Source organism: Acromyrmex echinatior, chromosome 2, assembly GCF_024713525.1.
Source record: "Acromyrmex echinatior isolate Ae372 chromosome 2, ASM2471352v2, whole genome shotgun sequence".
Classification (NCBI taxonomy): domain Eukaryota; kingdom Metazoa; phylum Arthropoda; class Insecta; order Hymenoptera; family Formicidae; genus Acromyrmex; species Acromyrmex echinatior.
This window is the reverse complement of record NC_141853.1, coordinates 25,480,749-25,606,739: the sequence shown is the minus strand read 5'-3', so window position 1 is coordinate 25,606,739 and position 125,991 is coordinate 25,480,749. Positions and strand designations below refer to the sequence as shown.

At 33.1% G+C, this 125,991-nt stretch overlaps 2 protein-coding genes and 1 pseudogene across 11 annotated transcripts; 2 read left to right on the top strand and 1 right to left on the bottom strand.

The window, feature by feature from the left end:
* Positions 1–18,259: 18,259 nt before the first annotated feature.
* LOC147910686 (uncharacterized) lies at positions 18,260–21,355 on the top strand (annotated as a pseudogene).
* A 9,357-nt stretch (positions 21,356–30,712) lies between these two features.
* Positions 30,713–93,821, top strand: LOC105150656 (protein Aster-B). Of its 9 annotated transcripts, none has more exons than XM_087402896.1 (14): positions 30,713–31,085; positions 49,243–49,332; positions 49,472–49,772; positions 50,189–50,387; positions 50,562–50,842; positions 53,152–53,304; positions 62,704–62,866; positions 63,193–63,351; positions 84,171–84,292; positions 84,374–84,566; positions 86,117–86,341; positions 86,550–86,727; positions 86,786–86,906; positions 93,289–93,821. In XM_087402896.1, coding segments are annotated over exons 2-14 (2,229 nt in total). In that variant the 5' UTR covers positions 30,713–31,085; positions 49,243–49,330; the 3' UTR covers positions 93,421–93,821. The 9 variants fall into 9 exon arrangements, with proteins under 9 accessions (XP_087259022.1, XP_087259023.1, XP_011062192.1 ...); XM_087402897.1 differs by lacking the exon at positions 30,713–31,085 and adding an exon at positions 46,738–46,756; XM_011063888.2 differs by lacking the exon at positions 30,713–31,085 and adding an exon at positions 48,823–49,030.
* A 1,390-nt stretch (positions 93,822–95,211) lies between these two features.
* On the bottom strand, positions 95,212–124,452 carry RpS27A (ribosomal protein S27A). Of its 2 annotated transcripts, none has more exons than XM_011063892.2 (4): positions 124,324–124,452; positions 118,917–119,030; positions 118,337–118,554; positions 95,212–95,384 (listed from the first exon to the last, which is right to left on the bottom strand). In XM_011063892.2, the coding sequence occupies exons 2-4, from the start codon at positions 119,017–119,019 to the stop codon at positions 95,235–95,237; spliced, it is 471 nt and encodes a 156-aa protein (XP_011062194.1). In that variant the 5' UTR covers positions 119,020–119,030; positions 124,324–124,452; the 3' UTR covers positions 95,212–95,234. The 2 variants fall into 2 exon arrangements, with proteins under 2 accessions (XP_011062194.1, XP_087259031.1); XM_087402905.1 differs by lacking the exon at positions 124,324–124,452 and adding an exon at positions 124,143–124,165.
* Between the last annotated feature and the right edge of the window lie 1,539 nt (positions 124,453–125,991).

Genomic DNA, 125,991 nt, shown 5'->3' with positions numbered 1-125,991 from the left:
AATTTAGCGCTTTGAGTAAATAGCTGTCGCTGGTCTAATAGTGCGCGAAAAAGGACGCACGCATGGTAGCGTGCGAAGCGAGATAGTTGGTATGCGTGCGTTTTTTTTTTTAAACAAGCATTGGGAAAAAAAGACTGTAACCAAACGCATTAAATAAAGTTTCTACAACTAAGTTGAATTCGAGTTGTTTCTTTTAATCGGAATTCTTGAGAGATATAAGCAAGTGCAAGCTGACCCCCTAACATGGTCCTTCGAATTGGATCGAAAGTGAAAACGCATACGCGTTTGTTAACCAAAGTTATGGGCGGCTGTTCTAAAGCAAAGGGCAGTACGTTGAGCTACATAATTATCCTGGAACACTAGATTAACATCGAGTCGACGAATGAAGATCGCGGAACTTTAATAAATGATGAGGAGCATATTTCGAGAGTAAGAGGCTAGATATCCTACAGTCAATTAGTCGAAGAAAGATAATGACGCTATATTAGATCAAGAGTACAGCCGTTGATACATTCTTCTGGAAACGAGATAGTCAGTATTTTTTGGAATTTACATCAAGGGAAGAAACGAGCACGGGAAGATAACCGTGAAAAACGTATTTCAATAAATAACATCAAACATATCTAATGAAGATAATTTAGTTAAGTTTAAACAGAGAAAAAGAATTCTAAAGGCTAGCCTAACGCGATGCGAAATATTTTTCAAAGAAGTTGATTTATGTAACACAGATATTGATGAGGTTAAGGTTAGAAGATAGATAAGGCGGAAGAAGTTTGAAAAGCGTTATCAGTTTTAATGGAAATCAGTATTTTGATAATCAGATAATGATTTTCCTGAAGCGGAATTAGATAGAGAACTAGAGGACTCGGAAAACAAATTTCTGCATTTAAAATAAATAGCAGAAAAGGCAAAAAAAAAATTGCGTTAGGCTGGCTGGAAGTATCGATAACCTGGAACAAGCATTCGCAAACGAACCAATACAAGTAAACAAATCATGTAGAAAGTTATAGGGTTATAGCAATTTTATTAGATTACCAAAAATAGAGCTACCCACTTTCTCTGGATTATGGAGGAGTGGTACACTTTCTATGACGTATTTAATTCTCTGATCCGTTCAAACAGTGCCTTAAATGACGTTCGAAAGTTTCATTATTTAAAATCTGCCCTAAAAGGTGAGGCAGCAGAAAATATAGCTTTATTAGAGATCTCGGGAATAAATTACGCGAATGCTTAGGCTAGATTAAAGGAAAGATATGATAATCAAAGATTAATTATTCAAACTCATATTAAAACTATATTCGATTTATCTGTAGCTAAAAAAGAAAATTCCACTAATTAGGCAAATATTGGACGGTGTACTAAAACATACTCGTGCTTTGCAAGTGCTAAAGAGACCCACGCAACAATGGGGCGATTTGTTGATTTATATAGTAATTGGCAAGCTAGACATAGAAACAATAAAAGAGTGGAAAACAATTTTGGAACCCACGGTAATACCGAGTTTTCAGGAGTAGTAGTGTTTCTAATTAAAAGATATCAAACATTAGAAGCGATCGCAAATCAAAAGCAACAAAGTCAAGTAAGTACGACTTTATATAAAGCTGATTACGATAAAGCTACGACCGCTCATGTGGTCATTTCGGTGGTTAAATATGCTTATTGCAAAGGCGATCATCAAATGTATTTGTGTAAAGCTTTCCAGGGTTTCGTAGTAGACCACGTTAAACAAGTAAAGTCGAAAGAGTTGTGTTTAAATTGTTTAAAATCTAATCATATGGTAAAGAATTGTATTGCCGATAACTGTAAAATATGCAGTAGGAAGCATAGTTCTCTATTGCATTTTGAGAGCGAAAAAGATAAAGACAAAGACAAGCCGCTGAGTTCAGATCCCAAGCAGTTCAGACTTATCGCAGCATAACGAAAAACCAGATAGTGCGGCCTGTTATCACACGAGCCTGGAAAGTACCTTAGTATCCAAGTTGATTTTGCTTTCCACTGTAGTAGTAAAGGTGAAAGAATGGAACCTACATTTTAGGAAGAGCAATATTAGACAATGGTTCTCAGTCAAATTTTATATCTGAAAAATTTTTAAGTAAACTCGAGCTTAAGGATAGTCAATCGCAAATAACTATAAATGGAATAAATCAGCAAGTTTCACATGCATTAAAGATAATTAACTTGGAGATGTCTTCATATGAATTCGATTCCTTTAGTATGGATTTAAAGTGTGTAGTATTGTCGTGTGTCACTCAGAATCAACTAGCGGTGGAAATAGATAAAACCAGGTTAAAAATACCGAGCAACATAAGATTGGCAGATCCGGAGTTTAATGTTCCGTGTGAGATAGATTTGTTAATAGGGACGAAGAAATTTTGAGATCTGATGTGCGTTGATCAGATTAAGTTAAATAGTAAGTTAGGTAACCAACCAACATTACAAAAATCTGTGATGATTGATCTTGATTGATTTGTTGCTGGCGTTGTAGAGGAATATGGTAGCAGAGCATTGAGAACGTCTTGTAATTTAAGTATACAACAGGATCTATGTACCGCGATAAAAAGTTTCTGGCAGATTGATGACGATTTAATACATGAAAGTTTGACAAATGAAGAAAGACGTTAAGGAATTTTTTGTAAGTGCGTATTCTAGTGACGGTAGGTTTGTTGTAAAATTGCCCTTAGATAGCAGTGTGTTAGCGTTATTACATGATTCAGAAAATCGCCAAGAAAAGGCTTTTATCAATAGAAAAAAAGTTTGAGAAATCGGCGGAACTGAGAGCAGGATATGTGGACTTCATGAACGATATATTGTGGGAAAGGACTTTGGTGTCCTTGTTGCATTAAGTGGAACGCTGTTTTCTCTTCGTCAGAGACTTGTGTCTCGTGCCTTGTGGCTTGTCGGCGATCTGTGTCGTTTGCCTTGTGTACCTGTGTACGCGTGGCCACGCCCGATGTAATTCGATAGCGTGTAATAAAATGAGGCAGTTTGCTTTATGCGAAAATATTTTAATCTTAGATTACACTCGCGTCGTACAATATCGAAGAATAAAAAAACAGCTTGCGCACCGGTCACGCACGTGAATACGAGAGGTATCCTCCCCTTCGGTGGGTCCTATCAGCGTATCGTGATAGTCATGTCGGTAAACCGATATGCTGGTATTAGATCGGCTGAGCTAAATCTTATATTAACAAGCGCCAACATACCGCTGCCCTTGAAAGGATCACCTTTCAATAAATACAAATGAATGTGATTGATAAACAAAATAACATCATGTTTCAAATGATAAAAACAATAATACTAAAAAATGAATATAGACACTATGAGATGCATAGAAAACATCAAATTTCAAATGTCATAACCAGACTTTAGCCTTCAATTGGAAGTAGGTAGACAGAAACAAGTAATAGGTCGTTTGTAACAGCCGTTAGCAGTACGCACTATTACAACGCGGACAATGGCATCCTTGCCTAGATGTATCTCCTGAATTCTTCCTAGAATCCATGACAGTGGAGAAGTTGTCTTTCTTGATGGTAACCTTTGACTGATACGTATGGACGGTTCGTTTATCTGTCACTTATTACACTCCTGGCATTGGTGAAGGTACTCGTGTGTCCATCGTTTCCAAAAGTGTTGTCGTAATAGCTGTATGTACTGCCATCGGGAGAGACGATTTACAGGTATTTCGTCCAGGGATAGCTCGAGATAAGCTGTGAGAGGTGTACCTACTAAAAAGTGTTTCGGAATTAGAGAGGTGAAATCGTTGGGGTCCTCTGAAAGAGAAGTGAGCGGACGTGAGTTCAATATTGCTTCAATCTGGATGAGTAATGTTTCCAGCTCCTCGCGTTTCAGATTGGAATTCTTTGTAATGCGAGTCAAATGTCGCTTGGTCATCTTCACGACAGCCTCCCATAAACCTCCATGATGGGGAGACCGAGGTGGAATAAAGTGCCATTGAACTCCTAAATTCAGAGTCTGATCTTGGATATGTTGTTGAGTTGACTCATTACAGTAGATAGTAGTATTACTCAGTAGATCCCTTTTCGCTCAATTCGCATTCGGCGCCGACGAAGTTTAGTCCATTGTCAGAAAAGATGTCTGAAGGGAAACCTCTTCTTGCTACGAACCGCTTGAAGACATTTAGAAATGAGATGCATGAATTAGATTGGGATAATATAAGAATTTTAGATACAGAATAATCGTTAATGAAATGAAGAATTTCGGAAATGATACATATAAAAAGACAAACAAGAGGTATCGATAAGCAAAGTGACACGAAAGATTTGCCTGATGTTTATCTTCCTCTTTTTAAGAAAGATCTCTCTTTCTTTTAATAAATAATTCTAGAATTCTTCCTAAACTGTTGACTCAGATATAAAAATAATGATAAAATACATGATATAACAAATAACAACACATAATGTCACGACAAAATTCTAATTATGCAAAAGAAGTACTTGAGATTCATCGTTTAGTTTTTAGTTTTTTAGCTGTAAAACAGGTGATTCTATTTCTTCATATTTCGACTAGAAGATATTAATGATATACAATTTTATTTAAATTAGAATCTGGAAATTCTTGTTCTACACTTTTTTTGATATGACAACTGGCGTTTTAACATTATTGTATGAAGCATCTTCACATAGAAAAGAACATGTTTATTTAATTACAACACCCGACTGTTGAATTTAATGTCAACTAGATGTAACTCTGCGTTTTAAGAATATTATTGAATTACTGAAGATGGCCAGATTGTGGCCAAAACATTTAATGTTTTAATTAATGTAATAATAATTAAATATCACAAACTATAACTTGTACTGTGGTTTTTTATCCTCTTCTTTTTATATGTTTTACATTTAGAAATGCTTCTGATGACAAGTTAGACGCTAACTCGATATGGATTGCCTTGGTGGCTAAACAAATAAAAATTGCGATATAGCATTTTATCAGCTTAGTTTTTCTAGCACCTTCCTTGTAATAGAAAAGGCCGACACTCCACATTGATCAAATATTTTTGAAGAAGTTTTAATCCGCGGTTCCGACAAGTTTCCCATAATAGTGGAAGTGAGTTTTGGTGAACTCTTGAAACAAACGATACATTTCCTGAGAATTTGTCGAATGACGTTACGCGCTGAAATGAGCCAGTAGCGTTCACGCACCGCGGATAGAATAGCTTGCGGTCCGGCATGAAAGTGCCTTTTATGCTCATGTACCACAATTAAGCGGGAAAATGGATGATTTCTAGGTAACAGCATGGGATGCTTGGAGGCATAAAGCAAGGAGGAAGGTTTCTCTTAAACGACCTCCGACACGTAAGAATCGTCAAGAAATGGATTTAATTTTAAGATAGAACTGTTTGTGGGAACAGCCTTGTGGTTGCTAAGTGACCTCACTTCACTTGAAAAATGCTTCGTTTGTATTATTTTGATTAGACGATAAATTGCCTGTTGCTGCTCATTGAAAGATATAGGTGGAATGTCCTTATTCTGCAAAGATGAGATCTCTTGAAGTTGGTCGGATAGATCCCTTGAACCCTTGGATCTTTTTGTAAAACGAATCATGTACGCAAAGACTTGAATGAGCTTGTTAAAGTTTGAATATCGATAGAATATATCAGGTTCTTGCACACCAGTGCTCACTGTGGTGATAGCCTTAGCTTTAGGTTCAGGGACGTTGATTATGTCTGCAGGAAGAGCCTCTTGAGGCCAACTTTTTCACGTCCCAGCCAGAAAGGCCTCGACCATCAGATTTTTAATTGCGCTATGGAACCGGCATAGACGGCATTGACCGGCATGACGCCCCGGTCAATGGGTCCGCGGGATTGTCCTCGGAACGTGATTCCACTGCTGAATCGATGTTAATTCTTGTATCTCATCAATGCGGTGTGCTATAAAGGTTGACCATGATCGAATGCACGATTGCAACCACGATAGCATATTGTAGAATCTGTTCATAAATGAATGGATGCTATTGGACACATAAGATATTTGGAGATCTTGTTAATAAGCTAGTAGCAATGAACCACACCCACCCGGGTTGCACGCAGGTGATATCCTTCCTTCATTGTTACGCCCTTTTGATTATCGCAAAGCATTTTTTATCGCATCCTCTTCCAGGCGCAAGGCGGATCGAGAGCCAGTACGGCATGACGGGGAAGGCCACTCTACGTCCCAAAAACGGTGAGAGCCCCGGATAGGCGCCTCGAGACCACGAGGCGGCCTGAAAAGGACTACCGCGATCTTTCAAATTTCGCGCGCCAGGACATGCGACGCGGTTTCCGCGATTAGCGGAGCCGCGGGGCTACGCGCCAATCAGGCGCGATAAGGCCCCCCCCCCCCCCGCGGGGATAACGAGCCCTGCGTGCGCCCGGGAGGATTAGCGACCGGCACTTGAGCTGTGGCCCGCTTGGAGAGAGCACGCGAGAGGATGCAGGACGTTAGCGAATTACGAGCCTTCCAAGGTTGATTAGGACGAGCACCTGCAAGGGAGTCACGGTGAGACAAGCGTCACTTCTGTAAAGTCGCCGGTTTCCGCGTCCGGGAGGCAACTTATCGGATTTCTATCGGGCGTGTAATAGTGAGTGCACGTGGCATTACCGAGTTGCACCAGAATTTCGCAGGATTCGCGTACGCGTGTCGCCTCCCGCAACGGCCCTTGTCGTCGGGATAACTCTAAGGCGTCCGCCAAGGCCACAGTCTCGTCACTCGTTGTCAGTTTCTTTTTATCATGGATCATATGTTGCGTCGAAGTTCCGTGCCGTAGTATTGTCGCGTATCGTGTCGTCTCGAGCGTTTGTAACGTAAGATTTGCATGTTTATTCGGTCCTCTGTGTCATAGCCAGTAAAGTCAATTTATAATAGCAATTGATTGAAGAGTACGTATTCTGTCGTATCGAGACTGCGTAGTGTTGAGTTTGCACGTATTCGAGCCTTCTCTGCATCTCAGCTGAGCGGCGCGAGGTTCCGCGAGCGCGCACGAGATCACGCCATGTCCACGCTACAAGTTGCCGAATTCCTTAGCATTTGCGAGGCGATGAAGTATTCGCGAGAGTATTTCCGTGTGGCGTGAGCTCGTGTCGCGAGAATGTAACGAAATTGATACGCCTAGCGTAAAACCTCGGGGCTTATGTAAACCACTTATTGCGTTCAAGTAGAGTTTATCATCTCGATTGTATCGCCAAAAGTGAATGAAAGTTGAAGACTTTAATATATTTGTTAAGAATTTAATATATTTGTTACTTTTGTTATTGTTAATTCATGTGTACTTTATTCTCGCCCCTATTCGCTCTTCCAAACGATCTGCTATTCTCAACCGCGAACCGCCCCCTCTACCATTTCCGAGGCTGAGCTACCGGTTGAGAGCCCGACATTCGCAGCTCATTAAAGATGGCATGAAGAAAATCGCGTAATTTCTGGAAAGAGTGGCACGGTCGATCGTGCCTGGTGCCCAACTATTGTCTTGTGATTATGTGGCGCCCTTGAAAGCGGTCGCGGGAAGACGCATTTCGGTCACGTTTCGTTTAACGCCACCCGTCATCGCCTACGAGAAAATGTGCGACGAAGTCAACCCCACGTCGTGATGGTTGGCGTCTGTGAGACTCGAGTGGAGTCCTCTAATAATGGTCTGACAGAACTGGAAAAAGGGATCGGACAAGGTCCATGAAAACTCGTAAACGCCAATCAATCCGGAAGGAATAATGACCTTAATGCAGGCCTAAAAAGTGACAAGATTGCAAAAGACACTATAAATGCACTGAAGTTACGCAATAGTAAAAATCCAAGGTTTGTCGTCCCAGACTGACCAACAATTTCATCTTAAGAAAATAGGCGCCACGTCGCGTTTAAAAAATTATAAAACGCATGGGATAACTTCCCACAGTAGCGTTATCTAAGATCGGACTTGTGACTGACAATGGTTGTCCTGCACGCAAAACTAGTTATGTACGGTAATATAACCGTCTGTTTACCTAGCCATATTTTCCGCGAGGATAACAGAATTCATCCGTCTGGAGCAATCTTGCCTCTTAAAAAAAAAATGTTAATCATTTCTTTTCTTCTCCCCTAATAATGCACTTTAGATTAACAACGATAGGACGCTTTAAAAATCATAAATCTCGCGCATTGCAACTAACTATTGCATCCTAGACAAAGGGCACTACGCCCTTTTTTGGGGATATAAATAGAAATCCCGCGGAAGTGCGAAGCGTCAGCATAGAAATCAGATTAGCTCAGTTCACGTCGGTTAGTACAGAAATCGGGCTATCTCAGTTCACAATCAGTTACACGTCAATGGAAAGTTCACGCGTTAGTTCACGCCAGTTCGCGGCAGTTTTTTACGCAAATGCAAAGAAAAAAAAGATAAATTGTGGGTAGCAATCATTATTGGGATCACCCAGTCATTCGCCACTGCAACTGCCCTTCTAGGGAAAGATACTCTATCAAAATCAGCAGCACGGAAATGATTCGCTCGTTTTCTCGAAATTTCGATATAAAAGATGAACCTCGTTCCGGTCAACCAATGAAATCATGGAAAAAGCCGAGCGTAGTAAGTATGTAAGCACTGTGGAGATAACCAGGGAACTAGGCATCGACCACAAAACAGTTTTAAATCATTTACACAAATCGAACTCGCAAAAGATCGTGGATAAAGGAAGAGAGAAGGCACAAGCAATCGCAAAACCTGACGATGAAGAAGGTGATGTTGTGTGTGTGGTGGGATTGGAAGGGAATTGTTCATTATGAGCTGTTATCGTCCGATCAAACAATTAATTCCGAACTCTACTGTGAACAACTGGAGAGATTACAACAAGCAATTGAGAGGAAGCGGCCAGAATTGATCAATAAGAGGGGTGTCGTCTTCCATCACGACAACGCTCGACCACACACATCTTTGATAACTCGGTAAAAATTGCGAGAGCTTGGCTGGGAAGTTTTAATGCATCCACCGTATAGTCCTGACATAGCACCCTCAGACTATCATTTGTTTAGGTCTCTGCAGAACTCTCTTAATGATGTAAAGCTGGCTTCAAAAGAGACCTGTGAAAATTACTTGAAACAGTTTTTCGACCAGAAACCACAGAAGTTCTATCGCGATGGGATTATAGCTCTGTCCTAAAAATGGCAAAATATTATTGAAAATATTTGGAGCATATTTGGTTTAAATAAATTGATTTTAATACGCTAAGAAAAACACTTGAATTTTACTAAAAAACCGCTACGAACCCAATATATACACATTTATACGCGCTTCTAACGTGAAACATATATGTATATTTTATTCTTCGATTACAATGCGCGCTAGTATGTCAATTAAAAAACAGGGACGAACCCCTTACGTCAGGAGTAGGCGTAGCATAGTCAAGTCACAACCGTGCCACCACAACTGACCGACGACAGCTACCTTGAGATCTCATATTCACCAGTCTCGGATCAGACATAACTATTAGAGCTCACCTCTCCCCCTGTCATTGATCGCGCCATCCAAGAAATCCTCCTCCCCCTCTCGAGAAATGATTCCCTCCTCCTCCTCCTCTCAAGGAACGATTCCCTCTCCCTCCTCCTCTCGAAAAAGAATTTCCTCTCCCTCCTCTCTTAAACCAGCTCCCAACTCCTCCTTATGTCAGTCGAATCCCGTGCCGATCGACTGGGATCGGCTCTATATTCTTCCCCCTCTAATGAAAGGGACAGAATAGTTACAGTCTACCCTAGAAATCCCACCCCTTATACCATTCTATACAAACACCTCATCCCGATATGCTCCTGCATCACTTTCCTCGGCTCCAATATCCAATAACCTTTATTTCTTCTTCTCATACACGCATTTATACATATTTTTACATAAAATAAGGAAAAAACTTATCATTGTACGTGTAATTACTTGATTTGTTTAATGTGGTTGAGTAAGAATTTAGTTATGGAGGTGAGTGTGAGTGCACGCACGCACGCACGCACGCATGCACACTCACATTCACACACACACTCACACTCACCTCCATAACTAAATTCTTACTCAACCACATTAAACAAATCAAGTAATTACACGTACAATGATAAGTTTTTTCCTCATTTTATGTAAAAATATGTATAAATATCCTATAAACCTAATTTTCTTTTTTTTTTTTAATAAATGTAAGTCATTTATATTTTTCTAGCTGCCATTTATTTGAATCATCTCTCGCATTGTTTTCCCTTTAAACGCCTGAGATCGCACAAGTCCCGGATCAAAAGAATTAAATTCCTTGATCCAAAAAGTAGGACAGACATTGTCTATCGGAACAAATGTCTTAGCGTTCATCCTTTCGGGATGTTAACCCATATTCCGGGATCGAAAAGGTGCGACTCACACAGGTATCCGCCTCTGCGCGTATACCTGTGAGATTGAGCCATCCTTTCATACCCTCTTCATTCTTCCTCATTATCTCTTTGACTAAATTTCTAAGGGTTTGGACGTAACAGACCAATTGAATTTTTGGGGGCTCGTCCAGAATATAATTGCGATCTTAGGAGACGGGAATGAATACGAGAAATTCTGGCGATAAATCTGAAGTAAAAAGCTTTTATAAAACTGCTATAGAAAATCTGAATAAGTTAAAATCAAGTACGCAAAACACATTGCACCTCTACTCCCCTCAAATCTTCCGAATATAAATCTGAAATGGCGGGATTCTCTTTGAATGAATCAGAGATTTCAGATAATTCTAAAACTCTTGTGTTTGAGGGTTCCGATTCAGGAGATATAATCACTCAACCCGCGTGCGAATTTGGTGGTGTCACGTCTGAAAGTAAATGTAAAACAGTTGTGGTTATCCTTAAATCGAGGGGACCTGACAAAACCATGACGCACCAAAATTTATTTGCTACCTTAAAATACGCTGTCGAAGCTGTACCCTTTTTCGATGACCAAAACATTCCTTTGAACTACTTTATCGAAAGATGCGAGGAAGCAAAATCCATACCGGATGAAGCTGGATCGCAAGTCATAAAAATCAAGGACAAGATTTGCAACAGAATCAAGAAAGTACATCGAGTAAAGCGCTGAATACGAATAAATTACGAAAAACCTGTCAGATTTGTTATAAAGAAGGACATTTAGCTTCAAACTGTAGAAAATTAACTAATTTTGGAACAGAGATTTTAATATATCAAATCTGCAAGAAACGCGGACGCAGCGCTGACAAATGTCGACTTCGCGACCCTCAAGCACGACAATCCGTTAACATTTTACAGGGAAATAATATTATTTGTCAAATATGTTCTAGATCAGGACATAACGCTTAAAGTTGTCGAATTAATAATAACTCATAATCAGAATAAATCTTTTGTAATCTGTCAGTGGTGTGATAAGCCAGGTTATTCAGTTAATAATTGTTGGAAAAAAACAGAATGGATAACATAACGCAGTTAATAAAATAAAAATTGTCTGTCAAATCTGTAATAATTTTGGGCATAATGCTAAAGATTGTCGATCTAAGATAGGTTACAAAAGATAGGTTGCATTTTCAGACTCTGTCAGTACTGTAAGGGGCAAGAGCATCTCCTCGAAACTTGTGAATTACGAATCGCAAGCAATAACCGAAGAAAGATAAAATGAACAGGGAACTCCGACGATCCCTCAAAGTCGGGTATGGCACAGGGATCTGAGCAAGTCTCACACCCGTCGACATTGAAAAAGAGCCAGTAGGCAAAAACGCGTTAGAAATACGTTCCATAACTGTGACCCTCGACAAAATAGTCGCGTGCCTACCGTTAAGATAAACTTTTGCGAGTCAACACCATGTAGCATTTAGATACCGGCAAACATAATCAAAGAAAACTTTGTATCTAAGAACAATATTTGACAGTAATTGACAAGTCAATTATAACAATATTCTAAAATTAAATGGGATAAACAAATATCTCATTTAGTACGCTTGGAGAAATAATTTTACTCCTCTTTGGAGAAAGGGTTACCTTTCATATCGTATCAAGTGATTTTCCAATTTCATAATCCGGAATATTAAGTAATGATTTCTTCAAATAGACTTCCTCGAAAATTGATTACGCGGGATATTTAGATATGTATCAGGAGTTAATATATTTTCTTTTCAGAAAATCATCGCACCACTACGATTAAAATTTTTATTTTATGTGAAAATAGGAAACCCGGAGATAAAAATAGGATATGTACCGAAATTAAAAATTGCACATGGAATTTATCTAGGAGATGCAAGTAGAAAATGTTTCTGGAAAAGCATATTTGAACGTCATAAGCACGTTAGATCAAGAAGTTGAGATACAAGTATCATTCTTGCGCCTCAAATCCTTGAATAAATTATTTGACAACGATAGCATTGAAATGCGTGATAATCAAAACGAAATTGCAAATGCACAAAGTTGTCTTACCCACCTAAGGAATATCCAAATTTATTTCGAAGACTTTACTAACGATGCCAATTCAAATAATGACGGAATTACGAACGGAGACATAGTCAATATGACAGGAGACAAGAGCAACAGAAAAATAAATCAAAAATTTGAGGTATTTACGAGAATGAATTAAAGAATCAAGAAAAGTTCTAATAATAATATTCATCGAGGGAAAAATTTCTATATCTCCTTCGAACCCGAAATCGTAGAATTCAAAATCTTCGGAGAGAAAAGTCACCAAACCTCTCCTGAAAATTTAAATAATCCAGAAAATTTGAGAGAGGAAAGTTACCAAACCTCTTCTGAAAATTTAAATAATCCAGAAAATTTTGGAACGGAAAGTTACCAAATCTCTTCTGAAAATTTAAATAATCCAGAAAATTTTGGAGAGGAAAGTTACCAAACCTCTCCTGAAAATTTAAATAATCCAGAAAATTTTGGAGAGGGAAGTTACCAAATCTCTCTTGAAAATTTAAATAATCTAGAAAATTTTGGAGAGGGAAGTTACTAAACCTCTTCTGAAAATTTAAATAATCCAGAAAATTTTGGAACGGAAAGTTACCAAATCCCTTCTGAAAATTTAAATAATCCAGAAAATTTTGGAGAGGAAAGTTACCAAACCTCTCCTGAAAATTTAAATAATCCAGAAAATTTTGGAGAGGGAAGTTACCAAATCTCTCTTGAAAATTTAAATAATCTAGAAAATTTTGGAGAGGGAAGTTACTAAACCTCTCCTGAAAATTTAAATAATCCAGAAAATTTTGGAGAGGAAAATTACCAAACCTCTCCTGAAAATTTAAATAATCCAGAAAATTTTGGAGCGGAAAGTTACCAAACCTCTCCAGAAAATTTAAATAATACAGAAAACTTTGGAGAGGGAAGTTACCAAATTTCTCCTAAAAATTTAAATAATTCAGAAAATTTTGCAGAGAAAAGCCAAACCTTTCTTGAAATTCTAAATAAATTCCTTGGAGAAGGAAATTACCAAACTCTTCCTAAAGAATTAAATAATTCTGGAATTGCAGAGGAAACTTCCCTATTAAATTCTACTCCTGTTGATTGCAAGGAAGTAAATAACCTCGCTATGCAATGCGACTCAATTCTATCAAAGGGAGCCAAAAGAAAAGAGCTCCACTCTAAAAAAAAAATTTACCAAGAGTTGGAATGCCCGCAAAAAATGATAATTATCAAAATGATTCCTCTCATGTTACTATCGATGAATTTCTAGAAAGAATGCAATCATATAATCCTTATATAAAGGTTTGTAATTCGAAGGGAAATAAACCATCTTCAAAAATCCTAGCGTCTACACAAAATCAATCTCAAGAAATGATAGACAAATTCATGCGCAAACACAAGTCAAAACACAAGGAAAGAACTGAACAGGAATATTAAAACGAACCTACGAAAAATATTCCACGCGAATGCTTAGTTGAATCGAAAAAAATCGGAAAGGATAGACTCACAGAAATTACAGAACTGTTGCATTTAGAGCATTTGAGTTTCCAGAAAAAAACAAGTGTGATGAAACTTATAACTGATAGCCAGGACAGATTTCACATCTCTGGAGAGAAGTTGTCAGCAACGATTATATTACAACACCAAATATCTACAAACACGGATGACCTATAAATATACGACAATATAGATTCCCGCAAATTCATAAAGAAGAAATAAATAGACAAGTAGAAGAATTGTTAGAAGGAGACAGCGTAAAACCTTCTCAGTCACCGTATATGTAATACACCTATATGAATAGTTCTTAAAAAAGAAGATACAAAAAGAAACAAATAATGGAGAATGGTATTAGATTTCTGAACGTTAAACAAAAAAACTATCGGAGGCGCATACCCGTTATCTAACATTATTGACATTTTGAATTAATTAGGCGGAGCACAATATTTCTCAGTATACGACTTAGTATCCGGATTTCATCAAAATGGATCCTGCTGACAGTCATAAAATTGCATTTACAACTTCTTTCGGTCATTATGAATTTGACTGAATGCCTTTCGGATTAAAGAACGCACCCGCTACCTTTCAAAGGATTTAGTATTATCAGGATTGCAAGGACTATTTGTGTATATGGATAATATTGTCATCTACGCTGCCTCATTAGAAGAACATGAAAGGAAGTGTAATTTGTTGATAGAACGGTTACGCAAAGCTGATTTAAAATTACAGCGCGACAAATGCATATTCTTGAAAACCGAAGTCATTTATTTGGGGCATGCAATTAGTAAGGATGGAGTTAAACCCGATTCGAAGAAATTAGAGGCTGTAAGGCAATTTCCAAGGTCTAAAACGTCAAAAATATCAAATAATTTCTTAGATTAGCCGGATATTATCGAACATTTATACCAAGCTTTTCAAAATTAACTAAACCCTTCATCAATTTGTTAGAAAATGACACTAAATTTGAATGGAACAATAGATTACGAAGATTCCTAACAATAGATTAAGAAGACTCCTTCCAAGAATTAAAAGAGAAATTGTGCGAAGAATCTGACTTACAATATCCCGACTTTTCCAAACCTTTTATATTAACTACTGATGTTTCCGGAATAACAATTGGAGACATCCTATCACAAGGAGAGATAAATAATGATCGATAGCATATACTTCACGAACTCTAATCGAAAACGAAATAAAATACGATACTTATGAGGAAGAAGCTTTTTTAGCCATAGTGTATTGTGTCAAGCATTTTAGACCTTATCTATATGGACGTAAATTTACTTTAGTTACGGATCATAAACCTCTTCTCTGGTTTAGAAATGCACAGGATGCAAACATGCGAATATTACGATGGAGATTAAAATTAGCTGAATACGATTATGATATAGTATACAAGGTAGATAAGACTAATGTAAATGCCGATGTATTATCACGAAATCCGGTAAACCTTGAAGAGGCGAATTGCAATATAATTAATCATCACAAGCCTTTGAATCTTAATGATCCAAAAGATGCAGAAACGATTTCTAAAATGCTAGAGGAATCAGATGAGGAGGATGAAGAGGATTTTAAATTATATTTGACAGATGACGAACTACTTGAAGACTTATTACCTGATGATCATCCATCTGAAGAGAATACGAATTCAACATCTTTTACACAAACAGAAGAGTCACAAGAGCTATGAGCTATGGAAAAGGCTACAACGCGCAATACTCCCCGAAATAATAGAATGCAGAAGCCAAACAGCAAAAGATAGGGATGCTCAGCAGGATAAGCTACCCAGAGATTTCTCATAACAAGAGAATGAAACGAAAAGAATAGAAGACAAAAATAACTCATTGGACAGAGAAGGCGATGCAGAAAGCGACTATGAAAAAGAAAATCAAGAAAAAAAAAGAATTTGAAAAACATAAAATTCAGAAATTAAAAGAAAAAACAGGGCCTATTATTGTTAAGGATAATCAAAAACAATATTCTCGATTCTCGCGAACAACGAAATTATTTTTGCGAAAGGATAACGTTGCATATTTTATCAACACCAATGGAAGACCGTTGGACTTAAGTTCACAAAAACTATTCGAAAGAAACGAGATCCTTCGCTTAGGAGATCTCGCTCTAGGTAAAGCCAAAGTCGTAAAATACAAAAAACCACTACCATTTAGCCTTGTCTTTTAGCGAAAGGCAACGTGAGGAACCGACGATGACTGACCTTCACCCACATTTCCGCCGTAATAAAAAATTTACGGATTATCACTGAAAACTTAAATTTAGAGACTGTTAGCATTGCTAAAACCGATTATGTTAACAATGTGCCATGGAGCAATATCAAAACCGCATTGCAATTAGTTTTTATGGATTCAACAATCAAATTAATTAACATTACAATCCAAAGCGCCACTACAGTCTAAGTATTAAGATGTTGAACTAATATATATATTATTCAAACGAATGAATTAATTTCAGAAATAATGCGTTACTCTCGATACATATCGGTTATTGCGAAAAATTATTGCTAAGGTCTCGGTAATCTAAAGGCTCAGGACGCTCGCACGGAATGCAAGAGATCCGGATTCGACTCCCGGCCGAGGCAATATTTTTTCGCAATAAGTTTATTACAGTTTTTTAAGATTAATTTGGGGAATTTTGGGGAGATTATTATATTTCAGATTAATTGCGTTAATGTCAACAACCATATCGACACGTAATTATTATTTCTGAAATTAATTCATTCGTTTGAATAATATATATATTAGTTCAACATCTTAATACTTAGACCGTAGTGGCGCTTCGGATTGTAATGTTATTTAATATAAATCAAATTAATTATATGCAATGGACTAGTTAAATACCCCCCTAAAAATCTTCGACCTACGATAATCGGAGAAATGCATTGTTTACCTATAGGAGGACATCGAGGTGTCACAAAGACATATAACAGAATAAAATATAAATACCATTGGGAAAATCTAAAATCCGATATTCAACGATACATATAATAATGTTTACAATATCAGTTAAAAAAACTAATTCGAATAAAACCAAATAACCTATGATAATCATCGATACACCAGGATCATCTTTTGATAAAGCCATGGATATCGTAGGATCTTTATCTAAAACCTAAACTGGAAGAAGTAATGAATATATTTTAACTCTACAAGACCAGTTAACTAAATTTTGCATGGGAATACTTTTATCATATCAGACATCAGAAACAATAGCAGATGCCTTTGTCGACAAATTTATTTGCGTATTAGGCCATTTAAAGCTATATTAACCTATATTTCTCAGGGAGAAATTTTATCAGTGAATTAATGAAGAAAATAGCAAAAATATTCAGAATCCGTAAATTCCGTAAAACTGCATTTCACCCTCAGTCAAATGGATCTCTAGAACGATCACACCACGCATTAGGAGAATACTTGAAACAATACGCAAACGAGCAGAAACAATGGGACAAATCGGCTTAGCCATATTTAATTACAACACTAGCGTCCATGAAGCCACGAAACATACTATTTACATACTAATTATTGTTCGGTAAAATAGCAAGAGTACCGTCAAATGAGCTCTTAAATCCTGAAGACAAATTAGCTAATTACAATAATTATCTAATAAATTTAGTTACACAACTCCATGCAATCCAAACAAATGCTCGTGAAAACATCATAGAAACTAAAATTAAATCGAAAAAACAGTACGATAAGAAAATTAATCCAGAAATTCAAGCCTGGAGATTATGTATTTTTATTAAAGGAACCAAAACCCGAAAAATTTGGAGATCAATATACCGGACCTCATAAAGTCTTGGAAATTTTTAACAAAAATAATGTTAAAATTAAGATAAAGAAAAATAGTCGCATTGTTCACCCCAACCGCTTGCGAATTTCTCACATTAGACCAGTTCATAATAATTAAACAAATCAAATCGACATTTCAGATGATGGATTGCTGCATCAAAGAAATAACCGTCATATTTATGTTAATAATGTGAACTCAAGGAACTTACGGAATAATAGGATACGACTGTGGCTTCGCAGCAGTAAATTTAACTATTATACATTATCACTAATAAACGTCGAAGAGTGTGATATTCCCCTACAGAATGTAAACTCTAGCAAAGTCTATATACAAGTACTTCAATGAACGATTTTAAATCTATGAAAGTAATACAATGTAAAAAATACGAAATAGATTGTACAGTAAAAAGATGCGGGATGTTTTCACATATGATGGACGTATATGATGTACGGACAATTCTCATACATAGCTGATGTATCTCGAGATGCATATCGACGCATGCATACCTTCGGAAGCTTCGAAATAACTGAAACTACACATAACAAGTCTGTTACCTAATCAGACTGCATCACGTCCAATAGTTTTGGTCGGGCATGTACCAGCAGTGCTTATTCCTTATGGAAAATCCTTATGGAAATTGTAAAAATGTCATTGTATTAGGCAATCTCAAAATTACCTTACAAGATTACATCGCCAACGTTTGGATAAACACAAACCGTGTACACCTCAGGTCAGGAGTGACGTACGAACTAAGTTCCACTCATTGCTGACATAGAGGGAAAGGATATCTTTTGGGATCCCGTATCTGTCGATCATTGAAGAGCTTCCAATTATGTACTATACAATGAACACGCTAATAAAATACTTGATGCTATCAATGAGCGATCTCAAACAGTTTACTCAATAATCACGACAAATATGATTCTCTCTTTAACCAACACTGGAACATATACCATCTGTGGACATATACTTACCAGAACCGAACATCCAAAATTAATAATTTTTGAAACGACATTTGGTGCCGAAGTTTTTAAAAGCTCTGACTTTATAGCAGTAAACATCGATATCTTCACATACGTAAATTCAAAATTTGTATACGTAGAAAAACACATTCGCACTCAAATTAATCAACTATATAGAAATATATTATTGCAACAATTTGAATATCGTATGAAGGCAGAATGCGTTAGCCATAATCGCTAGATCGCCGACATTTTCACGTATCGTTTTATGAAGAGACCTGGATATATAGCACTTTTTAGCAGGAGAAGTAATTCACATGGGAAAAATATATACCAGTCGAAATAAAATTAGCTCGAATCACAGAATGTTATGAGCAGCTTTCAGTAATACGAGGAAACGAAACATATTTTCTGACCCCGCAAACGCATGTATTAACACGTCACGGAACTCAGATTACCTGTAATTCTTTTGCACCTACCATGTACCTTTTGAGAGAAAAACTCATGGTATAAAATTATGCCTAAACCGGTGGAGACATTACCACCTACCTTATTATTGAAGCCTTCAACATTATGAAGCCTTCAACTAAACCATCATGGAAATACATCAACCCAAGGAGCACTAGCGACCAGTGGAGTATGTTCACAAAGCGATCTGAAAGAACTCAAGGTTTACATAATGTTCCCCACGGAGCGACCTGCAATCCTCAATACTATGGCAAGAAGCATATTAGAGCGCTCAACTATAATAAATGGAGGATCACTCTCTAATCTCAAAGACGAAGCATCGATAGAAAGAATTGCTATCTCCGCTTGGGAAAAATTCTGGAATAAATTTTTAATTTTGGCAATATCAGCGCTGTATTAATCGGCATATACTAATTGCTAGAATTATCAAACTGCTGTTAGACACATTCGTACATGGATACGCTCTACACACTGTGTATACGGTTGGTCAGTGTACCTACTGGGAGTCGTATGGGATTCACTTACTTAACTTTTATTACATTTAGGAAGGAATAAAACTAGAGATGTAAATCCTAGTGTTTCAGATCTTGAATTACAAGAGCATAACGAAACACTGAGACTAAATTAGAACCTACAATATTTATCCTCTCCTTCCCCCAAAAAAAGAATTCATTTATACTCTTGAATTGAAAGACTGAGCAATTAAAGGGAAAATCCGGCACGATTTACAATTTTTTTTTCCTCTCTCAATAATATTATACATATATATGAGGGCAAGTCAATAAATTTTTAAAAAAACATAGTAAAACACATTTTTTTTTATCGATTTTTATTTCTCAATACAGTCTCCTTTCAGCTCAATACACTTGATCGAACGATTCTCCAACTTTTTCAAGCCGTCTGAATAATATGATTTGTCCAACTCTTCAAAATAAGCCTCTGTTTCGGCGATGAGCTGCTCTCTGGTGGTGAATCTCTTTCCTCCGAACCATTTCTTCAGGTTTGGAAACAGAAAATAGACGCAGAGGGCTAAATCTGGCGAATATGCTGAATGGGGAAGCAATTCGTAGTAAAATTCGTCGAATTTGGCCATTGATGCCAGGCACGTGTGAACCCTTCACGTGCATTGTCTTGGTGGAAGAGTACTTTCTTCTTCGCCAAATGGGGACGTTTTTTCTTTAAAATGTTGTTGAAACGGTCCAATAAGGCTGCATAGTAATCGCCATTGATCTGCTTCGACGGAAGGTAATCGATATGAATTATACCGCGTGCAACCCAAAAAACTGTGACCATCACCTTTCCGACCGACTTCACGGTTTTCGCTTTCTTCGGAGTTGGTTCACTCGGTGAAGTCTATTTCTATTGTCTAATTCTATTGTTTTGACTGTTCCTTCGTCTCGGGTATGAAGTAATCAATCCACAGTAATGAATCGATGCAGAAATTCATCTGGATTACGTTGAAACATCTCCAAACATTGTTTTGAAATCGTCACACTTATGGTCCACAGTGAGCAAACGCGGCACCCATCTTGGTGATAGCTTTTTCATATCCAATTGCAAAATTGGAATCACTGTGCCATGATTTATGCCTGTGGCCTCAACAAGTTCGCGCACTTTCATTCATCGATCAATCAAAACAATATCGTGGATTTTATCGATGATTTCTGGAGTAGCAGCCTCAATTAGACATCCCGAACGAGGTGCATCATATGTAGTACGACCACGTTTAAATTCACCTAATTGTATACAGTCTCAAACGCTGGTGCAGATGTGCTATGAACATTATCCAACTCGGTTTTAATTTCTTTCGGCGTTAAACTTTTCATATGTAGATGTTTCATCACTGCACGAAACTCGTTTTTTCCATTTTGCAAAAAATACAAAGGTTGTTCGTTTTAATCGTCTACAGAAATGAAACCACACGATGAATTCCGCTCAAAATTTGATAGTAAAAAGCTAAAAGATGCTACTTATCAAAAAGTAATGTGACATGACACTGCGAGTGTCCTCTGACAGATTTTTTAAGAACTTATTGACTTTCTCTCGTATGTATTCGAGACTCGAGACTTGTGAAGAAAGTATGCGAAAAAAAATCGAATAGTTGCAAAAAGTACGTTTTTCGCTTATAAAACGAAAGATAATGATAGTATGGAAAAAAATTCGGTATAAAAAATATAGGTATTCGACATATCTACAAAATAAGATATGGAATATTAAAATCGATCTATTAGTTCAGTAAAAAAAAATAACATCGAAAAAGGTCTTTTCTTCACTCGCTCTGTGTTCATTGAGATTTAAACGCAAAGCTTTGAAATTCTCAAAAATGTAACCCTCGTAATGATGAAATTTAACCTTGAATAAGCCTGAATGTTCATTAATTTTTGCAAAAAGCCATTTGTTCATTAAAAATCTGTCTGCGGAAAACTTAATTTCTTCATCTTTGAGCAGTCGCACAGCGGGATTTTGCTTCTTCAAGAGGGGGGGCACTATCAGGATTTTTAAATTTAAAACTTTTTTTTTTTTTGCAATTTTTTTATAAAATTTTTTTAAAAAAAAGGGGTATTTTTTTTCCAATAAAAAAAAAAAATAATTTTTTTGGGTTGCCCCTATAAAACCCCCGGTGAAGAATCAAAAAAAAACTTTTTTTCAAAAAATTTTTAAAAAAAAATTTTTAAAACCCCTTTTTATTAGGAGGGGGAAAACCCCCTTTTTTTTAAAAAAATGGGGGTTGGTTTTTTTTTAAATTTTTAATTTTTCCCTTTTTGGCCCCCAATTTTCCCCCGGAAAAAAGGTTGGGGTTTTTTTTAAAAAAAACCCTCTCGTTTTTGGGGGGGGGCCCCCCAAAAAATTTTTTTTTTTTAAAATTTTAAAAATTTTTGGGAAAGGGGTTTGGAAAAATGGGCGAGGCCCTTTGCGAGGAGGAGGGGGAAAGGGGGGGGTTTTGGTTACAAAAAAAAAAAAAAATTCGTTTTTGTTTGTTAAAAATTTTTGTGTTTTGTTATTTTTTAGAAAAAGGGGTTTTAAGGAAAAAAAACCTTTTTTAAAAACTTATTTTCTTATATTTTTTAAAAACGTTTCCCCTTTCAGTCTTTGAAACTTTTTTTAAAATTTTTTTTCCCCCTTTAATTTTTTCCCTTTTTTTTTAAAAATTTTGAGGTACAAAAAAACCCCCTATGAATTTAAAGGGGGTTTTTCCCCCCAATTTAACTTTTTTTGGGCCCCGTTAGATTTTGGGAAAAATTTTAAAAAAAGGGGGGGACTTTTTCGTGGTTTTATGAATTCGGACCCCTTTTTGAGATTTTTTTAAACAAATTTTTTTTGAAAATTTTTCAATTTAAAATTTAAAATTTATTTTTACTTAGTTTATGGAAAAAGGGGTGCTTAAGGGGGGTTTTTTTTGAAAAAAAATGATAAATTTAAATGGGCCCCGAAGGACAAAAGAAAGTACCCCCCTTTGCCTTTTGTAATATTTTAAAAGTAAAATTAAAAAAAAATTTTGATAAAAATTCCCCCTTTTTTTTTTTTTTACTAAATCCCCCCCCAACTAAAAAAAAAGAAAAAATGTTTTTTTTCAATAAACTTTTTTTTTTTTCCCCGAATTTTTCCCCTTTTAGTACTCCTTTTATCATTTTTAAAAATTGGCCCGGAAAAAATTTTTAAAAAATTTGGTTAAAAAAAATTTTTTAAAAACCCCCTCGGTTTTCTTAAAGAAAATTTTCTAAAACCCCATTTTAAGAAAAAAATTTGAAATTTTTAAAAAAAATTTTCCCCAAAAGGAAATTAATTAGGGTAAAATTTAAGAATTCATTTCCTTTACAAAATAGTTTCCCCCTTTTAAAAAAACTTTTCCCATTTTAAAAAAATTTTTTTAAAAAAAAAAATTTAAAATATTTTTAATTTAATTTGTTAACTTTTTTTAAAAAAAAATTTAAAAAAATTTTCCCCTTTTGGAAGAAAGCCCCCCTTTTAAAAAAATTGGCCGGGGGCCCCGTTCCCCCCTTTTTATTTGTGTTTTTTCAAAAATTAAAATTTTAAAAAGTTTAAAAAAATTCGTAAAAACTGATTTTTTAAAATTTTTTGCCAATATAAAAAAAAATTTTCCCAAATTTTTTTCCCCAAAAAAGAAAGGTTTTAATCAAAAATTTTTTTTTTTTTTAATTTTTTCCCCCTTTTCCCCCCCAAAAAAAATTTTTTTTTCCCTTGTCTTTTAAAAAAAATTTTTTTAACCCCCCCTATTTTTTTAAAAAAATTTGGGGAAAAAATTTTTTTCCCCCCCTCTCCCCCCTTTTCCAAAACCCAAACCCTTTTTTTAACTTAATGGGTCAACTTCCTTAAAAAAATTTCCAAAATTTAAAATTTTATTAAAATTTTGTCCCCCCCTCTTTTTTCCCCCTTCCTTTTAATTTATTTTTTTAATTTTAAAAATTTTTATTTTTCTTTCTTTTACCCCCCCTTCCTTCCTTTTTTTATTCCCCCCCCCCCCTTTTAAAAAAAACCCCCTTTTTCCCCCTTAATTTTTTCCCCAAAAAAAACCCCCTTCCCCCTTTTCCCCCTTCCCCCTTTTTTCCCCCCCAAAAAAAAAATTTTTTTTCCTTTTTTTCCCCTTTTATTCCCCCCCCCCCTTCCCCTAAATTCTTTCTCCCCCCCTTACTCCCCCCCCAAAACCCCCTCCCAACTTTACCCTTTTCAAAAACGGGGGTGGGAAATTTAGAAAAAAAAAAAAATTTTACCAAAAATTTTGGGGGGGTTTGTTTTTGGGGGGAAATAAGGTGGCCTAAAACGGGGTTTTTTTGGGTCTCCCCCAAAAGGGGGCGGGTAAAAAAAGGGTGGGTGAAAAAATCCCCCACTTATCGCCCCCCTTACCCCAAAATTTTTAATTTTAACGTGCCCCCCCCAAATTTTTTTCTTTTGAGGGGAAAAAATTTAAAAATAAAAAAAATGTATTTTTTCCCTTTTTTGTTGAAAAAAATTTTTTTCCCCCAACCCCAAGAAACATAAAAATTTTTTAATTTTGGAATACAAATGAAAAAAACTTTTTTTTAAAATTAACTTTTTTTCCCCCCATTTTTTTTTAAAAAAAATTTTTGGGGGAAATATATATAAAAAAAAACAAACACACATATATAAAATATAGATTTTTTGTGTGGGGGTTATTAATATTTTTTAAAAAACATATAATATTTATATTTTTAATCGATAATACACAGCGTGGGGCGTTATGCGTGCGCGCGCGCGCGCGCGTGTGTGTTATATACAACACAGATATCTAAACTTTTATTTATGAATGTATTTTACACAGGCACTATCAAAGTTCGGAACGCGATGTATATTTCGGTTGAGCTTCCTTTCTGCTCGGATGTCGGAACGACAAGCAGCAATCTTGTAGCATATAAATGAAATTTTCGAATACTCATTGCTCTACTAAAGCTCGTAATTCGTTTCTGCAAGCATAGTATTGTTCTTTGAGGTTTTCTATAAATCGCCAGTTACTTATGCAAAGTCTGAAATTATTGTATACAGCACATTTTTGACTCGACTCGAATGTCGAAACGACAAGCGGCAATCTCATAACAGACGTAGCATATAAATGAAATTTTCGAATACTCATTGCTTTTATATTAAAGCTCACAACTCGTTTATGCAAGCATAATATTGTTTTTTGAGGTTTTCTGTAAATCGCTAGCTACTTATGCAAGATCTGAAATTATTGTATATAGCACATTTTTTACTCGACTCGGATGTCGAAACGACAAGCAGCAATCTCGTAGTAGACGTAGCATATAAATGGAATTTTCGAATACTCATTGCTTTTATATTAAAGCTCACAACTCGTTTCTGCAAACATAGTATTATTCTTTGAGGTTTTTTGTAAATCGTCAGCTACTTATTTTAAACGTGCAAGATCTGAAATTATTGTATATAGCACATTTTTAATTCGACTCGGATGTCGAAATGTCGACTTAGTAAGAAGCGACATTCCTCTTATCGCGCACAAGCGAAATACCGCTATTTAATTACAGAAATGGATTGAATCATTGCATAAACCAGCAATATATTATCGGTTGGAAACGCGCTATAATAGTAATATATTTTTGTATATATAGAAATATATATTAGGATTTGTATTGTTTAGAAAAGGAATCATGCATCCTTGCTGCATCGGCGATAATGTCAGAATCGATAGAAATCACATTCTTGAATTGCAGAACGAATTATTGAAACAGGAGTACGACAGAGTGAGACAGTCAAAAACAAAAAAGAATAGAAACTCCGATTGTAATCGGTGAGACTCCGCACGTCGAGCTGGGCTCGTTGAACGAAACAGCGAGTCTATCCTTCAGAATTTCTCTCTCTCTCTCTCTCTCTCTCTCCCCCTCCCTCCCTCCCTCTCTCTCTCTCTCTCTCTCTATATATATATATATATGGTCGCTTGTTTCTAGCAACCGAAAATGCTTTCTGAGAAATTTCGGCCGCTCAATGTATATAATTAAGAGGAGAAGGAACATTATAGATAACATATAAGTTTTAATAAATTATGCTTATCCCTCCAATTTATGTATAATAGCAAAAATAATTTCGAAACACGATAATTTACGAGATATTTATGTTTCCATAATTTTCCATGAGCATTATCACGTTCATAGAAATGATTTGCAAGATCTCGGCGTGGTCTCACGCGTAAGGTGCGAGATCTGAATGTTAGAGATCTTATGATCAATTCCTTTTTTCTTTTTTCATAATTTTTTTTTTTTTTAAATAAGTGACATTGTTAATAAACATATATTATAGACTAAATATATTTTTATTTAATTATTGAAATTATATGTGTGTTTCTAAAAGTTTTAAACCGACAATTGTAGCAAAAAATAATTGACGTAGTATGCGTCGAATAGATAGAAAATCAGTATTTTTATATGTAAAGATATATGTGAGATCTGTTTACCTTTAGAAAAAATCCAAAAAAATCATGTTTCTGTAATAATGTTACATCGATCAGTACTTTCTGTGAAATGTTTTTTTTATAATTATCATCCGAATGAAAATTCTAATAATCAATCAAATCGCAAAAGTGCGATTAATATAATTATAAGGATGATTAATATAATTATAAGGATGATGTCAATATAATTTTATAATTAACAAATCAAAAAGCCTTTATATGTGCCATTATATGCAATATACAAATAATTTTTTATTTATCTATTGAAGTGATTAAAGTGTATTCTTCCTATAGTTATTGAAGTACATGTTATTAGGTGTATGACTTTGCTTATTCGGTTTTCGTATAGATGGCTTTAGCGGTAAGTGGTGATCGAAATAAATAGATCATAGACGTCACACAATAAATTTGGGAATCTGTCAATATAATCCCATTAGAAACATTAGTCGATTTGTGTCTGCATCATAAAGTTATTCTTGATTGAAAATGTCAGTTTACGAGCCAAATTCTTGTCATTTGCGGGAGGTTTTAATTTTCTGCTTCAATATGAAGAAATCTACGGCTGAGGCTCATCGAATGCTTTCAAATATTTATGGTGAAGCCGCTATTAGTGAAAGAACGTGTCATAAGTGATTTCAACACTTCAAGAACGGTGATTTTCACGTCGAAGACCAGCATAGCGGTGGAAGAGAGAAGGTTTTCGAAGATGCAGAATTGAAAGCATTACTTGATCAAGACTCATGTCAAAATCAAGAAGAATTAGCACGATCATTGAGAGTGATTCAACAAGCCATTTCAAAACGCCTCAAAGTCATGGTGTGGAATGATTCAGAAACAAGGAAATTGGGTGCCGTACGAGTTGAAGCCGAGAGATGTTGAACGGTGTTTGTTTGCTTGTGAACAGCTGCTTGAAAAGCAAAGACGGAAGGGATTTCTGCATCGCATTGTGACTGGGGACGAAAAATGGGTTCATTACGATAACTCCAAACGCAGAAAATCATGGGGAATTCCCGGCCATGCTTCCATGTCGACGGCCAAATCGAATATTCACGGCTCCAAGATCATGCTCTGTATTTGGTGGGACCAGCTCGGCGTAGTATATTATGAGCTGTTAAAACCGACTGAAACAATCACAGGCGATCAGTATCGAACGCAATTGATGCGTTTGAGCCGAGCATTGAAAGACAAACGGCCGCAATACAACGAGAGACACGATAAAGTGATTTTGTAGCATGACAATGCTCGACCCCATGTTGCGAAAGTGGTCAAAACATACTTGGAAACGTTGAAATGGGAAGTCCTACCCCACCCGCCGTATTCTCCAGACGTTGCTCCCTCTGACTATCACTTGTTTCGATCAATGGCACACGATCTGGCTGACCAGCACTTCCGGTTTTATGAAGAAGTAAAAAATTGGATCGATTCATGGATCACCTCAAAAGATGACCAGTTTTTTCGACGCGGGATTCGTATGCTGCCCGAAAGATGGGAAAAAGTAGTGGCCAGCGATGGACAATACTTTGAATCATAAATGTATAACCAGTTTTTTATAATACAATAAAGCTTCGAATTTCGGAAAAAAACCGTATGAGCAAAGTCATACGCCTTATAAATTTTGGGTTGACTTTTGAAGCGTCGCCTTCTTTCCCCCCGCCGCTCAATGCTTGACGGCTGAGCCGCATCGGATCGCGCGCGGATGTGTATCTCAGGAGCGTTACACTAAGAAATATGTTGCGACCGTACCTTCCAGCAAATTATCAATCCTTTACTTTCCTTAGTCTTCTGTGATGTCTTCTTTATTCAACATGCCTTCTTTATTCACATGTTAAATAAAGAAGACATCACGGAGTTATTGGAGTTGAGTCATTCCAGTTTAAAATTACGCATCTCGTTCTGTATCGATTCTTATTAGTCTTAAATTGATTATCAGTATTCTATTATATATTAAAAGATATTACATTTTGTGGCACATAAGCGTGGTCAGTAGCTCTTTGAAAGAAAACCAAATGTATCATAAAAATAATAAAATAATATTTTAAAAGTACATAATATTCAGTAAAGTATTTACTTTATTATTAATATGATGTTCAATCACTATTATTAAGAAAATAACAATTATGTAGGAAGAAAAATATTTTTATGATAATTTTTATGCTAAAATATTGTCATGATAATTTTCATGTTGAAAGGTATGATAGCAGCATGTTTCTTATACTGTGACGCTCCTGAGATGCACGTCCGCGCGCGATCCAGCGGTTCAGCCGTCGACTGTTGAGCGGTTGTAAAGGAAAAATAGGCAGCACTTCAGAAATTGGCTCGAAATGTGTAATTAGTTCTGAGCACACCGAAGTACACATATAATTTCTATAATTTTATAAAAATATATTTGGAGTAATATGTTCATTAATAACGTTATTTGTTTAAAAAAAAATTATGAAAAAAAGGAAAAAGCAGGATTGAACCTAAGTTCCAACATTCTGATCTCGTACCTAACACCCGAGACCATGCTGAGTTTTTGCAGACCGCCTCTATGAACGTGGTACATAAAATACGCGGAAAATCATAAACTATATCTCGTTAACTATCACGTTTTGAAATCATTTTTGCTATTATATATTAATGAGAAAGGTATATGATTAACTTTTCATTTATAATATCGTGTGAGACTCGTGGTAAAGAAATTGGGCCAAACATAAGTATTATTGATAAGAGCCGTAAACAAGTTCCAGGCTGTTGATTATTATGGCACGCGCCATCGTAGGGCAAAGGATTAATATAATTTAATCAAAATTATATATTATCTAGAATGTCTCTTTCCCCCTTATGATACACGCCAAGCGGCCGAGATCGCCGAGAAAATATTTTCGGTCGCTAGAAACAAGCGACCACAGAGAGAAGGACAGAGACAGACTCATTGTTTTGCTAGACGAGTCCAATTCGGCGTGTCCGCGCGGAGACTCACTGATTACAATCGGAGCTTCTATCCGTTTTTGTTTTTTCTCTGTCTCGCTCTATCGAAATAACAGAAATTGAAAGAATTTTAAATCACAAACACGATTGCCAGTTCTCCGTTTTTTTTTTTGACAGACTTCGGTTTCTTGGACTAATACTCAATACTCCAGCAGATGTGAAAATCTCCAATTTTTGTCGTCTGCTAGAGTATTAAATATTAGTCCAAGCAACCGAAGTCTGGCAAAAAAAAACGGAGAACTGGCAATCGTATTTGTGAATTAAAATTATTTCATTTTTTTTTTATTAAATTATATTAATCTTTTTGTTTCTAATTCTTTTTATTTCTAATTATATTATCTTTTACTTCTAATTTTTATTAAATTATATTAAATTATATTAATTATATCTTTTTCATTAACGTATAATAGCAAAAATGATTTCAAAATGTAAACATTGATGAGATATACAATAGTTTACGACTTTCCGTGCACTGTATGTACCACGTTCGTCGAGGTGATCTGCAAGAACTCAGTGTGGTCTCGGGCGTTGGGTGCAAGATCAGAATATTGAAGATCTTATATTCGATCCTGCTTTTTCCTTTTTTCATAATTTTTATTTAATAAATAACGTTATTAATAAACATATCACTCCAAATATACTTTTTATAAAATTTAAGAAATTATATACGTGTACTTCAATGTGCTCGAAATTAGTTGCGCATTTCGGACGACGCCGATTTCTGAAATGCTGCTTACTTTTCCTTCACAACCGCTCGACGCTTGACGGCCGAGCCGCTCACGCGCGGACGTGTATCTCAAGAGCGTCATAGTATAAGAAACATGCTGCGACCATACCTTCCAGCAAATTGTCATGAAAATATTTTCCTTCCTACATAATATTGTATTTTCTTAATAATGGTGATAGAACATTATATTAATAACTTAATGCATTTTACTAAATGTAATGTACTTTTACAACATTACTTTATTATTTTTATGATACATTCAGTTTTAAAGAGCTACTGATCATTTTTGTGCCACAGAATGTAATATAAATTGTACTTTACCGCGTCATATATCTGGTCATCTATTTGTATTTTTTTTTGGTGGAATAAACCTGGAGAATTAAAAATAGTCAGCCCACGATGAACGCCTCAGACATTGGATCATAATTAGGCAAAGCGCAATTTATTGTTATAACATTTAATCATATCACTTGTATGATAAATAAAAGTTTTCACGAATAATATAAAGATGCTAACACTTAAATGACGTATCAATAATAGAACTTCAAAGATAATAGAGAGTTTTTTTACAATAACGTAGATTTAGATATGGTGAACGCCTTTTCTTAATTAGTCGCTAAGGAAAAGATAATATGACCATGATATCGATTATGTATCTTTTTTCTTAGAGTGAAAAATAAAAATTTTTTGTACGTATTTGTGTGTATATATATATATATATTAGGTGTTGGAATTAATTCGTAGCGTTTTTTAATGAAAGAATGTTATTTATTTCACATGAGCATTAAAAAATACATTAATGAAAGTACTTCCCATCACTTGTAAAACGCTACGAATTAATTCCAACACCTAATATATATATATATATATATATATATATATATATATATATATATGCATACATATATCGTTTTGCGTGACACTGTATGTGTAGAAAACAATACGAGGCGTTATACGAGTCAATCAGCTGTAATCAGTATGATAGCTGTAATCGCGTTCACAGTATCGTTGCCGCGCAATAGTACTGTCAATTCAGTGTAGTGTTCTACACATAACCGTGTGCGTGCGTGCGTGCGTGCGTGCGTGCGTGCGTACGTGCGTGCGTGCGTGTGTGTGTGTGTGTGTGTGTTTATATAGTGTTTTGTGTTCACAAAATAGAAAAAAATGTAATAGCAGAATATTGTCTGCCTTTGGTAAGAAAAGGTTATGGGTGCTTTCTAACAAGCGACTCACAAAGTACAATACAGTACAATATCTCATCCTTGTATTAGCGTATAACAAGATTGTAATGATGCACCGTGTCACACTGTGTCTCTTGTTGGAAGGCACTCTAAAAGGCCAGAATAGAAAAGGTTAGCATCTTTATATTATTCGTGAAAATATCATTTTTATTTATCATACAAGTGATATGATTAAATGTTATAACAATAAATTGCGCTTTGCCTAATTATGATCCAATGTCAGAGGCATTCATCGTGGGCTGACTATTTTTAATTTACTGCCAGAGGCGTTAATCGTGAGCTGGCTAGCTATAACAAAATGTCACAGCCGTAAATCGTGCTTTGGTTAGTTATAGGCAAATGTCAGAGGCGTTCATCGTGGACTGACTATTTTTAATTTATTGGCAGAGGCATTTGATTATCAAATTTGGCGAAATACAATTACGGAAGCAATTTGTAGAATTTTGCGTCTGCAATTAAAGAAATATGAATAGATGCATTGTCATGATGGAATCAAAAGCTGATTGCTTGACATGATCGAAACAAAAAAACTAATGAAAAAAAAATTGAATATCAGTAAACAGTTTCTTTGAAATCTTACAACTTTTGTCTGAAACGTTTTTTCTAAAAACGTTATGTAATGGCCTTATAGCACAAGAATGGCCGTAATTCAATCGTAGAACGTGAATCATAGTCATAGGTCAACGCATTATATTTTGGCGTACTATGCATGCCGATATAAGTACAATTCACATTCCTTTACGATTATAGTCACCTTTATGTTCAACTCCTAAATCCGGAGTCTTTTTGGCCACCCTATATAATATATATGTTATACATATATATATATGTGTGCTATACATATATATAACATACATTACACAGTCAATAGTCACATGCATAATTTTCGTACGATGCTGTACGTTTATGAAATGTATATAAGTATATCATATTCAAAGTGTTTTAGCAAATGTATACACTTGTAGGTCAATGTATATGTTAACTAACAGTAAGTTACAATAAGTATATTTTTACTAAATACACTCTGACTGTGACTTAGATATATCTTCGAATGCAATGTATTTGAAATACATGTATACACGTGTAATGTAATAGCATTTTTTCCTTTATTCCCAATGTCATTTTAATTTAGGGTGTAACATGTATTGTACGTAAATACATTGCACATACATATGTAGCTATTCCATCTCTTTTTATTATGTTTAATGGACTTTTTATAATTATAAGCCTTAATCAGCCATAAATAAGAAGTCAGACGCTAAAAATTGTGATTGATCAATTTTTAGCTTCTGATTTCTGATTTGTAACTAATGGCTTATTGTAGAAGGTCCATAAAAGAGAGATAGAAGTACTCATACTTAGCTCTTCATGCAGATATAATATAGACACATTAATGAATATTAGAATTATATTAGGTGTTGGAATTAATTCGTAGCGTTTTTTAATGAAAGAATGTTATTTATTTCACATGAGCATTAAAAAATACATTAATGAAAGTACTTCCCATCACTTGTAAAACGCTACGAATTAATTCCAACACCTAATATTTTATGTGTATTATGATGTACACACAAAACATAATAAATATATTTCTAATTCATATTCACATACGCGTGTAGCTATTTCATCTCTTTTTGTTACGTGTAACAAAAAGGTATACTGATGTCCTCTTTTTTCTACGTTTAATAAAAGAGATATGTTTTTTTATGGTCAAATACAGATATAAATATACAGATATTAGTGATATGACCCTAGGGTCGATCCGCCGCCGGAAACAGGATGACCCTCCGCGTGCGCGGGGTGCAGTGGCTCATCATCCTCCGGCCGCGTCGAATGCGCGACCGGGCGGGGAGCCCTGCGCCGCCGCGCGCGGGGGGTGCGCCGCGAGACTTCCTCTCGCGGCGCCGAAGCATGAGGGGCGCCAAACTTCTGATTGGCGCCCCTCGGGGGGCTGGGGATCGCGGCGGGGGCCGTGATCCCCAACTCCCGCCCCCCAACACCAAACGGGGCGGCGGGCGCAGGGGGTGGTGTCCCCCCAGCGCCCGAATAAAGTCGAAGGTGCCAAGCACCGCCCGGGGTCACGTCGTCTCTCAGACGACGCCATAAAAATCCCCGGGCGGGAATAGAAGTCGGCAATAAGCCGACTGCCTGAGGGACTCCCAGAAGTATGCTGCACGCGTTCCTGGGAGTTCCTCATGCAAGGCCAGGTAAGGACACTCGGAGGGGTTTTAGTAGGTGCAAGCCCCACATAACCCCGGGCTCTCCCCCGAGGCTCGGGGTATGCGTCAGGCATTTCCCCTCCGTTATCAAAAAAAAAAAAAAAAAAGATATTAGTGATATATGCTTTTATATTTTCAATATCAGAATATACATACAACTAACATAAATCAAAGCTAACGAGAGTCAAACGCAGATGTATCAGACGTAACATTAAAAAAAATAATCAAATTACGAATTCTCTGATAAATTCTCATTTTATGTGTACATATATACGCATTATATATATATATATATATATATATATTAGGTGTTGGAATTAATTCGTAGCGTTTTACAAGTGATGGGAAGTACTTTCATTAATGTATTTTTTAATGCTCATGTGAAATAAATAACATTCTTTCATTAAAAAACGCTACGAATTAATTCCAACACCTAATATATATATATATATATATATATATATATATATATATATATATATTAGGTGTACAAATAAGTTTCCGCCGTTTGACAAAAGACGGCGCCACTAGCAAGCTATGGTTAAAATTGTCTGATGTAAACGTTATATCGTAAGGTTGGACATCTGTCAACAACATAATCTTGAAATACTAGCGATTTTGTATCAGCATCATATATTTTTTTTTGTGCGAAAATGCCGAGTTTTGAGCCGAATAAGCGTCATTTGCGGGAACTTTTGATTTACTTCTTTAATTTGAAGAAATCTGCAGCTGAGGCGCATCGATTGCTTGTAGAAGCATATGGTGAGGCTGCCTTAAGTGAGAGACGTTGTCGTGAATGGTTTCAAAAAGAACGGTGAATTTGACGTCGAAGACAAAGAACGTAGTGGAAGGCCGAAAGTGTACGAAGACGAATGGGAAGCATTATTGAATGAAGATTCGTGCCAAACGTAAAAAGAACTGGCACTTACATTAGGAGCGATTTCAACAAGCAATTTCACATCGTTTGAAATCATTGGGAATGATTCAAAAGCAAGGGAATTGGGTTCCATATGAACTGAAGCCGAGAAACGTTGAACGCCGATTTTCCATATATGAAATGCTCAGGCATAAACGAAAGGGTTTTTTACATCGTATAGTCACTGGTGATGAAAAATGGATCCACTACGATAACTCAAAGAAGAGGAAATCATGGGGATCACCTGGCCATGCTTCAACATTGACAGCCAAGCCGAATATTCATGAAAAAAAACTCATATTGTGTATTTGGTAGGATCAGCTTGGTGTCGTGTATTATGAGTTGCTCAAACCGAATGAAACCGTTATTGGATACTCTCTACCGAACACAATTGATGAGATTGAGCCGAGCACTCAAGGAAAAACGCGCCCATTACTACTCCAGGCATGACAAAATTATTCTCCTGCATGATAATGCTCGACCATATGTTGCGGCGCCGGTCAAAACCTACATGGAAACACTCAATTGAAGTTCTACCCCACTCGCCGTATTCACCAAACAATGCCTTTCGATTACCATCTATTTCAATCGATGGCGCATGGCCTGTCTAAGCAGCACTTCACATCATATGAAGATATCAAAAATTGGATCGATAATTGGATAGCCTCAAAAGATGAAGCGTTCTTCCAACGCGGTATCCGTATGCTATTAGAAAGATGGAAAAAAGTGGCTAGCGATGGATAATACTTTCAATAAAACATTATGTATCGTTCTTTCACATTAAATGCTTAATTTTTGATAAAAAATGGCGGAAACTTATTTGTACACCTAATATATATATATATATATATATATATATATATATATATATATATATATATATATATATCATATACAATATATGTATACAATTTTAATATTGTATATTTAAACATAGGTGCCTATGCATAAGTAGCTTAGCATTGGTAACTTTTATCTGCAACGTATATATATTCACACATTATAATATACATATATGCAATATTGTATAATATTGCCTATATATGTATTATATTTAAGTACACACACACCACTAATATTTTAACATGATTAACTTCTACATCTTTTTATTAAACGTAGCAAAATATGGTATAGCTACGTATATTATATGTGTAATATATCTATGTATAGCTAATACATATCACATCCTGACCTAAAATGACATTGTACAACAGTAAAAATGCTATTAGGGCCATGTGTCAATGTACACTGTCAATACTGAAAATTTATAGTTACGTATTTTCAGTACTCGCAGTTAATATCGGTACACAGTCGTAGTATCACTTTTTCCAATGATCAATATCATTTTAGAATTTAGTCAAGATGTAATATATATTATTGTCAATATATGGACACGTGTTTCATATATATATATATATATATGTATGTATATATATATATATATATATATATATATATGGATATTCATGAAAAAGAATTACATTATGTATGTGTAATGTCGTATTCATTTATTGATACTATATTATTATTACCTAAAATGGCATTGGACGTAAGGAAAAAGTGCTACTACGGCTTCGTATCGATATAACTATTAAAGTTAAAAATCTGTACTTTATGTATATAACAGATTTTTAATACTGGTGATATATATTGGAACACGACCTACACTGCATGTGTACATAATACAACTATATTTCTAAGGTCCGATTCTACAAATATAAAATTAACTTCAATTACAGTTTATTTTTTTCTCAATTTTCAAATTGGAAAATTTTCCAAAATAAATTTTACATTTGTGGAACCGACCCTAATACACATCTCTGCTAAGATGGTAATGTAGGAAACGGAATAAAAATATTGATAATTAATCGATCGAATTTCCTGCATGATCATATTAACTCAGAAGGCGTAAGCATCTTATACATTGAAAATAAAAATCTGTAATATCGATCTTGATTAACTTCAGCCTTCGCTCCAGCATCCCCTTAATACTCAAACGTGATTTTTTAATAATAAACCATAAAAAAAATAAGAATTCAAGAAAGAAAAAATTTTCTAAATTAAAAATTTTATGGTTATAATTCGAGATTTTTTTAACAGCAAATTCAATTCTTCCTTGACAAATTAGTGCCAGACGGAACTCTTAATCTTAAAAACTAGAGCCACAGTGATTTTTTGAAAAAAAATTATTATCTCGGCTCTTAATAATTTTCTTTTTTTTTTTAAATTCATAGAAAAATGTCAGATTTCGAATGCTTCACACGGCTATTTGATATAATGCATACTAACGAAATTATTTTCATTTTTTTTATATGGAGATAGATACCCACTTTTTAAAATCGTTTTATATAATAATTTAACTGCAAAAAAAATCGTTTTATTAAGCACACGTGATAGTGCAACTCTTGAAGAAGCAAAATTCCGCTGTGCAACTGCTCAAACATGAAGAAATTAAGTTTTCCGCAGATAAATTTTTAGTGAACAAATGGCTTTTTGCAAAAATTAATGAACATTTTCAGGCTTGTTCAGGTTATATTTTACGAGAGATTTGTTCGTCATTACGAGGGTTACATTTTACGAGAAATTCAAAGCTTTGCGTTTAAATCTCAATGAATACAGAGCAAATGAAAAAAAGGCCTTTTTCGATGTTTTTTTTTCTTCTGAACTAATAAATTGATTTTAATATTCCATGTCTTATTTTGTAGGTATTTCGAATACCTACATTTTTTTATACCGAATTTTTTTTCATACAATCAATATCTTTTGTTTTATAAGCGTGCTTTTTGTAACTATTCGATTTTTTTTTCGCATACTTTCTTCATAAGTCTCGAATTTCGAACATACGCATTTCTTTTCTGATGATCCTTCGAGATTTTCTTTTTTGAAAAGAAATGCTGGTTTATAATTTTTTTCCGGTAAAATTCTACTTCTATTGAACTATTCAAATTTATGAAGGAGAGGTATACTATATAATAATGCATGAAAAATCGTAAATAATTAAATATCTCACTGTTGCGTTTTAACATGATTTATAGTATTCTGGATTAAGAGGAAAGAAACATTACAATTTATTAAAACTTATTTAGAATGCTCCCCGCCCCTTATTGACCTAGGACTGCCTGAGAGCGGCCGAGATTGACGAGAAAGCATTTTCGGTCGCTTGAAACAAGCTACTAGTGGGAGAAGGAGCTCGCTGTCTCGTTCACTCTCAGCGCACCGCAGGCGAGCACATGGACATGGGCTCATGCTTGTTTGTGTGTTACAACGCCGCACCACGATAAATGGCCAAACTTATAGGCGTGGAAAAGTGATGTTTTGATGACGAAATTTATGTTGCGTGCCATTTCGTTATTGTATTGTACATATTTGCCTAATTGTGAAAATGTGACTTCTTTCGTACTTATCAAAGTCGTAGTTATCGATGAAAACTAAAGTTATCTTGGAATTTTATATCTAAAAGCATATATTTTACTCGTTTCAACAACTGTCGGACCATGTGTTTCTACCCGAATATAGGCTCACTTTACGTGCCTTTTACAACTATTTATTGACTGTCAAGGGAAGAAAGAACTGTTTTTATCGATTTTTACAAGTGTTTCAAAGTGATCTTGTCATTTCGTTTCATCCAAATTGTCTTTATTTAAAAATGACATGCAACATAAATTAACATGTTATTCCTCGCTTCTGACGTCACGATTCCAACATGATCGCCGCAACTAGTCAGGAGCCTTAAATTGTTGTTTGTCAAAATTATTTTTTATATATCAGAAATTCTAGGTATTTACAAAATAGAGCTGTTAAACTATTCAAAACTATTCGATCCCGAATTTCGATAAAAAGTTAGCGTCATTTTTTTTAAATTATTAAAAAATTGTAATTAAACGAATCTCGTGTTAAAAAATACAGAGAACTCTTTGTCTTGTTAAAAAAAGCAAAAACTCTAATCAGAACTATTGTATCTAAAAATTGGCTTTTCAAAAATTTTTAATTTTTTTTTTTACTTTCAAAATTCTTTTTATGCATCAGGAACTCTAGGTATTTACGAAATGAAACTATTGGAACCATTCGGAACTATTCGATCTCGATTTTCGATAAAAAAATTAGCACCTCATTTTTAAAAAATTATTTAAAGATAGTTATTAAGGAGTTACACCATTTTGGTTTGAAAAAATCGATTTTTTTCTTAAATTAGTTTATAGTTTCAAAATATAATTTTAATAGTTAAGGGGATACTAAACCGATTATCGAACTTGAGGTTGATAGTACAGACTTTTTTTAGTAGTATAATACGTTTATTGGCCTTATAAAAAGTATACACCCACCTTACAGAGCCTCGCTAAATCACAGTATCACAGAATTTAATGTCTTACGTAAATGTCGTTATTCATACGCAAAATTCATATACGAATTAATAGGGTAAATTATAATTTCTTTTCGCATAACTCTTAGAAATCAAATTAATTTACGCTTAAACCTATACATAATTGTAACGAGTATTAAATCCTTCTAATATGTGGAGTCTTATTAACTATTACTAACTACTGCTTAAATATTATATTGAATCTTAATGCTGTTAATAAAATCGATCGCTATTTTTAGCAGATCTAATTTCGAATTTTTAAATGTCACTTGAATATCGAATGGAGTTTTTATTCTTTTTTTATTAAATTCTTTAACAATATTTTTGCGTTCCTTATCGTATTTACAGTACCAAAAAACATTCCAAGTCTTCCGACTCTTAGCCAGAAGAACAGATATCATTATCTATCATCTTATACTTAAGACTATTTTTAAGTGAGCAATGCCCACTGCATATTCGATGAATCGAGACAATAGTCTTTTTATCTAAGCCAAGTTTGTAAAACCATGGTTTTGTTGACAGATTTTTAAAATACTGAAAGAAAAATAAACCCTTATTGCTTTCCATTGCTTTTATATAATATTTAAAGCGTTGTTATTCTTTACCGCTTCTTGGGCTCTGAATTTAACAACAATATCGGAGTAAGGAAGAGCCCGGTCTAAAAGAACTCCTTCACGAGCAGCCCGTTTAGCCAAGTCATCCGCTTTCTCATTGTCAGTAAAGCCACAATGAGAAGGAATCCAGACCAACTGAATTTGTTCCTTTCCTTGCATCTAATTAGTAACTCACAGATTTTTTGAATTAAATAAGAATGATGTCTAAAGCTTCTTCTATTAGAAAGCCTTTTAGATATTTTTACAATCTAAGAAAATAAAAAAGTTCTTAACTTCCAAGTCTATTATCAATTTCAGAGCCTGGTAGAGAGCCATAGCTTCAGCCGTGAAAATAGAAGATAAGTCATAAAGCTTTTAGCTAAAAGTAAACCTCTCATTAGTGGATCAACTGGCCATTCCCACTATAGTGCTATCGTTTGATTCCATTCTTGAACCATCCATAAAAATAAAGGTATTAGAAGACTGCTCATTATGAAAGGCATCTTAGAATAACGCATTGGCATTGTTCAACTCTTTCATTTTTTTACCAGGAGATCTACAATATATTGAAAACAGTAAATTGATTCTTAAAATCTACACTTTGGTTATACACACTGATTAAATAATATTGTCCATATTCCCGATTTCCTCATATTTGTAGACTAGCATAGATTTACTGAAATTATTGGATATAAAGGGTGTTCCGATAGCCATTTAACTTTCTCAAGACAATCCAACGAAAGAATAATCAAGAGCCAGGCTTCTTAAAAAAAATTATAACACAGTAGTTCAAATCTGTATACTAACAATAGAAATTTTGACTCTTCCATTATCATTTATGAGATATTCCTATCCATTATTGAATTCCTATATCTCATTGCTAAGTGAAGACATTTTAATTGAACTTTTTCGAGATTATACATTTGCTTAGGGCTACAAGGCAAAAGAAGGAAATCACCATACTCTATCCTTGACTTAATTAATGTACTATATAATGTTAACATAGTTGCCGGGTCCGCTTCCCACCAAGTTCTCCTTATACAGCAGAGAATTCTTATTAGTAACTCGCACTTTTGAATAATGTAATTCACATGAAGGTTCCAACTTAATCGATTATCCAACACTATCCTAGGAATTTTACGTATGTAGATGATTTAATAACAGTATTCGAAATTACGACTTAAACCTTCTGTCTTTTTACTATTGTTAACTTTACTATTGTTAAAAATGACTAACTTATATTTTTCAGGAGAGATTTCAAGATTCCTAGAAAAAAGATTCTCAGCTAGAATATTGCCTTGTTCTTCCAGTAATGCTAAAATTGTTCCCAATAATGGGACCATACGTATATATCGCTATGTCATCCGCAAATTTAAAATTTTTCCAGGGGAGATCCGATTGTCTAAGTTATTAATATATATATATATATATAGAAAATAAGGTAAGACTCAGGACATTGCCTTGTGGAAGATTTTTAAAGGTCTTAGATCGTGTGAGGTTATTCGGGAAGTTGATAAAATGGATGTTTCTCTCCGAAACCAAATTGTGCAAATATTACTAAGCCTCTAGATAATTCGAGGTCAATCAAATGTTTATTAGAATTTTTGGGCTGACATTATCATACGTCCCCTTGTTCAGGAACAAGATTGCTTGTTTTTGTAGAACTGCTTGTGAATATCCGATGTTAACAAAGCCAAGCTGTCTATGCACTATCTATTCATTCTGAAGCCATATTGTGTATTGTGTAATATTCGATTGTGTTCTAATTACCACTTTAATCTCTCGTTAAGAATTTTTTCCAATAGGTTCAAAAAGCAAGAGGACATAATAGATCTGACCTGTTCACCATTTGCCTTCGGAATAAAAAAGCATAAATATTCTCTCCATTCAGCCGGAAAACATCGATAATTAGAACATTGTTATATATGTCTAAGATGGCTCTTTTTACAATTTCCCGGTAATCAATTTATTATTACACAGTTGATCTTATCGTAGCTTGGTGCAGAATTTTTAATGAACAGAAATTTAATTAACGCTTTTGATAGCAAAGAAAAATTAATAAACGAATCTAAAAAGTGGTCGTCCCCCGTCGGCACGATTTACATTAGGAATCACATCTCCTTCCAGCGGGGCAGAGATTCTCTATGCACTTTTCTATATTTTTAATCATTTTTATATTACCTTCATAAGAAACTGATCTGGAGTGATCTGTTATTAAATAACTTTATTAAATACATACTTGTAGTTACTATTCTTATTTAGTGTTTCGCAAAATGCTTTAAATTATGAAGATGTAGAATGCTAAAAAGCTTTCTTTTTGTCATCTCTCAGAATAACTTTAGTCTGAGCCTCGATCTTTTTATATTCGAAGAAATAATCTCTTCCCTCGTGAATCTATGTTGTTGGGAATCACTTACTCTTCCTTCATCTTACAGCTCTCTCACATGCCTCGTCATATCACACTTGATTTACTCTTACCTCCTTGGGAGCTATATTTATGTTGTCGAGTCTTACGTTCCTATTTCTCCGGCACTGTAAGGAACACTCCACCGCTGTCATGATCTGTTCTAATACAAATACATATATCTTTCGCAAGCATTAAAATTAGTAAACTCCACCGAATTAAAAATACTAAATAATATGGTTTTCGTTCCAAAGCTGTCAAACCATACAACATCCAATCCATACGATTAACATTATAGATTTAAAGGTATCTTAGGGATAAAATTTGTAGGAGTCCCCAGTTCAATGGTAATTGGAATGTGATCACTCCCTTCAATTGTCTCGTTCCACTCTCCACTCGCACTTCAAGGCAATGGTAGGGTTCACAATTAATAGATCGATGCAAGAACTACTAGTATCTGGGCCTAAGAAGTGGGTAATACTGCCATCATTCAGAAGAATATACTGCTCTAGATCAGTAAAATTAAAAATTGTATTGTCATTTGCACTGTTAGTTTTGTTGCATGATGGATGTGAAATCACTCCTAATAAGAAAAAGATTCCCGATAGACCAAATAAATTGTAAAAATTTCACCCATTCATTAGCTTTAATATTATTATTCTGTGAAAGGAGTCTATAGCACGCTACTAGAGTGATTTCTCTTCTGCTATTCCCCTTACCTCTCGCCCCGCGCTTAGTAGTTCAAATGCCGCTCGTAGAGGTCCGTTCGCTTTGGACGCTCACGCTGTATCTTCATTCTATATCTTTTTTTTTTGTTCATTGCATAACTAAGATAGAATGAAGCAACGCATAAGCGCTCAATCTTATGTATTGCTTCATTCTATCTTAGTTATGTAATGAACGAAAAAAAATAGAATGAATGAATTTATATCATACGCTTTTAAACGTCGAGCGGCATTTGGACTGCGCGCGGGGCGAGAGGTGAGGGGAAGGCAGAACCAAATCGAAAATCGGCCGAGAAGTGCAAATCTTGCCGAGCCCTGGTTTAATCTATCAAACCGAACCGTCTCAAATTCCTTCAAGAGGAACGGAGGCTGGTTTAAGATATGTTTCTGTAATCATAAAAATATTCCAGTCTACAGCATATTTTTCCAGCTCGAATAACTTATCTGTAAAGCCACGGCAATTTCACTAACAACTTTTAATATTATCTTGATTAGACATTGGATAAAAATTAAAATAGATTATATAATAAAGTTAGCTTTTAAGGTTATTTTTCAAATGAGTGCTTAAAATCTTATTCTTATTGCCGTACGTTTTGCCATTCGTCGGATTAGCTAGGGAAGAATGTTTTAATTGATCCGTTGTTGTCCCAGAACAAGCCTTAAAATTAGCTTCCTTCTTATTTGTGATGTCCTTAAAAGTAATTTGTTATATATTTTCTCTCTTCTTTGATATTTATCGCATTCATCAGTCCTCTTCAACACAATCGCTGCATCAGGAATGACTTTGCTGGAAAATTCCACCTGCAGGTCGTAAGAAATCGATCGAAGAGCTATGCCATTGGGGGAGAAACTTTGTTTCTACTTCCGATGAAATATTCGCAATTTTCCTTTTGGTTCTTATAGAATTGATTACTATTCTTTAGCCTCTCACCGACGTAGCTTAAATCCTCTTTATAAATGGAATCATGCTTGCCACTAATATTGACATCCTGCCTGTCACGTAATGTGTATTGTGACCTCCAGGCGAAATTTACTGATTCTTGTTGATCTATTTCTTGACTAAAATTCATTCCTTGTAAATCCAAAGACTTCTGATGCAATCTTCGAGGAATGGCAGTGCGTTGATTGGATACTCTGCTTTCCAACCGACCTCCGGCGATTTCGCTAAACGAGATGGAGCTCTTATCTTGAATTGATGAAATTCTTCGATGCCAGGTCTGAATTTCAATTTCGTTTTATGAAAGAACTTTCTGGCATTCATTGAAATATTCTCGTATGCCATTAACCTTCTCACTTCGTATTCTTTAAGGAAGACCGGACAGTTCCTATTGGTTGAGTGATGCTTCCCGTTGCAATTAGAACAAGTATAAGTTATTGCATACTTGGGTGGCTGTATTTGAAGCAATTAAAACATATTGTAGGCAAGGTCATGTAGGATTCAACGTTGAACCTGACCTTATGAATATAAACCTTGCTCGGCAAGATTTGGCTCGAAAAGGTTATAACAACAGATCCGCTTAGATTCGTCTTCTTTCTTAGGTTCTGTCTTGTTCCTTTTATTAAGACTCCTAGAATGAAACACTTTAAAAGATGACTCCATAGCTTCCAGAATTTCACTTTCAGGAAAGTCTTCGTCTACCCTTTTAATTAAGCCTCTATGTATTATAAACGATACCTTGGAATAAAATCAAGAGTATCATCGAGAATGGGATCGGTTATTAATTTGTTGATTTTAAATAAATTTTTAAAGCTCATCTCAATTTTGATTTCGATTTGCTACATATCAAATTGATGTTCTTGAAGAGCAGATAATTCTACCTCTTGAATGGACTCAATCTCTTTACCTGAGGTTCTTTTTCGGATAAATTTTTATATTGAATCCATATTGTACACGGATCTTCAGTGTTGTCTTGAAAAAATTTGAGTACGTCAATATCCTTATTTCTAATCAATTGAATTATCATTCTCTTGCAACAGCGATTGAACAGGCCGAACTGGCGATGACAATGGCAATCTTTTATAAAGATGATCATCTGGTTGCTCGATTTTTTTTTATTGTAAGACCCAAGAGCACAACCCTTACTCTCTTCATTTGATGTCTCTTCAATTTTCTTGTACATTAGCCTTCAATTTTCTGGTCATCGCCCGCAAGCGCGAAAAAGAACGACGGGTCAGATGCAGATCGCAGTATCTAGATTATGTCACCACTTTCTTGTAAATATTACTACTAGTTTAGCGTCTGAGCACAAGAATTGTCATAACACTTAGACTTAAATTGTGACGTAAGTAACACAAAGCTTGTGCGTTATTTACGTCTACAATTTAAGTCTCGAAGTTGCTCTAAGTAAGTGTTACGACAATTCTTGTGCTCAGACCCTTAGTCTGATCATGGTGGATATATTTAAGGTGAAACAATGCGCATAATGGCGGCTGCTTAAAATTTTAACCAATCAAATTTGGAAATATTGTATAATAATAAGGAAATATAATAATATAATATAATAAGGAAATGCGCTAATTTTAAATGTAATAAGTTACTTAGAAATAAAACACCATATTTATATTAAAAATTATTCATATTTATTAATATATTAATATATATAACGTTAAAAAATGCAATTTTAAAATAGTAAATAACAAGAAATAATGGAATATAAAGAAAATAAACAAATACAACTGAAATAAATGAATAAAATACACATCTAAAGTAAACAAGTAAGGTATCAAAGAATAATGTTACAAATATGTTACAATATGTAATTTTTTTTTCTTATTTTTTTGACTATTAGTCATTATCATTTTATTTTTTTGTTTTAATCTGATGTACGTTCTCGTTAGTACTAAACTTGCAACAACCTCTCTCGGAAATGTATACTTTATCTTCTTGCACATTATTTCAGTTAAATTATCAAAAATTTTATTATATCTTCGAAAATCTGAAATCATTGCCATAATTTTTCAATCCTGAATGCATTTTTATTCGTTTATAGGAATTGCATAAAGTATATCTCTATGCCTTCAATCTAAAAATATTAGCATTTTCTGTGCATCATCAATACTCAATTCAGAATTATGAGTAGAAAGTACAGTTTTTTTAATTTAGTTAAATTCAAAAATAATATCAGCAATTTCTGTGCAACGTAAATACTGCTCAATTCAATATCCCGAATATGAAATGCAGTTTTTCAATCTAATTGAATAAAAAAAGTTTTTATTTAAAAATGGAATAAATGCTACTTAAATTATTCAAAATTATAAGTAGGAAATTTTTCGTTTTAATTCAACTAAGTTCAAAAAAGTAACGTAAAAATAATTGAGCTATATTTTTTTGTTTCTCTTTAATTAGAAGTAAAATGAATGATCGTGAAAGTAATGTAAACACTCGCAAATCAAGTCGAACACAGCCCGAATATTAGTCTAATCACGGCGTGCGACATCGGCCAAGCGAGATTAGATTATTCAAAACTTACCCAATGTTGTCTCATAGTAATGTAAATTGTTTATATTTTATTATATCTGTCAAATGATGATATTTTTATTATATCTATATAATTTCGTATTAGTTTAGCTGATTGTAGTAGAGAATGAATAACACATTTACCAATTGAAGAAGTGTAGCGGATAAGATATGTAGAAGATTCATAATCTAGAGGTCCCAGATCGATTCCCACTAAGGTGCGTTTTTTAATACCAATTTGAAGTAGTTAATTTCAGGTATAATTATTATAAATGTGTCAGGAATAAAATTTGTAAACCTTAAATATTTGAACGTATTTTTTTTTTATTAAACTAGTGTCAGCTCGGACCCTGGTAAAAAAATATCTCTGAAAACTTCGTTGAAAATGTCTGAAATTATTTTTCAGAGATTTTTAATGACATTCAGAGACTTTTTCAAAGAAATTATCAGAAGGATTATCAGCGAATTCTCTGAAAATCATTCCCAAATGTCTAAAAGTCGCTGAATTTTATTGAAATTCGAAAATTCAGTAATGTCTGAAGATAAAAATTTTCACGACTTTTCACTTTTCGGAGATTTTCAGCAAATTTTCTGAAAATCATTTCCAAGTATCTAAAACTCCTCGAATTTTATTGAAATTCGGGAATTCAGTCATATCTCTGAAGATAAAATTTTAATAGTATCTTACTTTTCAAAGGCTTTCAGAGAATTCCTTTGAAAATCATTTTCAAGGATATTGTTATCTATTACAGGACACTTTAGATGATCACAGAACACAACTCTATAAATTAATTATAACATTGTATTTAGATATTCGTTTATTTTCAGAAGCAAAACAAATCAGAAAACCCAGAATACTTACGGAATAAATACACAAAATTGGTTTTATTTAAAAATCAATATCAAGCTTAGCTTATTAATTACGTATACAGAAAATTTTATGTTTAATCCAAAGAATACAACAAAATGTATTGTACAGGGTCCGGCAAAATGATCTCCCACATTTTGCACCGCCACTGTCCCCGAACCACTGAAGAAAGGGGGAGCTTAGCGTAGTCGGTTGGTAGCTCGCGCCTTGCCATTTCAGTTGTCGTCATGAATTGGATGGGTGAGTATCGTGCTTTCGTTATCGAAACATTTATGAAAAGTAACGAATCTGTGATGCGTAATTTCGTTACGTGGAGACGTTGGGTGGCCTGCGCGTTCACCCGATCTTGCCCCATGCGACTTTTTCCTTTGGGGCTGAAAGCGAAGTTTTTTCAACACCACCCCCGAACCATTGACGAATTGAAAGCAGCAATACGCCAAGAAATTACAGGAATATCGCCTCAAATTATTGCTCGAGTGATGGAAACTTTTAGAAATCAGAATGAAAGAATTTCGAATGTGTATCGAAAAAAATGGTCGCCACTTGGACTCTGTAATTTTCAAAACTCAATAAAAACAAATGGCATAGCATAAATTTTCAGTTAATAAAAATAAAATCTAAATAGCATTTACAATGGCGTTTTTATTAAAGATTAAAATGTGGGAGATCATTTTGTCGGACCCTATATTATGTATCATATTTTTAATATATTACTTTTTCATATTCATTATGTTTTATTTCTTTTAATGTAAATCTTTATGGCTTGGAAATATTTTACAGAATATTTTTACATATTCTTCTCATAACATAATAAATAATTATTGCTAACATCTTGTTTTGGAAATACGAAATAACTCGTTTTGCTTAATAAAGTTGTTTATTTTCGCTCTGCGCCTGCTCATTGAACGATTAGAACATCTCTCCCAGGCAACCGTAGTATCTACTATTCCTTCTTATCGCACTCACATAAACCACGCCCTATTAGCCATATAGCATATATTACATATATGATTCTGTCTTATTCAAATGCATAACATCTGTTCTTATTTTGTGGGAATATGTGACTCAATTGACGAGTCTGATTCTCAAGACAAGTCCACGCTTGTCATGTGACGTGATGTAAGGTGTAAAGATCGACTACTTTGCTTGTAACTAGTAACGATGTATTTATTTCAGGAACACGTATGAATACGATCGAACAGGATGAGCGCCATAATCTATCTGTCTTCTTATTTTTCTCTGACGCTGCTTGTAGGCAACTCGCAACCTACAAAATCTCTAGGCTTTCTTCGCTCGATGCACTAGTGAGGTATTGAAAACGTAGTTCCCTACAATTTTGTAGGAGATTCTTAATACCTCACTAGCGGGTGTAGAAAGCTTAAGGATTTTGTAGATAGCGAGTTGCCTAGCAGCGTAAAAATAATAAAAGAAAAATTATAACAACAGATCGATTAAGGCGTTCATTCTGTACGGTCATATTAATTTGTGCTCGTAATAAAGATTATCAGTTATCAGTTAAGTCTCGATCATTATTTCTTATATCACATCACACGACAAGCGTGGGCTTGTCTAGAGAATCTGACTTATCAATTGAGTCACTTATTCCCACAATTTAACATTTGCCATCTATCACAAGACCGTACAACTACTGCTACACGGAATTTCGGCTCTGTTGATATTCCCAGTCTTCGCAAAACATTCGTATACACGTATTTTCTACATAAATAAATATTTAAACATAAATAAATCAGAAACATTCAATTTGTTTGTGCTATCTTGACAATAGTCGAAAATGAAGGATTCGAATTCCGTTTGGCTTCGATAATTTTTTCGTCGCTATTACCATCGACAAGATACTATTAAAGATCGACATCCTTACGGGAGTTCGTCTTTGTGAATATTAAAGTGATTAAGAGTTAAAAATTGATAATATTGTACTAATTTTATGATTTATTAGTTTAGTAGACATAATTATGCATTTATAATACTCGATTTTTTTTTAAATTGTGATTTTAGTATTATCGTCAAAGTTTGATTATCAACAGAGATGATAATCACAAAGAAAAAATTGTAATTTTTCTGCAATATATAAAATATTATAGCTTTACAAGTATGCATATTTATGGAACATTTATATAATAAAAAATTATGAATTTAATAACGTATGAACCAAATATTTATGTTAATAATAATAAATTTATATCAATTGTCGATAATGTCAGCATTCTTCAATTATCTTCGGGCCCTTTTCATTCTGCCGAAATTTGCTCAGGATTGACAATCTTTAATAGTATCTCATCGGTGATGCTATTGATAAATGCAGCATCAAACTCACAAGATAGCGCTGATAGTAATATACGCGAAAATATACAATATTATGATCCCATAAGGACCTTCCACTCTAATCTTCTTTATGTCACTGTATGAATATGAACAAAAACGAGTGATTCAGAGTGATTCCTGATACGGCAATGTGCGACTTCTCCTTGTCTGAAATGTGTCGCTCTTATCGCGGTAGGCGCAAGTAACCAATGTCCAGCGCGCGGATAAACGCCTTTCGCAACCAACTAAATACGTACTAACTAAATCTGCAGTATTCGCAATCCGCTTATACTATAAATTGCCGCTATCCATCCCGTAACCTTACAGCAAGTCACCCAGAACATATAACACCTAATCTGATTTAGCTAAAAGAACCTCTCTCACAAACTTTCGATGTTCAACAGCTCCGGCCACGAAACCGTGGACACTAACGTCGCGTGATTTGTTATATACTACGAGACGAAGACGACATAGAGACACTCGACGACAAGCATGTACGTACCTATCGCTCATTTGGCAGCAATTTTATATTTTGCATGATCCTTCTGAACGATGACATTGCAAGAAAATATTTTACCTAACATAGCATTATTCGTTTATATATCTTTAATATTGGTTCTTCATTGTAAATAGGAATAAATCCGTGGAAAATCTGCTAATATCTAGCCACGAAGTGATTAGCAGTATTAATTCCACTGGTTTAGGCAATCAAAGTATAGCGACAAATTTGGGGGGTACCACGGCTACCGAGAAGATACAGGAACCGTCTGCCTCTGGCGGCGATCGTAACAGTCCTGTATCAAGTCCTAACTTGTCTCCACGTCCTAGTCCGAGAGCCCATTCTAAACGAGAATATTCTAAAAATCCTGATTCTGCAGTCAAAGAATCACTCCGTGCGAACAAGTCAGACGATCAGCTATCAAGTGGCCATCAAGTATGTATCGATGAAGCATTATATAAATTTTTTTAGATGTTTATTAGTATCATTATTGAATTGATGTAATTTCAGCATCATTGATGACATTAATTATTAATGTACAATAATTTATAATATTAGACCTGTTCTTTTTAGCTGAACTTCTTGTTCGGTTCATCTTTTCTTTTTTTCTTTCCAACGTGGAGAGAAAAGGAAAAAAGATGAACCGTGTAAGAACTTCAGCTAAAAATAACAAATCTATTACTTCCAGCTTCAGTTTATAATTGCATTTCAAATTTGACAAATCAAATTGACACGATTTATAAATATAAATATAAATATAGCTTTACAAATATCAAGATTTACTTTAATCAAATATAAGATTCTTTTTCTTATTTGTACTATATACAACTTATTTCGTATAAATATTACAGGATGTAATAAGTAGATCATCTGACTCAGCTGATCTCAATAAGAGTTCCATTCATGAAAATAAAAAAGAGGCACGTAGCAGTGAACGAAGTAAAAAGAAGTCTTCTTGGTACAATGTACTTTATCCAACTTATAAATCTCGTTCCGAAGACTTTAAACGAATATTCAAAGATGTGCCTGACGATGAGAGATTGGTGGTAGGTAAGTATTATATATTTTTTAAATGTGCTCTCTTTCATTCAAGAATGTATTATAGAACATTATATTCTTGCGAAAGACTTTCATTGTACTAACTTATATTTGTTACATCCACACGACTGTAAAACGATATTTAACATTTCATGATTTAATTAATCTAGCATTATAATTTTTTAGATTATTCTTGTGCTCTGCAGCGTGAAATATTGGTCCATGGTAGACTTTATGTGTCTCAAAACTATGTGTGTTTTTATGCTAATATATTTATGTGGGAGACATTGGTCTCTCTACGCTGGAAAGATGTTACATCTATTACCAAAGAAAAAACTGCACTTGTCATTCCAAACGCTATCTTAATATGCACTATTACTGACAAGTTCTTCTTAACATCATTTGGAGCAAGAGATAAAACATATGTGATGTTATTTCGTGTTTGGCAAAATGCTCTTATCGGCGAGGTATGCATATATATCATATATAACTGATTATCCACTTTAGATGATCTATAATTCGCACCAGATTTTCAGGATAAATAAAATTCTATTTATGACTTTACATATCATGTGTGAGACGAATGTTTAAAGAAAAATGTAAAGAAATCAGAAAATACATATATGTTAAATGAAAATTATAGAAAGAAATTATAGATTATATAAAGTGGGCATAACTTAAGATTTTTTAATTATATTGTGTTTTATTGTACAAGATTTTAGAAGATCTTTATCTTAAAAAATATCCTAATCAGGGAAATTATTGAAAACTTAAAAAATTATTGCCTTTTCAGGCAATTTATAAAAAAAAAATTGCAGCAGAAATATTTTGAAAAGACCATACAATAAGCATTAGTCTACCTTATTTATTTGTTTCATTATAGTGCATCTTTGCTAACGCTTCGTAAATCGATATTTTCTTGAAACATACTTTGATAGTTCCTTCGGCTATGATATCTTCTTAACAGTATTGTACCGTATCTACTTTTTAACTTTCGAACGGCACACTTTTTTTCAACATCTTCAACGGCATACATGGGTCATTTGTGTCCAACTCGATTTTAAGGCTCTTAAATTCGAAAAATTCTGAAAAAATTCATATATTCTTTAAGATCTGTATTAAATTATTCTATTATATAGACATTGGAATAAAAAGGTTAGAAAAATTATGAAAATTACTTTCTCCATAAGAGAAAGAAAATAATTCAGTTTTAAAAAATTATAACTTTGTTTTGTTATATATGTACATAAAAAAATCATTATAGAATGTTATTACATAGATATGACTACTTTACAAAAAAAAATATAAACAGGGGCCAAATGCAGAAAAAATGCAATTATTTGAGCATCTGAAAATGTCATATTTTTAATATGGATAAATAATATTTTTTAGAAGAAAAAACAGTTTGATTTTATTATCAAATACTAAAATGATTATTTGTTAACAAATAAAAATAATGAAAAAAGTGATTACAATTATAAAATATTAAATTTTTTAAAGGAGAAAGATGATATTATCAATTATCAATTATATATTATCAAATTCTTACTGTTCCTCTGTACCATGTTATCTTTACCATAAAAAGAAAAATAATTTTGTAGCATTTAAATTTGCATAAATAAATATATGCGAAAAAATTTTTTAGATTAGAAAAATATGCATGATAAAATAAGCTTACTCAATACAAAAATATCAAAATAACTAAATTCACTTATTTGCGAAAAAGATATCTTCCAATGGCACACATGAGTCTTTTCCGCATACAACTTTGTGACTGCACTGCTCGACAATACACAGAAGTTCCGTACCGTTACTTCCCTATATTTCTTCCATCACAAAGATTTTTTACGAAGGGGAAATTTTTTACACAGGACCAAGCACACATATGAGAATAAGAACTATTAGAAATGGCACATGATCATGGAATGACCCATGTGCGCCGTTCGAAAGTTAATAATTTAATGCTTCCTATAAGTTACAGTTCAGATATTAGGTATATATATATATATATATATATATATATATATATTAGGTGTTGGAATTAATTCGTAGCGTTTTACAAGTGATGGGAAGTACTTTCATTAATGTATTTTTTAATGCTCATGTGAAATAAATAACATTCTTTCATTAAAAAACGCTACGAATTAATTCCAACACCTAATATATATATATATAAAATAATGTTTTATTCTTTTGCTTTTAATATCTAGCAGAAAACATTAATATTTTGTTCTATTTTTGTTTCTACTTCTAAAAACTATCTATGAACATTAATCAAAAAAGAATGTTATTCAAAAACGAAAATATTTTAATCTTAATACAACACTCCAAAGAATAAATAACAAGAATAAGAATCCAAGCCAATGCGAACCAACACAAGTTAGTCGTGTATAGAATTCATATATTTAAGACAAAAAATTCTTTAGACGTTTTAACTTTTGATATTAGATCATCTTCATTGTGAAATTAAACAGGTGCTCAATAATTAAACAAAGTAATGGAAAATATGATAAATATCGCTAATCATTGTAATATATAATAAATCACTGACAATACTTATATCATATTTTCCATACTTTATATTAAATAATTATTGGACATCTGTTTAATTTCATAATGAGGATGACTCGATATCAAGGGTTTGTAAAGAATTTTTTGTCTTAAATATATGATTTTACACATGACTTATGTTGGTTCGATTCTTATTCCGAAAATATTTTATACTCTTAGACTGTATGTTTCTTCAAACATAAAAATTTCTGTTATTATATTTCAGCCAATGAGTATGGCTGAAATGTGGCAGCTTGTACATACCTGTTATGGTGATGAATTAGGATTGACGTCCGACGATGAAGATTACGTACCACCGTTACCTACGGCAGACGATGAAAAGTTGTCAACTCGTCTCTCTGTAGAATCTTTCTCTGAGGTAAGCCTAACAATATTTATAAATTGTTAAACATTGCTTTTCTTATTATATTATTATTATTATATTGAGTGAAACAATAACGTGACTTTATTTTTATTTTTGTATTGAAAAGATTTGAAATTTTGAAGATTGAAAAAATATTGTAATACTGTTCCTCTTATTTTTATTTGGCAATTGACCTTGACCTTGGGTGGCGTCTCTGAGGCCAGGTCAAGATTGTGTCGATTTTTTTAAATGGAACTGCCTATTTTTCATTATATTCTTATAGTTTACCTCAAGAGCTTTTGAAAACACTATAATAAAATATTTTTTCTTTAAACAATACAAAAAGATAAATATAGGCTAATGAGAGTCAGCAACAATAAACGGCGCAATTATTTAGTGAACAATCAATAATCAGATGTTAGATTGATGTCTTCTTTATTTTGAACATTTCGATTCTCTCTGGAGTCCTCTTCAGCAAGAATGATACAAGTATAATTAGCTCACATGTCCATAATGTTTAAGTCACTCGCAAATTGACAGAGATGCAGCATTGTTAATCATCACGGAACATAAAGCATTGCACTGAAGCTTTGTTGGACATATTAAAACTTAACAAGTAGAAATGTTAAAATCAAATATAAAGATCACACATTTTTAGAACACTCGCATGTCACTCAGATATAATTTTTTCTTTAAGTGCTTTTTGTGTTGAGGATTAAAAATTACAGTATCGCTGGCATTAACATTATATTCAAGTGTTTGACTGATGGCTGAAAACCTTTTGAATAGTGTTTAGAATCATAGTCTAGATAACATTTGTTAATATCAAGGCCATTAGAGGTTGTTCCTCTTATTTTTATTTTTCCATTAAAAATTCATTTTTACGCAAAAATTAAAATAAGAAGAACAACTCCAATGGCTTTGATCTTAACAAATGTTATTAAGATCATGATTCTAAATAACATTCAAAAAGTTTTAGCCATCATTTTGGCACCTCGAATAACGTCAATGCCGATGATATACTATAGCTTTCAAGTCTTATAACTCGAAAAATACTTAATGAAAAAATATTTTATTATAGTGTTTTGAAAAGTTCTCAAGGTAAGCTAGAATATGTAATGAAAAATAGGGGGTCCCTTTTAAAAAAATCGATGTGATCCCTTGACCTGTCCTTGGCGACGTCACCCAAGGTCAAGGAATCAGTGAATAGATCTTTTTAGACTCTACAACTTTTGTCTGAAATATTTTTCTCAAAAATGTTTTGCTTTTGAGATATTCAACTGTTTCCAAACTTGACACCTTATATATGTGTGTGTGTGTGTGTGTGTGTATATATATATATATATATATATATATATATATATATATATATATATATATATATATATTTACAAGATATTCCAAAGATTGATATTTGTAGACTACTTTCTTTTTAGGAGACACAATCGACACACGTTTTATTCTTATTATTTATTGGATGTCAAGAAAGATAAAATATTTGTGTCAACTATGTCTTAAATAATGTCTTATGCTAATACAGTTTTGGATTTTAACAGAATGGCTGACTTAGAATCTTAAGACCCAGTTCCACAACTCACAGTTAAGAATTGTTACGTATTGCTCAAACTTCTAGTTAATGCGATGATTCATGAAGCCTCTGCGAAGCTGGACTGCAGGCTCGATCGCCCTTCACGCGTTGCTTGCCGGTGTAATATCTCGGTGGCGGCGTGATCAAGACACAGGTCTTTTAGTTTAATTACCCTTTTTATTGATTTTAAGAAACGTTTGAAATTTGACACGACTCTGTGATATCACTTTCCCGAATAGCTATGTTTAACAACAGAGGAACAAAAATGTCGGGCGAGAGTGATGTGATCGCACACATTGAGAGGTAGATGCCTAATAATAATGGACGCGCAGTAATATAAAAGACGCGTTGCGCATACAAGTCGAATATGAAGGACGCAAGGACGCGGAACCCAAAGCAAATAATTTTTTTTGTAATTTTAAATAACAAAGCTGTCCTCTTGAAGGATATGCCCTTCAAAAACCTTACTTAATTTGATGACAATGTGAATCGCAATTGTGTCTAAAGGAAAAAGATTGCAAATTAACAGATAATTAATAATATAAGAATGATTAAGGACATCTTGGAGATAAAAAATAATAAGAGCTAAAAGATAATAAATTTAAACATGAATGATTACTTGAAGAAGATTTGCGTTGTGACAAAAAATTCTTAAACTAAATACTTAACTTAGTTATTAGAATCAATTTTAAAAATATAGCAAGTTTTTTGAAAGCGATCGGAGATAGAAACTCTTTGTTTTGACTGTAGCTGAGCGTGCCCCACGCCATCGGATCCTAAATGGACTTCCTCAATTCTGCTAGTTGTCCATTGAGTTGGAATAGAGTCTTGCTGCTGATCAGAACTAACTGACCGGGTTGCAATTGCTGATCCTTAGAGGTTTTCCATTTGTATCTTTCTGGTGTTAAAAAACTCGTTGCTCCATCTTTGCCAAAATTGTTGATGCTTTTGCTTGATTAGTTGCCAGCGCAGGAGTACATTGGTATTTACATCAGTTATGTCTTGACTAGGAAAGCCATTTAATGGCGAGCTGATTAGAAAGTGTCCAAAAGATAGATAAGCTAAATCGTTAGTGTTAGAACTTAATGGAATGGAATGGTCTAGAATTTAATATTGCTTTGATCTCGCAGAGAAGAGAAACTCTTCGAACGTTAAATTTGTTGTGCCTACAACACAAGTGAGATGGCACTTAGTAGATTTAAGAGCGGCCTCCGAAGTCCGCCGAAGGGGGGAGCATTTGGCAGAATAAATGCCCAAATGATTTGTTGTTCGCGCAAGAAATTGCTTATAGTATCCTACGTTTGTTCGTCTCTGAGAAAATCATAAAATTCTTTAATTTATTGTTGTGCTCCGACGAAGTCGCATTGTACAATAGTATATTCGTTGGGGTTTCCCGCGGGAATAAATCTCTTTAAGGGCCGCAATGAACGCATCGGAAGTAAAGTTACAAGTTCTAGATGAACCACCTTGGTGGCAAAGCATACAAAAATGACTACATAAACCTTCCGAATACAAGAGTTGCGGCGTTTGCCTTCTCGCAATGATATGGCCAGCGTAGTTGATATAGTGCGAGAATGGACGCGAAACGTTAATTCTAGGCGAGGATAAAAGACCCATTAAGGCTTCAAAATGAGTTGGTTTGACCTTAAAACAAATCACGCAATTGTTGATTATTTTACGAGTAACTAACTGTAATGAAAGATGTTAGAATCATTGTCTGAAAGCCGCCATAATGGACTGTAAACCAAAATGTAAATTGCGTAAGTGCTCTGATTCGATTATTCGTTTAGTTAGTATGTGATTTTGAGGCAAAAGAATTTGATGGCACGCGTCAAATGACAGGACAGAATTTTTCAGTCTTCCACCGACTCTTATTAGCTTGTCGCTTCCCATGAACAGACAAGGAGATCCATTCGCTAGACCGGTTAATGCTGATTTGCTTACAGTCCCTTGTAATCATTCGAAAAGGACTGAGCTTGAACAATTCTGCACAACGACGAGTAGGGAATTTAAAATTTCGTCAGAAGATACAGTAGTAGTTAGTGGTCTAAAACGCTGAGGACTAGAAGCCTAAGATCGACAACAATAGACCAAGATCGACGTGCCTTATTGAAATTGGAAAATTTATTAAGCAAGTGATCAATGACGCTGTAGTCTACTAGCGTTGCGATAGTGGACACCCATTTTTGTACGGGAATTTCACTCTAGTTAATGCAAAAATTACCACTGGGCCACTCTCAGATATTACCAAAAACGAAAGTCTATGCCATAAGAAGATCCTATCAACTCATTAGGAAGCAATCCCCGCGAAAGCATGTCTGCCGGATTGTTATGAAAGGCCACGTGGCGCCAATCAGATGGATTGGTTAGACGTTGAATTTCTCCTACACGGTTCGCTACAAATGCCGACCATTTGCGTGAAAAAGAATTCATCCAGCTTAGAGCTATAGTGGAATCTGACCACAAGAACATTCTAACGTTAGTTAAATCAACTGATGATTCGAGTTAGCACTAATTGTGCTAACAATAATGCGGCAGACAATTCTAAACGCGGTAAAGATACAATCTTGAGCGGAGCAACTCGAGACTTAGAACAAAGCAAATTCAATTGATAGTCTTGAAGGCCGATTTCAGTGCGGAGATATATACATGCGCCATAGGCGCGTTGGCTAGCATCACAAACCCATGAACTTGAATTGTATCTGAATTTGTGAATGTTTCGAGCAGCGAGGAATGCTCTGAAGCTGATTTAGTAATGGCAATTGCAGCCTGAAGTGAAGCCAGCTAGTATGAATAATCTGCGGAACTGACTCAATCCGCTCCGGCCTGCCACAAATCTTGCATTGTCAACTTAGCGATTACTACAATCGGGCCGAGAATTAAAATACATAAGAATTAAAATACGTCAATTTTATCCCAGATAATGCCTAAAACGCGGCATTCAACATTCTTGTGAAACAGTATAGGAACTTCCATTTGATCGCTCACGCCCTTTAGTAACGTCAGACAATTAGATCCTCATTTGCTGAGTTTAAACGAGCCTAGTTTTAGTAATTGAATTATCTAATCGCGAATGGTTATTGCTTCTGATAGTGTGTTTGCTCCTGTCAGTAGGTCGTCTACGTAGAAATCACGGGCAACATGCAAAGAACTTATGGGGTAACTGTTGGCGTATGTATTAGCTAAGTGCGTGAGCCATCTAGCAAGAAAGGAGACGACAGAAATACCATACGTAACGGTGATAATTCGTAGACTTCTAGTTTTGAATTATTATTGTCGCGCCAAAAAATTCTCTGGTAACGAGTTTGTGAAGGATCCACCTTGATTTGACGATACATCTTAATGATGTTTGCTATAAAGATGTATTTGAAGGTACAGAAACGAATGAATATTGACGTAAGATGCTGAACGACTGATCCTGTCAACATACAATCATTTAATGATAATCCGATTTCAGTAACGCAAGACCCGTCAAATACAACGCGGAGCTTAGAACCAGCAGGAGAGTGCTTGAATACACAGTGATGAGATAAATAACAAGACTCGAATTCATCGGAAGCTTCCTCAGTTACTAATTTCATATATCCTAACGCGAGATACTCAGACATAAATTTGGAATACCCCTTTTTTAATTCAGGGTCGTAGCTTAAACGCCTCTCTAGGCTTTGAAAATGCTTAAGCGCAATGGATCTTGAGTCGCCGAGATTATGTAACAAATCTTCCTTGAAGAGCAATAACTACATATCTATTCATTATTTCTTGAAACGCTAGCTATGAAATGTTCCTCACAAAGTGATTTCTGATCAGTAGTGTACAGAGATGGACTATTATTGATGTTCATTCAATCCAAAATTTAGCAATCTGATCGTGCAGCTCAATATTGCTAACAGAAGCGATTGTATCTTTCGAATGTGCGTTAAAGTCCCATTTGATCGGCCCGCTAGAATCCATCCGAACTTTGTTTCTTGTTGGATGTTCATTTGAAGCCTTGATTTGATCTATGTAGAGAGATTCCAGAAAATCTCCGCTCCGATTAATATATTTATTTTTGATGAAACATGAAAATTAGAGTCAGCTAATAGAATATTTTGCGGTAATTTGAAAACTGATCGCGCCATGATGAACGATCGTCTGATAGTCGATTAGTTACGATACAGTCAATGGTGGCTGAATACGGACTTACCCTTGAGCTTAATTTTATTTGAACTGCTTGGTGAGAGTGCGTCAAGAATGCATAATACCGTCAATGCCAGAAATAGAAATATTTACAGGACATGAATTTAATCCCAATGAATTAAAGCAATCGCGTGAAATGAAGCTTAAGAGCCAGAATCTAGTAATACTCGACAGGGTTTAGCGAACCATTATTATCCTGAATTAAGACGATGGCAGTAGAGAGAAGTATGTGATTGCTATTACAGGGTGGGCCATCTATTGGTACGTTTTTGAATTTCGTCGTATGGCAACACCGAACGAGCTACAGACCCGAAATTTTGACAGTTTATTAGTCATACCGTCCGCGGCACGAAACAACATGTTTTCTCTTGAAGAGCGTTTTGAAATTTTAAAAACTTATTTTCAAAGTCAGTGCTGTGTCGCCGAAACTGTACGAATTTTGAAAAGAAATATGGGTCGTGATAGAGCACCCACCGAAGGAGCTATACGCAAATTGGTGAGGAAAGTTCGTGAGAAAGGGATGTTAGTGGATGACATTATATTACGACTGTTTTGAGTGAAATTGGCGCCGAGGTAGTCCAAAATGTCATTAATAATTGGGGTGACCGAATGGCATACTGTAAGGCCAGTAGAGGGAGCCACATGAACGAAATCGTTTTTCATTCTTGACGCGGATACTTTTAGCTTCACAACAAAAAAAAAATTAATAAAAAATATCAATGTATGCTCATTTGATCGCATTTTTAAAAACGTACCAATAGATGGCCCACCCTGTAGTTATATTTGAGGCGTGAGCGACCACAGTATCCGAAGCATTTATAATGGCTGATTCACGGGAAACTCCTGTTGTTCGGCCTCATCAGCCTTAGGTTGATTAGAAGGCGCCGGAATATGCAACAATGTGTTGTGTTTGCGAGAGCACGTTCTGCACATTCCTGATAGACATTTACTCGCAACATGTGCTGTTGATCGTAAGCAATTTAGACAGACCTTCCTCGAACGCAGCTCCGATATCCGTTTGGGAATTGACATAGTTAGAAATTTACATTGATAAATAGAGTGTTCTTGACAATAATAATATTTTACATTGACAGACGCGTTGCAAGAAGTCCTCTGCTTATTATTTGAATTGTGTCGCGAAGGCGTATTTTTTGTGAGAGAATTTGACGCCTTGGTAATAGATTCGAGAACCTGACAACGATGGGCTAAGAAACCGAGAAATTACTTCAAGAGGTAAACAACTCGTAACCTGAGAGGGAGGATTGCCATTCTCGCGCTGTGACTGTGTCAAGCTTGGAAGTGAGAGATATATAAACTAAGAGATCATCCCAGGCATCGGTAAGGTGTTTCAAAACCTTTAATGCGTGTATGTGACGCGTAGCATCATCTGTCGCAGTTCTGAAACGTTTTCTTTCGTCATAATTCGAGAATGTACCTGAGATGATTTTGGACGATGACTCACTTGTTGTATCTTTATTTTAAAAAGTTCCACGCAACACCATAGTTCGCATCAGAAATTTCGAGTGAGCTTATTACTTTTCTGGCATCATCGACAAGCGCGGTTTTCAAATATTGTAATTTATGGATGTTACTAAGCGATGTGTTCGCGTGTGTAATGATAAAAAAGGTGTCATGGAATGGAATCCACTCTTCATACTTTTCAAAAAACTTAGGAAGATCTAGTTTAGGCAATCTTATGTTGAGAAGCGATTCCGACGTTTCTGATATGTTGGAGACGTTGATAGGTTACGGGATGCGAAACTGTTACGTATTAGTTCTCGTATTCTAGCTGCCAGAGTATAAAAAGCTTTCTCGAATGCAATTCTATCGTTACTCTCGGCATCGTATAATTTAATCTGTGTTTGAATGTATCGTACTCGGACCAATAGCGGTCTAAATTTATGTTCTTCGAATTCCGACACGATTGCAGACGTCAAAAACAGAATATTGTCGACGTAATTTTTTATGCGCGTACATGCAGTTTTAACGGTGGCTCAGCGCCTTTTGAAGACGGAGATGTCTACACTCATCTCGGATTGAGGTTATAAATATATCTGAAGGAAGATAGACGACAAATCTCTAATCGAAATTTTGATGACTTTCCTTATCTATGTGTTATAAATATACTTACAGTACGCGATCAAATAGCGCAGCGCTGCGTCTCATTATAAAAAGAGAATCGATGTCTCGATGAATATCTGCAGAAGGTTCGTCGGCAGTTCCTTGCGCAGTACCTCTCTTTGGTTGTTTGTCTAGCACAGCGGCAAGAAATATGCCGATACACTGGTAGAAGGAAAGCCGCCTTAAGTACGTGGATGACGTCAAGGCTTCGTTGTCGGTTTTGACAATTGATATGCTATGTGGCGTATTCGACAGGCACGGAATAGTGGAATATCCGGCTCGAAGGACCAAACTTTATTGCCCATGCTTCTGGTTAATGCGATGATTCGTGACTTCTACGAAATTGGACTGCAGGCTCGATCGCCCTTCACGCGTTGCTTGTCGGTGTAATACATATCTTGGTGGCGGCGTGATCAAGATACAGGTCTTTTAATTGACTCTTTTTATTGATTTTAAGAAACACTTTAAATTTGACACGACTCTGTGATATCCTTCTCGAATAGTTGTGTTTAACAACAGAGGAACAAAAATGTCGGGCAAGAGTGGTGCGACTGCACACGTTGAGAGATAGATGCCTAATAATAATGGATGCGTCGCGCTAATACGAAGGACGCGTTCCCATACAAATCGAGTATGGAGAGCGCAGGGACGCGGAGCCCAAAGCAAATAATTTTTTTTGTAATCTTAACAAGAATTAACTATAAATTATAGAACTGGACCTAAGACAATGTCTTGTGTCTTTAATAACGCACAATAACTATCTTGTAATTTAAGTCTTAAAGGTATACATACAGGATGTTTCAAAAAGTTTCTTTTAGCACTTCGCGTCCGCGAAGTACAAGGCATGATACTTTATACTAAAAGAAACTTTTTTCTTTTGCAAAATTATGTCTGACAAATAATTTTAAGTTGCAGGAGAGCAGATTGAAGTTACACAAGTAAACGCAAAAATTATTTCATCGGACGCAATTTTATTAAAGGAAAAAGTTATTTGTTTTAGCATAAAGTATCAGATTTTGTACTTCGCGGGCGCGAATTTTGGGACACTGTATACGAGATATTTTCATCAAATACAAAAAAATAATAAACTTTTTGTTTGTTAAAAATAATCTCAAAATTTGTTTTTCATTAAAATATTTTACGATATCAAAGTCACTTCACTATCACAATAACCCATAGGACTCTATGAATATCCAAATAAATTCTATACAGAAGCAGAAACAATTTCTTAATTAAAATATTGTTCCATATTTGTATGATAATGTTTTGTTAAAAGGATTTTATTTATCGTAATATCATTCCACCATAAGTGCGAAATGTTAAGCTTTATGATTTATGAATTTTATAATAGTTAATCATGTAAAAACTATTATAGCCTTGACATTTTCATATTAGAAGTTTTGTCTTAAAATATTCCAAATTCAGAAGTTTTGAGACACTCTTATAAATCGAAATCTATATGATTAAAAATATCCATTCTCTAAAGATTAACATTATATGGATTTCTTTCTTGTTTAATAAAAATAAAGACCGAAGCAGTTATGGAGAATTCAGTGTCTCCAGCTACGGATCCTGTTCCCGCTCTTGAATCTGCTGCTGAACTACAAGTTCCACCAACACTTAAACCGGAACCTGTTCTCGATCCAACAGATTTAAGTGATACAACAGAAAGTGAGGCTGAAAAACATGGCTGTAAGTAATTTTCATCGGATATCTTTAACTGTTATTTAATTACAAAAAATATCTTCCTAATAAATATATATCTTTTCATGTAAATAGCTCAATAAGTAAATATCAAACATATTTCTTTTAAATATCTTATAAAAATTAAATTTATTTTTTCGGCAAACTAACTTAAGCCATTAACATCATAATGTACAACAGGAAAAAAATATAAATATTATGTAACACTTTATTAAGAAATCGGGGATATGCAATTTCTATCTAAAAAAATATACAAATGCTACTCATTCTGTAGAATTATGACAGCACATAAGGCAATCATGATAATGTTCCAGTAAAAATGAACATACGAAGCACCATGGTCTGTACTTCCCTGCATGAAGGTCGGCAAATTAACAAAGCGACATTGCCTATCTACATCGATCAGCTGTTCACTCTGCTCTTCACAAATTCGAAATTCTTCTTGGATTTTCATACTTCTCGCAAAACTACTGGTAACAAGATATAATTCCGTTATCATGTCTATCACATCTTATCACATCAAAGAATCCATTTTAGATATTTAAAGTATAATTAAGGAACTTCCCCAATAGCACAAAACTTATAGCAATATTGCTGCAACATTGCTGCAATGTGTAATATCGCTACAATATTGCAGTAATATTGCTGCAACTTTTGTACTGTTAGGGTTATTTTAAAATATTTTAAAGTCTATATATGTATATATCAAGGTGCTCCTTATTTTTCGATTTTTTTAATTCTTTACGCCTCACCCCTTAGAATAATTTTAATCGATAAAATAATTTCTGTAAAATTTTAACTCAGTCAGATATCGACAACTCCCTGTCACCGGCTCGTTAAACATTAGAGTTCCATTATATTACACTATCAGCAATGGTTTTTATAGCGTATTTTCCGCAAAAATCAGCCTATAGAACTTTTCTTTTTTTTAATACACAGGGTGCGTCACCAAAATTCCGACAAATCAAACAATTTCTTTAAACAAAATATTTTTAATGAAAAATTAAATATTATAAAAAATCTTTTTATATATTAGGTGTTGGAATTAATTCGTAGCGTTTTTAATGAAAGAATGTTATTTATTTCACATGAGCATTAAAAAATACATTAATGAAAGTACTTCCCATCACTTGTAAAACGCTACGAATTAATTCCAATACCTAATAATATTTGGAGGATCCCTATAGAGCACAATTATTCTCCCCAGCTTGAATGACGGCCTCTATTCTCGGTCTGAAGCGTTTGCACGCACGCTGTAATGTAGCGCTGTCCATGCCAACGAATGCTGCGGTCCTCAATAGCGGTCCTTAATAACGTCATATTAGAATGTCAAGACTTGTTCGTGACCCTTTCAACTACGCGTTACATACGTAATAGTCCAAGAGATTTAAATCTGAGCTGTTGGGAGACCAGAATTCCTTGGACCAAAACATATCGACGTTGTCTGAGAGCCAATTTTGAATCGTATGAATGACTCATATGAACCGGTGTACCAATCCTGCTGAAAAACATATAACCTTCCGGACGCCACAATTTCCATCCATGGCTTTACTACATCCATCAAAACGCGCAACGATTGCCCTGGGTCCTCCGAAATCAGCGCTTGAGCCCTTTCGACGACTGCGGAGGTCCTCGCGGTGCGTTCTTTCAAGTAACTCTTCCTCGCTGGAACCTTCGTTGGACTGTTCTAAAACCGTATATTTTGTCACGTCATAAACAGTTGATCTCAGGTATCCAAAGAACCGAATTATTTCCATTGCTGAGCGCCCAGCGCGAAGGCTTTCGATGATCGCGGCTCTTCGATTATATTCCGCACTTAGTTTCAACATCGCGGCCATTTTGAAAATATGACTATTTATTAGAAGCATCAGACTTTCTCGGACGCCAACAACAACCTCTGACGAAAGCACAATATAGCGGAAAATTTAAATTGAAATTTGTCCGAATTTTAGTAACGCACCCTGTATGTGTTTTGTTTTTCTGTATTGTTTAAGACTCATACGTGTCATATAAACAATTAGATTTGTTATTGTTTGAAAAACAACGTAATCTAAAGGCTTAGGACGCTCGCTCGGAATGCAAAAGATCCGGGCTCGACTCCCGGCCGAGGCAATATTTTTCGCAATAAATTTATTACAATTTTTTAAGATTAATTTGGGAAATTTGGGGGGATTATTAATATTTCAGATTGATTGTATTGAAAGTCCGACAACCATATCGGCACGCAATTATCATTTCTGAAATTAATTCATTTATATGAATATGTATAATAGTTTAACATCTCAACATTCAGGTCATAGTGGCGCTTCGTATTTAAAGTAATGTTATTTAACATAAACGGTCTTGTTTCCAATCTTATTGTAAAAATTTTCAATTAACATTGATAATGATCCAATTGGAGTCGAAACACATGTCTGTTTTTGTTATTGTATGTACTATTATTACATGTCATTAAAATTTTAAAATACGTTAGGCTCGTAGTTCTTCGTTATTATTATTTAATTTTATTGAGCCTTATTATTATTTTATTAAAAATTATAATAATAAAAAATGATTTAAATTGTATTTAATAAATTGATAAAGAAAAATCAGAGTCAATATAATCAAACTGATAAAGGGTGTGGTCGAATCAATTGGAAGAAAGAATTTTACTAATCAAAAAATGCTTCGAAGCATTCGTAGTGGCAACTCAACCACACCTAAGGCGTTTAGTCTGTAGCCTATTATAGCCTATTAGGATCCTATCGGGAAGGAAGACTAAGGAGACTCCACTCACAATCTAGCACTCTCAGTCTAACTAGAAACCCTCAAGGGAGAGTCTGGCAAAGCAATGTTCAAGTTTGATTAGAGCAGCCATTATTATGTTGCAAAATTTTCATGTCATCCTTCTTTAACATTCAATAAATAACAAGGATGAAGTGACCTAGATGTCACTCAGGTAGGAATCTGAACATACCTCTGAACGCTATATTTTAAAATTTACTATAAAAATCATCAGTTTGCATTAGCATACACCCGTATTCATAATCCATCCTTTTAAGGATGGAGGAAGCCTCCATGAAGAATTCCTCGATTCTCCAAAACCTTGTTTCATGTATCTCAAGTTTGCCTTCCCGAAAAAAGGAATATTTTAAGGATTTTAGTAACCTAACTGAAAGCAGCATGTTATATAGTATATGTAAACTAAATATGAATTATGAATAATAAAAGTTGTAAAGGCATTGTTAATTAAATAAAGTCGTGATTAAGCATTTTGCAACAATAATGGACAAAAATAAAACTAATAGTGAATTTTATTAGACGCACTCACTGATGCACATTAAAACTATATATACACAAAATAACGTAAATATATGTTTATAAATAAACATAGAAATCGATTAAATTGTGAAATATTCAATATATTTTATTGTACTATTAGGTAAAATATGTATTTCATAATTCGAAATATTTGCATTTTATTTTTATACTCAAATTAAATCAGTGTACAACGGCTTTAATATGCATCAGTGCTTCCAATCGGATTCGTCATAACGCTTATTATATAAAGGAGAAAATACTTTTGATACAGTTTATTTCCAAAAAAAAAACTATCGAAAATAATTATCGATGCGACAGATTTAAATTAAAAGCTATTGAAAATAAAAAAACTAATGTAACGAACTAAATTTGATGGTTTGATTGGTTATGAAGATTGCATCTCCTCCTCAAGGAAACTCGTAACCTTCCTTGAGAAAAGGAAGCTAATAAGGTTCCTTGTTTAATCAAAGGAAGATTTATGAAAAATAAAATAAGGAATCCTCAAAGGACTATGAATACGGATAATGGCGAATATTTATCAGACTCCCCCTTAAAAGTATCTTAAAGCCTTGTATCCACGATGCTATAAATCAGTCCGAGACCTTGAATGAAGAAAGAATTGACCAATCGCAATGGTCATGTCAAATTGTTCAAATGTGACTTGTTAATTTTTTCTCTATCCGAGATCTCGGACCGATTTCTAGCATCATGGACATCAGGTTTTAATCTAGCCAGTCTTCAAAACATGAGCCGATTTTACATTTCGAGTTAAGTTTCGATTCTCGCAGCGCTTGTGAATCAGTGTTGTTAGACAGGCCGGGTTTCAGACACATGCGCGTCCAATATAGCTTCAGTAATGTACCGATCACTAGTAAATAGGAGATCATTAGTCGCTTAGGATTGAAAATGTTGAAAATTTTAATATATTTTACATACGTATACATATATATAAATATATATAATATATTTCTATATGTAAAAAATTTTTTCAAAAATGTTAAAAATTTAATATAAAATTTTAATATATTTTACATATTTACATAGGTATACATATATAGAAATACACATATATTATATATATTTATATATATGTATACGTATGTAAAATATGTAAAATATATTAAAATTTTCAACATTTTCAACTCTAAGCGACTAATGATGGAACACCAGCTAACTGGTCCTCCTGCGTAGAAAATTATGTATCCAGTAGTACTTTTTCTTGTTTCCTAATTTCCAGCAAAATCAGCATCGAAGTATGTTTCCAATAATCTAATATTTCCATCTTTCTTAAAACATATTCTTTGATCTATATTTTCAGCAAGATATTTTAAAATGTATTTGAATTCATTGATATTTTCTTACATAAGATCTTCAACGAATCTATTTACATAATTCACCGCTATATCTGGCCTTGTATTAATAAAAGCATAAAGCAAACTATATAAAGATTATGCGTTTTGTGAGTTTTCTCTGTGTTCATTCTTGAAATGCTGACGCTTGAACCTTGCAATCCACTTCATCAGGGCGAGGAACAGCTTGATACTGAGCTATTCTTCCGGGCCATTCCTTTTATATTACGCTACTTGTTGGAGTGGTAGGGGAAAGAAGAGAATTGTGGGAGAAATTGGTCGGTCTTCAATAACCGGGAGAATGGTTTTCTATATTTTATTTATGTTGTAGCTATTATCTCTATTTAGATTGTTAGGATATTTTTGTATCTCTATGGTTTCTCTATACTTTCTTGAAAAATATGATGTAATGTTGGCTATTGTGGTCGTTTTGTTAAACAGTATTTGATATCCTATTTTAATGTTTTGATAATGCTGACTGCGTGATGTTTTAGCCTGACATCACGTTGGTGTTTTTTTATCTGTAGGTTGACCATTCTCCCGGTTTCTCCAATGTATACTTGCCCGCAGGTATTTTGTATACTCCTGCGGAGTTAAGTAGAGATCTTCAGAATTTCTTAAGATTTGTTCTACCTTTTTGGGTGGTTTAAAGATAGTTCGGTTATTGTGTTTGTTTAATATCCTGCCAATCTGATCTGTCGTTCCTTTGACATATGAAAGATAGGATCCTTTCGTCTGATTGTGTATCAAAGACCGTTGTCTTGTTTGCATGTTTATTGATTGTTTTGATTATGTTTTTTTTGTTATATCCGTTTTTCTGTAAGGCTAGTTTTAAGTGGTTCTGTAGATGTTCTTTGTCAGAGATGGTAAAAGCTCTATGTACAAGTGAGTTGATTGCAGACTATTTTTGTGCTGGATGGTGGTGCGATTCGGCATGTAAATATCTATCTGTGTGTGTTAGTTTTCTGTACACTTGAAGTACCGTCTAAGATATCGTCAGCTTTCTTAGAGAAAGAACATCTAGGAAGGGGAGTTTTTCTTTATGTCTATAGTGAAGTGGATATTTGGATGTTGATTGTTGAGGAAAATAAGGAATTTACGGAGTTCGGCTCTGCTGATGAGATTATTAAACATAATAAAGGTTTCACATGAAGTCCTCTCCGACCTCATCCTGCTAATTAGAGCACAGCTTAACAACCATTTACTTCTCCTATAACAACCAATTTTATGAACAAACTTCAGGAGCGGCAATGGGTTCTTGCCAACATCTTCATGGAGCATTTTGAGAGAAATCCTCAGAAAAACACCCAAAAAACCACCAAAAAAGAAGTTTGGTTCTGTTATGTAAACGACACATTCGTGATATGGAGACACGGCAAAGCCGTGGAGAAACCGGGAGAATGGTCAACTTACGGATAAAAGAACAACGTAATGTCAAGCTAAAACACGTCATACAGTCAGCATTATCAAAACATAACATCGAAACAGGACATCAAATACTATTTTGACAAAATGATCACAATAGCTAACATTACATCATACTTTCCAAGAAAGTATAGAGAAGCCATAGAGAAACAAAAACATCCTAACAATCTAAATAGAGATAATGGCTACATAAGTAAAATATGAAAAATCATTCTCTCGGTTATTGAAGCCTGACCAATTTCACCCACCCCTTCCCCCCACCCACAATTCTCTTCTTTCCCCCACCACTACAACAAGTAGCGTAATATAAAAGGAACGACCCGGAAGAACAGCTCAGGCTGTGTTTCCTCGTCCTGATGAAGTGGACTGTAAGGTTCACGAAGCGTTGGCATTCCAAGAATGAATCTGGATACAGAGAAAACATAATGCGTACGCATAATCTTTATATAAAAAGCACCCATGGAAGTCTTATGAATAGCATAAAGCAAACTGCCAATTTGTTCTTTGTAAGGATATGACTTAAATTTAGGCAAGGTTTTAGTTTGCTCACTTGAAAGTACGGGAACTTTGACAGTCTTGACCTTTTCCATATTTGTTGCAAAATTTTCAAAATATATTTCCTTTGGGACAGAAAACAATTATCAACATTACTTATTTCAAATCCGAGATAAGTATTCGTGTCTCTTGTAATTTTAATTTAAAATTCTTTGCTTAATTATCTTAGAATCTTATTGTTTTATCAATATCGCTACCTATAATACTAACAGACCGTCATCAACATACCCAATACCCAAAAATATCACTATCAATTCTTTTGAACAAGCATTCAAGAGTTTTAAAATCTTCTTTTTTAAAAAACTCAGTGAATCTGACGTTTCACCTAAGAGGAGCCTGTTTTAAACTATACAATGCTTTCTTCAATTTTAGTCTTTCTTCAATCTTCCTTTTATAGTTATATCCTTCTGGTGAATACATGTAAATATCTTTGTTCAATTCGCCATATAAAAAGACCATTTTTACGTCATAAGATATGACTTCAAAATTCTTAGCTATAGCAATAGCGAAAACACTCCTCAGAGCACTACGACTGATTACAGGACTGTATATTTCCTGATAATCAATGTAGGGGAGAAGGTTTAAATTCGAACCTATTTGCAGTTTTGTTCTCTACAAGACTTAGATAAAGTCCGATTATAAAACCAAAGATGCCATTGGAAAGATCATTTAATTCCTTTCATTTTTATTTCAGATCATTTTGACGTATCTCTCACCTGTGTTGAACTATAATGGAAAATGTAAAAACTATTGATTCCAAATCGGACCATCCTCTGGTTCAAATCGGATCCTCCTATTTTTATGGACTTTTAGATAGAAATTTACAAGATTTTAATTTATTTCTGTTAGTATTAAACAAAAACGAGCAATTTGATAAGAAATAAAAATTTTATTCAGAAAAAAATTACTGACAGTTTATATTATTAGAATTGAAATCAATAAAAAATTCAATTAATCTGAGTCTGATGACTTATGATATTTTATTGATTTAGTGTTCCTTAAACCAGATCTGATTGGTCGATCACCAGTACTACAATCAGGTTGTGGCGAATCTTCTTTCTTCGATGAATTAGTTGACTTACTTGGCTTTTTAGTGTTTTTTGGTCTCATTTTTCATTTGTTTTGTTGCTTCCTTTATAGCATATAGTTTCAATCGCAGCATCATCAGTTAAAATAGTTGCTTTTCCCGGTTTTCGTCCCCGAACGGTATTTTTATGTGGAGGCGCTTTTGGAAGTGGCCAAATGGATTGCAGTGTTTTGTCCAAATTTATTTTTATCTCGCTATATTCGATTGGCCGATCAGTTACTGAACTGGGCAGGAAGCTTTCAATTTCTTGGAAAACGTCAGGATCCAATGAACAAATGCTTGTTGTTATCTACTGTAATGGTCAGATTTGGACACGAATCCTTTCGAACTTTTAGAACAGATTTTACAATAAACCGCAAAAGTGATCACAAAGCACTTAATATTTTTAAATTCTTTAATTATCTTAAATTAATTACCTTTCAAATTTTTAACATCTTTTCAATAAAGATTTTCTTTTTTAAAAAAATGTTTGCATGATAGCTGAAAATACATATTTGCGTCTATTCTACGTTATGACAAAGAACTGTCAAACTGCTCTCGCATGTTCGGTGTCTTATAAGAACTTTATATTATAAATAGCACGCAAATCTACTTAACCATATTCATTTAAATTAAAAAGGTCCTATTTGGTCCGATTTAGAATATTCTCTCCTAATATTTTTGCTCACAGCCTTTTACTATCTGGCATCAATCTGGCTTATATTTACTATTCCGTTTTATTCTAAAAATTCACTTGCAGTGCAACGGTTTTTCTGTTTTAATTTCGACTAAATTTTCATCCAGTACTTCCCAAACTTTGTTTTCTTTTAATGATCCTTTTTCCTCTTCTATTACTTCAGACCATTTCTTTTTATGAACCTATCATAGCTTCTTCATACGTTAGATAAATATAGTCCTTCAATTTTCCACTTATTCTATCCGGTCACTTATTTGATCTCCTTACTTCTGTTACTTGAATGTCTTCTGTTTCTTGTTCATCTTCTATAATATTATCTTCTAAATCGTCTCTGATTTCCATTCCATCATCAACATCTCTAAAAGAATCATCTGAATCATTACTTAGACTATTGTCTTCATCGTCTTCATTAATTTCCTCTTTTAAATCTTCATCGTTTTTATCTAATAAATCCAATTTTTTACTCTTCCTCTTTTCTTGATTTATCTTTTTATCTGTCAACTGAAATTTTATGTCTCTTGTTAGTACCATTTTTCTTTTTGCTTTATCCCACAATCTATAACCGTTTGGAGTATAACAAAAGGATATAAAGGGATATTAAGTGCTTTTTTTATCCAGCTTTTTTATCGGACTTAAGACTTTAGCATAAGCGGTTGAACCAAAAATTTGTAGATCAGTCAAATTTAATTTCCTCTCTTCCCACATTTCATATGGTGTTACTCTAAATGTTTCTCTGGGAGATGTGTTAAACAAATAAGTTGCTGTATAAAGGGCTTTTCCCCACATGTCTTTAAGTTAGCTCAAATAACAGAGCTCTGACCTTTTTCATCAATGTTCTATTAAATCTCTCAGCTCTTTCGTTTAATTGCGGAGTATGGAACAGTGATATCAAGCTCTATAATTTTTCTTTTACCATTCATTTACATTTCTATTAATAAATTCTGTTACACTGCATCTTATTTTCGCTACTTCGAGATTCCACTTTGCTTCTACCTTAACGTAGTCTCTTGTCTTCAGCAGCTTCTTGTTTACTTTGCAGCAAATACATCGTAAAGTGTGTGCAGTCATCCATTAAAGTAATAAAACATTTCTTATCGTCCCAGGTATTGGGACTTATGGGACCACACAAATCTGTATGAATGATCTGCAGAGGTCTTTTCGCTCTTACTCTTTCATTTTTAAATTTAGTTCTTGAATGCTTTGCCTCTAAACTTGCCGCAAACTTTGCAAACTTTTCTTGTTCTATTTAATTCAGCTAATAAAAAGTCCAATCCTTGACTTATCTTCTTTAGATCCTTAAAACTAACGTATTTTATGTGCCCCATTTTCCTATGTCACAATTCCAATTTGTCAATAGTATTATCCGCTAAGTGAGTCTCTTCGCTTTCAACATTTTTCATCCTAACTTGAAATAAACCATTTTTAGTTTATTGCCTTTTAACACAGTTTTATTTTTATAGCTAATTATTACTTCTTTTTCAAAAAGTACTTTACTATCGCTACTTGTAATAGCACTTACAGATAGCAACTTCTTACTCAATTCCGGAATGTATACTACTTTCAATTTACATCTCTCGAATTCTACAGATCCTGTTCCTTCTGCTGTCATCGATTCATTAAACTTAGCTACTCTAATTTTCGAATTTATCTTCTTGAAATTTTTGATGTTATCTTTTCTGTTTATCATATTGATTGTTATTCCTGAGTCGATATCTCCATCTGTATTTGTTACTAAAAATGACACCTTATCTTCGACTTCATTCTTTTTAGCTGCTTTGTTCTTCCTAAAATAATAATCTTTCTCTCAGTATGGTTATTTTTCTTGCAAATACTGCAATCTTCTATATTTCTTGTCGGAGCCTTTTTTCCGCACGTCTTTTCTATGTGACCTAGCTTATCACAACGAAAACACCTAATCTGTTTTCCAACTTATTCACGGCATTTATACATATTAACGGACTGTGCCGATAATTTTGACATATATTGTCAAGGTCATAATTCTGAATAACTTTGCCTTAGCAACTAGGTGGCGGTCTCTTATAGTTTCTAAGATATTTAGACTCAAAAGTCTATTTATGTGGTATATCTTTCCGTTAGAGAAGAAACTTCAACACTAGAAGAATAAATATGTATTACACTTCATATAGCTATTTTATTTCAGCAACTCTACTTTCGACTTTCCACGCGAAGCGACTCTCACCCCCCCCCCCCCTGCAAAGGAGCGCACGACTTTTACCTTTGATTCTTATCCCCCTCCTCGCTTGGAGCGCTGGACTTCCATAATTGTACTGTTTGATAACATATGTCAAAGTCGCGGTCATCGGCATCCCCTACAATGCATGACTATCAAACATTTTAAAGCAGGGAATTCTCGTGTTATGTAGTTGAACTTTTTTTTTGTTAATAACTTTTTAATGAAGGACGATCGCCACCTAAAATCTGTCGGAGGTCACTCAAAGCCATGATCTTGACAACATATATCAAGGTCAAGACAGTATCCGTTTGTATATTACCTTTTTAACTCTACAATCAAGAAATGACCTACTTTATTGTATTTGAAGCATTTCCTATCTGCTGCCTTAAACGCAGCTATCTTTTCTCCAGGTTGCTTTGCTTTCATTCTCATCTCTTCCGCAATCAGCCTGTCAAATTTTCTAAAATTTTATTTACAGAATCATAGGATTCCCAGGCACTTACAAAGTGATTATTCTTCTGTCAATGTTGCCAACACGTTTGAGATGATTCATCTATCACTATCATCCAAAACTACTTTTAAGGCATTCAGTCTGTTTAACAAGTTCTTTAATTTGCTGATATACTTGCTATCAATATGTTTTTGTCAAAAGATAAGATTTGTAAAAATTCTGCAACAAATTACATTTCTATTGTTCGTTATCACGCTTGAATATGACTTTAATCTTCGTCTAATCTCGAAAACAGTACTATAATTTAGAAGATATAAAAGTGACCTCTTGTCTACAGTTGTTACAATTAACTTTTGTGCAATAGCGTCACTCTTTTTTCATTTTTCTGTTTGTCCCTCAACTATTATTTGTAGTTACTATCTCGTGTAAATTATATACTCGAAAAACTATGTCAATTTGAAACTTTCAGATAGGATAATTCTTTTCACAGAAGTTAATAATTTTGTACTACGCGATTGCAATTTATTGTATTTTAATAATATTAAACGCTAGTCTGTCCTCGCTTATGAGCTCATCGGAGGCTGCCGAAAAAAGAGAAAATCGGAACAATTTCCACTAGAAATATCGCAATTCGCGCATGTCTATTAAACTATTCTGTATACTACAAGAATTAAATCAAAAAATAAAAATTTGAAACCAATTATTTCCAACATACAGTTTACGTCGCGTGCACTATAAATTTTACAGGCACTCAATTTTGGAACGTAGCTTGAGTCCCATTTTAGACCCTTTGGAGGCTAAAACCTTGGATTAAAAAAGAACGCATAACCTGAAAGGAATTCAATTTCTTTCCTGTATACCTTCTTATGCCTTTATATCCTGTTTTGCAATCGGGCATTACACAACAGAATGGTATTGTAATTGTTCTCCTATTTGTCTTTAAAAATTATACTTTAAACATCTAGATTCGTGATTTCTTCAGAAATCGGAGATAAAAATGTTTCTTTCAGGAAGAAAGACCTTCCTTCCTGATTTCTTTCTTCTTACCATATCTAATTTAACTACGACGCACTCACTACGCGCAGAAGTATATATACAGGGTGTTCAAAAAGTCCCGGACCGGGTGAATAACTTGAAAAAAAAAATTTTTTTTGAAAAAACGCCGAAACACGTGAAACGATTTTTCAAAAAATCTATCTTTTGAGAGGGGTTGCGACCCCCCGCCCCCAATGGGGCACGAGGGGGGTCGAAAATATTAAATAGCAACATAGGTCAAGTGGGGGCTCATTTGAAAGGTCTTTTCGAGGCGAATCCAAAACACTACACATAGAGGGCGCTGCATTCACTTTTGGAGGGAAATTTCAATTTTGAAGATTTTTGACTCAGAAACATTAAAAAAATTTAGTGTTTCGATAATCACCGGAACACGTGAAACGATTTTTCAAAAAACTTATCTTTTGAGAGGGGTTACGATCCCCCGCTCCCAATGGGGCACGTGAGGTACGAGGGGGGTCGAAAATCTTAAATAGCAACATAGGTCAAGTAGGGGCTCATTTTAAAAGTCTTTTCGAGACGAATCCAAAACACTACGCAGGACTTTTTGCACATGAAACACACCGTATTTGTTGTCACACATGTACATCAATGGTCGCGTTTTTGAATGCTGATAAAGACACTTGAAGTCAAAAGTTCAAATCATTGGTCATTATTATTTTACACTTTATGTAACTTTCTTCCCTGATAAAGCTGTTTTGTCGTAGTTCATCTCTGTAATTTTGAAATCAAGCGTCTTTATCGCTGTTTTTGTGGTTACTTTCTTTTTCCTTCAACGTCGTGGATTTTTCCTACATTTAAGATAACATGGCTCCTCAGAAAACACGCACATCTTAAAAATTAAATAACTCCGCCGAAAATGATCGCAGCGCCCTCTATGCACAGTGTTTTGGATTCGTCTCGAAAAGACCTTTCAAATGAGCCCCCACTTGACCTATGTTGCTATTTAAGATTTTCGACCCCCCTCGTACCCCATGTGCCCCATTGGGGGCGGGGGGTTGCAACCCCTCTCAAAAGATAGATTTTTTGAAAAATCGTTTCACGTGTTTCGGCGTTTTTTCAAAAAATTTTTTTTTTTCAAGTTATTCACCCGGTCCGGGACTTTTTGAACACCCTGTATATACAAAGTACAATAAGTACTGCGAGGTATCGAGAATTGAAACGCAAAATCGACCCACGTTTATTACGTAAGTGGAGTCTCCTTAGTCTTCCTTCCTGGACCCTATATAGGTGCTGTTAGGTCTGATAAATCAGAGTCAATGCTTATCTCAGCTAAGAGCTTTAGGACCTTTACAATCCTTATATAATTTATTTCTTATTGACCCTTAAGCGGCCATATTTCATTTCGGAGCCGAATCTGCTCTAATCGTTCCAGAAACAATTGATGATGACATATGTTTGGTGACCCCCACTATTCTAAATTCCTGCACAGTGGTTTACCATCGGATGAACATACCCTTGTATTTATACGATTTTAAGTGATCAGTTTGGTACATATAGTACCAAAGTTATTATTGATAGATGTTAATAGGGATGAAGCTTATTCTAATAACCTATACGTATAACTAAAACTGTTGATTTTTTATAAACACGAATATTCGATGCTCTTTTAAAAATAATTTCTTACTCTAACGTGATATATAATAAAAGAGATAGAAAATAAGACACGAATTAAACGGCTGGTCTCATCTCTACCACTAATGACAGTAATGATCAAACACGCAAGAATATTCTAGTAAAGTTTGGTATATTTTGATTGCTATACCTGAATCATCGATAAAAATCGCCTAATATCATGGTTGAATCACAACCAAATCGTGTTGATCAAAATAGTTACGTCCAATGTACTGATATTTGATATTGCTGATATAGAGTTGCCACAGACTTGGAAAACCGGGAAAAGTCAAAGAAAAATGTAAAGTCTGGAATTTCGAAATTTGATAACAATTGCCTTAAACTGCTATTTCAAATAATTATTATAATTTTTTAAATATATTTAACGTTTACAGTTAAATACATTCAAAACTAGCGCACTTTAAATGATTTTTATAAAATAATTAAAATTTATATTTTATTCAGTATTTTAATTTAATCCCTCTTTTTCGTCATAACCGTATCTTTTTTCAAAACTAATTTATTTTTACTGGCTTGAATTGGCACCCAAAATTGTACTAAGCTGCTAAGTTTTTGCGTTGTTTTTAATAATATAGACTAACTTTTTTCCTTGAGTCTAACAATCCTTGAGTCTAAATGTAAAAATTTACATATTTTATATTACTCATGGAAAATTTTCCATTTTCAACTGGAAAATCTGGAAAAGTTAGGAAATTTTTAAATTTATTTTCTGTAGCAATCCTGTTGAAGGGCATTATACATATATATAAACAGATTATTTATAACTAGAATCTTACTAAAGAGTCGAGATGTAAGCGGTCTTCTTCGTGATTGATGCCGCCATATTTCAGTTTGTTAGTGAGTGTTCATGTGAAGTACACAGATTTTTAAATCGGATTGAATAGTGGTATTCAATTTTATGACTCTAAACGTCCCTAAACCAATTCGGATGTCCAATCCGAATTGTCTATGTCACAATCCGTATTGTCTATGAAATTCGGATTTCGGATTACTATTGTCACGCGTGTTTCTTTTTTGAAAGGTTAAGTTTAAATTTCAGAAATTTAAAAATATTTTTATAGCATTTGTTACGACTCTTCTCTACATACTGTTGCTATACTTTGGTAAATCTATTCGGAAAAGGTGGATCAAAACACAAAACTGTATTTTACTCTATACTATTTCAATTACTTCATTTTTTACAAAATAATATACTTTTGATAATATTATTTATCTAATTTTAGGATAAATAGAATACAAAGAAATAATAATGAAATGGATTTAATTGGACAAAATCAATTTAATATATAATACATACGTTATATAATTATAAATTATAATATTATTATCGTTACTAATATTTATTATGTGCATACAATAATAATTTTAGTTATTATTTACAATACTTTGTCACAAGCACCTTAAAATTCTTTGGTTTTGATATAATTTAATATCTGAGTCATTATAAGCGGGATCTATAATAGGAGTAAAAGAAAATATTACAAATATTACAGTAATAAAATAAAAATATAAACATTATATAAAAAAACATAACTTTGTATATGTATATTAATTATATATATGTATATATAACGCTTTTTAGACTTTCAGGTATCTTCAAAGACACCAGAAAAAGTTTGCGGGTTATTGCCGTGTTTTCAACCATTGCTAATACGTAGCAATGAATTGCATTAGCAATAGATGAAAAAACACGGCGATAACTTGCAAATCTTCCGATGTCTTATATATATATGTATATATATATATATATATATATATGTGTGTGTGTGTGTGTGTGTGTGTGTGTGTGTGTGTGTGTGTATGTGTGTGTGTATATATTTTATAATAATAATAATTTTTGTAAATATTTATGTTCGTATCTTTTTTATTTATATTTACATATATATAATATATATATTTATAAATATATAATATTATATAATTATTATAGAAATTATTATTTAAAACAATTAAAAACGCAGAGCGTAATACAGTCGACCCTCTCTGGGTACATTTATCAAATCAACCGCGACAGCACGTAAAAAAGAATCACAATGCCACAAAAATATTTTAAAATTTCTGAAATAAAAACTAACCTTGCAGAAGGGAAACACGTATGACAATAGTAGTCGAAATCCGAATTTAATAGACAAAAAGGATTGTAATCCGAATTGGTCTAGAGACATTTAGAACCATCAGATTAAGTACCACTATTCAATCCAATTTAGAGATTCGATTATTTCATATAAACACCCAATGTGTTAGTGAATGTAAATGAATAGGTGAAAGTAATTTTTATAGGTATAGTACCACAAAAAATTCCATGTAATATCAGCGAAAGAAATAGGCGATTTCCTAGTTGCCTACAGTTGTCTATAGTTAATTACTATTAGTTACTGTACCGCGTACCGCGCTCCATATAATAGCACTCTGACTCTCTACTTATAACAAGCCTGCAGCTGGATTGCATATTTTGACCGATTTTTCCTATTGTCATAACATCTAGATTGCGCTCGAAGACATCAAACGCTCAAACTCAGAAATGACTGGGAATGACATTGGCTATAAACTATATAGAGCACTTATAGGATTACAGCTATAGGGCTATAAGACTTTGAAGCAATTACTCTGCGTTTACTGTTCAGAATCTTATTATTATTATTATTATTATTGTTGTTGTTGTTGTTGTTATTATTATTATTATTATTATTATTATTATTATTATTATTATTATTATGTTATAAAATTTAAAATAATTTTTCATAATAGAATACGTATGTTAATCAAATATGCGCCCGGGAAAAATTGTTATACATAGTGCGACAAATATGTTCCCGGACACGAACCACATCTCAGCAACCAGTGGCGACATCTGTGCGTTCAAACATGCATTTTAAAGGTTGAACATTTTGCTATCATCTGTCAAAGTTTCATTCATTTTGGTTGACATATGACAGTTCATGTTAAACAAGATTTTGGTCGAAGTAGAAATTTTAATATGGAATAAAGAGCAGTGATTAAATTTAACGCAAAACTTGGTAAAAGTGCATCAGAAACATTCCAATCGATGCAACAAGTTTACGGCAGTCAATGTCTAGGTCGTACAGCTGTTTTTGAGTGGCATAAACGTTTTTTGGAAGGCAGAGAGACAAAAAATCAGGACGGCCAATTTTGGTTCGAACACCCGAAATGATCGAAAAAGTACATGATTTTGTTGCAAACGATCGCAATGCATCACTAAAAATGATGGAGGAGGCTTTAAATATCAATAGAGAAACGATTCGAACCATACACATATTTGTCGCACTGTGTACTTTTTCGATCATTTCGGATGTTCGAACCAAAATTGGCCGTCCTGATTTTTTGTCATCTTCAAGGGTCTCTCTGCCTTTCAAAAAACGCTTATGCCACTCAAAAACAGCTGTACGATCTAGACATTGACTGCCGTAAACTTGTTGCATCGATCGGAATGTTTCTGATGCCCTTTTACCAAGTTTTGCGTTAAATTTAATCACTGCTCTTTGTTCCATATTAAAATTTCTACCTCGACCAAAATCTTATTTAACATGAACTGTCATATCTTCGTTATATGTCAACCAAAATGAAACTTTGACAGATGATAGCAAAATGTTCAACCTTTAAAATGCATGTTTGAACGCGCAGATGTCGCCATTGGTTGCTGAGATGTGGTTCGTGTCTGGGAACATTATATTTGTTGCACTGTGTATATAGGACATAATTATAGGTATAAAAAATTCTAAAATGTTAATTTTTTATATAATTATATATATATATATATATATACAAACAAGAATATAAATAAAAGGCGCTCGAAATTTGCACAGCAAAACATTCAATTACATACGACTAAATAAACGAGCAAGATCTTATGATAATTCTGTAAAAGAGTTTTCGAAATCAATCACATCGATATTTAATAAATTAACAACTACTATTGAGTTTAAATCGAAATAATCTAAACAAATTTATTAAAGTACAAAAAGATGGAATATATCTCAAAAAAAGCATGTAGTTTATAAGATTAATTGTAAAAACTGTGATGCTACATATATAGACCATCAAAAAGACAATTACAAATAAGAGTAAAAAAACACGAAGGAACAGAAGGAAGGTAATATAAAATTAGATTCTTCAAAACACTCAGTAATATCAGAATACATAATAAAACATAATCACAATTTTTGATTGGGAAAATATTATACAAAAATTTTAAATATTGAATATAACTATCATAAAAGGTTAATATTAGAAATGATTTATATAAGAGAACAAAAAAACGGTATTAATCGCATTAAAGACATTGAACTCCTTGAATGCCTCTTACTTCGACATCTTAAATATAAGTTAATTCGTAAAGACTTCTTATTAATCACAAAGAAAATAGATAAAATAGGGCAATAGAAGTCAGGCGCGGTAATTGTTGCATAAAACAAACAATGTGGATACAACACAAAAAAATTTTTATTAAATAATCCGCTTAGTAAGCAATGGTAACAGCGTTACAAGTACCGCGTTACTTCTCAGAATTAGGAAATAACGCGTTACTTGTAACGTCGTTATCCTTTTCGTTACTTTTTTCAGTAACGATCGTTACTTTTTTTCTGTAACGGTAACGTCGTTACATTTTACAGTAACGATAACAAATTTAGCCGTTATTTTTATCGTTATTTCAGTTCCCTATTATTTTCTTATTTTATAATTTATTCTTAATTTCTTAAAAAATATTTTATACTTAGTATTTTATACTGTGTTCTAATAGGCATTGCCAATGTTGAAAATATATAATTCACATTACACACACACACACACACACACATATATATATATATATATATATATATATACTATAAATTTTTGGTACGGACAATAAATATTGAAATATACATAATAGTAACTCTGATGGAAATAAATCGTTGAAATCACTAAAAATCGCTGAAATTTCTACCAATTGACTCATTTTATTATGAACTATACTGAAATGGATCTGTTGATAAAGATTTCATCGATTTATTTCTACCAGGGAACATTAATGTTTAAAAATAATGTTTAATCTATTATCTGTTTAATCTAAATTCTTATAAAAATGACTACATTAAAATAATGATATTATCTAAGTAAAATAAAGAATTAGTAAAACTATAGGTAAGTTTAATATAGAGAAAAGCTTGCTCTATATACAAACTAGTTAGTAGAGAATTTCAAATTTGAATATTTATTTCACATTTAATATTAAATTAATTATCAGTTAATGTATTATAATTTTAAAATCTAATAACTTATTTTAGCATTATAAAAAAAAGTAATTATTTTTCAAGTAACGATAACGAGTTATTTTTTAAAATTGGTAATGATAGTAACGCGTTACTTTTTTGAGGTAACGCGCACAATCCTGGCTTACATGTTTCGGCTCATTTTTTAGCCATCTTCAGAGACAAATTAATTTTATAATTACACTACCAAACTAATTCATTCCAGTGAGCCACCTCTATATATTTACGGAAGCTTTAATATTGAAAAATGACTCTAATGACAACCCAAATTTTTTGTTCAATTTTATAGGACAAAATTATCTTAAAAAACCCGAATGAATTTTTATATCACAATAAAAAGGAAGCTCACAGCAATGAGGATTCACTATGTCGCAAACAATTATGTTCTATTAATTTAGTCAAAAACTAGTTTAAATAATTACATATATGAAACATTTTTTCCCGGATGTACACTATAAAAAATAAAATGATAATTTTAATTTAAAGACATATAATGGACTTTCTGAGACATGCAAAAATGTTGAAATTAAATGTTAATATATTTTAAAATGTTATTTTTAACTTTATAATAGCAATAATAATAATGATGATAACAACACTCTGGACAGTGAACAAGCAATACGCTTCAAAGCCCTATAGCCGTAATCCTAATAGTGCCCTATATGATTTACACCCAATAATCATTTCTGAGCTCGAGCGTTTGATGTCTTCGAGCGCAGTCTAGAACTGCGTTCCGTTTCACGCATGATGCGCATGGAGAGCATGGAAGGTGTTCCGTTTCATTCATTCCATACGCTATTCATGCACGCAAGAAAACAGCTAGATGCTTATACGGCTCGCAGCGCAAGACAGCGCATGGACTGCTTCAACTTCCGAGGTGAGGCAATCTATGCGATATCTATGCACGAAAATTATATTAGCCATTTTAGGCGGGAAAGAGTAACTAACTGCTTCTATTGTATGATGTTATTATTATGTGCGAAAAACCACATTTCTTTGAAAATGAAAGAACTTCATGTTTACAAAAATAATGAATTATAAATATTAAACATATTGATGCTGAATTCGTAGCAGCAATAACTGCTAGTAAGTATCCCCGTAAAAAATTATTCGTATACAGTATCCTCCATAAGTTTGTACGTATGTTATAGATGACATACGTATGTATGTATTAAATCTTTAATTTAAAAAAAAACGAAATAAAAGTACTTTTATTTCGTTTTTTTTTTTCAATTAAAAATTTAATAACATACTATTAAAATATAGAATTTTAATTAAAATGCGATTCATACAAAATTTAATTCTTCGCGGAGTCATTTTACAATTTTTACTGAAATCAACTTGCGACTCAAATAGTTTACCACTTTCATAGAAACCGTTAAACTACAATTAAATGACCTGTGTATATACAATAAACATAAGTACGACGTTACAAAACAAGTGACAATATACATATAAACAATAGACCAAAATGTGAAATTCAATCTTGCGCTGTGAAATGATTGATCAAGATATTTTCAGCATATACAAACTTATAAGTGTTGTAGATAAATGTTTATCGTCATTCAGACGTCTTACGAAGTATTTAAACCAAAAACATGTATAGATTGCTGTCATGTAATGGCTTTCCTATAAAATGTAGGGTGTTATCCAAACTTATGGAGGGTACTGTACATTTATATTATCTCTCTTCCTTTAACCTTTATCTAACTTTCTTTAATTTCTGAAATGATTGCTCACACATGTTTACGACTACATCGACTAAATATTTGTTGCAAAAAAATATACATAAAAATTTAGAAAATGGATGGATGTGCATCACTGTTTTACAATAATTTTTCATCTAAGGCTCATTTCATATTTATGTTGCTGAAATATAACATACATTTATGACACCTAAAATCAGTGTGATTCAAATATAAGCGGAAATTGACAAAACCTAGCGAGCCAAGAAAAATTGGCTATCGTATGACTCTTATTATAGAATCTCTAATCATAAAATCATTGATCTTTTTCTAAATTAATTCTCTAATGTTTAAGATTTTATAGAAAAAAATATTAGCCTTAAGAGAGAAAAATTTTTAATTAGTTTTAAAAAGTTATTCAAGTTTAAAAGAAATTAAGTTAAAAATTAATGCATTTAAAATTAACTAAATTTAAAGTTATTAACTTTTTTTTTAACTTTTAACGTTTTAACTAGTTATTATTCAACCTTGATATAATATATGTATATACACATTATCTGCTATAAATGTAAATTTATGTTTTCACCTATTTCTAATGTTTTCATTTATTAGATTTAATACAATCTGCGTGGACACAAAACAATCAAACTGGTCAAAAAATGAGAACCCTTTCATACACGATGTCCTTAACTCAAAATATTGGTCCAAGAACTTCTCAAATTACAGAAACGCAGGTAAAAATGAAAAATAAGCGAGAGTAATAGCTTATCTCTCGCGTGGATTATTGCTTTTTAAATATAATATATTATATACAGGTGATGTTACCATGCAGTAGGCCAGGTCATCTTTATTGTATCGATGTAGAAAGCGTTAACGCCGGTATACCTTACGCCGATTCTTTCAGTGTTTTAACACATTATTGTATGAATAATATTTCCGAAAACGAGACAAGTCTTATAATTTACTCACAAATTAAGTATAAAAAGAGCGTATGGGGTTTTGTGAAAAGTAAGTTTCAAAATTAACATAATCACAGTTAAAGATCAATCACAGTTTGGAGAAAAAGAGTATTATGATTTTTAAAAGTAGAAAATTACAAGTTGAATTAGGATCCTGAAAATTATGAAGTTATGGACTTAAAAAAAAGTGATTTTCATGGATAAGATTCGACATTATACGTACTGAAATCTTATCTATTTTTTTATTGTTATAGCTTAGATATTCACTGGTCACTGAAAATAATCTTTAATAAATTTGTCGACATAATAATAATAATTGATTTACGTACACGGAAAAAAAAATTTGGTTTGTGTAACTGAATTTTGGTTATGACAACCGAAATTTTCTGTTTTCTGGGGAGCAGATGAAAACTCGATAAGAACAGAAAAATTCCTATGATAAGTTTCCGCTATTCATGTTGCCTCTGCTAAAAGTCTAGTTTATATCAACCATAGCTCGATTATAATAACGAATGTTTATAAGAAACAGACGTTCTGCCGCTTTGACTATTCACTCTCATTTTTAATAACTATGTAGTATGGCTCGCGTTATCAAATGTTTTAGTTGCTAGAGATAAGTTTTCGATTACCCCTTTGGTCGGAGAATACTTAAACACTTAGTTCTTCAACAGCGAATATCTAGACACTCACTTCAATCGCGAACACTTAGATACTTTCTCATCTATATATCCACTTCCTCGTCCATGTATAAGTGTTTAGATATTGTCCATACATCCGACAAGGCCGATATATGGACAATACTTAGACATTTCCTCGATGGAAAACACGTAGACATCCATTTCTCCGACGACAAATACTTAGATACCCATTTCCTCGTCAAAATAAAGTTACATGACCGAATATTGATCACATGATCAATGCAATTGGTCAATTTTTTCTTCATCCGAAATCTCGGATCAATTTTTAACATCATGGACACCGGGCTTTATAATTTGTTTGGCACCTCAATTATTATAATTGATTATATTTTATAAAAAACTAATCAAAATTTTAACACAACACCATTGTAACTCACCTATGCTATTAACGTTAGGCGAGGCACTAAACTACTATCAAGCGCCAAACTCACCGGATTCGTCTGTCAGATCTTTTCGTTTGTAGTAGAGATTTCTTATCACAATTCACTACACCTCATTTTGCACACTTTGTGCGAGTAACCGAATAGTTCGCTACAATGGCAGCATACTTGACTACTGAGACGGAAAATTTCAGTTCTTCAAAAAAAGCATTTATTAATGTAAACAACATTTCAGTTAATAAGAACAGCTACATGTTGTTTTAACTGAAACTCAACTGAATATTTCTGCCTACTATAGCCGATATTTTTTTTCCATGCACAAACACATTAATTTCTTATAAATTTGATTGAATTTTTCAATTTTTTATTCAAAACAAAAATTTATTAAAAACTTATATGTTTTTTGAATATTCTTGAATTGTAATACTCTTTGTTCTAAGATGTTAAAATATTTGATACATGTAACACATTGACAAAATAATGAGAAATAAACTGGCATATTCTGTTTTTTAAAAAAATAGGTGTGTTGGAAAAGAACTGTTGGGCGGGCTTAGAAGAGTATTTTAATAGTTTAATAAAAGCCTTAACAGTAGAATGCGAAGAAGGTAATGGAAGTGGAGGTTTAAAAAGAAAAACGAGAAAACGACGACGCGCGACGGGTGTAGGCGCCGCATTGCAAACACATACTTCCGAACACATATCTGTGAATCATCAAATATCTCCTTCTAATTTGTCGCACAATCACGGTAAAATAATGCAATATTTTGCTACTATACTTGTTACATACAAGATGAATCTTAATTCGTTTTATCATGGGAAATGAATATTTCACTCTCTCTTACGCTTTTTCTGATTGTAATCGAGAAATTATCTTCTATGATGAAATGTTAGGACACGAATTAAGATTCACCCTGTTTTATGAATTGAATTACATGTGTTTTTTCTTTCACATAGCTGCTAATACTAGAAGTGATACCAATATAATTCTCAGTTCAATGTTACTAGTCGCTGTATTATGTTTAATGGTAATTAATGGCTTATTGTATTACAAACTATGGGGATTGGAAGAAGCTGCTGCCTATACCATTATGGATTTACATGTACTCAAGTACATATTATCGATTTCTTTTATGTATGTAGATAACATTCTTTTTTATATATGTGTTATTAACGTCTTCTGACTCTTTCAGAAATACGCCAAAAACTGAAGAAGATTGGATTAACCTTTTGCAACAGCAAGAAAGTTTGCACAATGTAGAAATGAGGAAATGGCAAAGGGTTTTGCACACAGCTGCACAATTGCTTAGACAAGTAAAGCTTACACAAAATCAATAATAAACATAGGATAATAAATTTAACGATATAAAATACCAAAATATGCGGAAAAATCCAAAAAATTAAGAGCTTTAAAATGCACAAAATAATATTAACTATATCTAATTAAACAAATATATTTTTATAAATCTAGATCTATATAATAATACGAAATATACATAAAGACATTATGTACGTAATTTTTTTAAATTCTTGTTATTTAATATTAAATAAGTTCTGAATTTATCTAAATTTTTCTGCATTCTGTGCTCGCGCGCGCGTGAAATGCTTGTGGTTATAAGTAAATGCTTTTCATTCATGATACAAATTGACACAAGCATCTTTCTTGTCAAATAACAAAAAATAATATTTGTCGACTTGTGTCTCCAAATGCACTCGCAAAGTTGTGTGCGCGCGCGCGTGTATATGTGTGCATGCCGTGTGCTCTCACCCCAATGAGTTTCAAATGACGGTTATGGATTTTCTAATTCCTTCAAATAAAAAAATTTTTATAAAAACATTTGAAGTTCCTGAGTAGTCACTTCAGTCATATTAAATCGTGACATCGGCTGTTTTCCAGCTAGGTTAGAACACGTACAGTGGAACATAGTGTAATTAGAACATTACACTGTGTTCCACTGTATAAGATACTTGTTAGAACACAGTTAGTTTCATAGTGTAACACCAGAATACACTATAGTCTTTTATTCTTATTCTTATGATTATATTTAGCGTATCAATAATACATTTATGATTCTTATTTAGACTTAAGTTGCAAGTTTTTTCAGAATTGGCGATTTTTGATGGTCTTATTGCAAAATAAGTACGGCTACCAAATAACTTTTTGAAAAGTTAGTTACATTGACATATTTTATACGCTCGTACTTTAGATTTTTTAATGTCGAGCAGTGTAACACTGTATCACTTTGGAACACTTTGTATAAGACAGTGTTACATTATGTCATCTGTGTACATTGTTGGAAAACACACATAAGTGAAAAATATATAAGCAATACGTTGATTTTTCTTACATGCCATTTGTAAATAAAAACAATTTAGATAAAATGAAATCGCTGTAAAAATTGGCTAAACTATCCTTATTCCTCGTGTCACTAAATAGTCATAAAAAGCATGTAAAGTGCGTTTACTAGTTTTTATTCAATATGCATATGTAGTCTGTTTTCACGAGCCTTTTTCGATTATTTATTGGCTGTCGGAGGAAGGATAGTTTCGGCTCTTTCAACAAAGTGTTTTACAGCGATTTTATTTTATCTAAATTCTCTTTATTTACAAATAGCATTAAAAAAAAAATCAATGTGTCATTTCTCACTTATGACGTTATGATTCAATATGACTGAGGTGACTATTCAAGAGCCAATGTTTAAGAAACCGAAAACCAGATCGAAAATCGGAAAATAGGTGCTATTCATTATGCTGATTCTACAATGAGTCGGTAGTCTATAGTCCAAAGTTTTATCGAGTCGAATCGGTGAAGTTGACCAACAGCCAACTTGTACGACTAAAGTCCACATACAAAAATGTAAGCCAGTGAGACGTAAGCAGTAAGAAAATCGTTGGATTTGCTACTGTCTTACAGTCTCTACTGTGATTAACCAATTTGCTTACCATTTGCGTGTTACGTTTTTATATGTGTCATAGGCTTAAGAACCATGGCACACAAAAAAAACAAGCAGTAAACGTATAATACGAATTGATTACAAAGTTTATAAGACCATAACGTAAGCAGTAGCCAATCCAACATATTGATTTCCTTACTACTTACTGCCTGTCTTACTGCCTTAAGTTTTTGTGTGCCCTAATACGTGATCTACAATAAGCAATAGCAATAGTGGATGAGACGGTAAGAATAAGAAATTGATCAATCATAATCGATTATTCTTCTCATATTCGATTGTGATTAGTCAATTTCTTATTCTTACAGCCTCATCCACTACTACAGCCATTATAGACCATGTATAAAGTGTCGTCTGACAATGAACAGTAGCAATAGAGGCTGTAGATATGTCGGGAGTAAGTTGGTTTTCCAATTAGAAATGATTGATCGATCAACATCAAATCAATGTTAATTCAATATACGTCGATCAATGTTAATTCAATATTGATCGATCAATCACTTGGACCTGGGGATGTAATAGGGCATAAAGTAAGTCCCCGTAAGCAAAATAGTTGGAATCTCGGTAATAAACTAACAGTAATTTTTTTTCTGAATAAAATTTTTATCTTTGTTCAAATTGCTCGTTTTTATTCAATACTAACGAAAATACATTAAAATATTTTAAAATTCTATCAAAAAATCCATAAAAATAGGAGTGTCCGAATTGAAACCAATAGTTCCAAATCGAACAAAGCGTTTTTACATTTTCCATTATAGTTCAACACAGATGAGAGATATGTCAAAATGATCTCAAATACAAATGAAGGGAATTAAATGATCTTTCCAACAGCACCTTCGGTTTTATGATCGGACTTTATTTACGCCTTATAGAGAGCAAATAGGTCCGATTTATCCCACTCTCCCTTATATCGGGTGTTTAAGACCACCCGTATCATCCTTTTATCTTCGCAGGATCCAATCGTTAAAGTATTCAGATAAAACTTATAGGGTTTAAAAAGATCTATTTACTGATCTTATCAGTTTGACCTTAGATGGCGTCGCCAAGATCAGGACGAGATCACGCTCCCTTTTTCTTTTTCCTCTCTTTCTTTCTTTTTTTAGGGAACATCTAATTTTTTTATTCCAGAATTTAATAACCGATAAATGAGAATTTTCCAAAACACTATAAATAATTATTTTTCATTGAGTACTTTTCGAGTTATAAAGCTCGAAAATTACCGCCATTACAGTACCGCCAGCATTAGCATTACGCAAGATGTCTGACCAACGGCTAAAGCCTCTTATTTAGGATCATGTCCTGGATAACATTTGTCAAGATCAAGGCCCTCGATTCATATGATTCTCTTATTGTCCGAAATCCACTGCGAGTACTAAATAGTAACTTAGTCCGCTTACTACAGTACAGTCCGGTAGAATCCCTTGCCGCGACGCGATGCAGTTTGTAAGAGAATAAAAAAAATCGCCTTTTGCCATGATAAATATTTTATCACTTAGCTACATTTAATGTTCAATCACATTTGATCACGTTTGATCACGTACGGCAAGAATAAGCAAAAGTAACTAGTGCTTGAAATACCCGGGAATCTGGGTACCCGCCGGCTCGTCAGTCATTTGTTGCATACAGATGAAAAGCGATTTCGCGAGTACCTGTATCATACAGATATTTCTCAGACTCACTTCATGGTTTATATAAGTACGCATTGCACGGCTAACGGATCATATTATACGTAGGCTGCTGGAAAAGTTTCTGCAAACAATATGAAAAAAAACATGTAAAATTCGGTAAATGGCTTTATTGTTTTTCGAAGTATTCGTCTTTAAGATCGATACATTTTTGCATACGGTCGAACCAATTTTCGAAGCATTTTTTTCCACTCTGAGGCTATAACTTCAGAAATCAGTGTACGAAATGTTTCAATAGCTGCTTCAGGCAACTCAAATTGCTCACCACGCATCTTCTTTTTAATGTTTGAGAATAAAAAGAAGTCATTAGATGATAAATCAGGTGAATACGGACAATGAGTCATCAATTCGACATTTTTATTGGATAAAAAATCAACGATTTGACGTGCTGTGTGACAGCTGGCGTTGTGATGAAGGATGATGCGACGATTTCGGTTTGTTCTATGCAATTCATTTATAACTTCTGGCAAACAAATTATTGTATACCAATCAGTATTTATAGTCCTTCGATCCTCTAAAGCCACGGTTGCCACATGTCCGGTATAACTGAAGAAACAAGCAATCATTTGCTTGGCAGCACTGCGTGAACGAACAACTTTTGTTGGTTTTGATTCATTTTGAAATACCCAAACAGTGGATTATTGTTTACTTCCGGGCTCATACAAGTAGATCCATGTTTCGTCCCCAATAACGATGTTGTAGACCAAATTTGATCGACCTCGATTGAATTTCTTGAGCATTTCTTTGTTTCATTTAACACGAGTCTATTTTTGAGCTTCGATCAAATTGTGTGGGATCCAACGACTGCAAAGTTTCCGTATGTTCAAGTGATCAAAAAAAGATGCAAAATTGTATGTATTGCTTTTATGTCAATGCCTAAGGATGCCTGAATCTCGCGGTATATCATATGCCGATCTCGCTCAATCATTTCACGCACAGCATCAACATTAGTGGCAACAACAGACGTGGATGGACGACCTTCACGGAATTCGTCACAAAGAAAGGTACGTTAGAATTCGGCAAACCAATTAACAGTCCTTGGTGCTTCATTCCCAAAAGCCAAATGAAGTCGATCGATGCATTGTTTCGGAATTAGATTACATTTGTAATCATAAAAAATCATTGCCCGAAAATTTTCACGCGAAATTTCCATTTTCTCACAAAATAACTTCTTTTAAAATACTATGCAAACAAAACTAGTTGGCTTGGGTATAAACTGTCAACTGAATTATAGGTTAAAAACGTCTAATTTTATGGATATGATAGTAGCAGGCGCCATTGAAAGTATTAGATTGCAGAAACTTTTCCAGCAGCCTACATATTACAAATAATTTAATACAATTTAATATAACAAAGCTAACACATAGAAATATTAAAAAATTTATAAAATGTGTAAAATTATTGTTATAATAACACATTTTATTACAAAATTTGAAGATAAGATATTGATTAAACAATTTTACAAAAGAGGAAAAAATAGAAATAAAACAGAAAGTTACAAAAAAACTGTCAGCAAAGAGAACTCATACCCCGACAAAAACAATTTTGTTTTATGTAAAACAAAATTTACAATCTCCAATGGCTTTGATTTTGACAAATCCCTTTTAAGGGTGATGCGGATGCTGAAATACCTGAAATATATGTCGCAGCTTTTTACAAAATTAGCCTTTTCACGAAAAGGGCTTTACACAAAATGACGCCTTTTTACGAAATCGTTCCTCAATTAGGCTGATGTACTTCAGGCTTTTCGCGAAAAGGCTAACTCATATCAGCTTTACTGATTAATGATACATGTTCTGCAAAAAGGCTAATGAAACATCTAGCCTTTTTGCGTAAAGCCTACAATCCTCTGCCTGTTCAACGAAAGTTGTTTTGGTGGTAATTCTCCAGGAGAACTTCCTCATCTCCGATTTCGATGAAATTAGACTCATTCGACCCATTTTTGCGTAAAATGAAAGAATCTGGCAGAAAAAAGTCAGGACTGTCCTGTGAATCGAGTAGACAATATAATATAGCTTATTGGTTTGGGACGGCGTAGCTGCCCCGAACAAAAAAAGATAACATCCTAACCGCCTAGAAGTTGCAGCCTAAACAGTGTCCGCTTGGAATATTTCTAACCAATGAAGACAGTGAGGTGTGAGTCTTTTCAGAGCGGTTTTTTTATCGTCCAAGCTGCAGATCCCAATTTCTAGGCAGTTAGACCCCAAGCGGGTAGGATATTTTTTTTGTGTTCAGAACGGCGTAGCCAAATTTGCAACCGCACTCACAAACGTGCAACTTCGTCGCGCGTTCGCAGCTGAATAATTAATCTTAAGAATTTTAACGAGAAATTTAGAGAACGGTACATTGTGCTTTCAATAACTTTATTTTTTCTATGTGTATTTTTTTGTGTATTTCCTGCCTTTTCTGCTATCCCGTCTGTGATATACTTGAATTTTATATTTGTGTGCTAATTTCTATCCAAAATGAAAGTTTCAATACCGCCTACGTTAGACATTACCCAAACATTTGATCGACGGCTAAAATCTCTTGAATGTTATTTAGAATCATGACCTGGATAACATTAGTCAAGATCATTGAAGATTGTTTCTCTTATTTTCATTTATATGTAAAAAATTAAGTTTTAGTGCAAAAATGAAAATAACAGGAACAACTTCCAATCACTTTGATCTTAACAAATGTTATCCAGGGCGTAACCCTAAACAATATTCAAAAGATTTTAGTCGTTGGGTCGGGCACCCTAGGTAATACTAATGATGATGATACTACAATATAACTTTCAAGCCATAACCCGAAAAGTATTCAATAAAAATGAACTTTATTATAACGTTTTAAAAAAATGGATGTGACCTTGATCTGACCTTGGCGAAATCTAAACTAATAAGATCATTAAATAGATCTTTTTAAACCTTGCAACTTTTGTCTGAAACATTTCTTTCAGAAATATTAAGGGGTTTCCACACATTTCGGACATCCTGTTATATATATATGTGCATGCGTGCGTATATGCGTGTGTGCGCGCGTTTGTTCTTACATTCGTATTTTATATTTGTTTTATAGACAGAAGAATCTTTAACGGAACTACAAATGAGCATTCATCCCACTGCAACGGAAAAGATGTTCTCAGTCTTAAAACCGAACTTAAAAAGTCTCAATGCACATACGGAACGGCGAAGCAAATCAGAAATGTAAAAATCTATATGCTTTAAATAATTGTAGAAACATATTTTGTGTGTAAAATATTAATTATCGAATTTATAACTTTAAAAGCGTTTAGGAGCTATTATTATGTGTATGTATTGTTCCCATTATTATTTTAAGGTTCACGATTGTTTTCAATATATGTATAAAATAAATCAATTATAAGATACTATATGTTAAAGTTAATAACATAAATATTTACTATATAGTTATATTGAATGTGTAAACATGATTTCTATTTAGATATTGTGAATAATGTTATGGAATATAATAGATGATTTTTAGAACAATCTTTTGTAAAAACGATATTAATTTTTTCTCAAATAATTTCTAATATAACATTTGCAGGATTAATTAATTAAAAGGGAATAAAAAAGCTAATTAAAAGCCTACGCAGTTGTGTTGGTGTGCAAAGTTATTTATTTATTCATCGAAAATAATCCGCATAGGACAGGTTTCAACCGACGTTTTCGGTCCTTCTCAATGCGAAGACATTAACCTTCCGTTGGGCATGGTGTATCAAATTAATCGCATTAATTAAAACATTAAATAAAATTGAAACATTAGTTTTCCTCTAAAAATTGCCGTGCCGTGTCACGCAGATCTGTCGCGCCTGACGAAAGGTTAAATTAAATAATAAATTATATATAATTTAAGATTTGGGAGAAGAATTTTGATATTGATTTTGATCTCTAAGAATATATTTATCTCACTTTCGTGCGTCTCTAGGGGGCGGTGAGATGAAACTCATTTCGTAGAATATCGGACGCCCCTGAAGCAGGGAGGGATTGAAACAGAAGTTGCTTCGCGTGGAAATTGCGCGCCCCGTACGAGAGGTGAGAATATTATATTTTCTGTATATCTATATACTCATCCCCCATCCAATTGCTATATAAATCACGATAAATATGTAATATATTAGAAATAATAAGTACAAACTTCTATAACGTCATTCAAACATTTTTGGCATTAAATCTTCGTGTCAGTGAAAATTCATTTAAGGACATTCATTTAACGTAATTTAGAGTGTTTCTGTCAAAATTCATGAAAATCGGGTGTACGTTTTCGAAAGTTTATCCATCGATTTGTCACAAATTAAAATACAAAGTACGAAACATATATCTGGAGTCATTTTTGTTATCGTAATGAAGTTAGTATTTACAAAAATGCGACGCAAGTCCAGTTATGACAGTGGTCAGATGGCAGATTGACCAATGTGCAGTAACCAATGTAACACCAGTCGTTTTGATAAAATAATGATTCAAGCTAAACCATTATAATATTCCAATAATTATGTGTTGAAATAATATAGTAGTCACTAATTGTTAACAACAGATATTACGTACCTTAATTAATTCTAAGCAAGAGATATAATCATTGTGCCTCAGACTTGTATAAAATATTTAAGTCGACTTACGTGAAAATCGAATCAGTGAAATAATTATTGTGTTTATATCTTACGAACATTGAAACTAATGTACGGACTAAATCCGAATACTAATTACACAGAATAAGATCTATTAGTTTAAGAGAGCAAACGAAGATAAATAAATAATAAACTTATACACATTACAGTATGATAATAGTAAGATTAATTTAATTAGCTTTTTTATCCCCTTTTAATTGATTCATTCTCAGAGAGATCCTAAAATTTTTAATTATATTTGCAGGATTAATATATATAATATACAAAATACCTGAAGACAGAATAACGATTTTGATTAAATTATTTAATCAAATGAAATATATAAAATAATAAGGACGTAACATTTACAGAATGTGTACGTGGAGAATATTTCAGAAATTTATTTTTCCTCTGGTTTATTGAATACAAGCGTGTAAGCGCATTTGCCGCAGTAATGACGATCTTCCATTGCTGCCATGAATACACCAGCGCCGCACTGCTCCATAGGGCATTCTCGTCTCAAGCGGTGGATTTTTCCATTTTCATCTACCTGTAAATTATTTTTATAAATGCTCAATTTTATATACACCATTAAGGGGATGTTAGTATGTCCGTTTTATCAATCGAACGCAATAATTTAACCAATTTTTTTCCTATGTATTACTTTTAAAGATTTAAAAATTCTTCTCCAAAATTAACGTATAAACAAAACGCAACACGATTTAATAACCTAACGATTTAATACAAAAGACGAACAAAAATTACAGTTTGTTATTGACTTTTAGCGATTTGTGACAATATACAGAGTGTTCCATTTTAAAAGATTCACTCAAGTATCTCAGAAATACTGCGGTAAATCGAAAAGTGTTTCAGACAAAAGTTTTGTAACTTCGAGGGGGACATAAGATGGTATTATTGGTTTGACTTTGGATGGCGTTGTCAAGGTTAGGGGAAAGTAACTTTGAATTTTTTTAATGGAACCCTCAATTTTTCATATTCTTGTAGCTCATCTCGAGAGCTTTCTAAAACACTATAATTAAGGTCATTGGAGATTGTTTCTCTTATTTTCATTTTTAAATAAAAATGAATTTTCAGTGCAAAAATGAAAATAAGAGAAACAATCTCCAGTGAGCTCAATTTTAACAAATGTTATTCAGGACATGATCCTGAACAACATTCAACAGATTTTAGCCATCGGTCGGACATTTTGGGTAATGCCGACAGTACTGTAACTTTCAAGCCTTATAATTCGCAAAGTAGTTAATGAAAATGAACTTATCCTACCCTGACCTTGACAGTGTCATCCAAGTGTCAATAATAACCAATAATACCATCATATGTTCCCCTCGAAGTCACAAAACTTTCGTCTGAAACATTTTACGATTTAATGCAGAGATATTTGAGTGAACTTTTAAAATGGAACATCCTGTACTTTATATATAATATTTACACCATACATATATATATATATATATAAAATAAACTAATCCGGGCTCTGGATAAAAGAATACTGTACTTTTAAAAATGAGCCTAGTATAAAAAAATATATTTTAATAATATATAAAAAATGAACACATTCAGATCTTAGATTAAGATATATATAAAATAAAAAACAATATAATAAAAACATTTCTACTCTACAGAGCTTTCATCAGTTTATAATGTAATTTACGCCTTATATACTAACACATACTCTAGCCATTTCATGTCATTCTCCAGATAATAATCTATAACCAGTGATTTTGATTTAGATTTTCATCATTGTACCAAGTTTTTTAGTAAAATGTAGTCAGATGTATAAAAAATTTTGATAATTATTCAGATTAAGGAACACATCGCCAATGTTGACCTTGACATGAGTGATCTCCGACAGGTTTTAGGTGACAGTTTTCCTTCATCAAAAAGTTATTAATAAAAAAAAGTTTAACTATATAACACAAGAATTCCCTGCTTTAAAATATGTTTGCTATTCGTGCACTGTAAAGGAATGAGAGTCGAAAATGAAAGTCGTGCACTTATTTACAAGAGGGAGGGAAGAGTGAGAATCGCTCATCCAAAGTGACCCTCGCCTCCCCTCTGCAAAGGGGCGCACGATTTTCACCCGAAGTGACTCTCACCCCCTCCCCTTCCCCTGCAAAGGGGTACACTTTTAGCCGAGGAGGCTCTCATCTTCCTCTCCCCCCTACAAAATGGCGCACGACATTCATCTTCGACTCTCATCCCCATACACATGAATAGCAAACATATTTTAAAACAGGGATATTCGTGTTATATAATTGTATTATATATCCATGGGTATATAATAACCTAACTCTAACTCAACCAGTTAAGTTAAGGTTAGATTATTATAAATCATTAAACTTTCCGAATATTTCTAAGTATTTCTGAAATATGTAATAGAAATAAAGCGTTATTTTTAAAACTTTTTATTAATAATTTTTTAATGAAGGACGACCGCCACCTAAAACCTACCGGAGGTCACTCAAGGCCATGAATTTGACAACATATGTCAAAGTCAAAGTCAAGGTCATCGGCGGAATGTCCCTTAATAATTAGCAAAATTTTTTCTTAAAAACAGATCATTTGTCAGCGAAGATCGACATTTTTGTTCAAAATATTAGTAATAGTTATATATATAAAAAAACCTAGATCAATGTATTGGGTCATCTAAAAAGTATCCGCGGTACTTTGTCACTAGATATATGACCATCAACACACATCTAGTGACAAAAAACCGCGGATACTTTTTAGATGACCCAATATTTAAAAAGAAACAATTATTTAAAAGTAACATCACAAAATTTTTTTGAATTTAATAATAGGTCGAGTCATAAATAACTTCCGATGCAGCTAGGTAGAATCTGTTCGTATCTACTCACTATAAATCACCGGGACAAACGAGTTTTTACTTTCACTAAATAGATAAGGATTCAGTTAGTCTTCTGACAACTGTTTTGTGTGGTGCACGTTTCATTAAACTGTTGTTCATAAAATGGAGAGTGAAAAAGTGCATATTCGTCATGTGATGTTTTGGGAATTTAAACAAAGCAATAGTGCTAAGGCGATAGCTGAAAAAATATGCAGTGTATATGGTGAAGGTCTAATAAGCGATCAGGCAGTTAGAAATTGTGGTTTGCCAAATTCTGTTCTGGAGATACGACTTTAAAGGACGAACCGAGAGCGGGACGTCCTTCTGACCTTGACGACCTTTTAAAGGCAATGTTGGAGCAAAATCCACGTCAATCAACAAGAGATATAGCAGGAAGGTTGAATACATCACAATCAACTGTTTGCCACCATCTGGAGAAATTAGGGAAAGTCAGCAAATTAGGAGTATGGGTACCTCACAATCTCAGTGAACGAAATAAAGAAGATCGCATGTCAATCGCCACAAGTCTGCTATCACGGGTAAAAATCGAGCCTTTTTTAGACAGGATTATAATAAACCATGAAAAATGGGTTACCTATGACAATATCGTCCGTAAAAGACAGTGGCTTGATAAGGATCAACCACCCCTACCAAAAGCAAACATCCATAGAAAAAAGATTTTATTGTGTGTATGATGAGATTGTCGAGGTATAATTCATCATGAGTTTTTAAAGTCAAATTTAACGATTACTGCGGATACATACGTTCAGCAGCTGCAAAGAGTGAAAGAAAAACTCTATGAAAAGTCCTGCATTCATCAATCGCAAAAACATCATTCTTTTACACGACAACGCGCGACCACATACAAGGGCGACTCAAGAAAAAATTCTTGAACTTGGATGATCAGTTTTACTACACCCACCTTACTCCCCGAACCTTGTCCCAACAGATATCCCAACTATCACTTTTTCTGTTTCTTGCAAAACTTCTTGAATGGAAAAACCTTCAATTCTGAAGACTAAGTCAATCAGGCTGTCGAAAATTTCTTCCAGTCCAAACCACATTTTACAAGGAAGGAATTGATAAGCTGCCAGGAAGATGGGAGAAGTACATAATAAATGGTGAATACATAATAAATTAATATAACTTTGTTATTTAATGAAAGCAAAATAAGTGTCTGATAAAAAAAACGGAAGTTATTTATGACTCGACGTAATAACTTACAGTAATGATATAAAATAAATAACTTCGGTAATTAAAATTGAAGATATCTGGAGACGGCATTTTATATTCTATTGTTCGGTCCCAAAGATGACTGAGAATGTAAGTTACGACACAACACCGTGCGGAATATTTGTGTTGAATTTAAGCTATAGTGTCTTAGCATGTTGTCTATTAGAGCACATACAGTGTTGAGTATCGGAATTAGCTATTTATAATTTGAAAGTTCTTTCAAAATAAGATCCATCCAGCATTTCTGTATCTTTTTTGCAATTAATATAATTTTCTTGTTGCTTTATATGTATCATTTCTGCAATCAATCTTTTGTAATTATATTCAAAATCCGAAATGTTTCTCCCAATCAAAAGTACGGTTAAAATTAAAAATATGTTCAGAGATAACCGAATGCTTAGATGGATCAAATTTCATGTTATTTTATTATCGTTCTAAGTCGCCTCTTTGTTTGGCCTACATCTGCAGCATTGCACTCCTTACAATTGATTTTATAAATTAATGTTGTTAACAAAAGACTAAAAAATTTATTTGTAAATAAATCTAGATTTATGAATTCGTTAAAAGAGGGAAATAAGATTAATGTAACAAAAAAAGATATTGTAGTGATTCCTTATATATTATAATATAAGGAGTATCGGAGTTAACAACATCGACTTTTAATAAAAAAAATAATTATCATTGGTTTTCGGACTGAAAAAGACAACAATTGTTTATTTTATTCTTATAGAGCTCTAAGAATTTTTTTAGAATTTTTTCAGAATGTTTTAATATCGTATTTTCTCATGTTGATAAAAATGAAAAAATGCAGTACTGAAAAGTTGATAAAAAATTCTGAAAAAAATTCGTACAGTTCTATGAGAAGAAAATAAACAATTTTCGTCTCTTGCAGTTTTTCTGTAAAGTTGATAATATTTAAGTAAAAAATTACTGAAAACCAATTTTCGGCAATTTTTAGCAATTAATAATTGCAAAATGGTAGAAGATTTTTCGACTCAGTTCGATTCACTCTATCTGCTTATGATGGGTAACGAAATATGTTAGAGTCACCCTGTATATTTCGGTCTCAAACCACCCGTACACCCCTTTTATCTCGGAAACAGAGCATTTTAGAAAAAAACATTTCAGACAAAAGTTGTGGGGTTCTAAATAATCTATTTAGTGATCTGATCAGTCTGATCTTGGATGACGTCACTAAGATCAGAGCAATGTCACTTTGAATTTTTTAAATGGAACCTCCTATTTTTCATTGTATATTCTTGTAGCACACCTCGAGAGCTTTCCAAAACACTATAATAAAATAATTTTTCACGAAGCACTTTTCGAGTTATAAAGCTTGAAAGTTACAGTACCAGCAGCATTAGCATTATGCAAGGTGTCCGACCGACGGCTAAAACCTCTTGAATATCGTTCAGAATCATGTCCTGGATAACATTTGTTAAGATCAAGATCACCCAAGATCAGATTGATCAAATCACTAAATAAATTATTTAGAACCCCACAACTTTGTCTGAAACTTTTTTTCTAAAATGCTCTCCGAGATAAGAGGGATGTATGGGTAGTCTGAGGCATTCTATATATTGTAAATTTTTAGTACGAGCAATAAATATTGAAATAGACATAATAGTAACTCTGATGGAAATAAATCGCTGGAATCGCTGAAATCTCTATCATTTCATTATGAATTATACTGAAATGAGTCTATTGATACAGATTTCACCGATTTATTTCCAGGGAATATTAATGTTTAAAAATATTTAATCTATTATCTGTTCAATCTAAATTCTTATAAAAATGAGTACATTAAAAAAATAGAGAATTATTAAAATTGTAGGTAAGTTTAACATAGAGAAAAGCTTGCTCAAACTAGTTAGTAGAAAGTTTCAAGTTTGAATATTGATTTCACATTTAATATTAAATTAATTATCAGCTAATGTAATTTTAAAATTTAATAACTTACCCAGAATACGAGAATGGATTGAAATGGATTAAAATAGATTCAGATTTTCGAAATATGGATTCAAATTTACGGATTCATGAATGTTAAAATGAATCCTTTTCAACCCTGAATGCATTTTTATTTATTTATAGGAATTGCAGAAAGCAAATGTCTATGCCTTTTCAATCCTAAATGCATTTTTATTCATTTATAGGAATTGCATAAAACATATAGCTTTCAATCTAAAAATGATATTAGCGTTTTCTGTGCATCGTGAATACTACTCAATTCAGAATTATGAATAGGAAGTACAGTTTTTTTAATTCAGTTAAATTAAAAAATAATATCAGCAATTTCTGTGCGACGTAAATACTGCTCAATTCAATATTCTGAATATGAAATGCAGTTTTTCAATCTAATTAAATAAAAAAAGTTTTTATTTAAAAATGGACCATAAAATACTACCTACTTAAATTATTCAAAATTATAAATAGGAAATTTTTCGTTTGAATCCAACTAAGTTCAAAAAAGTTGTAACGTAAAAATAATTGAGCTATATTCTTTTCTCTTTGATTAGAAATGAATGATCGAACATTCATAAAATCAAACACAGCTCAAATATTAGGCTAATCATGGCGCGCAACATCGGCCAAACGAGATTAGATTATCCGACACTTACAATATAAATTGTTTTTTATACTTAATTATATCTGTTAAATGATGATATTTTTATTATATCTATATAATTTCGTTACTAGTTTAGCTAGTTATAATTGAAGTACAGAATGAATAATACATTTATCAATTGAAGAAGTGGTGTAGCGGATAACGTAGAAGATTCATAATCCAGAGATCCCAGTTTTGAATTCTACTAAGTGCGTTTTTTAATACCAATTTGAAATAGTTAATTTTAGGTATAATTATTACAAATGTCTTAGGAATAAAATTTGTAATCTTTAAATATGTTTTTTTTCCGAATATTAAACTAGTGTCAGTGTTTCGTAATATCTTTGTAATCGATTCCATAAGATGGCGTAGCGGAGCGAGAGTAGATGGAGCGTTTTTAGTTTTAGGTTGATACAGGATGGCGGGGAAGAGAGACGAGTAATATTAACCGTAAAAAGAGACCGTTGTACGAGGAGAAAAATTTTGCGAATAAAAAAATCATTGGACACCTTTATTTTATTAATCTCAACAGAGATTCGATCCAACTGAACGAGAAATCGAACAGTCAGCTCGGATCCAATTCATTTCAATCCATTTAATCCATTTTCATAGATTTAAAGTAGGCATTAAAAAAAATTTTAATCCATTTTAATCCATTCTCGTTTGCTATGTACTTTAGCATTATAAAAAAAAGTAACGAAAAAGTAACAAATTATTATTTTTCAAATAACGATAATAATAACGTGTTACTATTTAAAATTGGTAACGAGTAATGATAATGAATTACTTTTTTCGTAATGGTAACGCGTTACTTTTTTTGAAGTAACGCACAATCCTGCAAGAAAGAATATGAGAGCTACACACACATGTTAATAGTCTAGGGAAACTAGATATAAAAGAAAAAATAGCTGCTGAATTTTTGAATAGAGGTCTGTAATAGTATTCTTTTAAATATATCAAAACTCCCCATGTGTGAGAACATGGCTGGCTGCGCCATCTTGAAAATGTCGCACAAAATAGATTTTTGCAAATATCTCAAAAACTATTCGTTGTGCGAAAATTAACGTTCAGTTCGAAAACAAAGTTGATAAAATTGCCCACAATTTTGTTTTTAATGAACCTCGTACGACCAATAGTTCTCGAGATAGATTTTTTAAAGTATCTCTTATTTTCAAACGTTGCGTAAATTTGTTCTGTCTTCGCAAATATCTCAAATTTGGCTGCACCTACATACAAAACGCATATGGCAAAATCGAAAGAATATTTTTTTGTCTACAATAGTTTATTAAGTGTTATGTGATCGATAATTCCAGAGATACCATTTTTTTAAGGCATTTTAATTTGTGGATATTAGGACAATTATGAAAGAAAATCCATTTATTGATATATTTACTGTTATCCATAGTTATATGTACATTGTTTTAAAGGATCCACTGAAATATCTCGGAAACACTGCGTTAAATCGAAAAATATTTCAGTCAAAAATTTTTTTAGTTCAAGGAATAAGACGGTATAATTGATTTGACTTTGGGTAGCATTGGCAAGGTCACTTTGAATTTTTGAAATGAAACCTCTCCCCTATTTTTTTAGTATTCTTGTAGCTTATCTCGAAAGCTTTTCAAAACACTATAATAAAATATTTTTTCATTAAATACTTTACAAGTTATAAGATTTGAAAGTTACAGTACCGTCGACATTAGCATTACCAAAAGTGTCCGATCGACGACTAAAACTTCTTGAATGTTCAAGATTATGACCTGAATAATATTCATCAAGGCTATTGGAGGTTATTCCTCTTATTTTCATTTTTGCATTAAAAATGTTATTTTTACGTAAAAATGAAAATACCATACTTCTAGTCGGACACCTTGGATAATGCTAATGCCGACGATACTGTAACTTTCAAGCTTTATAACTCGTAAAATACTTAATAAAAAAATATTTTATTATGACGTTTTGAAAAGCCAAGAATATGTATGAAAAACGAGTTCCATTAAAAAAATTCAAAGTGACTTTGTCCTGATCTTGACAATGCTACTCAAGGTCAAACCAATAATATCGTCTTATGTACCTCTCGAAGTAAAAAAACTTTTGTCTGAAATATTTCGATTTAACGCCATGTTTCTCAGATATTTCAATGAATCCTTTACAATGGAACATCCTGTATATGGATATATTTTGCTAAATATACACGTGATTTTAGTTAAATTAATATATTAAATAGGAATAGAATAGCAATTATTAAAAAAATTCAAAATAACTCAAATTGAGTATATTACGAATTTAATAGTGTCTGTGTATTCTTTACAATAATTTTATATAAAAAACAACAGCTTGGAAAAGGATAATTGAACAAAACAATTTCAAGAATTTTAAACACGTATGTGTGAATACAATACGATAAATCCTGACTGAGGTATATTTTTCGCAATAATTTTTCTTACTTTCTTTCTGTCTCTTCTAATTTAGGGGAGTTATTAGCGTGTCAGAATGATTGTGTTGAAACCGAAAGTTTTTCGGCTCTGAATTATATCTGAAATAAATTAATTTAATATAAGAGTATATAATGTATTATTTGAAACATCCAACTTTGACCGTTTTTGGCTTTTTTTATCATATTTAAAGATAAATTTATTGTTTACAAAAATGTCAAATATTAATATTAACTAAAATATTCATACTAAATACGAAAAACGTCAGCTTAGCACAGTCAAAATTAGATATTTCGAATAATACAATAGATATATATTTTAAACGAATTTTATTTCAGATAAGAGATTGAGCGCCGATAACTTTCGGACTTTCAATACAATCAATCTGAAACGCTATTAATCCCTCCCTAAATTAAATTAGAAAAACTGTAAAGAACTTATTGCGAAAAATATTACCTCAGCCGAGGTTCGAACTTGGATTGAGACTTTTCGATTTTCTGGGGCGAGTGTCTTAGCCAACTCCATTGAGGCTTTAGAAATATTTTTCGCAATAATTGATATATATAGAAAGAGAACACGTTATATGGCCGCGAGTATATAAACACTATTAAGACTTTAGAACGACCGTATATGTACATCAAATACAAAGAAGGTCAGCCTATTACGGTCAAAGTTATTGTAGTGGGGCATTTTAATCATTCCAGGCGAATATCTCAGAAACTAAGATAGATACAAGAAAGTTATATATGAATAATAAGAATATTGAAGGACTCCTTGATATTTAAAACAATATAAAGACTAGAATGTAAGGGGAAACAGGAATCAGCGCGGTACTCGATGCGCAAATATAATAATGGAAACGTTTATATGTCCATTTTTTATTTAAAACTACAAAAATATCAAAAGTTGGTATAAAATCCATATGCGTTTCGACTTACTTCAAGTCATTCTCATCATTCTCGGTATTAATATAATTATAATTCAGAACAAGTAGTGCATCAACCATGATGCCAACCATCCAACATCACAAAGAGGTTCCTTAGTTTCATCCCAATTTGCAGGCCAAAAGGAAACAAGAATTCTTATAAAATGAAGCTATAATAAGAATGAAAATGTCACAGATATATGTGAAATTATTTTTAAAAAAAAACCAAAGAGAAAGTAGATTGACACTCACCGAATTGATGCAACATATACAATACATATATAGTACATATACAGTAGTCAAGTAGTAGAATATAATATTAATTTTGGCAATTAGATGAAATAACAAGAGTGATCCAAATAATTTTTTCGTCAAATGAAAAGAATAAATGCAACAGTTGTTCATTCTTCGGTTACATGGAGACAAATAATGTGTCACAGTCGATACAAATGCTGACCCGAAACAATCGAAAGCATAATTGTAAACATTAATTTTTAAATAATATTTAGAACTGACATATAGACATGATCTAAAAATTCATTATCTGTTGAAGGTTAAAACTTCTTTTTTTGTATTTTTATTGCAACATTTCAGACGTTAATTTTTTGTTGTAATTTCTTTTTATATCCAAAACTTGTACCCTAATCGAATTCATAATCAAATTGCAATCTGTAGTCTGTAATGCGAAGACGTCTTTCTTCTAATGTGATTTCGGTGTTCAAAAATGCGTGTATGTAATTAACGACTGATTTGTCTTGCATAAGAAGCCTCGCAGTCTTTGCAGACTTGCATCTTATATACAATGTTTCTCTGTGCACTGGTTAATAAAGGATCTTCCTACACTTTGATTAGATTGCGAAGTTTATTGATATTATAAAATGCAATTTTGGATATTGTTAATATATTCCGAGTATCGCGCTGACTCCTACTTCCCCTTACATTCTAGTCTTTATATTATTTTATATAATAACAGTTTTATATATAACAGTTATAAGTTTTCTTGGGAGAAAGAAGGTGGAAATAACGGATTTTGGATAGAAGACACTACCGAGGTCAGATCAAGGTCAAAATTTTTTTAATGGAACTCCCCATTTTTTTATTGCATATTCTTGTAGCACACTTCGAGAGCTTCTAAAACTCGATAATAAAATTTTTTCCATGAAATACTTTTCGAGTTATAAGTAACTTGAAAGTTACAGTATCGCCGGCATTAGCATTCGCTCAAGATGTTCGATGGCTAAAACTACTTGAATGTTGTTCAGGATTATATCCTGGATAACATTTGTTAAGGTCATTAGAGATTATTTCTCTTATTTTTATTTTTGCACTGAAAATTAATTTTTATTTTCTTGGGAGAAAGAATGTGGAAATAACAGATTTTGTACATGGGGCATTACCAAGGTCAATGCAAATGTTTTAAATAGGAACCATTATTTTTTATTGCATATTCTTGTAGCTTAAGTCGAAAAATACTATAAAATTATAGTGTTTTCAAAACACTATAATAAAGTATTTTTTCATTAAGCAATTTTCGAGTTATAAAATTTGACTTAATGCTTACTGCTGACATTAGTGTTATCCAAGGTGCATTTTTATCCCAGTCACGATCCTGAACAACATTTAAGAGATTTTAGCCGTCGGTCAGACATCTTTGGTAGTGCTAATGCCGGCAGTATTGTAACTTTTAAGCCTTATAACTCAAAAAGTGCTTTAAAAAATGCTTTATTATAGAGTTTTGAAAACATTATAATTTTATAATATTTTTCGACTTCAGCTACAAAAATATGCAATAAAAAATAGCGGTTCCTATTTAAAAAAATTCATGTTGATCTTGACCTTGAGTGACCTGCCCCCATATACAAAATCTGTTATTTCCATCTTCTTTCCCTGAAGAAAATCTATAATTTTTATATAAAATTTTTTCTTGTATCTCTTAGTTTTCGAGTATAAACTAACAGAAAATGTGGATATTAATTTTTTTTCGTTATTACATGTTTATACAAAAACTCCGATTTTTTCATAAAATCAACACATAATGAGATCTTCCAAAGGCTATATCTTTGAAACTATTCACCGGACAAGATTATAAAAAAATCTCATTTTAAAAATAATTTTATAAGCTTCCACATGATTTCTATACATTTTTCACCTCAGACAAGTCAGAAGTGAGTTATTTACAAAAACGAACTCAGAAACACATATAATGAACGTTTTTCAGCTATATCTCAGTAATTATTAGCCGTATATAAACTATTAAAGAACTAAAATGCAGGAAATTTAATAATCTTTTATTTTGATATAAATAAATTGCTTGTTCAATATTGTAATGTACAATATATATATCATTATTATCGATATTTTTTATTTGAATTGGAAAATCTGTATTATTGACATCGATCAAATGTGGCCGTTACTTTAGCATCTTCTTAAGATCCTGCAAATAACGGAGGAAATATTAAAATTTCAATTTATCAGAAACCGTGTACCTCATGTAACTTGTTTCTAATAAATTGAATTTTTGGTGTATAGGAGTAACCATATATAAAATCATATTTACGAGAAAATTTTCATTTTCATAATATTCGCAATCAAAATGCTTTAAAAAAATGATATTTCCGGAACTATCAGTCGTATAACATTCAATAACAAACCATTTTGAGGATAATTATTATACTCTTTCAATTTTGTCATATGCGTTTTGTACATAGGGTATCTGTCCCTATTAGTGTGCTTTCGTATTTAAATAAGGCATAAAAAAACTAATAGAAATAAATAAAAAAAGATATTTTTTTATTATGTTAAATTGTTAATATATACGCTACCAAGGATAATATTTTATTTTTTTAACTATTAATATATATTACGTGTTTCTCGTCCCTCTGCGCTAAATAGTGCAGTTCGACATTTCATTGAGCCGAAGAGATGTGCTCTTCTTAGATACAGACGATCACAGTTTCCTACTGACTGGTAGCGCTACAAGTGTCTGCGGAACGACGTAAATATTGCGGTTCGTCGTGAGAAAAAATCTTTCCTCTCTATCTTCTTCACGACCGATTCTATTCCAATTCTGGAGAAATCTCTTGCCCTTGATGGTACATAATCCTCCTTCGCTACTATACCTCTCCACCTAAGAAACCCTTCCCTCCTGAATAATCATTTTCTTGATTTTTTACCTTCCTCGTCTTATTCCTCTAATTCTCTTATTCACCTTCTTTCCTCCACTCCTCATGATTCTGAAATCTTCAACTTTGCTCCAATAACTCCTACAGATCTTTATAATATTCTTAAGCGCATTCGCCTGACTTCCGCTGGGCCTCTAGACCTTTCCGGTCGCATGCTCCTGTGCCTTCCTCAATGTCTCGATCTCCTTCTCTATATATTAAATTTCTCCCTTACTCATAGTATCTGTGCCTCCTCCTAGAAACATTCAATTATTCTTCCCATTTCCTAAAACTCGTACCCCCTCTTTATCTTTTCGTCCTATCTCGCTCCCCTCTTTTCTCTCAAAGCTGCTTGAGTGTATTGTATCTGTTTCTCACAACTAAATGCCTTTATCTTAAATTTTAACATCATTCCTTCCTGTCAATCTGATTTTCGTCGATCTCACAGCACGACAACGAAATTGCTTCACATCTCTGATGTTGTGCTTCGTAATTTCGACAATAGTCGCCTTACTTCTATCGTTGCGCTGGACTTCACTAAAGCTTTCGATATCGTCAATCATGGCTTTCTAGTCAAACTCAAGCTATGTGGCCTTTGTCATTCGGCCCTCTCGTTAATCTGTTAGTTTCTTACAAACCGCACGCAGCAAGTCCTCATATATAATCCTTTTCCTCTTTTCTCCTCTCCTCGTACCATTCTCTCTGGTGTAGGGTTCTATTTTCGGATCTTTACTCTTTAATATTTTTGTCTCTGATTTGTCTAATGTCTCCCTATCCTCCGAGCTATTCATGTATGCAGATGATGTAATTCTTCTTAATTCCTTTTACCCATTCGATGCTTTAGCAACCTGTTCTGCTTTAAATGCAGATTTAAAATCTATTGCCGAATGGTCCATTAATAATGCGCTGTATCTAAATCCTTTTAAATCATCCTTACTGATTGTCGACTCAACATTGTTATCTCGTATTCCGTCCTCCGATATTGCTCTTAACTCTGTTCCAATTCGTCGCTCCTCCTCTATTAAGATTCTTGGTGTCCATGTTGACTCTTCATAGACATTCGAGTCATACGTAGTCATTAAATGTCTAAGTCGAGCAGCTTACACTCATTTACAACATCTTCTTTATCCCTTTTGCCACATCTTTTCCTGCTCTCAAAAACTCTCACTCCTCACTTCTCAATTACTTGTTACTTCACTATTTGATTACGCTGTTGTCTATGTTCCAGCTCTTAATCAACATCTGCTAAATCAGCGTATACAGCGTATCCAAAATTCTTCGCTTTTCCTATTGTGTCCATAAATATGACCATATATCTCCGTATTATCAGAGATCTGGCTGACTTAAGATATGGCAGCGTTTTATTCTCCACCTGTACTGTCTTGTTTTTTCTTTCCTTCGCCCCAATACTCTTCTATATATGCGACGTCTCCTTCAACTGAACTCTTAAGCATCATTCTTCTTTTAACCTTTGTCATCAGATATCAAAATTATTTATTCTTCCCCATACATTGTTCCTCTGCCATACAAGTTTCGTGCTGCTTTCTCCTATACCTCTGTCAAATATTTTAATTATCTTCCTGATTCTATAAAAACCTCTCCCTCTCTATCCTTCTTTCGTTCCGCAGCCTCACGTTTCATCGCATCATTCACAGTATTTAAGCAAGATGACGAAATTGTTTGTGGGTGTGCGCGTACATCATGCGCGTGCGTGCGTGCGTGCGTGCGTGCGTGCGTGCGTGCGTGCGTGCGTGCGTGCGCGTGTGTGTGTGTGTGTGTGTGTGATTTCAGTTAATGGCTCACCTCTCACCAACATGTAGTTTTTTTCATAGAGCTTCGTAATAAACTAAATTAAATTAAATATATAGTAAATATTTTCTGAAAGATATATGTTATGATTTTGCGAAATTTACTAGAATTCCTTATTTAAAAAATCGTAAAAAACTGCTTATTCAACAGAGACGAATAAATTAATTATTAACATAATTTACACTATGTACATACAATGTATTAGGTGTTGGAATTAATTCGTAGCGTTTTACAAGAGATGGCACAAGCAGTACACTATTTCGTTGTTACCTATAGTTCTGTATACATTGTAAACATCTATCATAGGACGTCATTTGCCGTACATAACCTTTCTTGAAATCATAAATAACAATACTGTATAATTCATTGAATATGTCAAAATTTGTGCCAGATAAAGTGTTTTTGCGGGGAGTTTTGCTTCATTACTTTAATATGAACAAAAGTGCAGCTGAAGCTCATCGTATTTTAGTGGATGTGTATAGTGAACATGCTCTGGCTGAGCAAACGTGTAGGAAGTGGTTTGCACGTTTTAAAGCTGGTGATTTCGACTTGGATGACAAGGAGCGACCTGGTCAGCCGAAAAAATTTGAAGATAACGATTTGCAGGCACTGCTCAATGAAAACTCATGTCAAACACTTAAAGAATTATCTACGTCATTGGAAGTTGACTTCTCAACAATAGGAAAACGTCTTAAAAGTTTGGGCATGATCCAGAAGGAAGGACATTGGGTCCCATATGAATTGAAACCAAGGGATATTGAGAGACGTTTTCTCACGTGCGAACTGCTGCTTCAACGGCAGAAAAGAAAAGGTTTTTTGCATCGGATTGTTACCGGTGACGAAAAGTGGATCCATTATGACAATCCAAAGCGCAGAAAGTCATGGGTTAAGCCCGGCGAACCATCAACATCAGTGGCAAAGCCCAATATCCATGGCTCAAAGCTCCTGCTCTGTATTTGGTGGGATCAGAAGGGTGTCATATACTACGAACTGCTAAAACCGCATGAAACCGTTACTGGAGATCTCTACCGACGGCAACTGATGCGCTTGAGCCGTGCATTGAAGCAAAAACGGTCGGAATATTTCAAAAGACACGATAAAGTCATCTTGCTGCACGACAATGCTCGCCCACACGTTGCAAAACCGGTAAAAACATACCTGGAAACACTTAAATGGGAAGTGCTACCGCACCCGCCGTATTCTCCTGATATTGCACCTAGCGACTACCACTTGTTTCGATCATTAGCTCATAGCTTGTGCGAGCAGAAGTTCACATCTTACGAAGATTGTACAAAATGGTTCGATTCCTGGATTTCATCTAAAGATGAACAGTTCTTCCGACGCGGTATTCATTCACTGCCCGAAAGATGGTCAAAAGTAGTAGAAAGTGATGGGAAGTACTTTCATTAATGTATTTTTTAATGCTCATGTGAAATAAATAACATTCTTTCATTTAAAAAACGCTACGAATTAATTCCAACACCTAATATATTATATTATCAAATGATTTAATATTATAAAATAGCAAAGTACTTATTTAAGTACTTTAAAAGTACTTAAGCGTTTTATATTATTTTTTTACATGAGTCTAGTAATACTGTAAGATTTTAAGACTTGTCCCTATTAGTGTACTCTATTCAGTCAGTTACTTATTTTTTTCGATCTCAAAATTTGAGAGCGTTGTGTTGTGAGTGTAAATTAACATTGTAAGTCTAATTAAAATAATGATTCATGTAATATTAACCAAACAATTAGCTTACAACTATTATCTGTTTCAGTAATTGAATTAAAATGAGTCAGTCTTGCAAGAAAATACGCGTAAAATATAGCAAAGAGGTGATGGACAAAGCTTTACAAGTAAAATCAAGAACACTGATAAATACTGCCAGCAAATTGTATAAGGTTCCAAAAGCATCTCTTCATAGCAAATTCGTACATAAATATGATCGGGAAAAGGTTGGACCTGTGTTCGAAGAAGATAACCTTGTACAATGGATTCTCCACATGTGTTCTCTATCGAATAAATAAAGAACATTTAATTAATAGTGTGGCAGTATTAATGAAAAAATCAAATAAGGAAAATCCTTTTATTGATGGACAATCAAGTCATCACTGATACGCTTTTCCTTCGTTAATATCCAGTATTTAAAAAAAGAATTTGTGAGAATGTTTTTCTCTCTAGACCTTTAATTATGAAGATTCTGTTAGACAATGGTTTAAATGTTACATGTTGGAGATTACTTAAAAAAAGAAATTTTGAAAATATTGATGGGTCTAGAATTTTTAATACTGATGAAACAGTTTTATTACTGAATTCTAAAGAAGGTTCTGTGTTGGCTAAAAGAGAATCTAAAAACATTTACGATATTGTGAATAATAACTCTCAAGAGTATCGATTGATTCTATTCATGGCGAAGTGTACTTCACTTTTGAGTAATGGGGTTAAGTTTAATTGGAGGTTGTATTTCGGGGAATGGATCAATATATTAACTTTTTCTTGCTAATATAAATTAGTACAAATTCAGTTCTTTTCATTTATACCTTTCTTTTTTTTTCTTTTTTTATGTGATCCTGCTGGCTTAATATTAAATTAGCAACACTACATTTTTTTTTCCCCCAAAACGGCACAGAGTACAAAATTTTTATTGGTGATACAAATTAATACAAAATGAGTTCTAACAAATTAAATTAGTCTGGATTGATTCTGCTCGTTTGGTCCTGTTGGCTTAATAGAGGTTATATGAAGTTATTTATAAATTTATGTGATTTCTGTTTTTGAATATATAACTTGTATTATATTATCTATACATTGAATATATTTTTATGTCCGAGTATAATATATTATAAAGTAATTTATATATATTATTTAATTTTTCTTAATATTAACAATAAATACAATAACTTGATATTAACAGTAATTTATATATATATTATTTGATTTTTCTTGATATTAATGTCAAGATAGATTTATTAATCGCGGGGACACACAAATGCAAACAGATACAGTAATTAAGAGCACACAAATGCAGACAAGCACATAAATTGGAGACATATTAATATGAGCATTGCTCCTTAATAGAGATAAAAATATTGTTTTTATTTTTATTAAAAACATTAAGAAATATTAATATGTTTTACATTTAAAAAATGTTATAAAGAAAAGGAATAGTTGAAAAACTGATAAAGATTTTACGCAGACAGATAATTAAAGCTACAGTAATTAATAATTAATTCAGAAATGAATAAATTGGCTAAAAGGTATGCTAATTGATTACAAAACAGTTACCCTAGGTGCAACCAAATTTGAGATATTCACGAAAACAGAACAAATTTACGCAACGTTGGAAAATAAGAGATCCATCAAAAAAATCTATCTCGGGAACTATTGGTCGTATGAGGTTTATTAAAAAACGAAATTGTAGGGAATTTTATCAACTTTGTTTACGAACTGAACATTAATTTCTGTACAACGAATAGTTTCTGAAATATTTGCAAAAAGCCAATTTTATGCGATATTTTTTTCAAGATGACACAACCGTGCTTTTACCTATAGGAAATTTTGATATGTTAAAAAGAACACTATTATAGACTTCTATGCAACAATTTAACAGCAATTTTTTCCTTCTTAAACTCTAGTTTTCCTGGACTACAAATAGAGATATACGCGTTTGAATGAGATAGAACGATAATGTAAGAAATTGAATTATATATTATTATCATTTTTTTAAATTTGAATTGAAAAATTTATATTATCGACATCGATCAAATCTAGCGGTCGTTAACTCTAGCATCCTTTTAAGATCCTGCGAACGATGGAGGAATTAAAATTTCAACTTATCAGAAATCGTGTATTCCGTGTGTAACTGATTTCTAATAAATTGAAATCTTAATGCTTATTTCTGTTCCTAATATATTTTTTCTATTGAGAATATTCTCAGTATTAGAGAAACTGAGGGAAGACATGAAAGCCTTTTTCCTGTAACCGCAAAATGTCCCCGCGCATTACTGCGCTCTGAAAAAGTGGATATACACTATACAACAATATTCGTTTTTTTGATCACACGAGCATTAACATATAGAATATAAGGAATTTTTTCGACTTCATTAAATTTAATTTTGGATTTCATTCTTGTTTGCTATTAAAGAGATATATAAGAATGTATAGGACGAATATTAATACAAGAATAAGAATTTATTTTTTAAAAACGTGTGAAAGGACTAATCCCTAATCATATATTTAAATTTATACGAAATGAAAATAACAATTTGTTTCGCTCTTCAAAAGAAAGAATTAACAGACTTAAACGTAATTTTATATTTAAATATCTACAGGACGAATTACAAGACGCTTATAAACATCTTGAACATGTAAAATTTGAAATGCATAGACAGATAAAGAATATTCTACCATTTGACATATGCAATTCTTTCTTTCGTAGACAAGAAATCAATTTTAATAGAATTTGAATAAAGGAACAAGAAAGGATTAACAATAAAATTAAAAACTTGCGAGCTATTCATAGATTTAAGGAAAGAACAAAAATTAAAAATATTAACTACAATATAATGCATTCGTTAGACTCTGAGATGAATCACGATACCCTAAGCGCAGGTTGATGTTACAGAAAATTTCAACCAAAGATACGGCTAATGAACGACAAATAACGCACAATATTAATATTTGTCCAGATAATTTTAAAACAAATTTTGCAATAATGAATATAAATGATCAATGGCTAATAAATCTTAGTGATACGAAGATTCCAGAAAAAGCCAAAGTTGTTTGCAATTAAGTCAGCAGTTTAATTTACCTAATAATATCATCAATAAAGAAAAGAGTATGCTTGAGTTTATTAAACATATAGAGTGTAACCTTTTCAAAACGATGATGAAATTTGTAAAACGGTAAAGAATGAAGCAAATCTTAAAATCAATAGATAACAGCGATATTAAATCCACCGAAAATAATATCATACGAGAAGATGTAAGGGAGGTAAAACGATTCATCTCAGAGAATCTTGAAATTCTAATTACCAAAGCGGATAAAGATAACACCACTGTAATTATGAATCGCGAAATTTACAGAAGTAAAATGTATGACATTCTTAATGAGCACATTTTAGTAAATAAAGATCCCACGAACAAAATTACAACGGAAATTAGTAATTGATTAAAAAATTGGAAAAACAAGGTGTACATTGACCTAAATATATATATAAAATTGTATGTATCAGACGGCGAACTCCCGAGTTCCTATGGACTGCCAAAAATTCATAAGGAAGGTTATCCGCTGAGAATAATAGTTGCATAAATAGTGCCTTTTATCCATTAGCGATTTTTTTAAAAGACAGATAATAGTAAAAAAAAGAATTTTGTTATGTTAAAAATAGTTTTGATATTGTAAATAAGCTCATTGGAAGGAAATCGGATAACAATTTTAGCATTATATCTTTTGACATGATTTCGATGTACAAGAACATTCCGATTGATTTGGTATTAAAGAGTGTTGAACGAAGGTGGAATCTGATTGAAAATAAGACTTCGATATCTATCCATGAGTTTTTAAAAGCAATTATGATTATAATTAATTCTACATTTTTTAAATTTAACAAAAAAATTTTTAAACAGATTTTTGACATACCAATGGGTTCTCTATTGTCCCCTACATTAACAAATATTGTTCTACAATGCTTAAAATAAGAAATTACGACCAATAATATTATTTCGTCTTTTTATTTCCGTTATGTTGATGACATTGTATTGTCCGTGCATAAAGATAAAGTTGAGAATGTTTTGGAATTGTTTAATTCGTATCATGAAAGGATAAAGTTTACAGTAGACTTTGGCGACGAAAATGGCATTAATTTTTTAAATGTTAAACTAATGAGACAAGAAGGAAGAATTATCTTCGACATTTATAAAAAACCAATTAATTCAGGGAGATATCTGAATTATTATTCAAATCATCCATTAGTGCATAAAAGGGGTGTAATCATCGGGCAATTAGACAGAATATTGTTTTTATCCCATCCGAAATTTCAAGAAAAAAATATTTCAGACTTAGTTCACACTCTGTTAATGAATGGTTATTCTTTTGACTTTATTTTTTCAATAATAAAAAACAGAATAAAAACTTTAGAAAATAGAATTAATTTAGATAAAAATAGTGAGTGAAATAATAATAAAAACGATTCTAATTCCAATTTAAGAAAAAAGTTTTTTGTAATACCATATTTAAAAGTATCGAAAAAATTTTAAAAATTATCACATAGTCAAGGCTTTAATATCGCTTACAAATCTATAAATAAATTGAATAGATTTATTAAAACTGGAAAAGATCCTTTGTATAAAGAGTACCAATGTGGAGTGGTTTATAAAATAAATTGTTTAAATTGTGAGTCTTCTTATGTTGACCAAACAAAAAGGAATTATTAAATTTCACAAACAATATTATATCTAGTACTGTGATTTTATGCTCCTCTTTTTGTATGTTTTGATTTATAAACCACGTTTGTTATAATTATTTATTTTAATATCCGTTTCTCTCTGGTACTACAACCATTAGTCTGGATCTGTAATAGATGTTTTAAGCCTTAAACCGTAAGAAATTGATCAACTACAGTCGAGAATAATTGATTGTGATTCATCCATTCCTTATAGCTTAAAGCTTAAAAATCTATTCGGGGCTAAATAACAAAGATGATTGGTTCTTTAGATCTAACCAATCACCTTCGATGATTGCTTAACCGCCCTGTAATTGTAGTATTGAATGCACCCATTGTGCAAATGCCCCCCTTACAGGGGCGGCGAAGTAAATTTTTTGTATGTGTGGAGTGAGTCCGGATTCCAGGCGCGTATAAGCGTCTAAAAAAAAGGGTTGAAAGAATTTTACTCTGAGAGAAATGGAAATATTTATAGATCTACACTTACAATATACAATAACAAACAAAAAATACGAATAAAATACGAATACTTATTTTGCTATTCTTCATTTCTTTATTGCGAATATAGTTCATCGAATGTTATTTTTATTTATAAATTCATTCATAAGTCTAGCAGAAACGGCGGATTTTGAGCGGTTCGTAAAAATGTACCCTTAAAAACTTAGATTATCTGTAGTTCGACATGTGTGGAAATTCAAATTCACATGTATAGAGTCCTCCACCATTCCACATATAGATCGCCGCCCCTGGCCTCTTAGGCTCCTGGGTATCCTGAGTAGTTATAGCTGCGGTTATATTGGATCGTGATCCAATATAAATGAGAACCAATACGTTTTGTTTTTTTTTTAAATAGAGAATTTGACTTCAAAAAAATAATAAAATTTAAAAACACTTGCAAAAATGGGCCAAAGCTATCCTTGTTCCCTTCTTTGATAGTCATAATAAATAATTATAAAAAGCATGTGAAGGGCGTTTAATCCGGATTATCATAAATACCTAAAATTCCATAACTTTTTCTTAATTTTTAAACAAAATTTGATTCAATAATAATTTGCAATTTTTTGTATTTTCATCCTAATTTAGAAACCGCTAAATATTTTATTGAGAGAGTAATTTGACATAGAGCAATGTAGATTACTATTAATGCTGACACCGCTGCCACTTAATTGTTAAATTGGTAATATTTCAAAACTACGTAAAAATGTTATGTATATTAAATTACTTTAAAACCAAGAATATTATAATAAATTCGGTAGAAATTTTGCGAACTTTTTCAGAGCCACACATTCAACTTGTGCACTATATCAGTGCATTCAGATTATCAAGATTCGGCAAATGAAATCCAGTGTAATACTGAATTTCTTTCGGATCAATCGAATAAATTAATTCAAGAAATGTTGCACTGACGTTTCTGATAGTGCAGTTTGGCATAGCACCAAAGTGGTTTTGCACTCGCATCATATTAAGATAGTACCAGAGCAGAGTCAATGCATATGCCGAATTTGCTATTAATTTCCCAAAAAATTTTGTAAAATTCCTCAATGTCTCTCTGATCATTTTCAATTTCTTTGACATTTCCCTGATTTCCAGTTTTATGACAACCCTGTTAATACGCATGCGTAACCTATTTTCATTTTATATGTCTTATGACTATTAATTGACTGTCAGGGAGGAGGAAGTAAAGATAATTGGCCCATTTTTACAAGTGTTTTAAAGATCTCATTTTGTTTTATCCAAATTCTCTTTAGACCGGTATTTTATTTACAAATGGCATAAAAACTTCAACATTTTTCGCTTATGATATTACAATCCTATATGACTTCGGCGACTACTCAGGGCTACATTCAGGAATTAGGCCCAGATAACTCTAAGCTATAGATTACGTTACGTATATTAAAGCAAAAATGTACCTTAAAGTTATCTAGGCGTAATTCTTGAATGCAATCCAGAAGTCTTAAAATAAAAATTATCTTGATAAAGATGATAAAAGAAAGAGGAGGATAACTAAAATCAACGAATATTTACCTTATAATACTTCAGCACTGCTAGCTTAACCTTCTTCTTCTTGTGCTTGATTTTCTTAGGGGTAGAATAGTTCTTCTTCTTTCGTTTCTTGGCACCACCTCGCAAGCGCAGCACTAAGTGTAAAGTAGATTCCTTTTGGATGTTATAGTCCGACAAAGTTCTGCCATCTTCTAATTGCTTACCGGCAAAGATCAATCTTTGCTGATCTGGCGGAATTCCTAAAACAGTAAAATATCCAGTTTAGAAATTGACAGTAACTTATAAATATTAGTTCACATTAATAAAAATGTATATGTCTACCACAATTTTTTCCATTTACCAAACATTTATTAGACGCTTGGGTGAACACAGATTTTTATCCACATTTGGTTGAATAAAAATATAAAAATATTAATTTTGTTTTTTTCTTTTTCATTAGAAATAGTACAATATCTCGAGAGTTTAAGATTAAATTTCAAATGAATAAATGCAATTTTGTTTTTATTTAATTTTAAATAGATCTTGTTTAACGATCAATTTAATAAATACTTCTGATAATTTTTCAAGATCAATTTGTTCTGTAGATCGACAATTTTCTCACCTTCCTTATCTTGAATTTTTGTTTTAACATTTTCGATCGTGTCCGATGCTTCAACCTCAAGGGTGATAGTCTTCCCCGTAAGAGTTTTCACAAAGATTTGCATGATTAGCGATTCTATAACATATTACATTAATTATTAGGTGTTGGAATTAATTCGTAGCGTTTTACAAGTGATGGGAAGTAGTACTTTCATTAATGTATTTTTTAATGCTCATGTGAAATAAATAACATTCTTTCATTAAAAACGCTACGAATTAATTCCAACACCTAATATATATAGCTAAATTAAACTTAAGAGGATCTTAAAGACATATTGAAGACATATTGAATAAAGTCACATATTGAAAATAGCATTTACGTAGACGATTTATGTGTCATTAACACATCACTACATCAATCAATATCTCACTCACGCACGCCACACATACATATAAATTTTCGTATAACAATTATGTTATAATTAGACGTCTAAGTACAATTTTAAGAACTCCATATTGTTTCTTTATGCAAACTAGTAGTCTATGAATTATTATTTTATAAGTATAAATTGCATAGCTTTTATATGAAACAAATATTGTCACGACATGACAATTCTGGAACGCCATATTAAATTATAATAAGAAATGATAAAGATCTCAATTTCGAAAATTTTTGTCAGCGTGCCAGTGTGCGCGAAATGAGCATGCGATAGATTATACCCAGAACTCGTTTTCAGAATCGAAATCAAATATCGCAGATATAGACACGCGACATTCATTCCGGTTGTCTTTTTTATTATTGTACAATACAACATTTATACTTTAGCAACGATTTTCATTAACATAGGAGCACAGGTTATTTTATATTAGAAATACTATGGGTATCTTATATTATGATTTCCAATAACAATTTGCCTTATGGTTTTACGATCATCAAATCTAACTTCTGTAATTAAACAATTCAACATATCCCATATTTTTCTATTAGTACGATCTTACTCTATCACTACATGAAGAATTTATTGCTAAATATTTATTTTTATTAAATAATAAACAAGGTTTAAATGTTTATGTCAATGAAACTTAAAGACATCTAAATTCTAAAATTTTGTTTTACAATGATTACAGGCATGATGTAATAATGAATTTTCTACTAAATAGTTTTCAATCCAAGAGCAATAAATTCATAGTAGAACCAATAGACAGCATTTATTAGTTTAGCAGAAACGCCGCTATCTCATATTAGGCGTCCATCCATAATAGAGGGCTTTCCTCTACATATATATATATATATATATATATATATATATATATATATATATATAATGTATTATATATATATATTAGGTGTTGGAATTAATTCGTAGCGTTTTACAAGTGATGGGAAGTACTTTCATTAATGTATTTTTTAATGCTCATGTGAAATAAATAACATTCTTTCATTAAAAACGCTACGAATTAATTCCAACACCTAATATATATTAACATGATAGTTTGTCACAGTTATGAACATAGCTCATTCCGTTTTTGGTTATAGGCATAAATTATTTCTAGACATATTATTTTCATTATTAATTAACAAAATTAAAGGAGAGTTTTCGATATATTTTACAAGTCACTTTCATTAATTGTAAGTATTATTTTATTAAAACACATATTTCCATATTAATATTTTTGCAAGATTTATTATTTTCCATTTCAATTTGAAATAAGAAGGAATAAATAAGAGGCTTAAAGATGGAATCAACGATGTTCGATTTCTTGAATGATAAGCATGCACACATGCATGTGCTCTGCTTGCTTTGATACATACAGTCTGACATTTGACAAATAATTATAAAATTAGCAATCTTAGCTTCTTTTAATTGGTGCAAGAAAAATAAGCTATGAAGTAATCCATAATAAATATATATAAAAATCATGTATATGTAGCATGCAACGTTCAATGTATGAACGAATTCTATAATATTGTAGCATACATCAGAGCACTTATCATGAAGAAAATCGGAATGGATTCCGATCGGAATTATTCAATTATCCTAGATTTCTATTGTTTTCCCTAGAAAACAATAGAATTCCATGTTCCATGATAGATACCATAGACATAGGATAGACCCTGCATATACTTTTTTATATAATAGTATATGCTGAGTTTGGCAGAACGATATGAGAGGCAAAATATCGGGGCAACCTATTTTTCTCTGCGCGCATCTTGACAATTATATCACTGAAAAAAATAAAATAAAATAAAATATAAAGGGCAATATTCAAGAATGCTATCTTTCTCATCGATTTTGATGAAATTAAAACAAAAAATAATTATTCTAGCCTCACTTATATATTCATGTCTCTATGCCATCGATGTGACAGATTTTCTAACCTGAATAGTCGTTAACTTCGACAATTAATATCTCGATCTACGGGGCAGAACGTCACTTTTTTTTGCCAGATTTGTTCATTTTGTCCAAAAACGCATCGAATGAGCTTAATTTCGTCAAAATCAGTGAGGAAGGTAGAATTCTTGAATATTATCAAAAATAAGTTTATTGTTACTCAAGATGCGCGCGCAGAGAAAGATAGATTGCCCCGATAATTTGCCTCTGTACTGTTCTGCCAAACCCAGATATATATAGCTAATGCTGAGATTATGTCTATGATAAGTGCCCAGAGCATACATGACTGTATGCGTGCTTCATTCAAGAAATCGAGCATCGTGTGATTTCATCTTTAAGAAAACAATTCCCTAATGTTATGATGCACATCATGCCTAATATACATAATCATGATGTACACAAAACAATTTTCTTGTTCAAGTAGTATATCTTAACGATAATTTTAAAATACACTTACTATAACTTGAGATAATAGATATCTAAAAGAATTATAGAGCAACAAGAAAAAACTTCACTGTCAAATATCATGAAACATATATATTGTGTTGAAAAATTAGAGTTTTTATTTTTTAATAGTTTTACCTGAAAAGTCAATATCGAAAATATCTGTAAGATTTTGCGATATCAATTGTGTCTAAAATTTAAGAATTGATTAAAAAGAATCATTCATATTAAGAGTCTAACAAGTTGCCATAACATTTATGACAAACTTAAGTTATATGGGCCTTCTACAATAAACCATTAGTTATAAATCAGAAATCAGAAGCTAAAAATTGATTAATCACAATCATCAATTTTTAGCTTCTGACTTCTGATTTATGATTAATGCTTATTATAAAAGGCTCAGTAGACGTGAGTAACGCACAAGCATATGATGTACGATTTATTGCGTCTCTTGGAAACACGACAATAAGTTATACGTCACATACGTGAAAACTTGTGTGTTACTTACGTCTACAATTTAAGTCTAAGTGTTACGACAATTCTTGTGCTCAGACTCTGAGCAACGCACAAGCTTTGACGTATATGACACGCGACTTATTGCAGTCTCTTGGAGATACGGCAACAAGTTATACATCATACGTGAAAACTTGTTCGTTACATCTACAACTTGAATCTAATGGTAAATTCGATTGAAAACATTGATTGAAAGCATTGATTGGAAGCATTAATGCGCACTTGTGCACATTAAAACTGTCATATATAAAATAACGTAAAGATATGTTTATAATTTCTAAATAAAAAAAAAGAAATCAAATCATGAAATACTCAATATATTTGATTGTACTATTAGGTAAAATATGTATTTTAATAATTCGAAATATTTGTATTTTATTTTTATACTCAAATCACTGTACAACTGTTTTAGAGTGCGACCAATCGAATTCGCGAATAAGTATTACAATTCTTGTGCTCAGACCCTAAAACTGTTTTTTTTTTCCAAAATTTACTAAATTTAAATCAAAGAGATATTATAGATAAATATAAATGAAGGTTAAACCAACATATCAACAAAAGCTCGTTAAACCTTGATAATTGCACCAAATCGCGGCTATCGCGACAAACTGTGACATATAATTGTTAAAACATGATGTTACCAGGATTCTACAATGAATCAGTAGTTAGAAATCCTAAGCGGTCCTGATACTGATTCTACAATCGATAGTTGGAAATCTTAAATCTTAGGCCCAGTTGCAACGTTATTTTAATTTTAAGCAAGGCTTAAAACTCATTTTGTTCCTGTCTCTTTTCGGTTTTAAAACGAGATAGAATTTTAAGTTTCTTGTTTTAAGTTACGAGTTGTTATTTGTACAACAAGTCATTTAGCTCAACTAATGGGAAGGAATAAAGTCGAATTTAGTCAGTCTTAAGAAAATCGATTAACTGTGAGTTATGAAATTGAAGCTAAGACTACCGATTTTCTTAAGATTGACCAAATTCAACTTTATCCTTCCCATTAGTCGAGCTAAATGACTCGCTGTACAATTAACAACTAATAGATGTGAAAACCCACCCAGTCATCTATTTAGGTTTAAAACTGGTTAAGACTTCTGACTACCGACTCATTGTAGAATCAGCATTATAGGCCTTCTACAATAAGCTATTAGTCATAAATCAGAAATTAGAAGCTAAAAATTGATCAACCACAGTCGTCAATTTTTAACTTCTGACTTCTAATGACTTATTGTAGAAGATTCATTAGTCTTAATCAGTGATATTAAACATTGTCTACATAAGATCGTAATACAGTTAGTAGCGAAAGAAAGAATTAGGGTCAAATAACGTAGATATCGCTTTTTTATCATGGATGAATTCGAAAAAAAACGTTACCGAAGGTGATAAGTTCGGCAACTATCAATTGATCTCGCGATGCACGCGGATTTCACCTAACCTCTATCGTATCGCTAGACAAGCATCATAATCGTTAAGAGTTGAAGTTGAGTCAAGTCTTACAACGAGCATTATGATCATCGTAATAAAGAACTTACGATGGATTTAGATGCGCCTTTAGACAATAGCCAACTTACACGACTAAGGTTAAGACTGATTAGAACTTCTGATTATCGACTATTGACTCATTGTAGAACTCTGGTAATGCAACGTGAGGCTAAGTCCATAATCTTACTTTAAGAAGTCTTACTTTAAGAGTAAGCTGTGAATTGTAAGTGATATATCGCCACAGAACTTGATACTTCCAGACTATAAGAATTAGATTTTGCTCAATTCACTTAAGACTAACAGTTAAAGTCTAAGACTGCACTAAACAGTTTACAGATAGAAATTATCATTTAATCTATTTCGACTTATGAAAATCTAAAATCTCTTAAAGCAAAGTTGTGGACTGAGCATGATACCGAATACTGTAATGGTTCCTGGAACACGTTTATCACATCTGGCCTTTGTGTCTCGTGGTATCTATGGGATACCATAAATTGTAAATATCGGACGTCCTGACAAAACACGAAAATGTAGCAACAATCTCGTGTACGATCGTTTATTTCCTTTAAATTATAAAAACCACGATGAGACACTTACCTACGATCACGCTGTAAGAACACGACAAAGAAAGGAGTGAATCAGTGTTACCAAATTTAATTCTAAACTTCTAAATTCCGCTAGATGCTTCGGATGCTTAAAGGTGCCTTTACATGGGAGCAAGATAGAAATCCTTATGGCACGGTCCCATGGTGCGGAATTAGCGAAGCGTTCATGATTGGACGTGTCGGATTCCCATCTGAGTGTTTTCATGTGTCATGTCATATTTAACGTTTAATAAATAACAAGAATAGTAATACCTGGATAGCACTCGGGTGATGATCTGAACATAATCCTGAAGATAATTAATTAAGTCTCCAAATAAATACAGAGATCAATATGGTTAAAATATGAATGTCGTATAAATAGTATACAGAAAGGCGAAAACGTAAATCAAAATCAAAATGAGTATATAAAATGAGGTCGGCAATGTACATATGTATGTGTGATTTCCGATCTGGAAATCATTTTCCTATGTCTCATTGAGCGGAACTTACGGATACGCAATCAATGCGAACCGGTAGATCTAATGAAAGTGATCTACGGGAAGACTCTTGCGATTAGTCAGAGCTAATTGCACATTCCGCAAATTTTATTCAACGGAACATAGGGAAACACATTTTAGCGGAACGGAATCGGCAGAATGAAATCATAACCAATTACGAACGTTCCGTCAATTCCGCATTGCATCAGTTCTACACCATGGGACCGCACTTTTCCATCAGGCAAGTTTTGTGTACTATGTTCACATGATGTGTCAAGTATGTATCCAGCATGATTATAATTTAAAAACTACTAACTTCATGTTAACAAATTGCTTATTAAAATAAAATATAATTTTTCAAATTGTAAAAATAATTATCACTGTTATAGTATTTAATATTTTACAATTAATATTTACAATTTCATAACAACTGTTTTAACGCATTTACTATCATTGTTCCGCATCGTATGAATATAGCACAAAAAACTGATGTGATGGAAAAGTGCGGAAAAGGGCACACTGAAATCGCACATAATGCATCATTGTTTTTTTGATCTTAGTTATTATAAATATAGATCTCTTATCTATATTTATGCACTCAGATTTTGTCATTTTGCTTCATTTTTTTTTCTCAACATTACGCAATTCCATCATATCAATCAGCATCAAATTATTTTAATCTTTCAAAATACGACAATTTATTACAAGAACAACGCACTCGCTATTCCGCAACATCAAATGCGGAATAGCGCTGAGTGGTTGTTTTATGATGTATTATATTTCACAGTCCTATTCCGGACTGTATGATTTCACCTTCAGGATGAAATTACACAGTGCGAAAAATGATTGCGGAATTAGTATAATTATTGTCATTATAAAATATTTAATATAAAATAATTTTATTAAATTAAATAACATAATAATTTTGTTATATATCTAAAATAAAAATAATCAACTTAAAATACAATTTTATCTTAATATAACAGTAATTTAAAATAAAACAAATATGTTCAATATTATATATATTTTAAAATAATATTACACATATGCACTTTTATATATATATATATATATACATATATATATATACATATATATATATTATATATTGGGTCATCTAAAAAGTATCCGGTACTTTGTCACTAGATATATGACCATCAACACACATCTAGTGACAAAAAACC

Excerpts from the sequence above, each read along its gene's own strand:
- LOC105150656 (XM_087402896.1), top strand. Across the intron at positions 53,305-62,703 it reads CTGTAGAATCTTTCTCTGAG|ACCGAAGCAGTTATGGAGAA; the intron begins GTAAGCCTAACA and ends ATAAAAATAAAG. Across the intron at positions 84,293-84,373 it reads CTCAAATTACAGAAACGCAG|GTGATGTTACCATGCAGTAG; the intron begins GTAAAAATGAAA and ends TATTATATACAG.
- RpS27A (XM_011063892.2), bottom strand. The coding sequence starts at position 119,019 with ATGCAAATCTTTGTGAAAACTCTTACGGGGAAGACTATCACCCTTGAG. Across the intron at positions 118,555-118,916 it reads AAAAATTCAAGATAAGGAAG|GAATTCCGCCAGATCAGCAA; the intron begins GTGAGAAAATTG and ends TTACTGTTTTAG. Across the intron at positions 95,385-118,336 it reads CAGTGCTGAAGTATTATAAG|GTAGATGAAAATGGAAAAAT; the intron begins GTAAATATTCGT and ends AATAATTTACAG.